Raw genomic sequence first — 112,247 nt, forward strand, 5'->3', positions numbered from 1 at the left:
TGTTGTTAGAATTCTATAATTACTTTTTGGCTATTTTGTTAATGTAATGGTCAGAAATGGTTTTCTCACTTTTAATACCGTTATTATTAATCGGTAATGTTTTGGTTTAGTCGTATAAGACTTCATTACATATTTAAAATGATTAAATTTTATGAGTTCAATTCCTGTTAGCGATAGTTATTGAAATATTGGAATGAATAATTATGCAATCAAAACTAATTATTTTTTTACCCATAAAGTGAGGGAATACATTTGACAATACCAAAAAATAATAATATTATTAATATAATGACCATAAAAAATCAGTATATGAAGCATGGAATAGTTAGTTGAATTTGATAACAATGTAATTCTTCCCTGCCTAAAATAATTATTACTAGCAATTTTTCAATAAAGATCAATATTCTAATATTATTCCTACTTAAATTTTACTTAGTAAGTTTTCCTTTTATCGTAACCAAGAAATTAACCACAAATATTAGTTTAAGTGATACATGTTTGATTCCCCTTAAGCAAAATTTCGTGTTTAAGTCTTGTGGATAAAAAAAATACTAAGTAGGAGAGTTAGTCCCACATATCTATAGAAGTTCCCGACTCGGACAAGATTGCATCCAGTGTGAAAATACGTATTAGAAACAAAAAAACAAGTAATTATTGAATTTGTTAGTTGCAATATGAAAATTAAATTTGACTAAATTATTTCATTTTTTGATATAACTAAGAATATGTTTATCTTATAAGTAAATAATTAATTTCTTTTAAAGTGTATCCCTCCCTATAAATATCTTTTTAAGGATCGAAATATGATATATTATAATTCAGTAAAGTCTTACATTAATAAGTTAATATCTTATTGGTCACTAAATTATTTCTATCAATTCATATTCACAATTATCACACTTTAATTATTCCAATTTGAATAAGAAAATGGAAAAAATAATTAATACACTTCATTTCCCATAAAAAAACTTAGAAACAATAAAATCACAATTTAAATGTGATAAAAAATTAGTCTAGTGATGTAAAGCTCAACCGAATCTTATAATAACCAAAAGCTCTAACTTTCAAATTCTATGCTGGAGGGTGAGCCATAATAATGAGTTTATTTGAAGTCTTACATTGGCTATTAGGAAATAAATGAATGAGCTTAAAAGTGGAAAGTGCTCCTATAACCATTGACATAAACTTTTGGTTTAAGACATTGTGTCTTACTTGTGCCTATTCACTCATCTCATGCTTCAGTAACAATGCAACTCTCTAATAGTTGAGACTCCCCAATGATAGTCTAGTCCAACAAATGGTATTAGAGTCGATGGTTCTACGGTAACATAATGGACTTAAGGGGGCAAATCAGTAAGTGTATAGTTCCCAAACTTTATAAAAAAATTATTGAATTTATTCAAATGTGAAGTCTCACCACATTAGATATGAGATCAGAAATGAAAAATTTATAAGTGTAAAATGAGGATGAAACCATTGTCTTAAATTTTGGTTTCAAAATGTCATGTCTAACTAATTTTTCACATGTCTTAGTACCAATGAAACTTCTCGATAATTAAACTCCTGATCTAAGTTATGGAATGGAGAATACCATTGATTATATCAAACTTCCGATTAACCTATATCAAACTTCGGATTAACCTATATCAATTGCATTAAATTCTGTCCCGATCAAGAACTCAGTACAGTCAATTACACTCACTCTCGTAAACACACACACACAAAGAAACACTCTTCTTTTTCTTCTTCAGTTTCTGTTTCAGATCTGAAACAACTAAACCAAGAACAAGAATCCTAAGCCTCACTCACAGTGTAAGCAACCAAACCAACCTTCTATTACCATTCTCTCTTTCTTTCCCTTTTTGGTTTTGGGATTGCCCACGTTCCGTACAATCTTGTTCTTCCTACTTATACCTTGTGAAATTGGATTATACTATTTTTCTCACTTCTTTCTTCATGCTATCATTAAAAGTCTTCTTTTTTAAAAGAGAAAAACCCATAATAGGATCAAATTTTGAAGCTTTACAATTGGGTATGTGCCATTTGCTCAAATTGATTTCAACTTGTTGTAATCCTCTGTGTATTGAGTTGAATCTGTGTACCTTGAATAATGCTTGTATGAATGAGTGAATGAAGTCTGATTTGATTGCAGTTTTGATTTGAATATACTATTTATGGAATTCAATTAAAAATTTACAAACTTTTTGGTGATCTTCTCAAAGTTCCCTTAATTGAACTCTTCATTGAATTCATTGGTATGACTAGTTTGGGGTACATGAATTCAATTAATTACACACAATGGGATTTTGAGTTTACATTTACTATGCTTTAATCAATTCCTCATTTCCATAGTCATAGTCTCTTTGATTTGACCACTTTTGTGTTCCCAAAATAAAATGTGCGAAATCCTCATCTTTTTTTCTGTGCATTTTTTAAACTATTAGTTTTGCTTCTTGGTGTGTATTTATATTAGATTGTCTTGTGAAATTCCTAAAATAAATATTAAGATTACATATCCAAAAGCAATTTCATTTTTTTGTTTTGTTTTTGAGATGCAGGCTAGATTGAGTTGAAAACTCAATGGCAGTGACAGAAGCTCAAAATCCTCTTCTCGGAGAAAATACATGCGGTTCGTTGTTAAAGAAGCTCCGGGTAACTAACTTCATAGACATTTTCACATGTGTTACTGAACCTATGCATGGACTACAAGAACAGTTAAGGTTATCTTTGTTTTTTGTAGCAAATATGGGATGAAGTTGGTGAGAGCGACGAGCAGCGAGACCAGATGCTTCTTCAGTTAGAGCAAGAGTGTTTGGATGTTTACAAGAGAAAGGTTATGCAGGCTGCAAAGTCGCGGGCAGAACTACTTCAAGCCTTGTCTGATGCCAATGTTGAGCTTTCTAGTCTTCTATCGGCTCTTGGAGAGAAGAACTTTGCTGGAATTGTTAGTAACTTCTTAACTATATCCTTTGGCCTTTTCAGGCATTAAAGGATGATGCATTTAAGATGAATGAGACGAACTAATTTTGTATGCGTTGTTTAATTATTGTGTCAGCCTGAAAACACTTCTGGAACTATCAAGGAGCAGCTTGCAGCTATAGCACCAATACTTGAACAATTATGGCAACAAAAGGAAGAAAGAATCAAGGAGTTCTCAGATGTACAGTCACAGATCCAAAAAATATGTGGAGAGATAGCCGGGAATTTGAGCCTGAGTGATGCTTCACCTGAAGTCGACGAGTCTGACCTGTCCTTGAAGAGGTTAAATGAATTTCAATCCGAACTCCAAGAACTTCAAAATGAAAAGGTAATCCTGTTCTACTATCCAATAAGGTATCAGTTAGTCAGAAATTTGGAAACTCCATTTTATCTTAAATGCTTAACAGTACATTAACAGTTTTGTTCCATTGCTTTGTTCGGCAGAGTGAGAGGTTGCACAAGGTTCTTGAATTTGTGAGTACTGTGCATGATCTATGTGCTGTCCTTGGTTTGGACTTCTTCAGTACTGTAACTGAGGTTCATCCAAGCCTAAATGATTCTACTGGTGTTGAATCCAAAAGCATAAGCAATGAAACCCTTGCAAGGTTGGTTAAGACGGTCTTAACACTGAAAGAGGATAAAAAACAGAGGCTGCACAAGGTAATGCATTAATAACACTGCATGTTTTATTTCTTTAATTTTTATTTTATACAATGGATGTTCAAAGTATATGCTTTCAACAGTTAGTAACTCTTGCAAACCATAGTTTTCGTCTTGCAAAATGTTTGTGTATGTTTTCAAGGAATCGTCCGCAATTTTTGGCCTGTATGTTTTCAAGGCACCCCAAAAGTGATATAACATGCTCAATTCATTTGTGCTTGACTTTTACTCTGGTGTAATTTTTTCAAATTGATTTGAATATCCCTTTCAGCTCCAAGAATTAGCGTCTCAGTTAATTGATCTGTGGAATCTAATGGATACCCATATAGAGGAAAGGAAGCTGTTTGATCATGTTACATGTAATATGTCAGCTTCTGTAGATGATGTCACTGTTACCGGGGCCCTTGCTTTGGATCTCATTGAACAGGTACTAAAGACCTCTGAAGTTTACAGACTTGTGCTCCAAAATGGTTATATCTTATTATTTCTTGTTCTTTGTTATGAAGGCCGAAGTGGAAGTTGATCGGCTTGATCAGCTGAAAGCTAGCAGGATGAAGGAAATTGCTTTCAGAAAGCAAACAGAACTTGAAGAGATATTTGCCCGTGCTCATATAGAAATAGATACAGAAGCTTCCCGTGAGAAGATTATGGCACTGATTGATTCTGGAAACATTGAACCAGCTGAATTACTGTCTGACATGGACAACCAGATAGCAAATGCAAAAGAAGAAGCTTTAAGCCGAAAAGATATATTGGACAAGGTTGAAAAATGGATGTCGGCATGTGAAGAAGAGAGTTGGCTTGAAGACTATAATCGGGTACTTATAATTTCTCTTTTGTTACAGAGGTCTAGTACTATTTTGATCAGGATATATGCATTCATGTTAATAAAGTTGTAACCCTTTAACCAGAAATCCACTCACTTTGGTGTTAAAGTATAATGTATATTCCATGTTTCAGTTTAAGTAATTTGTTTTTAATAAGATTGTTGAAATGCGTCTTGCACCATTTCTATGTAGATTAGTCCATGAGTTTTTGCTTTAGCTTTGTTGCAAGTTATGGACATATATGGTTACATAATCTTCCTCCGTTGGATTACTATTTTACTTCGACACATATCTGTAAAACAGGATGAAAACAGATATAATGCAAGCCGGGGTGCACACTTAAACCTCAAGCGTGCAGAGAAAGCTCGGATATTAGTCAGCAAAATTCCAGGTATTTATTGAGTGAGACTAGAAATTTCATCAGAAACTGATATTATTAATTTCATACGGCATAAGCTGTCAGTTTAAGTAAAAAGAATGTGCTACATTATTGGAATTAATAGTTTTGTTTCTTTTGGTCGAAGTGCAGCTTTGGTTGATACGTTGGTTGCTAAGACTCGTGCATGGGAACAAGACCATGACATTTCATTCACATATGATGGTGTTCCCCTCCTTGCCATGTTGGATGAATATGCTATGCTACGACATGAACGGGAAGAAGAAAAACGAAGGATGAGGGTAAGTTTCACTTATGAGATGTTTTGGATGATTGATTTTCAGATCAATTTGAGCATTAATAAAGCCATATCAACTTGACTTACAGTGAGAATCTTTAATCAGTAAACTTTTCACTGTGCAGGACCAGAAGAAGTATAATGAGCTGCAAAACACAGAACAGGAGCCTGTCTTTGGTTCAAAGCCAAGTCCTGCTAGGCCAGTTAGTGCCAAGAAGGTGGCAAGCCCTCGCACTAATGGAGGGACGAATGGTACTCCTAGTCGACGGCTATCGATCAATGCTCGTCAAAATGGAAGCAAGTCCACATTGAAAGAAGGAAAAAAGGATAATGTTGTTAGAGCAGCTGCTCCTGTGAATTATGTGGCCATGTCTAAAGAAGATGCTGCTTCTCATGTTTCTGGTACTGAACCAATCCTGGCATCACCCTAATGACAAGTTAAACACCATAATTTCATCTTTGTAGCATTGTCACATTAATATTACTAGTTGCACCTTTAGGAGTATAAAAATGTGTGTGTGACAAGTAATTGAAGAGGAACTGTTATGAGCTGTGTATGTTATATGTTGCTCTTGGAAGTTTTATCAATACATGTTTGACTTAGCCATTAAAGCTCTTTCATACCAAATACCGAAAACTTCACAAAACTCCCTTAAATTTTTTTTGTTTCGCAAGTACACACCTTAAACTGTTTTTTCTGCCTAATTACTCCTTAAACTTTAAATATTAGTGAAATTGGTCTCAACATATATACAATTTTAAATTAATAACAATGACAAATATTATTTATATTTTGTGTGGAAATGAATTACGAACCCGAAATGAATTAGTTTGAATTAAAAGGTACAGAAAAATGAATTTGATGATGAAAGCTCACAAGATAAGATGGCATAATCTTTAGGTGTGTAATTAAGGATGATGCTCTAATTAGAAAGTCATCTCTTTGATTTGAAATGTGAATATCAACCAAATTTGTCCTACTTTTTTTATAAAGTATCTTTAGTATATTTGACAAAATCAAACTCTTATGGGCATAATTTAAATGACTTTTTAGATATATCTCTTCACCTTTCTTAATCATGTGAATTGAAATTGTACTAATAAGCAATCTTTAGAAAATTAAAGTCAACTTAAACTTTTTATATAATACTAATTATTTTGTAAAATTTTAGCGTGTGTACACCTCTTAAATTTTTATTAAAACACATCTAAAAATTGCCTTGTTTTACCATTCCTATGTTATAACACTAAAGCACATATACTTTTTATCTATAAATTATATATTTATTATACGATCCAAATTTGTGTTATGTTATGTTACCCTAATTAAGGATTTATATTTTCATTGTACACCATATACTTATTATCTTTAAAATTAAATCTACCATTATCTCTAATAATAAAATTTGTCTAAGAAAATATTGATCTATATCTATATAATAACTTGTTACTTCTATTCGTACGAGTGTTACCTAAAACGACATCGTTGTGGGTGTATGCAAATTGCAATAGATTCCGAATTGAATTGAGAGAGTGAAGGTTGAAATTGCGAAGGAGATGGCGAACGATAACGAACCCGCGAAGCTTCTGTTACCGTACCTTCAACGCGCCGATGAATTGCAAAAGCACGAACCTCTCGTCGCTTATTACTGTAAGTTATTTTTTTCGATTTTTGATCTCTTAAATTGAATTGAATTGAATTTGATTTGATTAAAAAATAATAATTAATAGGTCGATTATATGCGATGGAACGAGGATTGAAGATTCCACAGAGTGAACGCACCAAGACCACTAATGCTCTTCTTGTTTCTCTTATGAAACAACTTGAAAAGGTTGCTTTTTTATTTCTGATCTTAATTGTTTTTCCAATTTAATTTTGTTTTTGAAAATAATCTATTCTGCTTATAATGTTTAAATTATTTAATTAATGATCAGTGTCTGAATACTCATTTATACGAAAAGCTTGCAGTTTTCTTTTCCTTTGCATGTTTTATATTTAATAATAATGTCACTGCTTCACATATGTTAGATTGAAACTTGTTTTGCCAAAAACCTATGTTGGTACGAACTTATCATAATCTGATTAGTCATCAAAGTTATCAAGAATAGATTGCACAGCCACCCTCCGAGGTTTTACCGAAATTACACTCAGCAGCTTCCAGCTTAAAACATTACACTCACTTCTCCTTAGAGGAGGTCGCTGTAATGACACTCGCCTCACCTACAAGGTTGTCGAATATTTGAGATTTAATGTAAAAAGATAACTAAACCTTTCATATTTGAGATTTTGATTGGTTGTACCTGCATAATATGTCTACACAAGTTTCACTCCGTATTTGATTGATTATGTTTTATACAATTTTTATTTACATAATTGCATATAGTTTTTTTATATTGTTCACATTCGACCCTCATTATATTCTCATGTTCGTGCAGGATAAAAAGTCCACTCAGCTAGTGCCTGAAGATAATTTATATGTTGAGGGATTTGCTTTGAATGTGTTTGGAAAAGCAGACAAGCAAGATCGTGCTGGAAGAGCTGATTTGTATGTTAATTCACCTTTTCTCCTTACTGCGGAGTGTGGACATAACCATGTTTTTCCTAGGATGTGTTTGGATTACTTGTGAGAAATTTAGTAGGTTGATAGTCGACTATGATAAAATTAATTTTATGTTTGGAGAATCGACTATGATGAAATCACTTTTCTCTATTAAATGTTCTTTTCCTATAAAAAATGTTTTTTATACTTAAAACAAATTTGCCAAACATGTCAGATTAACCTCGAAACAGTTTTTTCTTCCATAAAAAAGCTGTTTTCTATGGAATTAATCTCTCCCTGACACCTGCTTTAGGCTTATCCGTTGCTTACTTCCTTATGTTTTGTCAAGTTCATCAATCTCAATTCGTTGGAGGATTGGGAGTAACGTTCGCATCATCTTGTTCCTTTCTTATGTACACAAGATATTTACTCTCTTTACAGACCAAGTATCTATAGTTTACCATATGTTTGCTAATGTTCCTTGCTGACGTCTTTTACTTCATTTTCTTGGATGTTAATATTTCATCTGCGATCAGTCTTATCATATGTTGTTTGACCTTTTTGCAGAAATACAGCAAAAACATTTTATGCTGCTAGCATCTTTTTTGAGATTCTTAATCAATTTGGAGCGCTTCAGCCTGATGTATGTACTCGGTTTATCATGCATTGAACCTTCCATTCCTTTTATGCATGTCTCATGGCATTTAGCGAAAATTTGTGATTGTTATTTAGCAAAAATTTGCATCAGAAATATAACTTCATGTGATTGTTGGTTTAATTCTTTTATGAGTTTCTCTTGCAGCTGGAACAGAAACAGAAATATGCAGTCTGGAAAGCAGCAGATATAAGAAAGGCTTTGAAAGAAGGAAGGAGGCCTATCGCCGGCCCACCTAATGGTGACGAGGATCTGTCAGTTCCTTCGAGTACTCCTAGTAATAGATATGTATGATTCAAAACTCAATCTTGAGAAGTCTGAGTTTGATAACTAAACAAAATATGTTAATAGATTACCAAATAAACAAATATAAACAATTGACTTTCAACTGTGTTTGTTCCTGCAGGATCTCGGGACTAATGAAACCACTGTTACCAGCTCTGGACCAGAATCTGATCTTTCAACTAATTATCATAACCCTGTCAACTACCAGAATCTGCCAAGCACTCATCCTGTACCTAAATTCCATGATACTGTTAATGACAATCATCCTACAAACATTCCACCATCTATGCAGTTTCATGAGGGAGTAAATAATAATAAGCATTCTTCCGATGTTTCTCCATCATCACACCCTTATGCATCTGCAGGTTATCCTTCCCAAGACTACCCGTCTTTCCAGGACTACCATCCTCCTCCACCTTCCCAAGACTACCATCCTCCTCCACCTTCCCAAGACTTCCAGCCTCGTCCACCTTCCCAAGATTACCAGCCCCCTCCACCTTCCCAAGATTACCAGCCCCCTCCACCTTCCCAAGATTATCATTCTCCTCCATCTTCCCAAGATTACCATCCTCCTCCGCCTATGAGATCAGAAACTTCTTATCCTGAGCCCTACACCCATCAGCAGTACTCACCAAAGAGTTCACAGCATTTAGGTCCTAACTACCCGTCTCATGAAACTTCCTCTTACCCCAATTTTCAGTCGTATCCAAGTTTTACCGAAAGCAGCCTACCATCCGTCCCATCAAATTATATGTATTATCAAAGTTCTGATCCTTCATTCTCTTCCCAGTCAGCTCCACTTACTACAAACCATCCATCAAGTGTCCAACACAGTTCCAGCAGCAGAAACGGAGTTGTCTTGGAACCTGCCCCAACTGCTCCGACATACCAGTATGACAGTAACTACCAGCCAACACCTGAAAAAATAGCCGAGGCACACAAGGCTGCAAGATTTGCTGTTGGGGCCCTGGCATTCGATGATGTGTCCATTGCAGTTGACTACCTAAAGAAATCACTTGAGTTGCTTACAAAACCATCAGCTGGTCAGTGAGATTTTGTGATGACCTAGTGTGGATTTCCATGGTGTTTCTACCTATTATTTACATGTCTCCTATTGTAAATATTGGTATATTCACCATTCATTATAAGGTGTGGAGATTATTAAAGTTCACTTTGTTTGTCAAGGGATGTGTAAGATATAAATAGGAATATGTCTGCTTGATTAATTCCTGGGTCTCTGAACTCGGATTGTGCTCTGCTGCATTCATCTATTTCCTTTGAGAATTTGAATCTCAGCAGCGAAATTCCTTTAGTCCATGTAAAGATTCTTGCTTAAGAAGTTTCATTTCAGAGATTAGTACAAATTGGTTTTGCCATATGCCAATACTTTTCCTTTTTGATACATGATAGAATTGAACTTTCCAAAAAAGAAAAGAATTGAAATGAAAATACTTACTAATATGGTAATACATTTGTACAAAACTTCTATTCGAATGAATCCAACCTATTAAAAATTTGATCTATGGACAACATTGTGGCGGCTGGTAAAAGGCGGTATTACCAGAAAAATTATTACGGCAGGGCATAGAGGGGAGGTGATAAGCAGTCAAAAAAATGTGTTTTGTACAATTTTATTACTAGACTCACTCTGATACAGCAAACAAAAGAATTGCTAGAACATGGTCATTAACATGCATGGGACGTGACCATGTGCATGTGGGGGTGAAGAGTGGAGTGACAATTGCAGTGAGAAAATAAAAATATGAATATTGTTTACTATAAAATATAGTTGGCAAATAAAGGAACACATCACACAAATCTGAATATCTGATAGTAGTTTTATAAAACATCATAAGCTGTCTTCTGTCTGAGAAAGGAATGTCCCAAAAAGGCAACATCAGTAGACACTGTAACCCATGGGTGAGCATACAAGATAGCAGCATTCTCAAGGGCAAAACCATTCAGCATTGGCAATGGTATTCCCTTCTTTAATTGTGAGTTCAGGAATGGTATGAGCACAGTTTTTAGTACACTTGACACCACTGACTGCAAATGTTACCAAGTTTAAAAGGTGAGATTAATAATATACATTTACTAAGATTTAATATCAAAATAGAAATTATAATGGTTTCTTTGTACATATAAAACAGAAACACACATGGTTTGCCTTGAATTGTTAATCCTAGAATAGTCCTCTAAAGGCTGGAATTATTTGGTGCTAAAGTTCAATTTCCTCCATTTTCATATAAAAGTGCATAGCTGCAAGCTGAAAAAATGATTACATTTATTCTGATATTACCTGAATCACTTGAATGTGCAACTTTCCTATTTTGCTCCATTTTAAGTATATAGAAAACTTATCCAATGCAAGCCTACCAGCAATATTGCTTTTTGCTATTTTCACATCAACTGAAGCACTTATGTCCTGTACCAATAAGCAAAGTTAATGGGACAAGTTGGATAAGATAGTGATCATGGCTACCTATTTAATTGATAAAAAGAAAGATATATCTGATAAATAGAACTTGTAGATAGCTGTTTTTGCTTTATCGATGAAAACGCTTATGAAAATAGCTTATGATCTTCCTATAAGCTCTTCTGTGAGCTAATGTCAATAAGTTTAATAGAGAAACTTATGAAATAAGAGCTAATTGAATAATTGTATGATTAAGTTGTTCTCAGAAAGCTTGAATTTCATATAGCTTAATCAGATTCTAGAAAAGAAGCATATTATGACTGATAAGAAATTCTATTGGGTGGGAACTTCCTATCTTAGACATCCAAATCAACCTTTGACATGTGTAAGGTTGTGTTAATAGAGACAAGTGTATTCTTAACATGGTTCAACACTTTTAAACATGACAAAGTTGATTTGTATCATAAGGTATGAAGTTCTTTGAGGAAATAGTTACTCATGTAAGATTCAGGAGTTTGTAACAATCCATAAAGTGTACTAGTTTTCACTTTCAAGCATACCACTGAGATGCAGACAACAGGAATGACTTCGCCAGCTTCGAGAACATTAACTATCACATCTACAATAATAGCAGCTTCAATATCTTGGTTGGTGACTTGAATAACCGGTGCAGACGATACGGAGACATTAATATTCATGTCAGCATTTGGATATTGCTTGTATAATTGAGGAACAATGAATCTCCATTCAGCAGTGTTCAAAAGGGCCTGATCAGGTACCTCATCAACAATCCATTGCATACTATCTGCCTGAATGCAAGAACAACATAAACTATCAAAATATATAGTGGTCTATAATAAAGCAAAAGCATCCAACAAAAATTAGCATCTGCGCTATTCTTTTCTGATAACGGACTCGATTCTACGGTTATTCTGATGCAGCATAGCAATCCAATGTCTGTTTGAGCTCAGCTAATGTAATATTTTTATTCTAAATTCACTGAGGTTTCAACAACACAAAAGAACACAACCAAAGGTGTCGTGGCCAACTTTCATTGAAGAACACACTCCACTAATATGTATATGTAAATAATGCAAGTGAGCATGCAAACTGAGTGGAAATGCGAAGAAATTGTTCTTCTGAAGTGTCTAGATGATGTCATAGCCTCAACAAACACAAGCTAATGTATCACAAGAAATCTTAGATCGGAAACTCGGAAGATATGCAATAAGTAACAAGGAGCTCACACACCATCAGTATAGCTAAGATGGAAAAAGGGAAGATGCCAAAATAATAGGAAAAGTGTGGTTATTAGACTAAGGCATGCAAAACAAGAAGTGAAATGAATATTTTGGAAACTTACAGTAAAGTAAACTGATGAAGCAGATTTCAAAACATTTTCATGTACTGAAATCTCTATCATCCTTGGTGAGCCAGGACGGGGAACAGAAATCTCCGGTCCTCTATGGTAAGTTTGAGGTACTAAAACTTTACTTGTCCCTGTGAATAAACCATTGATTTCAAGTTCAATAGAAGAATTAGTCAGCACAGGATTGCCGACGAATGAAACATTTAGTACAGCAGTTTTGTCTAACGAAACTGTCTTCGGAAGAGATTGCAGTATAGTGTCAAGCTGGGTTATCCCTTCTCTTATTTTCTGAGAAATGGCCTCTTCAACTGAAGATGCTATATTCCCTTCAAAAACTTCTACTAGTCTGCAATAAACATAAACATATTATTGGAAAAATAACTTCAATTAATACTTATAAACCATGGCTTAAGAACATTGCTTACACTTGGTAAAGCCAAGCTGCTCCACCACTCAACTTTATAGATAAATCTCCAACTTTACATCCATAATCTAAGAGAATCAACTCAAGAGTTCCTTCTTGATTCCTGAGATTTACGGTAAGCCCGACTTGCAGATCTTCAACCTTCCAAACATAGAACAACACAACTGAAGAGTACATGTATTCACTTTAGAGGAGCCAAACCCCAATGCAACTATGTAAATTCTAAGTCATACAAAAACATTGCAACTTTAGGAAAAAAGATAAAACTAAAAGGGATAGTCACTGAGTATAAACATGAGGAATATTCTAGTCTTATACCTTCACAGTGGCAGTACCACTATCTGAAATTCCAATTGGAACTAATGAAGTTCTTGCAGTATACCTCCAATTCATAGTTAAATCTGCAGTGGCACCTGAAACAATTAGAACAATGCCTGATTCACCTGTCTTAACAGATGAACTATTTATTTTGATATCTTTGATTGTGATCTCAGAAAGAATCACTTGAGCTTTTCCAACAAGTGGCACGTTGACTTTCTTCTCAATATCTGAAAGTTGAGAGGGAACAATAGAGGATATAGCTTGTTCTATCAGAAACTGTTTTGCAAAATCAAGACCCTTATCAGATATCACCACAGAGATGAAACCATCTTCTTCATGAACATGTTGGAGACCAACAACAACAACAACAACACTTGTTGGAATTAACACAAGAGATAAAAGAAGCAGAAAAATTGATGGTGCCATTGATTTTTCAGGTGTGGAATTATAAGTCAACATGTATATATATATGTATAGGCAGTAAGTATAGCCTATGCTATTGAATCTTGAAACAGAACATGCTCAAAAACTGATAACAACTTTGTTTTATTCTTTCTCTGATGTTAATATAGTGAAAGATAAAAATTTGAAGATACCCATGTGGTTAAATATTGCTTTGTGTTGAATATATTATTGGAGCTGAGTTTATGGAACAACAGGAACATTGGTGGTTGGTTTTGGAGTTTTATTCATTACATAGTACACATTACAGTATTTTATCAAGAAAAAAAAAAATAGAGCACGAGGCTCACGCGACTTGTAATTTTACGCCTCAAGATATTATGATTCATGCGTTGTGAGAATTGGACCATACTCGATCACACCGGTTTAACTGCTAACCGGACTTAAAAATAACCTTAATTTATTGTCTTAATTGAGTGATAGTTGAACCACTTTGAAGCAAGATTGGACACATTGTAAGTATGGAAAATGCTTTGATAATTATGCACATTAACATTTCAAACTTTAAAATCCGTGCACCGATGTAGAGTTTTTTATATTGTTAGCATATACATAATAATCCTTCTTAAATATATATGAGATGACATAATTAGAGTAAGTGGAATTAGCTATAAGTAGATATTCTCTTTATCCCATGGTAAAAGGCATAGAAGTAAAAGAAGATAATAATTAACCGATTGCATGATTTACTCATTTATTATAAATGTATATTACATAATTTTTCACCATTATTTGATCAAGTATTCTATTTTCTAGTGATTTAGTATATTTTTTCTCAAATACTCAATCATAATCATATTAATTTTTAAATATTTTTTATTATTTTAAATTTAATTTGGAATAACATTTTTATGTTTTTTACCACGATGATCCATCAATCATGTGAATTGAAAAATATATGTAAGTAAGTTGAACAAGTTTTATTGACGTTTCCTTTTGTTTTTTTGGCTATTATATAGTTAACACTAATATTAGTGTGTATAACTTTTAAATTTTTTAAACAAAAAAATTATTTTCAATGGGCTAAAAGCCTAAAAAAATAAAGAATATATTATGTTCATGTTAGCTACATACCTTTGTTAGATAATCTAAAAGTTGATTAACCCTAACAAACTGATTAATTATGTTATATATTAATATTATTGTAATATAACTAAAATATTATAAAACATTTCAATATAAAAATGTGATTTAATCGTAAAGTTTAAATATTATAAATCTACTTAAATATATGTGTGTAATCCTATTTAAAGATGGACATTTTAATCCATTTAAAGATCTCATAACAAATTAGACTTTTAGTTCTAGATTTACAAGCCTAATCAGATGCTTAGATAATTTAAGGCTGGACCTTAAAAGAAACTTTAAATTGATAAATAGACTAAACTCTAACTAGTAACTACTACATATAATATTATATTATATGGTGTATTTCTTTAAGGCAAACTGTAGGTAGATATTTTTCTGCTACTACTAGTGTACAGACACTTCGTATCTACCAGTCAATATTGTATTGTATTATATTATATATTCATTTTTTATACATTTCATTTTTTATAATTAGAATATATTCGGTGTACTTTATATTATAATTGTTGTATGTTAATGATAATGTATAATTTAAGATGAGAGATGTGATTAATTAATGTGTTGGTGGTGATTAATTAGGATTTATGATTCTCTTTATCCCATGGTAAAAGGCATAGAAGTAAAAGAAGATAATAATTAACCGATTGCATGATTTACTCATTTATTATAAATGTATATTACATAATTTTTCACCATTATTTGATCAAGTATTCTATTTTCTAGTGATTTAGTATATTTTTTCTCAAATACTCAATCATAATCATATTAATTTTTAAATATTTTTTATTATTTTAAATTTAATTTGGAATAACATTTTTATGTTTTTTACCACGATGATCCATCAATCATGTGAATTGAAAAATATATGTAAGTAAGTTGAACAAGTTTTATTGACGTTTCCTTTTGTTTTTTTGGCTATTATATAGTTAACACTAATATTAGTGTGTATAACTTTTAAATTTTTTAAACAAAAAAATTATTTTCAATGGGCTAAAAGCCTAAAAAAATAAAGAATATATTATGTTCATGTTAGCTACATACCTTTGTTAGATAATCTAAAAGTTGATTAACCCTAACAAACTGATTAATTATGTTATATATTAATATTATTGTAATATAACTAAAATATTATAAAACATTTCAATATAAAAATGTGATTTAATCGTAAAGTTTAAATATTATAAATCTACTTAAATATATGTGTGTAATCCTATTTAAAGATGGACATTTTAATCCATTTAAAGATCTCATAACAAATTAGACTTTTAGTTCTAGATTTACAAGCCTAATCAGATGCTTAGATAATTTAAGGCTGGACCTTAAAAGAAACTTTAAATTGATAAATAGACTAAACTCTAACTAGTAACTACTACATATAATATTATATTATATGGTGTATTTCTTTAAGGCAAACTGTAGGTAGATATTTTTCTGCTACTACTAGTGTACAGACACTTCGTATCTACCAGTCAATATTGTATTGTATTATATTATATATTCATTTTTTATACATTTCATTTTTTATAATTAGAATATATTCGGTGTACTTTATATTATAATTGTTGTATGTTAATGATAATGTATAATTTAAGATGAGAGATGTGATTAATTAATGTGTTGGTGGTGATTAATTAGGATTTATGATTTTTTGTAAAAATTAAATAATGTGAATGGCAAAATAGGAAGTGAAAATTACACCATAGTGAAAGTTACACTATATTTTGACTTTATATATAGTATAGAAGTATAGATTATAATAAATTTATACACAATTAATATATAATATATTATTATTCATTTATGTGATTAAACATAAATAGAGAATAATATAGTAAAATCCAAATTCTCTATACCAAAGTTTTTTATGTATCTATATCAACTCAACAATGTTTAGCCAAATACCTAAATATGCTAGCATGAAAATTAATAAAAAATTAAATGAGGTATGTTATTTATTATCAGATAAAATTATATTAGATTGGTATAGATACATAAAAAAATTTGGTTATAAAAGATTGGGGTTGTGTAGTAAAAACATAAATTTCTAACTAAATTAAAGCAAAGTGAAAGTAATGTTATATTAGAGAAAAACTTCAATCGAGTCATATGTAATGCATTACATTTGGAAGACAAATATATTTTATGATTTATTGATATATACATTTAAAATTAAATTTATAAGAATTAAAATATTAATTTATTATTAGTATTTTATTGGTTGTCTTTATATAGTTTCGTCTTCAGACAAGTTTTTCTCCTTATTTGTTTTTGAAAGATATGTTGAAACAGCCACACGTAACCACTGACGTGGCTATGAATGCCACATCATGAAATAATCGAATCTTCCAACAAACGACGTCGCATCCTTCACCACCTTCAAAAAGCCCTCTTTCCTCAATTTCTCAATTCCCTTTTCTATATATAAAAAGGTACAATTTTTATTCATCACTCTTTCTATATATAAAAAATCACCATTATCAATGCTTTCTACTTTCTTCTATTGAATTTTCTTCTTCTTTCAGAACAATGGCATCTTCTTCAGACTCATGGGTAAAGGAATATAACGAAGCATTGAAACTTTCTGATGATATCAATCTCATGATTTCTGTATCTCGATCAGAAATCAAGAACCGTCATGTTTCTGCTATAAGAAGAAAGATTACAATACTTGGAACAAGACTTGATACTTTGGATTCAATTTTGTCAAAACACTCTATGTTAGTTTTTATTCAATGTTCAAATTTTTCATTGTGGTTTTTGTGAAGTGTATCTAATTTCAATTATGCAGATCTGATAATGAGATGAATCGTCGTAAGGACTTGATTGCAAATTTGAGATCAAAAGTTGACCAAATGGGTTCTACATTGAATGTATCAAACTTTGCAAATAGGGATAATTTGATTGGACCAGAAATAAAACATGATGTAATGAGTAGAACCGTTGGACTTGATAACAATGGACTAGTTGGACTTCAGCGCCAAATTATGAAAGGTTGGTTATTCTTTCTTAATGACTGTTAAAGTCTAATACCATATTCCAATTATACAATCATCATCTTAATAATAATTGATATCATAATAAATTTTAAGAAGAATAAAAATAGTAAATAATTGTGATATAGATATAAAATTAGTTGTATAAGTAAACAAATATTTGGGTCCTCATTAATCATAACTCTGTAGGTCGACATGCCTCTAGTTAATGAACTAATTATTTTCGTATTGCGTGATTGTTTATGTCACTCATAAGAATCGAATCATTTAATGATACCTACGGATTTAGTGGATATTATATTACTAGACTAATACATTAATACATTGTTGGTTAATGGTGGTTTGGTTTAAATTGTTTGTAATAATTATATTATGCTTTGGATCTTTTCACTATTCAATCAGAACAAGATGAAGGACTTGAGAAGTTGGATGAGACTGTAACAAGTACCAAACATATTGCATTGGCAGTGAATGAAGAACTGGGTCTACACACTACACTCATTGTATGTTTCCTTATGCATACTTGTTCTTCTTTTTAATGCTTCAATTATTTACATTCATTCTAAATATGAATATACTTTATCTTCATCTTCCAGGATCACTTGGATCAACATGTTGATGTCACAGATTCTCGGCTGAGGGTAACACTCTTAAACCGACTTTGATTATGACCAAATCTCTTGTTTATTTATATCAAAGTTATTTTGATGTTGTCAAAGTTTACTAATAACTTATCTTTCATGTTTATGTTGTGAAAACAGAGGGTGCAGAAGAATTTGGCAGTATTAAATAAACGAACCAAGGGTGGTTGTTCCTGTTTGTGCATGCTTTTATCAGTGGTTGGTATAGTGGTTTTAGTTGTTGCTGTTTGGCTGCTGGTCAAATATTTGTAAAGAATAACATACCTCATCTCTTCAACCTTCAACCTTATCAGTTTGCCTATGTTTCTGTATGTATGTGATTGTGTACAAATAAAGCACCATAACCAGGTTTACTGATTTCTCTTGGTGCTTTGCCAATGACATGGAGTTTGTTGAGGTCTTGAAATACTTTGTATCGTAAATTGGCTGAATCAAGTGTTTATATATTGTGTGTACTACTCTTGTAAATATATGAAAGTGTTACTGTATGGAGTGTTAATCTGGTTGAGGTTTTAGATATTGCTAAATTTTAATTAGATTGTGCTCAAGAATCATATATTGCTAATTTTAATAGTTGTCATGCAATTGTGAAGGTTGGGAGGGAAATAAAACCTTATGCCATGTAATGTAATGATGTTAATTAAATGGGTGTCTCATTAGCAACTCTTCCTTATTCTGTATTCCAGATTAGGGAATTTCATGCTCTTTTGTTTTGATTTTGGGCCTCTGATAGTGTGCTGGCTTCTTTGAATATGCATGTCTCTATGGGCATGAAACAGTTGGAGAAAGTGCATCTTTTGCTCATGAGCTACTATTTTGGACTTGCCATTAACATTCAAAAGTAACTAACTTTTGAGACAAATGATCATTCATCCCAGTTTTGGAGGGTATCTCAACCCTATGATTCGGGTGCAAAAATCTAGTGCATATTGCTTCTGAATGATGATTCATTACAATATCCAACTTCTTGAAGAAAAGTAAAATCCGAGTTTGACAATAACATTTCATATCAAAGGGAAAAGACCATAAAGAGATTATCATTTCAATCAATCAACAAAGGTTCAAGATGATTACAAACCTGAATGACTAACACATAAGAAATAATAATTAGAAAAATGAAAAGGGTAAAAAAGAAGTAAGCAACTAAAAAAAGAGCTTTGGTGAGGATGCTCTAGATTCAACTGTTGAAGGTGAGGTTGAGGAGTTGATGGGAGGGGGCACCATTTTTGCCTTGTTTTCTTTGCCCTCTAGCACTTTATCAAGCAACTTTGCAGCCCTGGGATCTGTTAACAGCTTCTTCTGAAAAGATTGGGAGAAACCTGTTGCAATGATAGTCACATGAATTTCCCCGGTGTAGCGATCGTCAACCACAGCCCCGAATATAATATTCGCAGAAGGATCAGCCAAGCTTGTGACCACCTATGAAAATTACACATGTTAAGAACATGGCAGAAAGTGTAGAGGTGAAACCAGTCATAATAACTACAAGCATATTAAACAGGGTACTGTAGAGACATATTAGCCTTGTTTGTTTCAGATTATTTGTTGAAAACAAATGCTTTTGCTTTCCTTTTAAGCTATGAGAGTCAAGGAATGCATGTTCAGCAAAAAATTATAGGGTATCTCAACAATTATTTTCCTCCTTCAAAAACGCTGAAAAAATGAACCCGGAAAGGTGGGCATCAAGATCATTTCAAAACTAATATTTGATTATTGGCAAATCAGGACCAAAGTAAAGAATCTACGGTTACGACATATTCACGAGATCAAAGTGTGGAATGAGCAAATGCTGAAATACCTGAGAAACCTTATTCACTTCCTGTAGAGTAAGGTCCTTTCCTCCAGTAATATTATAAACTACTCCAGTAGCTGACTGAATAGATGATCCAATTAAAGGAGCCAAAGTGGCTTGTTCTGCTGCTGCTTCTGCTCGGTTTTTACCAGAGGAAACACCTACTCCAAGCATTGCAGTTCCAGAGCCTTTCATCACAGCTTTTACATCAGCAAAATCCACATTTACAAGTCCAGGTATCTGCAAGAACACACGGCAGTTCATATGATCTAGAAAATTTTGGGAATACCCTTGACATGAATACAAGTCCAATTATAAAGGAACGACCAATGGAAATCACGTGAGGAAAAAAGGAGACGGAGAATAATTCAAGAATTCTATGTTCCTTCTTTTTGTTTGCAAATTGCAAGGATCTGGCATGATCAACCAGCTGTTTGTGGAGAGATAGAAAATATGAATACATAGTTTGCAAATCAACTCACTGTTATAATGTCAGATATTCCCTGTACACCTTGACGCAGAACATCATCTGCAAGACGAAAAGCATCCTGAAGAGGTGTCTGCTCATCAGCTATGTCAAGCAGACGGTCATTTGGAATCACTATAAGTGTATCAACATTTTTCTGCAGCCTTTCAATGGCTTCATATGCCTGAAGAAAAATCAAAGAAAAACAACAAATTGCAGACAATGTTAATAGGAGAGTCTTATCTGCTAGATAAAATAAACTTCTGAATAACAACCTATTTACATCGGATTACACATACAGATAACAAACTATATAATCCGGACATAATTAACCGCAAATCTGTACTGATGGGGCCAAAAGAATAGAAGATATAAAAAAATTCAACATGTAAAAGAGAGCACTTTTAATTAAAATTAGACATATCTTAGTGATCATATCATCAAACAAGGAAAGAGATGACACCTGCCTGCAAGGATCTTTTGCGTCCTTCAAAACTAAAGGGGTACGTAACGACACCTACAGTCAAGTAACCCGCCTCTTTCGATATTTGAGCCACAACTGGGGCAGCACCAGACCCAGTTCCCCCACCCATTCCAGCTGTTATAAAAACTAAATCCGATCCTTTAAGAGCATTGGCAATAGCTTCTTTTGATTCCTCTGCAGCTTGTTCCCCCAAAAGTGGATTCCCACCAGTACCTGCATCTCTATCAAGTAATTTGAATCAAAGCCACCCTTCAATTTCACAATAAAAATAGTACAGTGCAAATTGAAAGCCAAACTACGCAAACAAATCACATTATAGTCATAATAATCGAAGCAGGCGAGGCGAGTGCCTGACCTAATCCACGAGTCAAAAGCTCTCCGATCTTAATAGGATTCTGAGTAGCAGAATGTAACAACGCTTGAGCATCGGTGTTTATTGCATAGAAATCTACACCCTGATTGAAAATGCACCAGAACTTAACATTAGCATTCCACTGGCTACAACATTGTGACGCTAACATGAACAAATAAGAGAATCCAAAAAGTGCAACCACAACAAAGACAATATCTCCACAATCAAGAAGAAAAAAATAACAAAGTCAACACAACTACACTCAAAAAAAAATTATAACAAAAATCAATTTTGGGCACTCAACATGAAACCCAATTGAACACTAGGCACAAGGATAAAGTAAAAAACAAAACTTGATAGAGAAAAAGTGGGTACCTGAACACCACTACCGATCATGCGGTTAACGGCATTGTTGCCACCGCCACCTATTCCGACAACCTTGATCTTGGCGTTGTCTACATTAGCAAAGGAGCATCTGACGGAGCCGAAACAACGGCGCGTGAGATGTTTGGGGGAAGTAGTTATGGGGTTGAAAGAAACAGAGGTTGTGAGAGGAAAGAGTGGGGCTTTGCGGTAGATAGAAGAAGAAGAAGAAGAAGATAACAAAACCTCATTTGCGTTTCTGAGAGGAACCATTCTCATTCCCATTTAGCTTTTTCCTTTTGGCTTTTTGTTAGGGTTTTGTAGCAAAATGCAAATTGAAACTTTTCATAGCCTATCCTCCAATTTTGTTTTACTTTGAGTACAATGGATTAGCACTGGATGGATGAAATAAGGGTTGATATTCATGGATTTCGTTTATTTGTATTTATACATACTCGCGCCGGATACAATCCTGTCCGAGCCGAGAACATCCACATGTATGTGCGGCTAACTCTCCCAACGGACATTTTTTCTATCGACAAGACTCGAACCCGAGACATACTTAAGGGGAATCAAGCATGTACCACTTGAACCAACACTCATCCGTACATACTCATTTATTTGTATTACTTTAATAATATTTATTTTTATTTATTTGTATTATTTTTTGAATAATCATAAAAAAAAACTAATAATAATTAAAAATAAATGTTAATATGATGAAATGATATTATATAAAAATGATATTTTCTTTCTTCTTTTACTCTAGTTAGTAGTATCTTGATGGATGACTTCTTTTATTTATTTAGTTTTTTTTTATCAAATAAGTACCTAGATAATTAGTTAATCAAGTAAAATAAAAAATTAATTTATAATTAAATCTTATATTACACAAATGATAATGAAATAATTTTAAAAGATTTTCTGGTCATGTTTTTTGAAAGGAACTCAAAGTAAGTAATTTAAGTATTGAATGATTGTGTTGTGAAGTGAAGTTAAAGGTAGAACTTAATGAACTTGAGGGAAGGAAGGATTACTAGGTTTTTTAATGTGTGGTAAATGAGTAACTTTAACTTGCCTTTGGGTATGTTTGATGATATGAAATAATGTATTAAACATTTTGGCTTACCATATATTTCTGTTGGTTCCAATCCTTAAATAATGTAATGAAGAGATCAATCTCTAAATAATGTAAAAAAAACAATACAATAGGCTTAAGAGTTAAGAGCAATCTCTTTTATTGAGGACCATAATCATCCATCTCTATGTACAACACACTCCAACTTAAGATCATTCTATAATACAGCATATGGCTTCATTTATGCAGAAACACTGGCGAAAACTAAAAAACCAACAGAGTTCTGACTGCTACTCATCAAGCCAACCAACTGAATGCCGCAGCGAATATTCAAGGTTGGGACCAGATGCAAAGCTCAGCTGCCTAGCAACATATCCAGGTTCGGGCACACTGCCTTGACAGGTGCAACTTCTAATAACTGTAGGAGTTTCCGAACCCATCATCCGGACATGGTTCAACTTATAAGATCGCTTGGTTGCTGAACTAGGTTCCGTTTCATCTGACTCTATCTGTTGCTTTTCTTCCTCACCCTTGCCGCCGTGTTCCCCTTTACTTGTACCACTAGAACCAGAAAGGGCACTCACAACACTTGACCCTTCTTTGATCCTAGTATTATCACTAACCTCAACATTTGGACAGGTGATAACAGGTTCGGGCTCAGAACCTTCAGCTGAGGAACTCCTATTATTTGGATTGGGTTGAATACGGTTAGGTACTTCTCCAGTCATTCCATTTACAGCTTGCCTTTTGGCTGGTAAGCTATAATCTTCCTCAATATGCTTCCTCTTCCGTGACGTCTTGCCAGACTTACTCTTCATACATTTTGGTTCCTTTTTACTCTCTTGGTCAACATTACCATGACGTGCGCTGCTTTTCTTACCTTCATCCATTGATGCTTGATCTTCTTTATCATCAGTTGACTGCAGAAGATCATAACTCAGCATGTGGTTCTCAGTATCCATCTCTAATACTTCATGCGAGTAGGAGACGTGACCGTGCTCCTGGGCTATGACCTTGTGTTTAGTAGTCCAGTCACGACGGCTCCAAAAAGAGAGTACATGGGGCTTTGCATTCCACTGCCCGACTTGTTTGTCATTTACATCAACTGATCCGGTTACATAAAAAGACTGCACATAAAATGGACAGCAAACATAGAAAAAAAGACAGCTGTTAGACCACCGAAGAGCCTACATCCACAAAAGTATAACTTCAATTCATAAATAAGGCTGAAATATATATGTGGGTGGGGGACCCACCTACTCATCTAAGACTTGATACATTTCATTAAAAAAATTACAATCATTGAATTTTATTTACCCAAGTATTAGATTATAAGTTCCAATAAGGTAGATAAAGCCCATAGAATTCCGTATAGCAAAATATTTGGCTACTGCTTCATTGAATTACTTCATTTTAACTTAATGAGCGATATGCTTTTAAAAGATAAATATCTGTCAAGTATTATATTAGATACTTATATATATATATATGTATTATATATATATATTACATGATTCAAAGATTATAATGGTAATTTTTGCATTTTTAAAAATGTAATTCACTGGTCTAAGTGTGGAACCCCACACACACACAAAAATTAGTGCTTGCTTGTGACAGAGAGAGAGAGAGAGAGAAACTGACCAAGCCTGACTGAAAATTCTTGTCCTCCCAGACGAGATCATACGATGACAGTTTTTTATCAAGCCTGTAATAAACAAGGAAACTAATGTGAAAACGCGGGAAAGGAATGTTTCCTACAACCATGGAGGTGACAGCTCTCAAGTAGTCTTGGTAGGGATTGTTTGACTATCTCATACATGGAAAAAAGATCAAGAAAAGAGACAATACCTCTCTGCTTCTTGTGGTACTATAAGAAGTAGGAGCTTTGGTTCAAACTCGAGCGCCTTATCTAAAAAGTTGTTAGCCAAAGCTGTTTTAGTTCCAAAGCAGAGGCTGAGGCACATGATCTGTTCCAGAAGCAAAATAAAAAAATAAAAAGTTATTAGTGAATTGACCTTGTGAATATGCATATCTCAACCATGCAATATAAGAATTCTTACCAATTGTGATCCCGTAGGTAGTTCATTTGGACGGACAGTCATCCAATCTCTCCTTTCAAAACTAAAATTATTCTGTTAACCCAAAAAAAATCCGGTAAAGAAAATTAACAAATATATGTAACAGAAACACATCCATACTTTCAAACATTTGAACACAAATAAATCTGACAATTTAAAAAACCAATAATCACATGATGCAACAGTAGAAAGCAAAAAAATTGAACTACAACACTATGTGTGATAAGAACTAGTACAAGTAATCGAGTATATTCACCTTTGTTGGAAGTATATCATAGCTTTTGTATGAGCATTTCTTCCCACTCTCTTCAAGCTTTTTCTTCATAAGGATGCTAAAATCATTAACTCCACAACAAAAATCCACAATCTGGAGATACACAGGAAACCAACATGGAATTTAAGATCATCGTTGCTAAGCTAGTTAAACCATTAACAAAATTCAGGTCGGACAGAGAATTGACAAAAGCCAGCAGCATCTAATTCTCCAATCATTTGGCAGAAAATAAGTAAAACAAAATTTTAAAGCAAAAAACTAAAACACCTTGATGTTAGATATGTCCTGAAGTTATAATCAATATTATGCAACTATTTCAAGTAAATCAAAAAACTTTTAAGGTGAGAAAAAACTACAAAGTAAAGATTTCGTAGAGTGCCAACTCTGTTCGAAATGCACAATAATAGGGGAGTGCTTACGGTATCACCGTTCTGAGCATACCAATGTAGTCTATCAACAATCTGCAAACATAAAAAATCATTCTTTAAGCAATGCTTGAAGGTTGTCATTATAAATGTACGTAGGTAATATGAAACAAAATGTAATTGGTATGATATATGAATACTTGTATGTGAGAGTCGAGGAAGAACTTATTTCGAACACAACAAAAAATATGGCCACATCTAAGTAGATTCCTTGGTACACTTGCGGTACTGGTACCTTTAGTAAGCTTTTTTTTGCCACATGTCCCATTTTATTGAAATGTAAATACAAGGAAATAAAATAAAAACTTGTTACATGACTTTTAAGTGAGAACATGGCAAGATAATAGCCACTAATTAATAAAGGGTGGAGGCTGTCATAGCTACCCATAAGTAAACAAATTTATATGCAATTTTTAAACTTGAATACAATCTATATATCATCCACCACCACATATGTTCTTGATAATTAATAAGTAATGATAAAATAATCCACCACCATGGCAGATCAACAAGAAAACTATATGAAACTTTCTTTCTCTCTCACTAAAGATGAGGTATCAATTAAGAAGACACCAAGTAGGCAATTCACACTCAGGGCAATAAAAGGACAAATGCTAATGCCCTTTTCCCAAGCTTTATCCCTCTAGGCAGGGTCAATTACATAGACGAAACAATGACAAGCTCTACCAAAAAACCAAAGTTCATAATCTCAACTTTGTTGATACACAGGTACACAATACACGTTGTATTCCAACTTATATCAATATGTTGACGATGATTATCATGCAAGCTAACCTGCTTGTATTTTATCGATGGAATTAATAATAATTAAAAAAATCAGAAATAGCTATATACCTTCCAGTTAAATGTCTGCTTCACAACATCAGGGTTGCAAACAGGTTGTACATCCTGAATTTTGCATCCTCCCTCTAGCTTCCTTAGAGCTTTTTGAATAGGCTACATACAGAAGAAAGAACAAGAATTACAATAAACCCCCTAATGTGGCAACCTGTTAGTAAATACAGATAGTCATATACATTATGTGAGCCTCCCAGCTTCCCATTTACAATGGCCTTCTCCGCTTTTCTCAACGAGTAGGGAGTATAATCAGAAGCAAATTGTTTCTTAACACTGTCCAATGTAACTTCTGATTTAACTTCTTCCACCAAAGCCAACAATCTACATGAGAAGTAACTTGTTAAGTTCTTAACAATAACGTTATAAAACATAATGGCACAATGTCATACTGTTAAACACTGACGACGACCCACCCTCCCAAAAAAAGAAAGAAAAAACAAGTAATGAACAGCAAATGCAAGAAACTAAGCAATTTAGAAGTCAGATTTAAAAGATTTACCTCCTCTCTGAATCAGCATCTAATAGAGGCCCCTGAATGTCAGGCTTAATGCCCATAAAATCCTTATTTATGAGAGCACATAAGGGCTGGTCTTCCTCATTGTTAGGCATTTTATATTTCTCTGAGATTGATCTCTTATTCTCAAATGAGCACCTTTTTGATGTTTCTTTTGATTTTGGTTTTCTTGAAATATCTGAACTAGAAATAATATTTTCAGACTTCTTGCTTCCAACTTTCGCTGGAGACAGTTTTCCAGTCACTTTAGAGGTGCTTTTGTCAGATGAATTATCTAAGTCAACATTGTTCTTCTTCGATATTACTCTATCTATGGCTGGGTGCTTCATCTTTTCCTTAGCAGTATTAATTTCTCGAGCAATAACTTTCAAATTGGGGAATTTAATATGATCTCTAATAGGAGTCCCAAGTTCATCATCAATCTCATGATCCCTGTCCAAGTAATGGTAAGAAATAAAATTATGTACAGTTAGAAAAAGGACAAATTGAAGAATAAAAGTATTCTTATAACACTTACAAGCAATATATAAGAATGCGATTGTCTGATAAAAGACCTTCCCAAGCCCTTGGTATAATATCTTCATCATTTTCGTTGTCAAAAGAAATTTCTCTGATAAAAGCAATTTGAAAATCAAACATCTAGATGATACCAATTAGAATCATGATTCATAAAATAAAGACAAGAAACAAAAGGAGGAAAATAACCTTGGCAAACATTTGCGATGATATGAGTTTGGACAACGCCTACAAACAGCAAATTGCAACTCAGGATCCTTCTTATTTTCCCCTTCTTTACAGACACAGCAATAATGAACAGGACATGTAAAATGATTCCCATCAGCAATATTTCTCTCAAGTCCCTCCACATCATGCTTAACTACTTGAGGAAGTAACTTCGCAACACAATGCGGATGATAAAAATGGTAACAAGTTGCAGAATCACATTGAATAACCTGAAAGAAGAATTCCCAACATTAACTTTAGTTCCATATAACACAAGGAAGGTACAGAAAAACCCTCTTGTTTCCAAAAATAATTAATATGTTGACATATTTATGAACGAGTAAAGGTAAACTCTTTTTGTTTGCCATAGCTGTACCTCAGCACCCTTAGCTACACCAGAATATCCCAACTTGCCACATGCAAAGCATTGGTGCTGTTTGTGTTCACAATTACTGCAGTAAAAGGTCTTCTTCTGCAAATTTTTGTCACAAACAAATAAATTTCTACATGATTAAATAAATTTGAAAAGGACAAGTGAAGTAAACATAATAAAAGGAAAATAACATCATCATACATCAACTTCCTTCTTGGTAAGCCCAAGAGAAGCACACATAGATTCTCTACCATGCTCCACAGTAGCATGAAATGACCTCTTGCATGCTCCATCACAACTGCATTTATCATTAAATAAGAGTTATGAAGAAAACTCCAACACTATTATTCTACAATATGAAATATTCATCAAATTTACTCCAAGAAATTGTTAGAATATATTTAGGACATCTGAAAAGTATCTTAAGAATCATCTAGCTGAGAAAGCAATCTTAGGAGTTTTTTCCTGATTTCGTTGAATTTCCTAATTCACTTTGTGTGGGTGTGTACTACTGGTAGTGTTAAACTAGTACTCAACCTAATTATTGGTTTGGACAGAACCATTTCGTTTTAGTGTTTTGTAACACATTATTAAACATAATATCAATATAATATCTTATTATTTAAAGTCTTAATTCTCTCTTTTCCTCCTTCTCTAATCCTAAACTTTATGTGCAATAACACAGATAGACAAGACAGATAGCATGCTAACAAGTTAACCCATACGTATACATACCACACAAGGTTACCACCATTATCACACAATGCACAAACATCATCCTCTGGCTCTGACTCTTCATTAGCTTCATCCATCATATCACGAGCCTTCTGAAATAAATAAGTAAAATCTTAAAAAGTTACTATAAGAAGGAGAATACACACACACACACGCATATATATATATATATCAGAAAGCTATCTTCAAAGAAGAAAAATTAAAATGAAACAAACCTCATCAGAAAGTTTCTGACTCCCTGGATTCTCCTCTAAAATTGTGAGCAAGAGCTGTTAAAATCATGTAATTGTCGTTAAAATGAAGCACACACATTGGAAACAACAAAAAAGCCTTAAACAGCTGGATCAATTGAAAGAAAAGTACTATTCAATTTTTGTTAGTATAAGCAAACACTTCAGCAAAAGAACAAATAAAACGCATCAAAACCCTTATAACAAAAAAGAGAGTAACCCCAAAATAACTACAGGTAAAGTAAATTTAAGGTTGCAAAGGGTTGTGAAAGGTTGAATGTAGTGCCTTGTTTTTTTTTTTGTTGAAAAAAATCTAAAAGTATAATGTCATACCATATATTCAGTCACTAATTTCCGAAAAGGAGTTGCGAAAGGAGAAAATTCTAGGTTCCTAGTTTAACTCCACAATGTATTGAAAAAGGAAATACAGACCTTGGACTTAGCTAAGATATCATCTCTTTTGGCAACTTCACTAATCAAATGCATATGGTTCAATAAATCACTGAGTGAAGGCTTTAGCTTATAAGAGCTACAAGTAACATCAAACCAAAACAATGTCATTGAATGTAATTGCAAAAAAAAATAAGTAGCCGAAAAATGAAGTGGAAAAGTTTAGAGAATACCTCAACTCCTTAACTTTAGACAAGTTATCCCAAACAGATCTAGATGAAGATAGTTTAGGATATTTCTTAGCATAATGCAGGAAATGAATAGTAATCAAAATGGTCCTTATAGTAGCCTCAAAACTCTTCCTTGGGCTCTTAAGTTTGATCCAGTTTCCATCTTTTGTTTGCAATGATAATATGGGTTTCAAAGATGAAAGATTAAAGCTCCAAGCTTTAACTGGAAACATCTTCTTTAGCCTATTGGGGTGAACATAACCATGTATGAACACCTTCTTCTGTTCAACAGAATCATCTTCATCAGATTCACTCCATTTAATTGGAAGCACAATGAATGATAGAGGCGTGTCATTATCATCATCAAGGTGATAATTTGATAAACACAAAGATTGAGGTTCATCATTATCATCTGAATTCGCCATACCCTTTTTCATTATCAAGCCTGAAGAAGAGAAAAATGGGAAGCAGTTAGGGTTTCAAATGTGAAAAAGGAACAAAATTTGATTGATTAGAACACGCAATGCAATTGGGTAATTGAGAAAAACGAACCTTGAGAAGAATCGAATGCACGAAACGCTTACTTGGTTTGGAGATTGAAGCTGCGAAGAGAGAGAGAGAGAAACAAACTAAGAAGAGAAGATACTAAAAACTAATATTTTATTAGCTTCTTTTATATATTTAAATATCGTTATAAAAAATAATATCATATCTTCTAATAAATATATTATGATAAAGATCTTTTTAAATAACATCTTTTTTATTTACCAAAGAAAATATCTTTTTAACTATAATAAGATGGTGAGGCGTGTCACAAGTAAGAAAGATGGGTATCCTTTTAATCATTTTAAATTAAGTTATCTTAATAACTATAATTAATATTTAGCAAAAAAAAGTAAAATATTAACACATATAATCTTTAAAATATATAAGATATTTATAAATTGTTTTTTCTAGTGTCGTCAATCAAATTGTATTGGAAAATATGGTGGGACTAAGTCATCATTAAGTTTTTTCAATATGCAAAACTAGAACCATGTTATAAAAAGTTTTATTTTTATAAGTCCAAGTTGATAACTTTTGTAATGATTTGATTTATATTTAATATAATATAATATTTATTAAAACTTTTAGGGTGTATATATTTTCTCATTTAATATTATGATTTGATTTGATTCATGAATCTATTAACATGTATTTGCGTAAAATATGTTACTAAAAATAAATATATGTTTGTAACTTGTAAAGTATTTTTTTGTTTTCCACGGGTATCCTTGTGTTGGAGGTAATCTTGTCAAAGTCGGGAATATCCACATGTACGTGGGGCTAATTCTTTTAGTGGATATTTTTTATTCACAAAATTCGAACCTGAATCCTTGTTTAAGGAGAATCAAGCATGTATCACTTGAACCAACTTCCGATAACTTCAAAAGTGATTTGATTCATAAATGGAATTCTTTTAATATCTTTAAATGTGAAGATACGATATCCTTGGAAAAGTGACAAAATATTAAGCTACACGTTGACTACATTCTTTGGCCTTAAAAAACCATATATATCTTTTTTCTGGTTTCGGGTAAACATATTAACTACTATTTCAAATCTATAGAGACTCTATAGAGAAACACTTTGGTAAATTTAAATCTAATATTAACATATTCAAAGATTTGTAGCTAAAAGATATAATATGATATGGACATGTTAGGGTATGTGCAAAAAAATAATCATGGAAGATTTAAAGGGATCTCTTTAGTACATTTTTATTAAATTTTAAATTCAATTATTCCTCCATGTTAATTACCTTAGATGAAAACATTTAATTGCAATTTTCATTACACTTTCTTCATAAATTTGAAGAAATTTTTCTAATTAAGAAAATCCAAATGATAATATTTTTACATATCAGATATTCATTAATGGTTATTCAAATAAATACTATTTCTCTTCTTATTCAATCATGAGAAAGTTTTAGTGTATAAGTATATTTAATTTTTATATTTTTATTAAATATATAATATTTTATCTCTCTTATATATATATTTATCAATTTTCACATATTATATCACTTATAATAATTATTAATAACAGATATTAATATTATATTTATTATCTAAAGACACATAAAAATAACAAACAGTGTGTTTTGACACAAAAATGAGGTAGTATTTAAATAATATCATTCCTAAGGCAAGGACAAGAATTAAAGATGTTCATTAATTACATAATAATTACCATTCAACATTATTTATTTAATTTTTATTTTATTCAATACTAAAAATTATACTTTTTAGTTATCTTTACTACTTGATTTGTTTTAATGTTTAAAGTTATATACAAAATTTAAGAAATTGTTAAATAATATGAAATTTTGATATAATTTTATTAATATAATCATCTAATATTTATTTGAAATTAAATTAAAACGAATGCAGAGATGAATAGTGAAAAGAAAAGTGATAAATAATAATAGTTCAGTTGAAATCAATAGATATGAAATGAATAAATGGAGGGATACTAGCATTTTGACATTTAATGTCCTATTTGCTAACTCATATTTATTTAATAAATTTAATATTTATCAAAATTTATCTTAAAAACATAAAATAATCACTTCATCATGGTATAATTTGTGATTCCTTATTTTGTCCTCATTATCTTCTTATTTATACAAAAAATTATATAACATTATCTTCTTATTTTGTTCTTATCATCTTCTTATTTTAAAAGCGTATTTAAAAAATTGAACATTACATCAAAAAAATATTTGATACCAATCAAATAAATTCAACTGTAAATTACAAATATTTGATACCAAAAAAAGTGAAAATATAATCGGTAGAATAGTTAAAAAATATGTCATTACAATTAATGTTTAGTAAAACTAACTGGCGTTGGTTCAAGTAACATGTGTTTGAATCCTCTTAAGTAAGGTCGTGAGTTCGAGTCTTATGAATGAAAAAAATATCCGCTAGGAGAATTAGCCACGTATACACGTGGATGTTAACCAAAAAATTAATGTTTAGTTGATTTACTTTTTCTAATGATGATAAACGTTAAAATTAATGAGAAAGATAAAAATCTCTATCACAAGATTTCTTTTGTTATATTGTGAAAGATTATTTCCTCTACCATTTCACTTCACTGATTTATTCTAAATATATTTTTTAGAAATCCTTGTTTATACCTTCTTTAACAATAGTGATAATTACCACTCTTCTTCAACTCACGCTTCTCCCCTTTTCTTCAAAACTTTATCCACAAATTTATTGGCACACAAGTAAATTTTAAGATTCAAGCATATAAATGATATGTCAGAATACTTCATATATATTATATCATATAGAAATTTATCATTTAAGTTTAAGGGAAAATTTTACTATATAATTATAATATCTATAATATTATATGTGATAAAATTTTGTGTTTAAATATCAATAAGAGAATATATTAAATACAAGGATGTTATTTGGGATGAGTGGAAACATTAGAAAATATAGCTAAAATATGATAATAATATATCATATTAAACTGTGTTTGCTTTTTCATTGTTGCTACACAAACAACATTATTTATATACTTTACATAGAATTAGTTTCTACCTTATATGAGCAATAATGTCTCCTTTCCATAGAGGAGATTTAGATATCATTTCTTTTCCCATTATCTTCTTTAAAATTGACCCTTCACTTACCTATTCAATTTCTATATGTTGTATTCCTCTCATGATTCATGTTTTTTCATTGTTTTCCACATTATAGTAATAATAATTTATCTCATTGTAATTTACATGTGTATGTTTAGTTTTATTTGTTCATATTATTATCATATATGTGGAAGGTGATTCTCTGTCCTACATCCTATCCCGATCCAATCAACTTTGAATAAGTAATATAAAAATGTATCATTTTGTTTTAAAAAATTTGATTTACTTATGTGTAAATTTGTAATGGGTGGATGCACGGAATTGAGACAGATGATCCTTGTTCCACATATATGGAATATTGTGGTGCAATACCTTGTGATTGATTGAAAAATATATTTAAATTAAAATTTAATTTTTAAGTAATTTCCTAAACCAATCACAAAAAATCATGGTACATAGAGTGACACTAATTGTGGAACAATAGATGTGCACATGTGATATTGTGTATTTGTGTTGTTTTGAGGATTCTGGTTGTTTCTACAACAACAATGAAGAAGCGAGGGATGTGTTATGCAGAATGTTTATGTGTTTTTAATAATTAAAAATATATAAAGTATGACTTGTGGAATATTTGTATTAGGTTAAGGAGATAATTACTCTTATAGTATCATAAGATACATTATTCTATAAAATATATTAGGGAGAGAGTTAGACATCCTTATATAAAATAGATTGTGTATTTGTGCCTTATGCGGTTTAGACCTGCGTATAAAACCATTTAAAGTATTAATAGATGTTGGTTTAAGTAGTATATGTTTGATTCCCCATCAATATGACGCGGTTATAGATGCAAAAAAACCAAAAACTTGTTACAAAATTATTTTTAACGACCTAAACCTATATACTTTTAATTCACTTTTTATATTTATGTATAGGAGTGAGCAAGATCCAACCCTACTTACTTACCCGATGTGTTCCAATTATAATTGGATTTAAAGGTCGGGTTCGGGTTAAAAAATTAGACCCGAACAATACTTAGAACCAGGTAGAGACAAAACATATTTAAGTTAAAATAGTAATTGTTAAATATTTTTCTCACGAATCATATGTCCTAACATATAGAGTGATATAAAAGAGAAAGACATCAAATGTGGACCCGTGTTATATTCATCATAACACCTATGTTTCCTTATCAAAATTTATTTCATACATGTCATGATGATGTTGAGAATAATATACTATACTGTGCCTTCACGGGATATGATATCTTTGACGTTTTGTACCCGACCTTCACATTGATTCCATGTTTCATTCTTTGGTAAAGAAAAACTAAAGGCAAGATGTATTGTACCAAACAAAACACTAAAACCAATAGATTCTTCAATTTAATCCAAAATAGTGCATTTGTCATGGCCAATGAGCAACTAAGTAAAAAGAAGTCAATTCAAGTTTGTCATATATGTTTGGGCACAAAGACTATTTCAAACCTTGTCTCGATCCGATCAACTTTAAGTAAATAATATAAAAATATAATTTTTTTAAAATTTTCTATTTATATATGTGTCAATTTTTTATTAGTAAAGATGAGGAAGTAGTACTGACTTTAGGACAGATGATTCCTATTACTGGGTATCAATGATCTCACTCAATAATTCAAATCATCTATACCAAAAGTTTTATATTTCTCTTTACTAATTCAATAAGATTTTGCCTAGTAATAAATAACACACCCCATTTAATTTTTCATTAATTGTTATACTAACATATTTAAGTATTTTAGGTATTGAAATTTTTTGGTATAGAGAATTTTAATTCCTCACTCAAATTATCAAACCTCTCATCAATTGCTCAATCTTAGTATCTCTATCTTTGCAATTAATTCTTCCTTTACTCAACTTCAAATAAGTATTACAAAAATGGAGGAGGATTAGTTGTTTCTTCATTATTAAGAAATGGATGAGGATTGTTTCTTTATTAATAATGTTAAACTACAAAATTCATCCTCTAAGTTTTTTCAAATGGCCCTTTTAAATTATTTTATGTACTTAAGTTGGTCTTATAAGTTACTTTTATTAGTTTGTAACTTAAAATCCAATTTTTTATTATAAGTTTTGTAGATCATTTTATATTGTTTTGAATAATACAAAAACTATAAATACTAGTTGCGAAAAAGTTACCCACTATCAACCACTTCTGTTTACTACTTTAACATGAAAACCAATCTCGTGAACTTCTATAGTGTACATACATTCACATGAGACACTAATCTATTCTTTCAAATAATACTAGTCTATTCTCATTTCAAATCATGTTCGTCGTAAATGAAAACATGTCATGTCAATTAAATTAATTCATTAAATTTCCATTTTTGCTTGAATGTCGTTGATGCATTTTACTTAAATATCATTGATGCAGAACATGACTTAAGGACACGGTTTTGGATAACAGATAATCGTACATTCACATGACAGCCTTAATGGTTAAGCAAAACTATTGACACTAAAAAAGTACAAATAATTTTTCCAACAACAGTGTAAATATCTCTATAAATTGACTCATATAGTGAAGCATCATAATACACTAGCACTTAGTGAAATAGAATATGGCACATACTAGTAACAATATTTTGGTGCAATGGTTAGTAGCAGCAATGCTCATTGCCATGTTGGGTGGTACTCAAGGTGTTGTATTTTGTAACATAGACTCAAATAATATCAATGTATGCCGTGCAGCAGTGACCGGCCAACACCCGCCGCAGCCGACCGGAAAATGTTGCGCCTTAGTTCGCCAAGCAAATCTGCCATGCCTTTGCTCATACAAATCTCTCCTTCCTTCAATTGGAATAAACCCCACAAATGCTTTGGCCTTGCCTGCCAAATGTGGCCTAAGAACACCACCTGGATGCTAAGGTAATTCATCATCTTATAGCCTTAAATCTTAATACAACTTCACTTTATAATCTGTTGGGTTTATTCAAGTGTGAAGTCCCACATTGGATATGCGAGGAGGAGTGAAAGAGTTTATAAGAAGGAAATGTCCATGGAATTAATGATTTAAGGTTTTGGTTCAAGATGTGTTATCTTACTTGTGACTCTTCGTCCAACATAAACTACTTATGTTTATGTATGCATGATGACATTTTTTTCATGACTCAATCTTCTTTGTTTTTTGCAGTGAAAGTGAAGGAAGTTGAAGAGTCACATCTATTATTACATGCAACCTATTAGTAAATAAAGGAGTTTATTTTTATCAGTGTTTTTTCCTGTCTTATGTGATGCTGTACAAGTTTGTGATGAATAACAATACAATATATGAATAATAACATTTTTCTTCCATGTCAAGAATAATATCTAAGACATGTATAAATTTCTCTGATTGCAATCAGTAATAAAATGCTTGTGACTTGTGTCAAATGCTTCATGTTACACGTAGCTGATTCTAAGTTCGGATGCAAGGTGAATATTGTGTTAGGCATTCGACAATCTGCATAAGATTTTGTCGAATTTCTATGATATGAATATGAAATAAGTTACCTACTAAAAAATCCATAGCGGGAGGGTAAAATTGGAAACATAAAAAGGTAAAGGACAACATTAAAAAAATTTCAACAAGGACAAATTGAAACCTAAAATAAAATAAAGATTCTAAATACCATTTTAACATTGGTTTTCAGATGATGGATCTTTTAAGATGCTTATATAGAGATAAAAGTTGAAGATGAAAGAAGAAAAAGAGATTAAAAAAACAATTTGATTCGTTGAAAGTTATTAAGTTTGAGTTGTTCAAATGCTACCAATGATTTTTAAGTAAGTATCGCTACTATACACAAGTTGAAGCAAAAGGACAAAAGCATGAAATTTGTATGATAATAAGAAATTTATATTTTTGAGGTTTTTCTTAATTAAAAAGAATATTCACATATTAGTCGATATTTTTTATATTATCGTGAAGCTAATAGATCTATATCATTGATTTGTATTATTTTTGTTTGAGATCAATGATTATAATTAACATATAAATTATAGATATTGACAGTATAAAAAAATACTTAACGGCTGATATACACATATTAAATCCATATATAAATGGTAACGATAATGGCAGAGAATTGCACTTGTGAGTTAGTAGGTGCTGCTGCTAATGCTAGCTAGAGAACAAGTTGACTTAAACCATCTTGACTCACTTTTTCTAATTTCTACTTCCTTGGCTTTTTCCTCCAATCAATTGAACAATGTTAAGATTGAACCCAAAATTTGCATAAATTTCTAAATTACATGGTCATAAGAAACCACACACCACTTATAAGCAATCTTGAATTGTTGCTATGAAAATGACTTTATGGAAGACTTGTTCCATTCAATAGTAGACCAAGTAATCAAAGTAAGGGTAAGGGTATCCTATGTCGGGTACACATATGTTGTCTCACAATTTGTGTCATGGACTTGTGATTGGTCAAAAAAATATATTGAAGTTAAAATTTAATTATTAAGTATTTTTCTGACCAATCACAAACTTACGAAACTTATGACATATGGAGTGACATAAACTATGGGACAACATATGTGCTCCCATACTATACCACTGAACATTATTGATCCCTCTTTATGAATGAGCCAAACAGAAAATGAAATTGGGTATTATGGACAACTTCACTATATATAAATTCTAACAAGTCTCTTCAGAAAATTGAAGCTAAGAAAAAATATTGTAAGATGAAAATTATGAGGGACTTCAGGGCTTTCTCTAATATACTTGTTCTACTTATTCTTCATTCATTGGTAGCATTGATATCTTCTTCTGGACCTGGTACTGGATGGAAAACATTGCAAGGTGTGTTTCTAATTAATTTGCTTCCATGCTATACTCCATGTGCTTTTAATAAACTCTTGTTTCAATTTGATACATATAGTCATATATACTAATTGTATTTGCATTCTTCTAACCATCACACCAATGTATAAAGTCATTAATTTTCTATATTTGAAACAATATGTGATGGATAAATTGTGGCCATCATTCCATTTTGCATGACGTGTCATATGTGATAAAAATGTGTTATTCAAACTTAAGGGAAATTTTAATACATAGCTATAAGACACATTGTTATATGGACCGAGTGTTGGATGGTACAATGTTATTAAGAGAATAAAATCAATGTAGCAGATATAAAAATGTTGCATTGGATGAATGAACAATTAAATAAGATAGGATAAAGATTGAATGCTTGGAAGAAAGTTGAGGTATCTCCTATTTAATCAGAGTCTAAATCACTTTGGAAATCAGTCTAATATGAGTCTACCTAACAAGACTATTTAAGGAGCACAAAATAGGAACCTGAGCATGTAGCTCATCACTTAACCACATAATGCATTATAATTTCTTAAGCTCAGTTGATTTCAATGGATTTGTTGTGCAGGATCTCCACCAGTGGTGATAGCACGTGGTGGGTTTTCAGGGATATTTCCAGATTCAAGCATAGATGCTTACAATTTGGCACTAGCCACAAGTGTTCCAAATGTGATCCTATGGTGTGATGTGCAGTTGACAAAGGATGAACTTGGTATTTGTTTTCCAAATTTGAAGCTGGACAATGCCACTGATATCTCCTTTCTTTACCCTTCAAGTGCCAAGAATTATTCACTTAATGGAATTCCAACTAACGGATGGTTTTCCTTTGATTACAACCTGACTGAACTAGCAGACGTTTCGCGTGAGTTTACCCGATCTTTATTTCTATAACCTGCTTATGTAAAAGACGGCCCAGTGCACAAGGGTCAAGACTTATTTAAACAGATTGTTAACAGAATAAGAGATTCATAATCATGATATGCTTATAATCATTGTTGATTTCTTGTTGATGGACAGTTCTTCAGGGAGTTTACTCTAGAACTGGTGAGTTTGATGGCAATCATTTTCGCATTCTCGCTGTTGAAGATGTAGTTAAATTAGTAAAACCTCCCTCACCTGGCTTGTGGTTGAATGTTCAGGTAAATGGAGTAATATTTGTTCTTTGTATCTAATACATGGCTGCATTTGGTGTCCCATTCTTGGTGTACTATAACATAATTCTTGTTTCAAGCTCCTGAGATTTTTGGCATGTAGGACCTGATTATGAATCTTCTATATTGATGACTTAATACGCTTTTTTTTATAAATAAAATGCAGAATGAAGCATTCATCCAGCAACAGAACTTGAGTACCAAAAGATTTCTAAGTTCTCTTTCTACTCGAGGAGTATCAGTCAGTTATATTTCATCACCTGATGTGGGATTCTTAAGCAGCATAAAATCGGTCTTCAATCCTAGAACAACTGGATTAGTCTTCAGGTTTCTAAGGGAGAATGAGATTGAACCTACAACCAATCAGACTTATGGCTCACTCTTGAAAAATCTCGCGTATATCAGAACATTTGCTTCTGGAATTCTTGTTCCTAAGGGTTATATATGGCCTGTAGACTCAGACCTTTACCTACAATCATATACCTCTATTGTCTTTGATGCTCATAAAGAAGGGCTCCAAGTATTTGTATCAGACCTTGTTAATGATGTTCCATTTAGTTACAATTTCAGTTATGATCCTCTTGCTGAGTGTCTGGCTTTTATTGACAACGGTAAATTCTCCGTCGATGGTGTGCTGTCTGACTTTTTGATAACTCCATCCGCAGCCATAAGTAAGTTTCGATTTTTGTTCTACAAAAAAAACAACACTAGTTACATGCACACATAAATATAATTGATTTTTTTCACTTTCTAGTAACAATTAGCATCACTGAGATTCCGAGTTCTCTTCTATTGCAGATTGCTTTTCTGGTCTAGAGGGAAATGCCACAAAACAAGGTATACTGTTTTCCTGGCTCTTTATCGATATGCTTGATTTCTGAGATAGCATATATTTTATATCATTGTTGGCATGTTCCTACTTCTCTCACATTGTTCTTGCTTCAGTGGACACTTTGATTATCTCAAAATACGGAGCAAGTGGAGACTATCCGGCTTGTACCGACTTGTCTTACAGGAAAGCTATATTAGATGGAGCAGATGTAGTTGACTGTCCTATTCAGATGTCCAAGGATGGAATACCATTTTGCTTAAGCTCTATAGATCTTGTGGAGAGCACAACAGTGGCTGAATCAAAGTTCGCAAACCTTAGAACAACTATTCCGGAGATTAAATCTGGCAGTGGCATATATGCATTCAGCTTGAAATGGAATGACATAAAAAACTTGACGCGTAAGTTGAATGATGTTCTTCAGTGCTAGTTAAAATAACTTAAAAGTTTGTTCTGGCATGCATTTCAAATATGCTAATATTGATTTAGCTTGCCACTTTGGCATACAATTTTCAGGTTTAGTTTGGAAATTTTGAACAAAATAGAAATGAAACATATTCACAACAAATGTTAACATCTTTAAGCTTTGATATACTTTGTTTTTCATTGCAGCCTCAATATTGAGCCCCTATTCAAGATTCGGATTGAACCGAAATCCAAAGTTCAGAAACAAAGGGAAACTTTTAACCTTGTCTGATTTTTTGTCCTTGACAAAAGGTCAGACATCTGGTATTTTGATCAGCATAGAGGTATGTCCTTTTCTATATTCACTCCTGTGATCTTTATATTCTTATAGGATATTACGAAGCATCTTTAAGTTATTTTGACGTTGGCGCGACCTACAAGTATCTTTAATTCTTACATAAACACTACTATATTACATTAATGTAAAGAAATATAGTTAACTCACCAACAAGAAGATGAGTCATTTCCATCTTGTATATATCTTCTTTAGCGATGTTAATGAAATCTCAAATTTTTGTGTCCCTTATCAGAATGCAGCCTACCTTGAAGAGAAGCAAGGACTAAGCGTGACCAACGCAGTCCTTAATGCTTTGCAGAAAGTAGGTTCTGATAAGCCAGGGTCCCAAAAAGTTATGATTCAATCAAGTCATAGCTCTGTCCTGAAGATATTCGAGGAGGAATGCAAATATGAAAGGTTATACAAAGTTGACAATAGTATTGGTGATGCTCTTGATTCAGCTGTTGAGGATATAAAGTCATTTTCTGATTCTGTGGTTATCGGAAAGGCATCTGTTATTCCTCGAAGCGAAGCCTTTCTAGTTAACTACACAAACACTGTGAAAAAGCTACAATCATACAACCTCTCAGTTTATGTAGAAACTTTCAGCAATGAGTTTGTATCTCAGGCATGGGACTACTACTCAGATGCATTTGTCGAGATAAATTCATTTGTCGTCGGAGCCAAAGTTAACGGAATTATCACTGACTTCCCCAAGACCGCAGATAGATACAGAAGTAAGTCTAAACAGATTCATAAACATTCAATCCTGAACAACCTTTCTAGATAATTGACTTAGTTTGTGCTTGTTAGAACTTGACAATGATGTGATAGTGATGCATGCTGGACCATGCATCAATGTTGAACCTATGATTCATCTCAAGGCATTGCCATAGTGGTTATTGGTTAAGCAATTAATACATAAATTAGAAACAATGTTGCCATGAAAAACTTGTGCTTTGGTATTCTATTATAATCTCTATTTATCCCTCATTGTTTACCTTATTTTTGTTGCAGAAAACTTGTGCCTTAAGGAGGGAAAAAAACCACCTTATATGAGTCCTGTTGAACCTGGAAAACTAATACAACAAATTTCAAAGGCATATTTTCCACCACCAGCTCCACCACTTCCAGTATTGACTGATACAAATGTGACAGAACCACCTTTGTCTTCTGTTCCAGCCCCCACCACACCATGAAGAAACAGTGTGTTACTACATGCAATTACCTTATTTAGTACACTGTTGGAAATGGAATAAAGAGATGTTTCTGAAAGAAAAGTATTTTATCAAATTGAATATTCTCATATGATAATCCTAATGTAATGTTAACATTTGTAAACAATGTTTTTATTTTACAAAAGCATGCAACACCCATTTCTCACTTGTACTTCCATCTATTCATCTATATTGTTATTTTCTTGAAGAGTCAATAATGAAAACATGACGCCGGATTTTTTGTTTCCTTCCCCATAAGCATCTAGTTAACAATAACATTGTTATTAATGTCCACACACTTATACATATCCTAAAAGTAATGTCATTTGATTTATCTCATTTCTTTTCCCTCATAACTCTCAAACATACCCTAAAAGAAACGGGTCTTGGGCGGTCGCCATTCGAACCAACCCCAAGGCCGGTCATGTGACTAAGTCACGCAATATAGGTCAATTTCAATGTGTTCACAAGTGGCTTATTAGTATATTTATTGGAAGCTTGAAGCTAAAGTTGGTTCTCTTGTTTATTTGAATTGTCAAATTGTTTTTCAATTACATGCCATCATGGATTCTGAAAGTTTAGTTTCTTAATATATAGCCATTGTGTCAGTCTCAAATTCTTTAAAGAATAATGTTGTTATTAAATTCCACATACTTATACATAAGGATATACTGTAAGTGCGCAACACATGACCCATAATTAATGAGGACTCAAATATATTTTTAACTATACAACTAATTTTATCTTTAAATGATAAATATGTTATAGTTTTTATTATTCTTTGTTAATCTATAGCCTAGAAATATTTAATACTTTGTTAGTTGTAATGATAATCGTTAATTTATATTTTCATATAGTTGATATATAAAGAATACTCATTTTAATTTTGTCAACACAATTTCTTTGAAACCGTCAATTTCATTCCAACATATTCAAATATCATGTAGTTAAAATAGGAATCAATTGTTTCTCGTACAGGACCTCCAGAACGTTAAAACTGAAACTACTTATACATCAATCACTTCAAATTTATATCTTTTCATATCTAATTACTAATAAATAGGATTTTCCGTACATCTAAATTATAATTCTTCAATTTTTTTTTTGTATATGTCATAAAGAGAGAGACAACCGAACAGCTATGGTGAACTTCACATAATAAACTATAAATTTTATATTTGGAATTTGATATTTTCTATAAATTTTAAAAAGCAAATTAAATCTTTCAGTTTGACAAATGCAACTACTTTAGTTTCTAACATTATTTGAGTGTGTCATGTGTAAAAGTATTGATTTGGGTTACCTGATTGAGTTCAAGGAAATCCAATTTGTGCTTGTTAAAAAAAACTTAGGGGTCATTTGGGTGGGGAAATTGCCTACTTAAACTCAGCGTGAACTGATGTGTTAATCTAGTGGTGTAAAATCTTATTGGATTTTCAAGGTTGAAAGTTTGATTTCTGAGAGTGACATTTGTTGAGAGAGAAAGCTACAAACCCGAAAGGGATTAGTTACTTACCTAAAAAAGTGAACAAATACCCTTAATAATACCAAAAAAACCAATAGTGGTTCTAATATTAGTAGAAATGAAATATATAATTATTAACCATTGGATGAAAACATAAACAATGTGATATTGTTAAAAAAAGGCTAAACAGGAAAATTCAAAATGTACAACTGAATTCAAGGATTTACCTACAAGACGTTAGTCTAGTGGTGTAACATTTCACTATATTCCCAGAAAAATTAAAAGGCAAAAGTTTGATTTCTGTGAGTAACATTTGTTCATAAAAATAACTACGCTACAAAAAAAAGATAATTAATTACCTAAAAAATCTACTTAAAGGTTTTAACATACATAGCATAAAAAAGACCTTAGACTTAGTCTTGCTCAAGTTTAACACAAACCTTTTCTCACATTCAAAAAGTTGTTTTATTGAGTTTACTTTATGCTTTGTTTAATAAATAAAAAAAATCAATTTCTTTGTCCATCTCCATTTATATCTTTATCTGAAAAAATGGGACCCATTCCAACCAATTAACCAATGGCATTATAGAAAATGTCTTTGTTATTATGGGAGTAAACTAAAGTTCCATTTCATCACTATACTTTGAAATACCCATTACCTCCAAATCAGTTTTCATTATCATTATGTCATGAATCAAAATTTGATTGATTTTTTCAACTAAGCCACCTTATAAAAAATAAATATAACATTGATGAAGCTGGAACATTGATATAATTCAAATTAATATCCATAAAACACGGTTTCATGACACATGACAAAAATTTTGTATCACTCTGTTTTTATACTGCATCAAGGACTTCAAAAGTGAATAATCTTTTCAGATACACCAAAACCATAAAATTAATTATGGATATTGGGCTTATAAAGAAATTAGTAGTATTATAAATATTGATGAATAAAGTAAACTTAGAATTAGTTTTTTTTCTTTCCGTGAAAACTAAATTCATATGATTTTTTTCAAGTAATAAATCAGTACACATTCTAGTAAATTTTGTAGAGTAAGCATATTATTTTCATACTTTATTATCAAAGAAAACTTTATATGGAAAGAAAAGTAAATGACTTTCAACAAAGGATAATAATTGTAATTCAAAACAATAATTGTAAGAGAGAAAATATGTTATACTAACAATATAAGAGTTTTTGATATAGTCATTATATCACTAACCGTTCATATTTGATCATCATTGATTTCAAAAAGTTAGCAAATTAACTAACCACCTAATAGTCATTGAAGCTTTTGAAAGAGGTAAGCTCCACTTAGCATAGAAGGTAAGTGGAGCATATAAAAAAAAGTGATATATATTGGAGTATCAAAGTTAAAATAAGATAAGATATGTTAAAATTATAGTGTTGGATCAATTAAAATTAAAATAGCTAAACCTTAACATATATAATATATTCTAGAGAAGTAATTGCACCTTGCCTAGCCTTATACCAATTCAACTTTACATACCCTTCTAGATTCACATCCCCTTTAACCTTCAAGTAGGTGGTGGTGTAAATTAATTTTATATGAATGGCACTACTTGTGAAAATTACTAAACAAAAGTTAGAGTTGATGCATATTAATCTTGTAAATTAAAAACAATATGAAATAGTTGAAAAATGTCAAATGAATCATTAAATAAAAGAGAAAATAATTAACCTCTCACAATTTAATATTTCTTTCCAAATCCTTTTTTGGTTTCCCATAGCTATCCTCGCACTAGAAGCAATCTTGTCCGATTTGAAAACATCCACAAATATGTGAGACTAACTCTCCCAACAAATATTTTTTCATCCACAAAATTCGAAACTAAAACCTTAATTAAAGGGATTCAAAATTCTATAACATAAGATATTGATTTCACACATATGAAGATGATCTGGGTTGCACGTTGTTGTTGTGTGAGTGGGTGGAACCCACATTTGTTCTTTGTATTACGCGTTGGATGACATCACATATACAAACCAATAATGAGTCGCCACGTCAAACATTGACAGAGGGAGACAACCATGTTGTGGACCCTACTTTCTAAACATATTACATTCGTCAAACCCCAATCCTCCCCTTACACCACCTATTTATTATCACTTATTATTATTATTATTTATTCACATTTTTTTTTTAAATTATCATAATATTATTTATTATTTATATTTAATATATTGACTCTTAATATGAATAATGAAAATGAAAGATGAATAATATATTTTAAAATAAATAAATATTTAGATTGACAATAAAAAAATTTCTTTCACACTTACTAGTACATTATGGGTTTATAAAAGTCCAACCATGTTAATTTATTTAAATAATGAGTCGTGAATAATTGAATTTCTTAAAGATTATAGTAATGTGTATTTAAAATAACGGGAGTCTTTTGATATATTTTGAAAGTGATATGCTTGATAATTAGTAAAATAATATAATATAAAATTTGAAATAGATGAATATTGTATTTGACAAAAAAAAATATAGTTATGAGAATATAGTTGTAATGCTAACTAAAAATTATAAGATGGTAGTTAGAAGCTAATAATTGTGTAGTTAGTTCTTTGAATTAGACTTATTATTAAAAACAATCAGTTGGAAATTATTATGACTTAAAAACATACTCAATTTTAGGTTAGGATAAAAAATTATCCTATGATAAAAATTAAAACATGAATTATTCTTAGTTTATTTTTCGGAATCATAACGTACATATACAAAACTATCATTTTTTGATGAAATAATAATTATTGACTGAATAAAATGCATAATCTATTAAATAAGGTAAAGACTTATTTTTTATGTTCCTCACATATATTTTTCACACCGAAGATAATCCTATCCAAATCGATAATATCTTATAAATATTTTTTCCGTCGAAAGACTTGTTTGGTAGACATGCATAGCATGTGTATATAAAGAAAGAAAGTAAAGATGTGCTACATTGAATAGGTGTTATTAAAAGCTCATAATCATTAATATTTCTCTCTCTCTCTCTCTTTCTAAGTATCTTCTAGGAAGTGGTGTTTGGTTAGTTGGTTTTGTATTCAATCATCGTCTTCTGCCGGGAATCTACTAAGGTTGCCGGAATGTGGAACTCACGCGCTCTTTCTCTTCTTCTTTTTCACTCTTTCTTCCTTATAGCTTCCGTTTCAGCTCAGATATCAAACACCACCACCGCTTGGAATACACTCTCTGGTAAGTATATGCATATAAGCTTTGATTAGTGGAAGTGAAATGATTCAGTGAATGAAAGTGAGGTGTTGCTTAATTAATTCTAGTGAATGAAGTTTCTTATTGTTATGTCTTAATTTGATTTGTTTGTTATTGTTGGTTGGATGGAAATAGTGTTGAAACTTGAAAGAGAGTTTGATGTTGCTTGAGTTAAATAAGGAACGAAAGATACTACTATCTCAAAAATAATGAAATAATGGTTTGTTTGAACTTGACATAATAATGGAATAGTGAAATGGACTATTTGGCTTCTTGCTAATTCAATGTATTCTTGATTTAATCTAATGCCAAATGTCAACTCTATAAAATTCTTCTACAAGGCTATATGACCCTGTAAAAGTTAGGAACTAATCCATTTCGGGGTGCGTGATTGTCCTCCATATAAATGTCGCTATTATGAATCGAATATTTGACGTTTTAATATATTTGGGTATCTACTGGGGCCTTACAACTATTAGACCAAGTTGGTTGGTTGATCTAATTGGAAGTGTTTAGTAAAATTAGCTGATGAACTAATTCATGTGAGTGGGGCTCAACTTACTCCATCCTAGTCATCAATTTTATGAACATCTAATGGTTTATATTTACCCACTAATTCAAACCATTGAATTTCCCTAGAATTGATGGCTTACTCTTGGAGTAAGTGGATCCCTCCCGAATTCATGTAAGCTTGTAAAATGAATTAAAAGGACAATTTGGCAGCATAAATATAGCTCAAGTTTTACAGTAGAGTTGTTTGTATATCTAGACTTGTAGGACTTGTATTTCAACAAATGAAACTATCTATTTAACTTTCATCTTGTGGTTATAGTTAGTGAAATTGATTCTCATACATGTTTTGCAGGAAGTCCACCATTGGTGATAGCACGCGGTGGTTTTTCAGGGATATTTCCGGACTCGAGTGCGTATGCCTACAATCTGGCAATCATTACAAGTGTACCAGATGTTGTTCTATGGTGTGATGTGCAGTTAACAAAAGATGGAGCTGGGATTTGCTTTCCAGATATCAAGCTTGACAATGCTACTGACATTTCATTCATTTTCCAAAACCAAAGTACAAATTACCTAGTTAATGGTGTACCCACTGGTGGCTATTTTTCTGTGGATTACACCCTCAAGGACCTATCCAATGTTTTCCGTAAGTTTAAAAACATGTAGTTTTGTTGCTTTATATTTTCAGTATTCCACAGACTTTCTGATTCCTTTTCTAGGGACTGCTATATTTTTTTTTGCTGATTTAAGCTTTGAAGTTATTTCTTTATATAAAAAGATGTTATAATGTTCTATCATGTCATGTTCATTGACAAAATATTTTTCTTAATTGTTCTGCTTATTGTTTTTCTTACCGACTTTTGAAATCGGACTAATCTTTATTGGATTTGCTCTCCTTAAGGTCTCATCCACATATGCCCAAACCATCTAAGGCTCGACTATACCATCTTCTCTATAATAAATTAATAAGAGATACCCCATCTTTCTCCATAATGCATTTGTAATACCCCAGTTCTGACATGTGACCCCTCAGGCCCATGAATATACTGAGCATGTCATCGGTAACCCCAGTCCTGACATGCGACCTACCTGACCCATGAATACAATGAGCATGCCACCCACCAGCTTAAATACTCCCTGCAGTATTTTATTCTTCACAATGGGGAGTCTCCCGCAACTTGAACCCATGACCTCAGGGACAAATAGTCACTACTCCCATGTGTCGCTACCATTAAGTTACATGGGCAAATAGTCACTATTCTCATGCATATTCTTGATTGCTCAAATGTAGGAAATTCAAACCCCTTTCTTCTTTAAAGCTTATACAAACCTCTCTAGGCAACGTAATGTATGCCTTCTCCAAATAAATGAAAAACACGTGTACGCTCTTTTGGTTCCTTTGATATCTCTCCATTAATCGTTGTAACAAGTATATAGCCTGCATGTGAGTGTATACAGTGCATTGCCTCTGAGCCATAACCTAACATTAACATTAGTATATTGTTGATCCATATAGTCTGTCTTATACATCTTTCACCTTGTATGCGATCTTAGGATCGGCTATGTATAATATCAATCATACATAGACATGTTTTACTTCTTTATATAGTTGCTAAGAATTTCTTGTTACTGGACAGTGACTCAGGGAGTATATTCTCGAAACAGTTTATTTGATGGCAACCAACTTCCAATTCTTACGGTTGATGATTTAGTTACAGCAGTAACCCCACCAGGGCTGTGGTTGAACATTCAGGTAAATGGAAGACATAATCTATTCTCCTCATTCAGTCATCATGTTTGTTTTTAAAACTAACAGTTGCTTTTTTCTGATATTTTGCAGCATGATGCATTCTACTCACAACACAACTTGAGTACAAGAAATTTTGTACTATCTGTTTCTAGACGAGTTATTGTCAATTATATCTCATCACCAGAGGTTGGTTTTCTGAGAAGCATAACAGCACGCTTCAGCCCGAAAATAACAAAGTTGGTCTTCAGGTTTCTTGGACAGGACGACACAGAACCATCAACCAACCAGACTTATGGTTCACTCTTACAAAATCTTACATTTATCAAGAGTTTTGCTTCCGGAATTCTTGTTCCCAAGGGATACATATGGCCTGTAGATGCTAGTCTTTATCTACAACCACATACATCTTTAGTCACCGATGCGCATAAATTGGGGCTGGAAGTATATGCATCAGATTTTATTAATGATATTCCATTCAGCTATAATTACAGTTATGATCCTGTTGCTGAGTCTCTCCAATTCATAGACAATGGTAACTTCTCTGTTGATGGTTTGCTATCTGACTTCCCAATAACTCCATCTGAGGCTATTGGTATGTTTTCTATATACTTTTTCTCCATTTCTTCAGATTTGCCTGCTACATATAAAATGCACATGATTTGATACAAAAAATACTTTTCGCTGAGGGTATGTTCGGCTAGAGGAGTTTGGAGGGGTAGATAAAATATCATTCTTTGTCAACATTCTCCTTATTTGAGAACTTCCTTAAAAGAAGAGGAGTAAAATCAGAGACTATCATGCAATTGCAACCTTCCAATCGCCACTTATTCATTCTTATGCACATTCTAAAATTTTCTAAACTTACAAATGAAATTATCCCTCTCATCCATTCCCCTCCAAACTCCTCCATCCAAAATAACCCTTACAAATTTCTGTAATGAGATTTTGTATTTATACAAGAGAACAGAAATGATGCACCCTTTAAATGAAATTTTCCTACTGTCTTCCTGACATGTTGGTCATAGCATTTTAGTGAACCACCTAAAAATTTGTCTCTCTTGTCTTTGCACACATTTCAAACTTCAAATATGAGCAAAGTCCCAGTATCTGGTCTTGTGATTTTAATATCTTTTAAGCAAGGATTTATAGTCTGTATTTAGGAGTTAACTTGCACTCTTGGTAAACACATATTTGATACTTGCACTTCACAAATTCACATGAGCATGTCACTAAGATAATTATAAACAGTCCTGGGTCAAAGAAAGGACACTAGTGGAACTTATATTGACTTTGGTCATATAGGATTTCTTGTCCTAGTGCAGCATATAAACAAGGTTACTAAAATTTATTAGCCAATCATGGAATCACCTACCAGCTCTTATGTTCATGCTTCCACCTTTTAAATTAGATCCGGGTTAGACTAGGTTCCCTTGTTAGGCAGGTTAGGTATCCAGCTATATATATATATATATATATATATATATATATATATAGCAACCAACTCAGATGATTTCATCATGGTTTTTAATCTCTTCACTGTCACTGCATTAAAGCAAGTAAAGATCTTTGTCCTTTAAGCATTGCTTACTCATTAGCCTTCCAAAACTTAACTATGTATCTCATATTAGTTGGTTCTGGATTCTACTAATCTTAATGCTTGTGTATACTATTACTTTTTAAATAGATATTGTTATGTCTTCTTATGATGCAGATTGCTTTGCTCACCTAGGTTCAAATGCCAAGCAAATAGGTATACCACATCTTTGTTATGATTTTTGAGTTTGTTCTCATTTTGTTGTTTATTAATCTCTTATTTTCTTTGTTGTGTGATTTGTATGGCACATCATGGTTGACATGTTTGTCTTACTTCGCTAATGTTTCAGACAACACTTTGATTATCTCAAAATATGGAGCAAGTGGAGATTTTCCTGCTTGTACAGACATTGCATATAAACAAGCTGTATCAGATGGTGTGGATATTCTTGACTGTCCTGTTCAAATTTCAAAGGATGGAACACCATTTTGCTCAAGCTCCATCAATCTTATAGATAGTACAGTAGTTGCTCAAACAAACTTCAGCACACTTGCCACAACTATCCCTGAAATCAAACCTACTGGCAGTGGCATATTTTCCTTCAGCTTGAACTGGGATGATATTAAATCCTTGACCCGTAAGTCAAAGATGATTTTGTAGTTTTCTTCAACATTTCCTTATTTCATGGTGGTAATCCAAACTTGTCAAAGCATCATTGACTGATACCTCAAATAAGCCAAAATCCGTGTAGAATGAGAGAAATGGATATACACATGAAAATGATGTGTATTTTAGAAATAATGGAGGAAATTACCTTACAACTTCACTTTAGTATAATCAACGTTTCACTCATAAATTATCATGGCATAAAAATATTCATCCCATATACATTGCTACAGGCTCTTTTTATTAATGTGCTATTTGATGAAATAAAATACACTAGAAGTGTTATAAAAAACTACTTACAGCTTCTTTTCTGTTCTCTGTTTTCTGCAGCCTCAATATTGAACCCTTTTACTAAATACAGCTTGTTCAGGAATCCAAAATATAAGAATGTTGGGTCACTTTTAACATTGTCTGAATTCTTGTCATTTACAAAAAACCAGACTTCTCTACCAGGTGTTGTTATCATTGTTGAGGTATGTCCGTCCATGACTTTATTCTTGTATAGGATACATTCTATCAGCTGTTGTTTGAACATATAAACTTGGTTAGAATAAGTACAAACTTGCTTAAGAATGGTTCGCATCACTTGCCTTATTTAATAGTTCATTTGACTGATCTCACCTTGTTGCTTCAAAAAACCAGAATGATTCAGGAACCAGGAAATATTAATAGTATTATATGTTTCTCTAACCAACTTACCACATCTGCCTCATATATATTTGGATGCTATGCGTTCATTATATAGTTTTGTTCAGCTACATCAAAGATTATCTTGGAATATATATAGATATATTAGGGGTTTGGCCTGTTAATTCTTTCAAACCAAGAAAACAAATGACTTATTGCCCAAAACCAAAAGTCATACTCCTGCAATTGTTTATTGTTTTCTTCCATTTTCTATTGATTAACATTATATTTGTATTCTTCTCTTTATCAGAATGCAGCATATCTTGCAGAGAAGCAAGGATTTGGTGTGACCGATTTAGTCATTGACGCGTTGAGCAAAGCAGGTTATGATAAACCAGGGGCCCAAAAAGTTTTTATTCAATCCACTGATAGCTCTGTTCTAATCAAGTTTAAGGAAAATACCAATTACCAGCGTGTATACAAGATTGATGAGGCTGTTGGTGATGCTGCTACTTCAGCTGTTGATGATATAAAACGCTTTGCTAGTTCTGTGGTTATCAACAAGAAATCTGTATTTCCCCTTACAGATAGCTTCCTTGTCACATCTACAAATACTGTGTCAAAACTAAAATCTTCCAATCTATCGGTTTTCGTTGAAACTTTCAGCAATGAGTTTGTATCTCAGGCGTGGGATTTCTACTCAGATGCAACCACGGAGATCAACTCTTATATTCAGGGATCAGATATTGATGGTGTCATCACCGACTTTCCAAAAACTGCTAATAGATACAGAAGTAAGTGCCAGCAAGTTATAATATACCATGAAGTCTTTTGCCTATGAATACTGATGTACTAATTTTGTCATTGTACTGCAGAAAACAAATGCTTAAACTTAGGTAAGAACACACCTATTTACATGCAGCCTGTTCAACCAGGGGGTCTTTTTGGAGTCATCGACAAAGGTTACTTGCCTCCGGCCGCGGCTCCGCTCCCATCTTTGTCAGATTCTGAGGTGACAGAGGCACCTTTGCCGCCTGTTACCAAGGTGGTGCAGGCTTCTAGCCCTGCCCCTGAAACCAACCCAGGAACAAAACCAAAGGGAAATGCACAACCCAAGGTCATTGCCTGCTTCTTCTTGCCCAGTCTTGCTGTGCTTGTAACTTCTCTTCTTCTGATTTGAGTGCTAGCCAAAGGTGCTTTTGCTAGTTTCACCTCTCTATTTTCCACTTCTCTTCTTGGATTAAGTGGCCTGAAGTTTTTCAGCTTCAGACTACTTGTATAATCCAGATTTTTTTCACATAACAACAGGAAATTCTTTCCCTTATTTGTTACCCCTGTGTATGTTCATTCTTCCTTCCTTAATTCTGTGAACACAAAATCCAGAGTATTACATATTTATATGAATTCTTCCTTCCTTAATTCTATGAATTCTTATGCTTGGTTACTTATGAGTTTGTCAACTAAGAATCACAATAATGAATATTTTTAGTTTCTAGCAACAGCCATCTAACAACTGATAATAATTGCTTATATTAGTGATTTGGTATAGATAGTGAGAAATGAAGTTAAAACTGAACAATAATGTGTTTCACTAAGAAAAGTGAATTCCTTGAACACAAATTAGTATAATGTAGGAATTTGTTGGTTCATATTTTTTATATGCAGAAAATGTGATAACTAAAGGGGGCATTATTTGGAGTTTAAATTGATATCAATATACTCAAATGATAAATAAAATAACTATATAATACAGACCCAATATTCTTCATCACAAGCATTAATAAACTACCTTCCTAAGCTTCAGTTGTTTCAATTACTTTTTCAACTTCTGCAATGGTGCTTCTAGCTTCATCAATTTCAGGACTTTCCTTCTCATCAGACTCCTCCAGCTCAGCCTGAAAGCATTAGAAACACTCTAGATATTATTGAAGCATGATCTACTGATTCAATTTCAAGATCATTAATAGGTACCAATGTAACATAATGACACTAATAGGATCAGGATCAGTGACTAACCATATTCCTATCAAAATCTCTTGTTTATGATATACAAGATCAATAAGGAATCATAATCCTAGACTCAGCTAGCACATTTTCCTGTTCAATCAGGTTAACAAAGTTTACAATCATTTCTGTTTGGTGAAAAGGAATCTGCAATAGTAGAATACACTATCATATCTTACCATAATGATCAATAAGTAATGCAAGACATATCTAAAGAATTAAGATGCCAACTCCATAGTAGCTCTTTGTACCCTTCAAACAAATAAGGACTTCAATCTATACCTTTGGGGAGAAATGCTAGTATCGAAAGTTGCATTTTTGAACCAAAATAATTGAAAAGTAAAACATAAGTTCACTACAATGCTTCATTAATTGTGAATGAAAAAATAGGAAAATAAGAAGAGAAAGAAATGGTTTACAGTTTAAATAGCTGCTTCTGAATGCAGCACCGAAGCAGATCCACGACGAAGAAGATGATCAAGTTTCAACTAAACCTTTACTCTCACCCAAAAACGCACCGTTTTGTTCTTTTTTGATAAGGGACCAGGGCATCTAACTTTGTCACACAAAAAATTAGGCACTAGCCCTTCTAAAGTGTTGTAAAAAATGGTTCCTCCCGGCCGGTTCAACCTGTGAACTGATCTCAATACCGACACGGTATAATAATTATATCGGTCATACAATTATACTGACCAAACCGATCATACCAGCCAGTTTTTTAATTGAACCGTATCAGTTATACCGACCGATTTTTATCTAAAATTAATTTTTTAGTGAAAATAAAAAAATTATTGATTTTTCAACATTAATATTAATATTATATATGTATATCTAATTTCTCCGGTATACATTTAATTAGTAAACAACCAATTGAACTGTTATATTACTATATCAGTATTCTAAACTAACCGATTTAATGACCAGTCCATTATTAATACCACTCCTTCTAATGCATATTACACTAGTTAAAAATATTAATGAAATGATATTATTTAACTTTTTGTTTTAGACTTTAGTGTAAAATTATATTAATATTAAAGATATTGTGACTTTTTTGTTAACGTTACAATGTTGCTTAGAGGCTAAACATAGTAATTTTAACACAAGATTATTTTGATGAAAGTTGTACATTGATGAATACTTATGTTGGTTCATGAAACTTTATACTTCAAAGATTATTTGCTCATATTATTCTCTTAACACAAGGCAACAACATTATCATGGTATTTCTGCACTTAATAGCAAAAATCACTTCATTCAATCTCTAAAAACTTTTGTCACTAGTCATAATTAAAATTCCATAAACAAAGTGTTGCACACAGTCACAATGAATTTATAAGACTGCAAAGAATATAGATTGCTGCAGATCCGAGTCGGATCAAACTTATCAATTTGTAATGAATCAATCCGGCTAATAATGTTCTTGATAGATTGCTCCAAATTCTGCTCTCCATGCCTGATCATCGTCTGCATTGTTGTGTACAGCCGCATCGGACCCCTCTCTATATAGTGGTTTGAGTGCAGATTCTGGTAACTTGCTCTCTGCGAGATACTGCTTCGTTGTAATCATCTCCATCTTGTGCTTTCTTTTGACCTTTTCCATTTTCTTTCTAAGCTGTTCATTATCTTGTTGCAATCTTGTGAAATTCTCCTATATAAAATAAGAAATGTTAGGAACATTTCATATCGCAATTAGTTGTCTGAAAAGGAAATCATCATCAAATAATTGTTCTCCATAAGTCCTATATTATGTGCTTATATTCTTTGTAAACATGTAAAAATATGTGAGGTCAGAGAAATTGGCGGAATAAATTCCAGTTCAACCTTTAAGGATATAATCTCCATACAAAGAACCATACTATGCTGCACTTTCCTTCTAACAAATTGTAGTAAAAAAAAAGCATAATTATATTTATTTGTTACTGCTAATATTTTCGAGTTTATTCAGTGACATTTTATGCAAGTCCCCTTCTATTCCCTATATATTATCCTAAAAGTTGCTTTCCACATAAGATAAATGCATTGATTGACTAGAATTTGCATTGAAATTTTACCTCTGCCACAGTTGCTGCATGCTCAGCTTCTTTGAGTCTTACAAGTAATTCCCCAGCTGCATGAACAGCTTCTGCAGTGTCTCTAAGTTGAATCTTGAGACTTGTATTCTCCTTTTTCAAGAATTTTGCTTCCCTTTCTCTCTCCACCCTCAATGCAGAAAGCTCAGCGGCAAGAGATTTGGCAAAACGGGCATGACCCTTTTTTCCAGCCTTTGCTGCTGCCTTCTTCACCTCTGCTATGCCTTCCATTATAGCATTGTGCTTCGCAGCCAGATCGTTATATTTTTCTTGAAGGTCAACATAGTGTTCTACCATTCTAGCATGTCCAATGACCGATCTTTTTAGTGCATCATCCAACTCCTCAGTGCACTTCTTCTCTAACCTCAGTTCCAGCTCCACCCGCTCTGCTCGCTGGCGAATGGAGTCAAGATCAACTCTTAGTTCATCAGTAAGACAAATCCACTCACTTTCCATTTCGGTCCACCGCTGTCTTTCTTTCTCTAGCTCTTCCCCACCATTATCACGAAAAAACACACCACTTTTTCGCACTTGAATGGATCTTGATATTAATGAAGATCTCAATTTGTCTGTGGACTTTTTAACGGGTGCATCATCATATAGTTGCACCTTGCATCTTAGATTTTGAATTTCCTTAAGCAGTTCTTCTTTCTCGGTAGCATCAAAAGAGCTGACTCTCTGAGTTAATTCTTCCTGGACTTCTTTAATTTCACATTTTTCCTCTATAATTGCTGCTAAATGATTGTCTGAGGAAGTGCCCATCAGAAGCTGCAAAATAATAAAAATAACAACAATGAGTGACCTTCAAATGGATAGAACTTCAACTCACAAATTAAAAAACCAACAAAAGACCTTGTTTTCATCCTTCTGTGAGTTGTTACACTCTTCTTCATGTTTGGTTTGCTTGTTGCTTTCGTATACAATGACCGAGTCTACTTTTTCTCCTTTCAATTTCTCCACCTGGACAAATCCACATTGTTAGTAATGTAAAATCCAAACCAGAGAAATAATACATGAGGGTCAAGAATCTAGATACCAATCGATTTAGTTCCTCAATTCTAGCTGCTTGCTCCTTGCAAACATTTTCAAGCTCCTTCTCTCTCAAAATGGATTTTGCCATTACAGTCTCTAAATCCTTGAGAGGAAAATGAATAGATAAATTAGTACAAGTTATAAAAAGAAAGTTGTTCGAGCAAAAAATTGAAAATTAAGTCAAGGCATACTTTTGGAACTTTATCTGTGTCAATACTTGGCTTCAAGCTGTCTTGGACCTCACTGGAATCCTGATCTGATATTTTTTTACGGCAAGATTCACAAAGCAAATTAGCAGTTCTTCCATCATTTGAAGATTTCTCACCCATGTCTGTTTCTGGACAACATGTCAAGATTGAACGCCCAAAAGAGAAGGAAACTGAAGATTTGGTCAGTGCTGAGTTCTGCTGGTGATAATCAATTATCTGTAATCCCCTTTGAAGACTTGCTGCCAAGGACTCTGTTGGGCCTGGTGAAACCTTGCTTGACCGCAATGAAGATCGCAAATGATCACCTTGTATAAATTGTTGTCCTAACACAACTTCATTGGAACTTGAATTCTCCACAGCTACATTGTTCCAACTTCCAAGACAACTAGATGAAAGTGACATTTGGCTTTTCCTCTTGGTATTCCTGATCTTTGGAGACTCAGACAACGGTGGTTCCTCAAGTATTGGAGATTGGTAGCATGAACTAACCGAAATACTGTCTCTGAATGTGGATTTAATTGCCCTTGAGGCGCTAGATATGGATTCAAGGTCATCTACCGATGCATACAAGGTGTTACCTGATACCACACTGTCCTCATGACAAAGCCTACTCGACATTTCTCCAGAACATACTTCCTCTTTCTCAACTTCATCACCACAGATTTTATCTGTGTCACAACTTCCATCAACAGAATAATACTGGACACAATCTTCACTGACAGATATCTCTTTGGGATTCTCTTCACAAGAATTATACATCTCAACAATCTGCTGGTGTAATTGCCTTATATCCTCTTCATCCACATGGACCTCTTCATCAGTAGTGTCGTCAATGTGAGGTAGGAGTAGAGATCGGTTTAAGCTGACCCTCAACTGATTAAGGCTTTCCCGTACATTATGACCTTGAAAGAATCCATTCATACTACCAAATGAACTATGACCATCTGCCTTTGCTCTAATAAGTTCTTCCTGCTCCAAAGAAAACAACAAATTGTAATTCTCAGATATATCATATATGCAGTAGTTTAATCCTTAAAATAACTACTTAGTGACAAGTCCTGGGGAGTGGAGATAAATTTTACCTTCAACTGCCGGATTTTATCGCTCAAATCATTAACATCATCCTCCTTTATTTCATTGATAACTGGCTCATTTCTAATGGATCTTACTCGCTGTCCAAATCTGAGTGTGTGCAGTGTTTCACCGTTATCCCTACATTTAAACAGGTACGATTTTTAACTCGAGAAAAAAATAATTATAATGCTATTGTTATATGGCCTCTAAAATTAATAGACAATGCTCCATAGTCCAGGTAAATACTTGTTATCAGGAAAGATGGAACAGATTAATGAGAGTTTGGCATTTCCACCAAGTGATTCTTGTAGTAAACGTGTTAAACAGGAATCCCTGTTTGGAATTTGTTCACCTTTTCCTGAGTGAGTTTTTTTAGTCAGAGCATCAACTAAGTGCCTGCGACGGGAAAATAAGATCAGGATATTACTTTCAACGTACATAAGTGAAAAACCACATGAGTCACCGACTTGAGCTGTAGAGAAAATATTTTTCGTAAGTAATGTTGTCATAGCATGCCATATCTTACCCAAGCTTAGATAAGGACTTCTTTACATTTCTGTTCTCCCTTAGATGTTGTCTCCCAGCATCATCAACTTTGTTCCTGTACAGTCCAGCAAGATCAATAAGGCTAATTCTGCTAGTTTTTGAACTACTGAAACCACTTGATGAGGTTCCCTGCAGCAGCAGTTGATGAAAACCATTAGTAAATAACAAATTAACCAATAGAGAAAATGCCAATATAAACTTGTCTTCAAACTTAAAAGAAAGGAAACTTTTCCAGGACAATAATGTTATTAAGGTTAAGTAGAATTGTAATAGCAATACCTTACACCAAGACTCGATCACAAAGGTGAAAATGATATGTGATCTAGAGCTCTTAGAATTTAAGCTCGTTGCTCCAACTTTTCTGCTCGAAAGGCCCTGCAGCATAGAAAGGGCAAATCGTTCACAAAGGTGAAAATAATAATGTATACAACGTTATGCAGACATCTATGTTTCAACTTTCAACACTATTTGCTTTGATGCTTCCCTAGAGTCCCAACCTTAATTAGAATTTGTGTTACATCGTCATAGCTAGTGACATATTCCTCAGTGAGATTCTCTATATTGAAAGCATGTTTGGAGCCATCCTTCATCTGCAATAATTTGGACCAAGCCATTAAATTAAAAGCATGCAAGCAATGGAACACAGAAGTAGCGGTAAATAATTTATTATGAAATCTGTAGCACAAAGGATGTCATGTCCTTACCTCAAGGTTACGCTGTGTTGGATCAAGTAAATCCCCGATTTGTTCATTGTATATCTGTTTAAACCAACAAAGAAAATACGGAAAATGCCATTATCATATGAGTAAGAAACAAGCCCATTGCCACTTTGGGAAGTTTTATAGAGAATTACCTCAAGAAAACAACATCGGCATTGATAGTTAAACTGTTTCCCCTCAGACATGTGCTGCTCCTAATATAGTAATTCAAACTCAAAACAGTCAAAACTTAAAATTCATAACAAAAGGTACCTAGAACCAGCAGTTCAATTATGAAGCAGAACATACTCTTTCAAGCTCAGAAAATAACATTTGGAAGATCCGAGGAACAATTCCTTTTTGACTTTGCGGCGAGGGCTCCTCAAACATTGCACTTGGGGGACCCCACATTGTATAAGTTTTTCCACTTCCAGACTATCAAAGAAGTAAAAGAACATGTAAAAGTTAAAAACTATACTCTATCAAGAGCATTATACAACTTTTTCACTAAAATGTTGGTAAATAAAGGAAACATCAACAATTACCTACCTCTCCATATGACAGAACTGAAGTATTATAACCAGCTATAGCATTTTTAACCAAGGGGACACCCACTGTTTGGAAAATGTCTTCCTGAACAAACAAAATCTTATATAAATCACACTTATCTTCTCTTATGAATATGAAGCAAAGAAACCGAACTACTATACTAGTAATTTCATTCTAAAAAAGCAAGTCATCTAAGTACATAATACCCTAATCCAAGCACATCAAATTATTGAAAGGTTAAATTAAACTACAGATCATAGATAAACAGTAAAGTGGGGTTCTTTACCTGATTGGAATTCGAATCGAAAACCGAGTTAAATATAAATTGCCTATCCCCAACACACAAGGTATCAGAAGAAACCTTCTTAACGGTTCCATCCCCCTCTCTTCCATCAGTGTTGCTAGGCCTGATTCGTACTACAACCTGGTTCAACCAAAACTACATAATTATTAGAGATTTTTTTTCATTTAAAAAAACATAAATTTTGTACAAACCCATCTCAGGATTAAAATAGTAACTTCGAAAGTAACTTCAAAATTTGAACTTGCCTTCACCGATGGATCCGATTCAAGAGTGGGTTTCGAATCGGTGAGTTTTACATTGTTTGAAAATGGGGTTTTGGAGTGTAATTGATGCTTCAATGAATGGTGATGGTTGATCGGGATGTTTGGATCTTTAGGAGGAGTGTTTTCAAGTTCTGAAATTGGGATTTTAGGGTTTGAGGATGATGATGATTTACGGTTGAAATTAGAAGAGAGTGATTTAGGAAGAAGGTTTGAGATGGAAGAAGATGAAATGGTTCTGAAGAAACCAGCTTCGTTAGTTTGCCTCATTGTTTCGCTGAGAATGTAAAAGGATCCTACAAATGGAGTTATGCACTACACAGAGAATGTGTGTTTTGATTCAAATTCAAATTGAAATGGTAATGAGGGAAAGATCAAGAATAACGTTTTTGACTTAAGGATATGACCGTTGCAAAAGTATACACAAGTGGGACCATGTTTTTGTCATTTTTTTAAGGTTATCATTGTAATTTAATGTTACTATCAAAATTTGAATTTAAAATGTAAATTGTTTTATTATAGTGTAAACACATCATTCATGGTTGATTTATGTTGTTACTTTGGTTTAAAGTCAATAGTGGTTAACACATGAATTACATGAATGATTGTTGATAGTGAAAATATTATTTACACCATTAGTGTATACATATTAAAATTTTAAAATATATGCAATAACAATATAAAAGTATATAGCAAAATATAAAATCTTGTTATATCTTCAATAGTTAAATGGTTTAATTCTAGAATGATATTTGTTGAGAGAGATAATCACTCATAAATTAATTTATTACCGACAGGGACAAGGGATACTCTTAGTACTAGTAAAAAAAAGAAAGTAAAATCTCATTAAAACGATCATGCTTCCATTTGTAATTGATGGAGCACCCACTTTTAAGAAACTCTCAATTATTTATGAGACATAGACTGGACCATAAATTGTGGGGTGAGAATCATGTTCCTTTAACAGGGGAAAGCCCAACAAGACCAAGTTTTTCAATTATACCTACCTTAATTAATTTATTATATAAGTTTAATTTCTTATCTCCTTATTTAAAAAACTTTTCTTATTGTAATGTTATTTAACTTGTAATTGTTAGAACACCATATTAGTTTGGTTAAGCTAATAAGAAACAATCCCCTACTAAAAGGGGCTATAAACAATGTGGTGGGGATTGAAGATAACATGAATTATCAAATAACTAAAGTTTGAAAGATATATTATGTAAGATAATTCGATGTACATTTAGTTGTCATGTTGAAACTATCATAATCTCTTTCCCATTCTACCATGTCACCTCTTTGCCACTTGCCACCAACACAACCCCACTATTATAGCACACTATTAACTTAGGACAAAAAACTGATCTTCTAAACTATGTTCCAAATCATATTCCGAAACAATAATATTAATATCATGTTTTTATTTATTTGAAATATAGTTTGAGATACATTTTAGGACAACAAATCATTATCCATCAACTTAAACATGCAACTTTCTTAGACCAATAGCTTCTCATGGTTCTCAAAGCAGTATTAATTTTGAGGGAAAAAACGTTGTGTCGTTTTATTTATAGAAAGCATGTTTCATATAATTTCTAAGACTTTGTGTAGAGTAATGTTATACTTTTTTACTAAATTTTTCTACAAATTTTTCTATCATAAAAAAGTAACATATGTTATTTATGAACTAATCATTGATAAACAAAATATTATTTTGTCACATATATCACTTTGTAATATGTATCACTTTGTCGGATATGAAAATTTGTAGAAATAAATATAAAATATGTGTGGGTATGCAGTGGCGGATCTTGAACTTTAGTTTAGGAGGGGCAATAATATTCAATTGTAATTTATAATTAAAATTAGTTGAATAACGAAAATATAAAGAAAATAGACAATTCTTTCAATGTTTCAAAATGTAAAAAAAAATAATAATTAAAAATATTAAATAAAAATATACATTCATTTAAAGTGTTGCTCTTAGTTAAAGACTTCAATTCATCGAAGATTGAATTAAGAGTAAAAAATTTCAGATATTTACATTTCAATATAAATCATCATGTTATGTACAAGAAATTCATCTTCTATTTTACTACATAAGTTTATTTGATTGTGTTCGTTACTAAAAATGATCTTCCTATAGTAGTTGAACCAAAAATTACTAAGGACATCAATAATAAAAGGTTGAAATTGAAATCTCAAATAAATATTTTTTTACTCGCATTAAAGTCTGTAGGTATAATTTTTGCATAAAAATACATATGTTATAAATATTAAATGATTTATAAAAATACATAGAATTTTAGGACTTTTGCTGTAAAAGTTTGACAAAGATAATTTGTGATCTTATAATATTTTCTTAAGTGCAAAATCATTATGAATTAAAATGAAGTAAATATTATAAACAATATTTATATTTATACATGTAAAAAACTTTATCTATATTTATAATTTTTAGAAGGAATGTATAATTTGTATAAGCTAAAAATATATATTAAAATAAGTAAATAATTTTTTTTAAAAATTTAAAAAAAAAATTCAGGGGGGGCAGTTGCCCCCACCTGCCCTAGAGAAGCTCCGCCACTGTGGGTATGTTTGCTATGGGTGAGACATGTGTATTAGTAAGTGAAAGAAAGGAATTTAATAACAATATAATAAAATAAAAAATTAACGCACTTATAATAGAAAGCATAAAGCAACAAAAGATCACAGTGCCAAATTTCCAACCCATCCAATGACAAAATTGGAATAGTATTTAACAAAACTGTTGAAATTAAAGCTACTTGATCTTTACCCACTATTGCAATATGAGAAATTGAGTTAGTCTTCCTCATTCTCAATTTTTTATTCAAGATCTTAAAATGATATAAGTTTGAGTATTGTTAAATATAGTGTGTTTACTCATAAGACGTTGGTCTAATAGTGTAAGATTCTATTAGATCCTTAAAATTGAAGGTTTAATTCATACGAGCGATATTTATTGGGATGAACAATCATGAACCCTGAAAGAGATTCATTATCTAAAAAGATAAAAGAATATCACTGGTAGTACCCAAAAAGAATACATGTTCTTTATTTTGTTCATTTTTATCAGACTTCATTATTTTCCGAATGAATAATATAGCTATAGTATATTAATTTCTTACCAAATATAAGTTATTAAAGTATGTTTGCCTCTATCAACAATATTTTCCACATACAATATAAGCAACAATAATCTAAAAAAATTGATATCATATTTGATAAATTCAATTACAAATATATTAATCCAACTTATCTTGTTTTAGATTATATGCAATCTATCTGCAAATACAGCATCTAATATGTGCCCACAAATTAATCCTTAATTTCAATCCTCAAATATTCAAAAGAAGAGCTTATAATATATTGGTACTTATATTTATCTATAGTTGAGCTTTAATAATTTCCATTTAAATCTGATCTCTAAAAGCTTAAAATATATTGGTTCTAATTATATACGCAGTTTTAAAGTTCTATATCAAATAAATGAATTAGTAACCGAGATATATCTATTTACCCAGACAATTTGATTTGAAAGAGAATTATATAGTTTCATTAATATATGTCAATTTTATATAATTCCATATAAATTTAATGATATTTTCATATTACCTTATAAAACTATTCTAAGGGTCCATCAATAGAATATATATATATGATACATCTATACATATTCTTGAACTCTACTTAAATGTGCTACATTAATTACACCCCAAATAATTTCCAAATTATTTTCTCAAAAGAAACAGTGTTTGACAAATTTACATATATGTTTATATTTAATGAGTTAGTTGAGGCAAGGCTTACAAATATACCAATTTTATTGAGAGAAAAAAATGTATATAGTATATGAGTTTTATACATTTTTACTATATCATTTAGACTTATATTTAATTATCATTAACTTTTCAGAAAAAGTAATTCAAATAAATAATAGATGATATAATATTTATGTATAAATCAATTATCCGGATAGTTTTTGTCCTTAGCATATATACTATTTATTATCTTAGAACCAACTAACATAAGCACTTTCTGTTGTCTTATAGTTAGTTGTGGGAGATAAATCTGAAATTGAAAAAAAGACATAATTTTTAATCATTAATTGAAAGTCCCAAGTTGTTTACTGGCATGTAATGGAAAAAAGTGCAGCAGAAAAGGGAGAAAGAAAAATAGTGAGTAATGATGCAATAGATGATGAAAACGGAGGCACCTAAATGCACTCTCATTGGTCTCCCTCTCATTAATCACTAGAGACGATTGATCCATGTTCCCCTCTTATACCCTATCTCACTCCAATTTAGATCCTCTAGAGTAATGTAAATTAGGGGTGAGTATAGGCTGAGTTGTAATGAGTTAAAATTTGTTTTTACTTTGCGCTACATGTTGGTTAAGTTATTTTTTTAAACCCGGACCCGACCTTAGATCTGAAGCTAACCCAACTTTAAATATCAAACGGACCAGCATTTAAACCTGACCCTAGACCCGATTAAATATAATGCTTACTAATTTTATATAAAGACTTCTCAATATTATTTATTGTTATGAATATATAATTTAACATATAAAATGATATATGTATATATGTTATTAATCATGTATATATGATAAAAAATTAAAGAATCAACATCAAAAGAGTATCATTAATCTATATACACTTAAGTAGAAACACATACGTGATGAGTAAGTGATCATGTGACGAGACAGACCGAGTCATGCTCGATCTCTACCTAGGTCTAGACCTAATCAAACTTGATCTATTTAAACTCAATCATGATTGGACTGTACAAAAGTGAATGAGTATGACGGGGTCCTCCATCTACAACACTATTAGTTGGATAACAAAATTGAATATAATTCTCCCTTAAAAATCGAGAGAGAGAAATACCTTGATATACTATATATGACAAAACTTTATCATATACATATATTTTTATATTTAAATGAGTCCTTCTTAATAATCAAATATTGATATTTTTGGGACCGAAGTAACTCTACCTTTAAGAATTTATTTTTCATATATGATAATAATTCAACTCCAATGGTATGCTTAGAAAGTAGATATATTTGTATTAAGCATAGATGATCGAAAAAGACGTACATTAGGATAAACATATATGCTAAGAGGGTAAGAAAGGTAATGTGTTATGATTGGACATGCAATTCTATAATAGTATTTTATGCCTTGATCACTTTTTTTCAACGGTGTTTTATTCTCTGTTTCAAACTAATCATCTATTAACAATAAAATAAAAAATTTACAAGCAAAAAGTAATAAAATGAAGCAGTCTAATTGACTTAAGATATAAAGTAAGACATCATTTAAGAGAGGTAATCTTCTTCCTAATGTTTCTAATGTTTTAAAACATATTTTTATGATTTACTCATTCCACTATGTAGGTAAGGTGTATCAAATCGACTTCACCATGTAACACATTAACAAGTATATTGTAATAAATAACTCAGTTTCATTTTAGTAATCGAATCATCGACCGTCATTATTTTGAAGATCTAATTTGACCTTATACCATTGGAAAATATAAATTATGATATATATATATATATAGCCTGAGTGAGGGTAAGAGGCTCCTCCAAGTACACTATATATCTATATATCTATCCTTTCTTCTTTCTCTCACAAAACTGCTACTGCTATATATTGATTGTGGATTACAGCCATAACATAATATTCCACTTTCACTTTACAACCTTGGCCGACAGGTAATACCACAACCTTAAATATCTTTTTCTTCTTTTTTTGTTTTTTTTTTGTTTCTAGTGCTCTTGTTTTGAGTAATTTGTAGTATAATTGAAGATAAATTTGGTAGCTTTATTGGAATCTGATCAAATATGAAACCACCCTTTTATTGTTCTTGCTAGTTCTTTAAGTTCTGAGTATTTGATTAATATATCACTGGAACATTTCCTTTTCAACTTTTTCTGCATCTTGGGAATTCATTTTACTTTTAACTTTAGTTGCAAAAGCTAAGCTTTGACTTTGAACTTTGAATTGGGATTGTTGCTTCTAAATTGTTGAAGGAACTCAAGTTGAGGAAGCTTCATACTCTCTTTCATATCAAATCTTGTTGCTTTTATTTTAATGCAATTCACATACTATATATATATGTGTATATATATGTTGAACCTGCTTAGGCTTAAGTTGCAGAGCAGTTTATTCAAGCTTTGTTTACTGAGCTTTGAGTTCTACTTCTCTAGGGTTCTTCAATAGGTATTCAGAGTTTTTCTTTGAGCCTTTTTCTCTAAGAAAAGTTCAGGTTTAAATATGTTTTTGGCACATGAAAGTTTAGCAAGTTTTGATTTTAGTTCCTATAATTGATTTATTTTGGTTTTGATCTTTATATGTTCAAAATTTGTGGTTTTAAATCTATTACCTGTTTATGGTTATTGGGTTCTAGTTTTAAGAATCAGTTATAGAAATAGTTTGAAAGCTTTACTTTAACTTAGATTAACTTAATTTTCTTGTAGTTCTCGTGATTTGCGAGGTTCTCGATCACTGTACTATCATGGATTCCCCACAATCTGTTGTGTCACCATTGAAGACCTCAGTTTCCTTGTCCAAGGAGATTGAAGTCAATGGAAAGGAAGTTGTGGTTTGTAATCACAATGATGAATCGATTGGTGTTGTCGATGTTTACATACATCAGGCTAGGGACATTCAAAACATCTGCATATACCACAAGCAAGATGTTTATGCTAAGATTTCTTTGACTAGTAATCCTGAGAATACTGTCTCCACCAAGATTATCAATGGAGGAGGAAGGAACCCTGTGTTCAATGAGAATCTTAGCTTAAACGTTACGACTATCGATTCTGCTCTCAAATGTGAGATTTGGATGCTGAGCAGGGTGAAGAATTATCTTGAAGACCAATTGCTTGGTTTTGCTTTGGTTCCTTTGTCCGAAGTGATTGTCAAGAAGGATGCAAAACTAGAGAAAGAGTTCTCAGTTTCTTCAACTGATCTATTCGATTCCCCTGCAGGGTTTATTCAATTGTCTCTTGCTTACACCGGTGCTTCACCTGATGTTATGGCGATTTCCGCAACGCCTACTGATTTTGCTATTGAGAGGGACTTGGAATCGGAAACATGTGAGTCAATGGTTAGAGACTTAGATAAAATCGAGTTCCCTGATCCGAAAATCGTAAATGAAGATTACTTGATGGTTTCGGAATATTATGGAATTCCATGTGATGAGAGTCAATGTACTAACAATAGTTTTGTCAACATGGACTCGGAGAATCATAGTTCGGAAGAAGCAGGTGTTAATCTTGTGGAAAGCTTCTCAACATGCAGTTTTGAGTCTATCCAACCTACTAAGGCCGATAATGATTCTCCACCAACAAGTGTGTCAACAAATAACGGAGTTGCCTCTCCTTCCGTGGCTGCAAGCTCGGACTCATTCGACGCTGCTGCTGCTTCCGCTACGAAGTTCCGAGTTCAGGAACAAGTTTCAGGCACAAAAGAGAAAACTGTGGATGTCAAAGACGGTGATAGTAATTCCTCAAATAGCGCGGTGAGTGAGTCATTTCCAAAGCCTTTTGTGACAGTAAACATTGAGGGCGAGTCAAAGGTGGTGCAGCAGGACATAGTAGACATGTACATGAAAAGCATGCAACAATCATTAGCAAACATGAAGCTTCCCTTCGACTTCGAAAGTGGACCAAATAGTTCTGGAAGCTCAACCTCTGAACAAAAACTACCAGCATCAAAGAAAGGTAACCCCTCACGTGTATTTTATGGAAGCAGAGCTTTCTTTTGACCTTTTACTTGGCCAATTCTATCAACACCTAAGAAATCACGCGTTACACTCAACCATTCAGACGTTTGGCCGATCTATTTACACCGTTAGATAGTCCATCCGTCTGTCTGGTGTGAGAGCAATGATTTTAGAATGATTGTTGTTTATCGGCCGAGAAGTTGTAAGTTCAAATCCTAAAAAGAGCTGTATAAAGACTTTGCTTGTTTTAATTATGGTGGTGTGATTCAAATTACTACTTCACTTTATTGAAAAAGGTTTTGCTTGTTTTAGTTTATATATAGTTTTTTCTGAAATTATTTTCATATTGCTATTTATTCATTTGCCAACATGATATTTAATAAATCTGGTTAAACGTGTTAAAAGGTACTATTTTGCATGAGATTATAGGTCTAGATCTCATTGCCACAATTGTACCCACAAAATTATAAAAATAAGATGCATTAAAATGATATGCTAATAATACTATCATTAATATATTAATATAAATATAAAACAAATAACCTAGTGGTCTGATTTTAACAAAATACTTGAACAATTATGGCATTTGGAGGGGGACCATGTCAAGATGACATGTTGAGGGGTACATATATGTTGTTTCACAATATATACCACTTCATGTATCATGAATTTGTGATTGATCAGAAAAATATTGAATGATTAAATTTTAATTTAAATATATTTTTTCAACTAATCATAAGTTCATGACACATGAAGTGACACAAACTATGAGATTGATTTGAGAGGCTACGAATACAAAAAGATGTAACTTGTACATTACAATTCATTTATGGCATCAATTATGATATTTTTGATTCAGTTGCAATTGGAAAGGTCCCACCACAAAACCACACCCTAAACCTGTGGGCTGTGATGTGAGCATGGGTATGATCACAATTTTCAAACACACACCCACCTTCAATCCATTTAGTCGATCCTACTAATGAAATTAAGATTTGATTGTTATTATTAAACTCGAAATGTGACTCATATCGACCAATTAGCAAACCATATGTTATACACAAGGGTTATTGTGGCAATTCCATTGACAAGTTTTTCAATAATTATATAAGTTTAAATAATCAAACAAATTCCATTATAGTTACTTGTTTTTTCTATGAATGGGGTTGGGTCCTTTCTATCAATTTTTGTTGTCTTTTTTTCTCTCTCAGTAGATTGGGATAGCATTCTTATCAATTTAGACAAACTTTCCCATCACCTTATCAAAGACTGCGTGTACCTTTTTAGCTCCTAAAAATATTAGTTAAACAAATATATATTCTTATCAATTTTCCTTTTCAAATATATATTCTTTTTTCATCTAAAACTTTCTATAGGTATCCCTTATGTTAAAAAAAATGATTCGTAACAACTCAAATTTTGTGTGTAAATCACATGATAAATATAGTAGTTAAATTTTTGTGTAAATAAAATTATCCCTACCTCTCATGTGTACTTTTTATCTCTTATCTATAAATATACCCATCCAAAAAAATACAACATAACTATAAAAAAAAACTACAATAAATATTTTATAAACATTTTATACTTTCTCTCTATTCCATGAAGGACTTAAGAGTGAGCATGACCACACACAAATTCAGTTTAAGATATATGGAATCTTATGAAAGAAACAGCCACATAACTAAATAGCTATCAATTTGATGTTGACAAGCATAAGCTACAAAAATGTTTCTGTTTTGAACCAATCACCTCTGGTCCATACACATTCAATAACATCATTAGCCAAAACCAAACATGTGATCAAAGAATCATGATGAGAGAGAAATATGTAAGCAACCAAGACCGTAAGAGCTTTATATATTGTCAGTTCATTATCCATTATTAAATTTCAATCACTATTGATTTGTCGAACAAAAAAGTAATACAAATGAATAGTGGATGATGTATTGATTGTGTGTAAACATTTATACTGACAATACATGGATATTACGGGAGCTTAATAATAAAACTGTCTAGCAACTTAATAATTTGATGGGGGGTCCTAGATGGATACCCCTATCATCTCATGTTTCAAACTTGATAAATCAAACTGAACCTCTCTTACAATTTGATCAACATGTCCCATTTAAAAAAATGGTGTCAAGAACACAGAAAATAAAAATATTCCAAATTTATTACACTATACTATAAAACATACTAATGATGGTGAACCTCTATGAGGAGGTATTATATCTTCCTCAGTATATCTCCAATCTGATTTTACACCTCAATCAAATTCCAAGAAAGGAAGCTACTTCTCGAAAAATCGAAAAGAGGACAAAACTAAAATCTCAAACCTTACATAAAACACCTTGTAACTGATTTCTCTTATGTATAGTTCAAATAAAAGAACACCATTAGCTATATATGATGAAATGAAATTCCCTTATGAGTTGATATCTCTTAAGTGATAGAGATGTATGAATTCATAATACCTCTTTTTTTTTAACCAGTTTTTCTCGATCTACTGTTACCATAACATCCGATTAACTTATCGACTAGGCAGCGATTCCTGAAGCAATGAGACAACAAAAGAAAATGAGTAATAACACAACCAAGTTAATTCAGAACATCTCAAAATATGTACATGACATGCTCAAATGTCAACCATTTCAGAATAATATGATGCATGAAAGGATAATGTGAGAAAACAAATGAATAGCATGGTCGAATTCGGGTCCAACTTCTCATAAATTGAAGAATTTCATACAGGAAAAGGTATATAAACAAAACAGGTTTGCTACTCTCAACAGAAATATTGATACACATTTAGCTTGAAGGAGAGTAATTTGCGTCTACATCTTCAGAATATTTCAAGTTAATATAACATTGAATAATGATATCTTAAAGTGAAAGTACACGAGAAACCTAGATATAAGTGCAATAAGGTAATATTCTTTTAGACTGCAGTGAAGAGTAAGAGCTTATAAGAAAACTATCAAGAATCCCGGAAAGAAAAGAGAAGACATGCGCATAATATAAGTCGGGAACAGAGCATTTGGTATAATTCAAAGAAGATGCGTAGACGCTTCCATGGTATCTAGCTTTCACCAAGCTCTTACCCAGTTACAAACATGCACAATATAAAATAAACAGATTTCTTTCTCAACTTCCTACAGAATAATTCATACTCCGAAATATAAAAAGTTAGAAACACACAATTGGAAACAAACAAGAACAAAAATCTATTGTTTTAAGAGACATGAGCGTCGCAAAAGATGTTACCTCTATTAGGTTGTCTACTTGTTACATTGTAGTTTCCAATAAAACCCTCAGAAGTTTTTGCTGGATCCTCTGAAGCTATACCACCGAGTCCATATCCGAACGAGCTAGAACCATCTACCTCAGAAACAGCAGATCGCCAAGTCGAGTCACTGTAAACCGAACCACTGTGGTACAAGTTCCCATAGGATCCTTCATAACCACCAGCTGGTGCAGCAAAGGAAGTAGATTGAGTCACATTTGTGTTTCTGTTCCTTCCATACACTCCCCCTCCTAATCCTATGTCACTATCTCCTCCACCTTCATAAACATTACCCCAATTAGTAAAGCCCGAAGCAGTAGCACCGCCTCCACCTTGGGTTGGAACTGATGGACTCCAATTTGTGCCATTATTTCCAATGGAAATACCGAAAGTCCCACTTCCAGATCCCAAGTAAGCACCGGGGTTGACTTGGCTATTGGTAGTGTTATTCAGGCTTCCATTTCCCCATACATTGCGAGAAGTTGAGTTCACGAGAGAATCGCTTCTCGCATTACCACCACTATAGCCAATAGGAGTGGTGTATCGGCTCGAGTTGTTGCCACTGTAGAAAGGACTGAACATCCTACCATATCCTAAACCACTCCCATAGTTGGATATCCCTCCATACATTGGGCTCAATCCTGAATCCAAATTCACTCCCATTCCATAACCAGCGGAACCAAATTGGTTAAAACCACTTCTACCACTAGAAAGTGGACTAAACCTACCATCCATCCTGACTCCATAGCCTCCTAGTGGATTTATATTTAAACCTTGAGCATAACTATTTAGGTAGCTGCTTGCCCTATTCAAACCGAAGTTATATCCTATCAATGGGTTTCGGCTCGGTCCAGGGGAAAGCTCTTTAGGAACTGCCCTCTTGACCTCGACCATCTTTCCATTCAGTTCATGAAATTTTTTATATAGAACTTTATCTACAGCTTCTTCTAAATCATAAGTGATGAAGCCAAAACCTCTTGGCCTCTGAGTATTGTGATCATACATTACCACAACATCGGTAATTGTACCAAACTGATCGAAATACTGCTTAAAGTCACTTTCTGTGATTGTTGATGGTAAACCTCCCACAAAAATCTTTTTCGTGTGCCCGGGACCAGGAGATCCTAGAACACCACCAGGCTGTCTATTTATAGCATGCTGATCATCCCTAGGAACAGCCTTCTTTGCTTCAACCTGGAAATTAAAACAATGACACAGCTCAAAATCCGTAAGTTTTTTACAATTTCCTATCTTATAAGCAAAAAAAGAACAAGTTTGATACAATGCACATTATAAAAATTCAAGCACCAAAATTGCTAAGCTTCAGATCAATGAGGAGTCAAAAGAGAACACGATTTTCATCACCAACAAATATAAAACTAGGGACACAATGATCTCGAAATGAAACACAAGCTTAGATAGGTGCCATTACTGCAAGACCATGGACATGTAGTGATTGACACATTGCCTAATAAATGAAACAACTCACTGTGCGGCCATCAATTATGTGCTTATCCATAACGACTCTTTCTGCAACAGCAGGATCAGCAAAGACAACAAAACCGAAACCACGAGCGCGACCTGTTGCACGATCTCTCATGATCACAGCCTCTATCACCTCTCCATATTTCCCAAAATATTCTCTCAGACTTTCATCATCGGTATCCCATGAAATCCCTCCAATGAAGAGCTTGCCAAGATCCGATTCCATCTGTTCAATTAACCACCAATCACTCATTTCAATGTCCAGAACTTCAGATTAAGTAAATTCAAAAAAGCACTCATTTTGAATCAAAATTCTCATGCCAAACCAGATACAAAAACATAAAATTTTCAATACAAAGAATCTAAATTACACAGTGATGACCAAAATTCAAATCACAGGACCAATCTAAATGCATAATTCATTGAATGATGGATAATTGAGCTGAATTCCGATAAAAAATAAATCTTTAATGCAGAAACATAAATCTGTGAAGAAGAGACACCTTATCTTAAAATTTAGACAGAACCCAGTTGATGTTTAGATCAGATACGAAGTGGGGTTTTGTCAAATTCGATCTAAAAGCATCTGATCCTTAGAACATTAATGAAAACCAGAACATAATAAAAAAAATAACTTTTGTTTTATTTTTTGTGAGAGGAGAGAAGAAATTGAAAGAAGGTGAAGAGATCAAAGGAAGGAAGTAAGGAATGAGAGATGGAGAATTAGCATTGAAGGATGAATGGAAAAGTGATAGAAACAAAATTAATAAAAAAATTGGATGTTATGTAAAAAATGAGAATGAAAACAGAGGATGTGTGATCTCATCCTCTTCTTTGTTTTTGTTGTTTTGTTTTTTAATCTAAACTATCTCCTCTTTCTTTTCCTCTATCCTTCTTAATTAGATGCGAAATCGAATTCGATATAAGGAGATAAGTTATAATATAGTAATACATTAATAATATTTTAATGAATATAATATTTATGAAAGGATAAATATGATATTTTTAATGAAACAGATAAATAATTTATCCCAATATGAGAATTGAATTATTCTCATGAAATATATGAGAATTACAAGGAAAGAGGAAAATGGGCATAGAGACAATATAAATATAATAGATAGAAGACATGGAGATCAATCCTTTCCTCTATAGATTAGAGAGGTTCAGTTTTAATCAATTTTTATGTAAAAAGAAGTCAGGATATAAATTATACGTGATATAGTTCAGTTTAGTTATTTGTGTTAAGAGATATGATCGAATCAAATACAATAAATATATATATATATATATATATATATAATTTTAATTAAATTTGGTTTAATTTTAAATAAAAATAACAATTATAACGTTATTTCAAAGTATTAAATTAACATAAAAAACTATGTATATTCCAAAATAACAAAGTTTAATAATATTTCAAAATGTAAAATTCATATAAAAAACAATAAGTCTACTCCAAGTACCAAGTCTAACACTCATAAATATTTAATTGAATATTATTAATAATCATCACTACTAAAAATAAAAACGATAAAAAAATAGGAAAAACAAAACAACAGGAAAACAGCCTTAATAACACATCAACATAATTTTAATAACAAAAAAATGTACATTCTAGATTACCAATTGCAAGACTAATTACATTTAGAATTGAAATAATCTTCACTTTTGTGCATATGTAATTAGTATTAGTTTGGTCAAGATTAGTTTGATCTCTGAAGTTGATACCCAAAACCAAAACGGAAAGTTTTATAAAAACCAGGTTAACATCATCCAAACAAATTAGGGTTTTTACATTTTTTATTTTTTGGATTGATTTTCACTTTTTTTTAGACAAGTCTAAATATGAACAATACTAGCAAGAATATTATTAGTGAATACATGTTGTGATAATTGGTCAAGTAAATAAACTTTTAGCAGTTTAGAGCTAAATTAATTCTAGACAAAATAATTTTAAATTTTAAAATATTCCACTTTTTTTTGTTATAGTCCATTACTATGTAAGATATGAATTTTTTAACAATATTAAAGGTTTGTCTTTTAAGCGGTTTTCATCTATTATTTTATATATAGTTATTTATACTTTTTAAAAGTTAATAAATTCTTCTAGAAATACTTTTCACCTATAAACTTTAACTTTTGTTTATCTTACAAACAAGTCTTATCGAAACCATATTGTAGCCATTGGTTCATCCATTTAAATAGTTTATATCATGCAATTATATGAGAGAGTGAATATATAATATATTCTTCTACTAATTCTTCATATAAATTTTCATCCTTTATGTATAAAAAAGTAACATAGGTTATAAAGTGATTATTTGATTATTAATAATTAAGTAACATAGGTTATAAAGTGATTATTTGATTATTAACGATTATTTTATCAATGAGATATAGGTAGGAAGATTTAGTAGATATATAGCAGATTATGACGTTTTTTTAATACTAATAAATAACGTGTAAATGGAAATGTAAAATATATCATATTTAATTTATTAATAAATCATTTACATATTTATTATAAGTGAATTATAAGTTGTGTATAATATTAGTACATTTTCAGTGTAAATATTTATAAAAGTAAATGTGTCATTTACTCTTCATTTATATTTATTTTTTTGAAAAGTCAATGTTAATAAATAAAATTCGTACACTGTGAGTACATATAATTTTTCTTATAAATTATATTTAAAGTGTATGAAACATGGTACTATAATACCATGGAAGTAAGTATTTTTTTAAAATTATGGATTCATTTTATGTAAATGTAATAGTGCTTTTCAAATTATCTCCATTTGATGTCACGTGCATAGATAAGAATTGTAAAATTTTGAAATGATTAAAGGTGAAATAAAGTTGTATATGAGGATTTTTTTCCTGCTTAAAATAAATTCCCTAAAAAATATTTATCAAAAGTCCTTCCATATATATATTAAAATACAATCAATATTTCAACCAGGATTTCCTATCGAGCAAACTTCAACCCTTAAATAAAGAAAATTGAAGGAGCTTTCTATTTAATATTTATCATACTGTTTTTAAGGGTATAATTACCATAACGTTTTAAGATTATTTAAAGGTTAATTTCACCATATAACAAGAATGACGTGTGTTTTAGTATACATGTTAAGAGCTTTAAAAAACTATGCATATGTTAATGATTAAAAATAATCACATTCTATTAAAAAATTATACATCGCTTGTTTTTAACTACTTAAAAAATATTAAATATTTTTTTTGCTTTTCTAGATAATATATACTTATATTTTATATTTGATTGTTTTATTTTTAATTGCTTAAATTTTCTCTTTCACATTGGAACTTACCCATCTAACATGGTCTATTATACTTACCTCTATGATTTTTCCTATTAGGTAGTTCCAATAGAAATACTCCAAAACTATTCACATCATCCTTTTTTGTTAAACTCTTCTATATATGGAGTTGTGTACAATGACATCCCCTCCATCAACTTTCTTATCAATGAAGGCCAAACCCCTTGCAATGTCACATGATTGATGTAATGATTATTTTATATTACGATGAATATTCTGGTCATTGTAGTATGAATTATTTTATGACTAAAAATATATATTCGAATTCGATGTGGCTTGTTGCAGTCACATACAATCAAAATATGATTCGATGCATTTGTATTGCAGCCTCGTAACTATGATTCAGAGTCACTCTGCAATTGATTCAGAAAATATATTGTGCAAATGATCAAGGCAGAGATATGGATAACCAAAATGCATGTTTGAGAGCACAAAGAAGGTTATGTGATGTCTTACCCAACTAACTTATCTTATCTAATTAGTAAAAATATAATATGTCTATTGTTTTATTTTGTTTCATAAATATTTTTTGTAGAAAATAATTAATTATGACACATGTCATAATTTTATTGACGGGAAAAGATAACTTATATCTTTATACTACGAGATATATTATTCACTATTTAAAAACCAACCTGACAAAAGTTTAAAACAAAATGAAATTGTCTAAATTAATCATTAATTGCTTTAAGGGGAAAAAGTGGTTGGTACATCCATAACTGTTAGACTCCTATCCACTATTTGAAGGATAATTATATTGAAATACATAAAAAAAAAATCAAAAAATAATAATATTTATATGCTTTAATTTACATTGATATTATATTTTTATCCTAAAAAATACATTAAAAACAGAATTGTCAGTAATTGAGAGGAATCCGACTCCATCATACCACTATAATAATTTCCCAACAAATTTGAGTGGGATTGCACCACTCTACAGCTCCCTTTTTAGTCCATGCTCACTTCTCTTCATCATTAAGCTTGGCTTTGCTCAAAGAGAAGTGTTATTTATGGTATACTTAGGGTAAGATTATTAATCTATCTACACATTTCTTATACAACAATTATAGTTTTGTAAAATAGAAAATTGAATGTATGATTGACCACTAGGGAATTTGAATAAGCAACTTGAAGTGGAAGTAGCCCAACCTATACATTAAAATAAATCTGTAACGATTTATGAGATTAATAATCAAACAATGATATTATTATTATGTACCAACCAGTAGTTGGTTCCTTTTGATAAATGTATGTGTCACCTTAACCAAGAATAATGATGTAAGTCTTGCTTATGAAAATAAAAACTTTGTTGGAAAATAGTAATATCGATGTAATACAAATATGAATAGAAGTACATAAAATGGGTTTATTGTTATTATTATTAATTTAATGCTAACCATTTGTTCAATTTTACTATTATGAAGTTATGGTGCAATAGAATGTTCAATATCAGAAATACCCTTTTGATGTCAAACAAATTTTTTGAGTTGTACTATTTGCTCTTTCATAATAATAATAATACAATTACAGTACTAAAGGAATGTCCAATAATGTCATACCCGAAATCATACTCTTATTCTATCAATTTCTCATGTTTCAGGGCTATGGCATCTCCTAAATACCCATAGGGGAGTCTTTCCTCATAAGTTACTTTGTCGGTCGAATCTTAAACCTTGTTGGTCCATGACAAACCGGTGCAAATCATGTACAAAATTTTGGTCTGGTGGTTCTAATATACTAGCATTTGATCGGCTCATCAACCTGTTGGGTCATTTATGGTCGGTCCAATATCCTTCAAGCATGTTTGTAGGAAAAAGTGTGACATGAAATGGTGCATGATAATATTAAAACATTGATAAAAGTGAGAACTTTCATATATACAAAAATGACACAATCTCTAAACAAGTCTTCCATATGTTGCACTATCTTTTGCCCAAATTCAACCCTTATCAAATCAAAAACAATGACAAGGTCTAACCCCAAATTTTGACATATAAACCAAAAAGGGGATAAATCAAATGATAAAAAAAAAACAAACTAAAACACAAGATAGAACAATCTTAATATGAACAAGTACAATCATCATTTTCATCATCATCTTCAACAAGCTCATCAAAGAAAGAATCTTCAAGAAGTTCAGCAGCTGAAGGTCTTGCCCTTGGTTGAGCAAGGCACTTCTCAATGAAGACCTTCACCTCTGCATCTTGGACCTTGTTTAAGGCCTCAGGTCTCACACCAGAAGTCACTTTTTTGTATATCTTTGCAACACTGTCACACTCACTATAAGGAATCTCCAATGTCACCATCTCTAACACGCACAGCCCAAATGAGTATATGTCCACCAATTCTGTGTAGTCTTCATCATATAATTCTGGAGCCATGAATTCTGGTGTGCCTAGAATTGAATGTGCAATATGGTTAGTTCCCACAATTGCTGCCAAACCCAAGTCACCAATCTTAACCTGACAAAGCATGTGACAAATAGTTACTTAATAACAATTCCTTGGTTATATAACATCATATTTTAGATTAAGCTCAGTTATAATAGGACATCGGGATCTATTTGCGAGTTGAGTTTTGGAAAGGAAGAAAGAGAATGGAAAGACTTCACAGCTACGGAATGCAATTATGAGACGAATATGAAGTCTTCTCTTTACCTCCAAAATCCAAGTCGCAAACATCCAAGACAAAATTATTGCAAAGTTTGAGCTAATTGAAACATGAGAAATGGTGCGATTTTCTCAGAGAAGGCCTAGTTATATTCATCTGTTTGAGAGAAAAAACTAATCCCTTTCGGGCTATATGTATATCCCTCCCAACAAGTGTCCTTCCTAAGAAGACTTGGTCATTCTGGGGATCTAACAGGACCTTAGACCATAAAACCAACACATTGTTGGTAAACTCAACTTGTCAAGTAAGCAAACATGTGATTGAGAGAAAGGTGAAGATTTGAATAAAATGGCTAATTACCTGGCCAGTATTCCCATTGACAAACACATTACTGCAATTGAGATCTCTGTGAATGATACATGGATCATGCATATGCAAATAATTCAACCCTTTCAAAATCTGGTTAGACCACTTCTTAAGAGCCTTCAAAGAAACATGCTTATGCTTCTTCCTATACTCTCTCAAATTGCCACTAGTACACACCTCAGTGATGAAATTGAGTGTGTTTTTCTGACCATCCTTCCACACATTGTAAAGGGCAATGATGTGTTTATTGGTCATGCTTCTAAGCAACCTCACTTCAGAATAAAGCCTATCCATCATTGCAGGGTCATCACAGAAATTCCTTAGGTTAACTTGGTTCCAAGCCACTTCAATTCCTTCTTCTTGATCAAATGCACGGTACACTTTCTTTACAGCACCACATCCAAGTAACTCACTATATTTTCCATAGCGGCCAGTTGGATCAACTTCAACAAATGGCTCAGAATCATTGTCACAAGGGTCAGTAGTAACACTAGGCATCTATCACCAAAAAATAAACATAAACATGTGACATATGTTAATGAATGTTAAATCGGTATACCGGCAATGTAAAGATTGATGTCAGCATTGATTAGTCAATGATAATTGAAAATGAATAGTGGATGATGCAATGACATTGTAAAAATTCTTACACTGTTGGTATATACATCTTTAGAAGACATCAAAATCATATCAAGTTAACAAATGTACTAAATTTTGAAGTTTTTAAATCAAAATTTAAATAAAATAAGTGGCATCAAGTGGTACAATAGTTTTTGTAACTCTGTGTCATAACTAACTTGTGTTTGTACTTGTGCCAGAACCTGTGTCCGTGATTCTGTTGTGTCAGTGCTGTTTATGTGTTTCAGATTTCATCAGCTATTTATAAAATATAAACATCTATTTATATATTTTTGATCATTTTTTTATTTAAAAAATTCTTGTCCATGATCATAAAAAATTAATCAGAATAAATTCAAGAAGAAAGAAAAAACAAATAAACAAGAGCAGCATAATGTGTACATCTAAAACGTACATCAACACCATATAAATCTAATATACAATTTTGATGTCACATTTCATAGTGCAGTCTGATGCGATCTAATCAATTCTATCCCAATATCCAACATTTATAATTTGATATCACACGACAATTACGACTATTGTATCAGGTGCTATGATCTATGATTAATAGACTAATACATATTAATAAAAATAAATAGATTAAAATGAAGAATACCATCGAAGAGAATGGAAAAAAGAGAGGGTGGAGCTCTTGCGCAGAAATCAGCAGCAACTAAATGAAATAGAAAAGATAATAGACTGTGTTGGACCCTTTCTCAGTATTTATATAGTCACAATAACAATAATAACATGGAATGCCTCTACTTTCGATGAAAATTTGTTTTGGACTCCTTTTTTAATATTAAAAAATAGGCCCGTATGCTTTATAGATAAGAATCTGTTGTCCCAAACTCATATTATGTTACGTTAGTTAAAAAAAATTAAATATTTATGTTAGTTATAGGCCCGTATGATTGGTCAGAAAGGGGACATGGTTGGGGACAGCAGATCCCCATCCCTATCCCTGCTTTATATCTTTTTGTTATACATTCAATGTTTATTGTATTTTCAATTTTGTAGATTTAGGTCCAAGAATAAGATAATGAAAAGATTTGATACATACCTAGAAAAGTGGAGGAGGATGAGATCTCTAACTAGATAACTTTAGACGATATCTTATGTCTTTCGGTCAATATTTTTGCATAGAAACTAATTAAATAAGACACATACTTATAATTTTAGTAATGATAGAAGATAACTTATCTATTTGTACTTGAAAATGTTTTATTCTCTAACTTTTTCCTATTAAGTTATTTCATCAAAGTAAATAAATAGATATTAGTATGTTACATGTCAATCTGTATTTTTTATTTTATCAATATCATGTAATAAGATAAATAGATGTGAAAAAATAAAATTGGAACTTTTGTATTGAAAATTACATAAAACATGAATTTATTACAAAATTATAAGATTGTTGTTGATTTTTCAAAATCAAGAGATAAGAATATCTTAAAATTAATAATTATCATATTACAAAATCAAATCTTTTCTATATAACAAAATATTTAATAATATTTATAACATAACAATAATAATACGATTTGATCATAATGTAATTTATATCCATTTGGATTCTCTTCATCATATACAAAAGTACAAAACTTTAAAATTATTTTTGCTTGCATTTTTTGTTCAACCCGTGATCCTATTCTCTGATGATAAGGGTGCATTTTTATTACAAAAATATTCTAAATAACTAAAAGATATACTTAAAGATAGTACATTTAGTATAATATTTTTTTGTACTACTAAAGACATCATTTCAACTTTTGGGTAAGTAATTAATTTTTTCGGGGTATGTAGTTATCCTTTCCCGAAATTAAACTCTTAACATTTTGATTATCCTAAAGATATAGAGAGACCTTATATTATTAGATTAACACTTTGTTGGTAATATATAGATGAAAATGTTCGTGTATTAATAAAATTTTATTAAGCCGTTGTAGAATAAATTAACGTGATACAATTAAATGTTCATGTGATTCCAAGCTTAATTGGCTTTTGCTTTAAATGGAATTAAGGATACTCAAGGAACATGTGACAATAATAACAAGTTGGTTTTTACAACTACTAGTTAAGTATCCTAGTCCATTATGACACTAGAAAACATGTGAAATCATTGTTGGTTCAATATATATTTTTCATTGTTTCATTTGTACTTTACAACATCACCTAAATGATCCAAGACACAAGTGGTGTGAAAAGTTTTACCTATTTTTGATGCAATTGGGCAAAAAATATCTCAACAAAATTTTGAGGTCACATGTTGTCATAGTACATTAATATTTTTCAGTTACATGCATATCCCATTATATGGTTTCTCAATATATGAATAAAGGTGATTCTATTTCCATTTAAAAGTGCCATCTTAGATAGGGACATACTATTTTTAGTTTGAGACATATTGAGTCACATGAAATATAATATAACACACCAAACCTTGTATGAGTTGTATCACATGGTCATTCAATTATTAAACTTATAAATCAAGGTCATGAACGATTTATGTGACAGGAAAGAAGAAGAAAGTCCACCATCAATTCATCATTACTTTGAGTTCATGACTTCATTTTAAAAATAACTATAACATATATCCGACACTTTGTTCTGTCCCAAAAACTGTGACTACTTACAATTTGTCAGAAAAATATATTTCTTTAATCATTGACAAGTAAATGATATATGAAATGATACACTTTTTGATATAAAAGATGTGATTTCTACCTACTATTGTGTTGTGAATGACTTTTTTGGAATAAAATTATGACATTAGATTAGTATCCCTTGGAGTTTGGAAAATGAAGTTGGTGGGGTAGGTGGTGTTTGAAATGTGGCTGCCAAGGATGCTGCTTTATGGAGAATGGACTTATTTTGTTCCTTATTTGATGATTTGTAAAGGAAGCAATTTGAATTCATATGGCAAGTTGTTTATGGTGTATTATTGGAAATAAAATGGTGATTTAAGAAGGGTAAGAAGGGGTTTGAATAAGTGTTCTTAGAACCGGACGGTTTGACCGCTGACCAGACTTAAAAACGGCTCTGCTTTGCCGTCTTAATCGAATGAGAGTTTGACCGCTTTGAACCGGAAAAAATCCGGTCCGACCATGTTAAAACCGGTTAAACCGGATTAACCCGGGAAGTAAACCGGACGCCTCACTTAAAAATAAAAAAAGAAGTATTATTTCAATATAATTATACATAATTATATAAAGTTTTACATTTATATATAACTATATATTTATAAATAAAAATTATTAATTATGTATGAAATCACCCGGTCAGACCGGACAGTTTAACCGTTTAAACCGGTTAAACCTAATATGGGACATCTGCCAGTTTGACGTATGGCTCGAGTTTCACAACACTAGTTTGAATGCCCGCCAAATTTGTGCAGCACATTGGAGGAAGAATTCAAGTTATGTAATAATAGAAAATGATGAAGGACGATGAGACCTTGATAAACTACACCACAACTGTGATGAATAACTCTGAATAAGTCCTCAAATGATTCGACTAAAAACTTATTTTCTCTTCCTTATAAATTATGAAACATCATCTCAACTTATTCTTCATATTTCTCTCTCAACCTATTCACTATCTCAACTCTCATTTCAACTCAATCCCAATATAATATGAACCTTAACTCTGAAAAGAATGTTTAATCACATTTTTTATTTTCATGTATAAAGAACCTTTTACTTTCATACCTTTCACTTCTCGATTTAGTAACACATTAAGATTACATGAGAATCATAATTTGTTGACTATATTAGATAACCTATAAAGTTATTACTATTATGCAATAAATTCACAAAGCCAAGTTACCTATCTTCATCGACATTTGCACTTTATTCACAGTTATCTAATTTCTAACTTTATTGGTATAATACAAAAATAATTTAGAGACTTTCACCAACATCACCCATTCAATACAAGTAATGTTAATCAAATTCTTTCAATTAACTTGTGAACTATAGTATAAAAGTGATTCATAGATTTTCACTACCATTACTTCCACACCATATGAAATAATGACACTTTTGAATATTTTGAAAAAATGGGTTTAAAAAACTCCTATTCTAATAAATATGTATCACATATACATGTAGATATTCCCGGATCGAATAGGATTACCTCCCGTGCGAGGATACACGTGGGAAACCAAAAACCAAAAATAATAATAAATATGTACCAAAAATTGGCCAACATGACAATCGGGCTTGAACTTATTTTTGTTAAACTTTATCCAACTTAGGATCAAAATCCATAATCCTAATAGGCCCATGAACATGTAACCCATGTAATGTAGTGTTTTGTTTTCTCCATCATTAAAAGAAGGAAAAAAAACTTCAATGTTGTTATATATAATCTGATTATATGATAACAGTAACAGTGATATGAAACATGAGTAACGCATTGAAAACCATATCAGATTCTCTGAAACTCGTTGATACCAAAAAAGAGAATCTGAAAAAAGCCTATGATGATCTTCAATCTCATTCTTCTCTTTTCTCTTTCCCTCACACTTGGTCTCAAATCGATTCCCATTTCAATTCTCTTCACAATTCCCTCACTCAACGTTTCTTACTCCTCCAACAAAATCACCCATCTTCTTCTAACTCCGTTTCACCCAATCAAAACCCCAAAGTTTCAAACTTTTCATCATTCCTTAATGACCCAACAACCCAAAACGGAACAACAACAACGAATTCAACCCATATGGAACAGATGGGTGCCCTATGCAAGGTGAACGATGGAAAAGGGTTGAGGAATTACCTTGTGGTGAATTACAAGGACATTGCTTCTATTAACCCTCAACTTGTGGCTGCATTGAAGTGTTCTCATGATCCTGCGAGTTTGGTTCTTGATTCATTGGATGGGGTTATTGGTGCAAATGGGTTGAAGGATAGTGGTGAAGTGAAGAGAATGAAGAAGGTTTGTGGTGTGTTGTTTCAAGTGTTGAGGGTTGTGTGTCGTAATGTGAGTGATGAGGTGAGGAAGAGAGCAAATAGGTTGTTTCTAGAGTGGAAAAGAAGCTTGGTGAAGGATAATGCAGATGCATTTGGGGCTATGGCTTTCTTGCATTTTGTGGCTACATATGGTTTGCTTTCTGAATTGAGCACGGATGAGCTCACTACCTTTTCGGCTGTGGCTGCCACGAATGACGAGCTTTCTGAGCTTTACCATAACATTGGTTTGACAGATAAAGTTCCTGGTATGCCTCTTTGCATTTTAGAAGTGCATTTGTTTTTCAACAAAATTCCTTATGACATGAACATGTTTGTATGAGATTGTTTCTATAATCAGAATCCCGTAATCTACTTTGATTAGTTTTAGATCATAATTGGTGTTATAGAAGAGAGAGATAGAGAGAGAGCACAATGGAGCAATTATTATTATTATTTTGATTCTAAACAAACACAGATAACTTTGATTTTACACCAAAATCTATAAAAAAGAAACCACTTATTTTTAATCTTAAACAATAGACCCTGCATTTAAGGTCATACTTATGAACATAGGTCTCCATAGCATTGAATTTGGGTTTGTTTTGGATTCTAAGAGATGGTATTGTGTAATTATGTCCATGCTTTATTTTAGACTAGTGCTGTAGCATTTTAATAGTAGAAGTGACACTATTGTTTATGTTACTATGTTTTTTGAGTTAGCTTCTTGAGTGTTTTTTATTAAAAAAGGGTGTAAGGTTGCAATTTGTTTTGGATCTGCCTCAGGGAATTGCCTCCTTTTCTCCTAACTAACTTTACAGGTTTTGGTTAGATATCATAAAGAAGCAAAGACTATGCTGTAGTGCTATATTTTTAACCTTTAAGTGCTTTGTTGTACATGGTTGGAAAGGAATGATACATTGATTAATATGGGTTTTTTAGTAGGGTTACTCTTTTGGCGCACTGCCCATTGGTTTTCCGGAGGTGTTTCTTTATTAGACATGTAAAGATATCGGCATGCATTGTTACATGGTTCTGTAACTTAGTTTATGTCTTTTATTTTTGTCATGTTTATGAGGATAGCTTATATTCTTGTTATAAAAAAAGAAAAGAAATGGTGACACTGCTGTGTTACTAGATTGCTAGCGCACCCTTTTTGGCGGTTTAATTTGTAAGACAATGTCTTGTTTGCAGGTCTTGTGCAGAAACTTATAGATAAGGGCAAGCATATTCTGGCTGTCAAGTATGTTTTTCAGTTTAATCTTGTTGATAAGATCAGGCCAGTTCCGATTTTGCATGCTTATGTGAACGAGACTCAGAAACGTTCTACAAGACTTTCCCAGGAAGGAAAGTCACTGGTAAGTATTTCCCCCATTCATTGATTGTGCTGCATGGTGTCACTGGTTATATTTATTGAAATATTTTTGCAGGCTGAGATCACAACTAGAGAGATCCATGGGTTGAAATCAGTAATTAAGGTTATTGAGAATCATAATCTTGAATCTGAATTTCCACGTGCAAGCCTTGAACAGCGTATAGAGGAACTGAAGAAGCAGAAGGCAAATCCTCCTCAGCATGAGCAGCAACAAAATCGGGTCAAGCGTCCTCGAATATCTGCTCCAGTTGGTCCTGCAGCTGTTGTGAATAGTGTCGGTAGTGCCAGTTCAACCATACACCAGTATGGACAACCTATTTTTCACTCAACAGGTTTGTTGCCGGAACATCCAAATCCATATTTGGGCTTGCCAGCCAGGCCATACGGCATGGTGCCCCCAACCCCAGCCATCTCCCCTTATCCAGGTCCTTCAACTGGGCCTTATGGTCCTGCTGTTGTCCCGATGGGTCCCACTGGCAACCCTGGTCGAGGTTATCCTCATCTAACCCCATCAGTGCCAAACGTGCCACCTTCTGGTTTTGGTTTGCAACACTATTACCGGGGTTCTTATCCTCGATAGATGAAGAAATTGTCATTATTGAACTACTGGATTGGTATTATAGTTTCCCCATGACTTTGCACTGCTGGCTTTTGGTTATTATAAGCGTAGTTTGCTTTGTTGGTAACTTGGTTATTGGAAAGGGCCTAGATTCGGTAATTAAGAAGTCTGAGTGAATGTTTAATTTCACAATTTAAATTACATGAATCATTTTGAATCTACAAGATTCCTTTCAGGTTATTTATTGTTTTCTTCTTCTTCTTCATTGTGGTCATATTTTCCATGCATTATTGTTTGACGGTGGTTTATTGTTAACGGTGGTTTTGGTAATGAATATTGTTTAAATAATGTTAATCAAACTAACTATTGTCTATTTTCTAAGCCTATTATTTTTGCAGTATTAGCTAAAAACCTAAACCGAGTTTTGATGAAGGGAGAAGTGAAAAAATTCCACTTCTTCAACCAAGGTTTGAGTTCTAAACATTGTTATAACTGACTCTTGGAAGAACCAAACATGGTGGAAAAAAATTCAAAACTGTGTTTAGAGCCTCAAAACTCGGTTGTGAAGGCTCTCTCAACCGAATGCTAAACAGACAAATATACCATACTCAGAAAGCCATCTGCATTTTAACTTTAGTTGTCTTTCGCTGCAAGCAGAAACTTGCCTCTGTTTTTGTTCAACGATTTTAGTTCATAAACTTCGGGTAATTCATTCCCGAAGATTAAGGTAAAGTAGAATTCTGTTGATTGTTCTCATCTATGCTCCATCCATATGGGGATGGCAAAGACAACATGTATCTTTTTGTTACTTTCACAAATGAATTGTCTTTCTTCTCAAGTCTTTTCCTTTGCATCTCCTCAACTTCAGTCATATTTCTTGGGTTACTCTTACAAATAGGAAGGTCTTGCAGCACTGTTTCTCATCTCCGGTTTCTTGTTTTCCCTTATGTTGTGCCGTTGTGGCACATCCGAGATTGCCCTGTATGACATACAGAGCTACAGAATTGTAGCTTAATGGTAGCAACTCAGTGGTATAGTGACTATTTATCCCTGAGGTCACGGGTTCGAGTCACAAAAGGCTCCCCTTGGAAGGGAATAAAATACTGCAGGGAGTATTTAAGCTTGTGGGTAGCACGCTCAGTATATTCATGGGCCTGAGAGGTCGCATGTCAGATCCGGGGTGTTACAATCCATCAGCTTTATTTTCTTCTTTTGCACATAGCCTCTGTGCAGAAAAGAACCAAAATAAAAAACCAGTCTTTAAATTTGACATTAAATACAATTGCATTTTTATTCTATATTTTGTACCAAGTAATAGCCTTTTGATTTGGTGGTGAATGATACTCATTATTGATTATGTCAAATGATCTATTTAACACTAACAGATACTTCTGCACTCAATGCTTCTGCTATGACTAGCAGAACTAATTCAAATTAAGTAACTTAGATGAATTGATGTTATCAAATGCTACTTCATATTTATACATTAATCTTTAATCCTATTAGCTTTGTTATAATATACATTGGTTCTTGAGTTTTAGGTGAAAGATAAATGTATAAGAGAAATCTGAAACTATTCTACCTATGAAGTGATTTGTTACCTATGAAAAGATGTGTATGGTAATACTATATCTTTGTTGTTGTATGATTGTTCCTCACACTCACTCTCACCTTTGTTAACTGTGTTTGTATTGATAGATACTTAGAAATGTAACATGTAAGAGATCCATGATAAGTAGGTCATGCATGACTTCCCAGCTTTATCTCAAAAAAGCAGTAAATAAATCATGAGAATAAAGTATCTCCTTATATCATGAGATAATTTATCTCTTCCGGTTACTAAGAGTGTGACATGTATACTATATTGTTTAGAAATATTTTTATAGAAAATGATTAAATATAACATGTCATGATTTTAGTGGATAGAAGAGATAAGTTATCTCCTTATACTGGAAGATACTTTAATCCCATAAATCACTAGGAACAATAAATAGAAGATTAAAATCTAAAAACAAATGGTCCTACATGAATAGTTTACTTATCTTTAAGCCTATAGTTTTCATTTGGCAGAGAATGGTAGTATGCTATGGATTATCTGCCATAGTTTTTAATTCTGTGGTACTCACACATATTAATAACTGAACACAAAACCAATGGAGTCTCTACTATAGTTTTAATTATGTGGTCCTTCCACATGTTAATAATTGAACACAAACCCAAGCCTATATACTTTACTTTCACCATGTGCTAAATGCCTAATTTTTTTTGGTACTATCAAGGGTACCTCATCACCTTTTTAGGTAAGAAATTAATCCCTTCGGGGTTCGTGGTTGTACTTCCTAACAAGTATCACTATCGGGAATCAAACTCTCGACCTTGGGGATCCAGTGGGGCTTTACATCTAAACCCTTAATTTTATGGTATATATTATGTATTAGCTTATGCTCCATGATATAAATAATAAGTTAATCATATTGTATATCATAATAATTATATAATAAAAGATATATCCCTTATTTATAAACTAAAATTAGCTTATAAAATTTTAGTACTCATCTATGTTCTTGGTTTGTATAAGGAATTAAAAGTTAAACAAATGGCCCTTTCCCCATAGATTCACATGATGTGTTAATACTTTTAGCTTATAAAGTGATGAGTACTTAGCAGAAAAGTAGTAAGTAGAATTAATTACCCATATAAATTATAATTATTCATATAATTATGTAATTAATTATTTATATACTATTTGGAGTTATATCCATGATATAACATATTTTGTTTAACTTAATTACATTCATCATCATTTTTGCTTAAAAAATACATTTATTGAATAATCAATGTAATATATATATAAATTAGAGGTGGTTTATATAAATAGTAAAATATATAAATACATTATATAATTTCACTAAAAAATTATTATGGTAGGACCTATATTTATTTATAGCACTATTGCAGTGGGCCAAAACTGATCCACTACTTTTTTGCTTTAACTAATTGATATGATTAGTAAACAATATATTTAATGGCATGAGACCAACCTATTAACTTACTTCTTCCTTCATATCTATGTAAATTGGCAACATTCTCATTATTTATTGTTACTGAAAGTTTAATTAATACTCAATTATAATATAGAGTCAAAAATTGCCAAATTTAGATGCAATTAAAGTTGGAGACATTATGGTTTTGTGAACTAGATTTGGTTTAAATCCATCTCCACTCGCCACTTCAATTACCAAAAAATTTCACAGTATTTAGATTGAGTTTGGTTGGATTTTTTTTTTGTCAAAATAAACATTTTTATTTTAAGAATAATTTATACGACCACTAAAATTCAGTGAAACTACATAAATTACGTTTTTTTTATATTAAGGTTAACTAACTCTAATTTATATACATATTCTCTTATATCTCTCTTGTAAACAAATTTTAAATAATTTCACAAATACTAAGAAAATTGGTCAAAAAACAATTAATTGATTTAATTTGATAAAAATATATACAAATAATTACAATAATATTCAACATTTAATATATGGAAATTGTTGTAATTAAAAGTAATATTTGAGGTAATTAGATTTGCTTCTATTTAAGACCAAAAAATATTGATGTTTTTTTTTGCTTACAATTGAGATTTGAATGAGTACATATTGAGTACTATTGTAGATGAGCTTAATATAATTACATTAACCCCTTAAATATTGGAGTGTAATATTTTAAATAGGAGTAATAATAATATGTATAATTAAGTTACATCTTGTTTAAAAATAAATATCTCATAGTTGGTTTGGTTTGGATTTCTAAAGCAAGTCATAGTAGGGAGGTGTGGAAAAGCTATAAGCACTTTATCAAATATATAAACAAACACAAAATTATGTATGGTATTAGAGAATTATTTTATTCATCCTAAACAGAGAAATTATTTCTTAAATATTATATATTCGATTTTTATTTTATTTTTAAAGCTCAAAAAGATTATCCACAAGAATTTCAGACAGTATCATCAAAGCTATATAATGAACCCGAAAGAGATTAACTCGAGAAAATATTATTGGCAGTACAAAAAAACTAAACGTCATATCAAATTGGTTGAGATTGAGTCTCCTATATACCCATGAGATCAAATTATTTGAACCTAACCCTTTGTGGAACCAATTATGGTTTGGCTTTGGTTTTCAAGTTGTAGAAAAGGATATGTAGTTTTGCACCAATCACTCATATTCATTCATTTCATTGTGTATGGTAAAGAGTTACATAGAGTTGGTACTTGGGGAACCACTTTTCACTATCAAATCTTACCTAGCTAAATCTACACACCAAAAAAGTAATAATAATAATAATTCCTTTTATAAATAGTGAATTAATCATTTTGATACAAAAAATCTTTGTCCACAAAACCATCCACCTCACAACTTTTAAAAGTCTACTAGTTAAATCCACATTAACATAATTTGAATATTTAATATGATGAGGGACTTACTCAACCATTGAAATAAAGACATTGTAATTGATAAATCTAAATTAAGATTTGGTTTAAATTTATATACTGTAATATCTACTAACTTATATTTAAGAGGAGTCTATATTCATTTAATCTCACCCCCTATCCTCTTAATTTTTAAAAGTTTTATTTGTGCTGTCATGTTTAATTTATCCAAATTTATTTGGACGTAATCGAATTTCATCATGATATTATAATACTATAAATAATATTAAAAATATTTAATATAAATATTATTCAATCCTAATATATTTTATAATATATATTAGGATTAAGTAAAAAATATAAACATATTATTATGGTCTTAAATGTTTATTAATTTAAGCAAAGTCTTCTAACAAAAAAAAGTTATTACCAAAAAAGCTAATAATTTGTTCTAAAATATGATTTAAATTATTTATAAAATGAAATGAGTGTAATATCTATGTAGCGAAAAGTCGATAGTAATTAAAAATGAATATAACGAGATATTGATATGATGGTATAAGGTCTCGTTGAACTCTGAATGTCGATTGTTCAATTCCTATGAACAATACTTGTTGAGAGGGTATTCACGAACCCCTAAATAGATTAGTTCCTTACCAAAAGAGTAAGAGATATATACCTAAAAAATAATTGAAAATGAATAACAAATAATACAATAACAATGTAAAAGTTCTTATATTATCATTATCGGTGTATACATTTTTTTCTCAAATAAAATAATTTCAATTATTAATCACTATTTTCACCATGGAGTAAAAAAAATGGGGTCTTTAAAATGACAAAGCAATATGACACAGAGAGATCCAAAGTTACAAGTCAACTAAGTCTCACTCTCTCTTTCTCTCAAAAAATGGCGATAGTTAAATGACCCTTATGCCCTTCATCCATTCTCTACTTCTTCTGCTTTGACTCTCTCAGCAACACCACAATGGACGCTTCTACCACCAATGAAAGCAACTCAGTTTCGGACCCAAATGACCCGAATAAAAAATTCGGGTCGGGTCAGAATAATTCAGCTAGGTATAAGCTTATGTCGCCGGCGAAACTTCCGATCTCGAGGTCTCCCTGCATCACCATACCTCCGGGACTTAGTCCATCGTCATTTTTGGAGTCCCCGGTTCTTCTTTCCAACATGAAGGTTCATTCTCTCTCTTTGGGTTTTTGTTTAATTTAAGTGTTTGGATAGGGTGGGTGTGGTTTGGATTTGGATTTTGATTTTGATTTTTCAATATGGGTTTTTTGTTTGATGAGAAAAGATGGGAACTTTCGAAGGGAAAAGCTAAATGGGTCAGTTAATTCAATAGGGAGATTTGGTTTTCTTTTTTGTAGGTCATTCTAGTCAAAGGGTGTGTTTTTACTTAACCCAAGTAAGAGTGGCATGTCAAAAATTTGATCTTTTCGTATTTGGGGTGGCCTCAAATGTTCTAGAATATTTTTGATGACTTAGAAAGACGTGATTTGAATAATGTTGAGCTGAAAATGCTTCATAGAATAAGAAATTGGAAAAGATTTCAGATTCTTATATGCTTTTGTATAACGTAGTGGCAAAAAACAATTTTTTTTTTTAAAGCTGGCATTTTTCTTGTTTGATATTTCACATTGTGGGTTTTGTTTATGGATGCTTGTGTTTTGGTCCGTTAGGTTCTGATGCTTATTTTGCTCTTATAGAATTGTCAATTTTGCATTAGCTGCTTTATGCTTCAATTCTGTATTCTGTTGGAATATGACTTTAACTGAGGATCGTTAGACATTCTGCTTTTTAATATTTTAATGTCAGTGTTGTTTTTTCACATAATGAATCTTTCTCTTTGTTGGTGCTTGCCCTTTTTGTTTGTTTTTTGTTTCAATATTGTAGCAGATTGCACAGAAAATCTTTTCTTTACAATTTGTATACTTGGCACAAAGAATAATTGCATTCACTAGGATTAATGGATCTGATTTAGTTATGTGTGCTACGAGAATAGCATAACGAATGTTAGAAAGATTGTGGGACATGATTTCAGTGAGAGGACTTGATCTTGTAGATGTTAATTGTCTGGATGGTCCTAATCTGGTGTAAAATGTGGTACAAGGTTCACTTGGGAATCACTTTCATAAGTTATGGACTTATGGTTAATTATTTATATTCTTAGGCATATTATAAGTAATATGCTATCTTTTGTCATGAGGACTCCAAATAAATAACGCACAATATTATAAGATAGGGAAAATAGAGAACCGTGCTTATGCTCAATTATAGTGTGCCATTTGTGTGGTTTACTCATATGGCATAGAGGATTTTAACTTGTATTATACTTCTTTCCTTGCCTCGCAGGTGGAGCCTTCACCTACTACAGGGTCCTTTTCTAAGCTTCATCAAACAGTACATGGTTCCATGCCTTCTGCTATGGCTGCTACATTTCCTGTAACCACTACATGCCTCAATTCCAATACTGTTGAGGAAAGAAAATCAAACATCTTTGAGTTTAAACCAAACATGGTAATGAAACATTAATTGATGTTTGTAATAATAACATGATGGTGTAACGTGTGGACTTGGTTATGATGTTTCTTTATCCTTTAGTTGTCATGTTTAATGTTTGGTTTAATATTGTTTTTGAGGATTTCTAGTAGCTTAGTACTTATCCAATGCTATTCACTTATGTTAAGGTTCCTGTGGACTTCAACAACCACGTAAGTGAACAATATACTCAAGCGAAAGGTCCAGGAAAAGCTCAATCATTTGCCTCCTCGCCATTAGTTGAAGGTGACATAGCTGTTCCTTCTAATGAATTAAGCCTTTCATCACCTGTTCAAATGGTTAGTTCTGGGGCTAGTACTCCTGTTGAAGTCGATTCGGAGGAATTGAACCACAAAGGCAACACAGCAACTGCGCTTCAAGCATCACAAGTTGAGGAGGTTAAAGGCAGTGGACCTTCAGTTGCACCTGAGAGAGCATCTGATGATGGATACAACTGGCGAAAATATGGACAGAAACTTGTTAAAGGAAGTGAGTTTCCACGCAGTTATTACAAATGTACACATCCTAACTGTGAAGTGAAGAAACTTTTTGAACGCTCTCATGATGGTCAAATCACTGAGATTGTTTACAAAGGAACACATGATCATCCGAAGCCTCAACCCAGCCGACGATACTCTTCTAGCACTATTGTGTCTATGCAAGAAGAGAGATCTGGTAAGCCTTCTTTGGCTGGCCGAGATGGTAATACCAGCGAAATTATTACCATTGCTTCCATTTATTATTACTTACTGCAAAGAAAATATGTTGTCTTTCTTTTTCGTCTAATTCTTGAATTTTGGACAAAGCATCCAATATCTATGGTTTGGTGTCTTTTGCAGCTGATCCCAACAGCACTCCAGACCTATCGGCTGTGGCAACAAATGATTGTCAAGAGGGTGCTGCGCTTGTGTCGAACAGGACTAATGAGGAAATTGATGACGATGATCCCTTCTCGAAGCGTAGGTATGACAATATAGGCCAAAGCTGTAGGTTTTCTCCATTCTCCAGCATACATCTTACTTGTTGACCATGCGTTTTTTTGTTGAGCAGAAAAATGGAACTTGGAATTGCTGACGTAACTCCTATAGTTAAGCCTATCCGGGAACCACGGGTTGTTGTACAAACTCTGAGCGAGGTTGATATATTGGATGATGGGTATCGCTAGATTAGTTCCTTACCAAAAGAGTAAGAGATATATACCTAAAAAATAATTGAAAATGAATAACAAATAATACAATAACAATGTAAAAGTTCTTATATTATCATTATCGGTGTATACATTTTTTTCTCAAATAAAATAATTTCAATTATTAATCACTATTTTCACCATGGAGTAAAAAAAATGGGGTCTTTAAAATGACAAAGCAATATGACACAGAGAGATCCAAAGTTACAAGTCAACTAAGTCTCACTCTCTCTTTCTCTCAAAAAATGGCGATAGTTAAATGACCCTTATGCCCTTCATCCATTCTCTACTTCTTCTGCTTTGACTCTCTCAGCAACACCACAATGGACGCTTCTACCACCAATGAAAGCAACTCAGTTTCGGACCCAAATGACCCGAATAAAAAATTCGGGTCGGGTCAGAATAATTCAGCTAGGTATAAGCTTATGTCGCCGGCGAAACTTCCGATCTCGAGGTCTCCCTGCATCACCATACCTCCGGGACTTAGTCCATCGTCATTTTTGGAGTCCCCGGTTCTTCTTTCCAACATGAAGGTTCATTCTCTCTCTTTGGGTTTTTGTTTAATTTAAGTGTTTGGATAGGGTGGGTGTGGTTTGGATTTGGATTTTGATTTTGATTTTTCAATATGGGTTTTTTGTTTGATGAGAAAAGATGGGAACTTTCGAAGGGAAAAGCTAAATGGGTCAGTTAATTCAATAGGGAGATTTGGTTTTCTTTTTTGTAGGTCATTCTAGTCAAAGGGTGTGTTTTTACTTAACCCAAGTAAGAGTGGCATGTCAAAAATTTGATCTTTTCGTATTTGGGGTGGCCTCAAATGTTCTAGAATATTTTTGATGACTTAGAAAGACGTGATTTGAATAATGTTGAGCTGAAAATGCTTCATAGAATAAGAAATTGGAAAAGATTTCAGATTCTTATATGCTTTTGTATAACGTAGTGGCAAAAAACAATTTTTTTTTTTAAAGCTGGCATTTTTCTTGTTTGATATTTCACATTGTGGGTTTTGTTTATGGATGCTTGTGTTTTGGTCCGTTAGGTTCTGATGCTTATTTTGCTCTTATAGAATTGTCAATTTTGCATTAGCTGCTTTATGCTTCAATTCTGTATTCTGTTGGAATATGACTTTAACTGAGGATCGTTAGACATTCTGCTTTTTAATATTTTAATGTCAGTGTTGTTTTTTCACATAATGAATCTTTCTCTTTGTTGGTGCTTGCCCTTTTTGTTTGTTTTTTGTTTCAATATTGTAGCAGATTGCACAGAAAATCTTTTCTTTACAATTTGTATACTTGGCACAAAGAATAATTGCATTCACTAGGATTAATGGATCTGATTTAGTTATGTGTGCTACGAGAATAGCATAACGAATGTTAGAAAGATTGTGGGACATGATTTCAGTGAGAGGACTTGATCTTGTAGATGTTAATTGTCTGGATGGTCCTAATCTGGTGTAAAATGTGGTACAAGGTTCACTTGGGAATCACTTTCATAAGTTATGGACTTATGGTTAATTATTTATATTCTTAGGCATATTATAAGTAATATGCTATCTTTTGTCATGAGGACTCCAAATAAATAACGCACAATATTATAAGATAGGGAAAATAGAGAACCGTGCTTATGCTCAATTATAGTGTGCCATTTGTGTGGTTTACTCATATGGCATAGAGGATTTTAACTTGTATTATACTTCTTTCCTTGCCTCGCAGGTGGAGCCTTCACCTACTACAGGGTCCTTTTCTAAGCTTCATCAAACAGTACATGGTTCCATGCCTTCTGCTATGGCTGCTACATTTCCTGTAACCACTACATGCCTCAATTCCAATACTGTTGAGGAAAGAAAATCAAACATCTTTGAGTTTAAACCAAACATGGTAATGAAACATTAATTGATGTTTGTAATAATAACATGATGGTGTAACGTGTGGACTTGGTTATGATGTTTCTTTATCCTTTAGTTGTCATGTTTAATGTTTGGTTTAATATTGTTTTTGAGGATTTCTAGTAGCTTAGTACTTATCCAATGCTATTCACTTATGTTAAGGTTCCTGTGGACTTCAACAACCACGTAAGTGAACAATATACTCAAGCGAAAGGTCCAGGAAAAGCTCAATCATTTGCCTCCTCGCCATTAGTTGAAGGTGACATAGCTGTTCCTTCTAATGAATTAAGCCTTTCATCACCTGTTCAAATGGTTAGTTCTGGGGCTAGTACTCCTGTTGAAGTCGATTCGGAGGAATTGAACCACAAAGGCAACACAGCAACTGCGCTTCAAGCATCACAAGTTGAGGAGGTTAAAGGCAGTGGACCTTCAGTTGCACCTGAGAGAGCATCTGATGATGGATACAACTGGCGAAAATATGGACAGAAACTTGTTAAAGGAAGTGAGTTTCCACGCAGTTATTACAAATGTACACATCCTAACTGTGAAGTGAAGAAACTTTTTGAACGCTCTCATGATGGTCAAATCACTGAGATTGTTTACAAAGGAACACATGATCATCCGAAGCCTCAACCCAGCCGACGATACTCTTCTAGCACTATTGTGTCTATGCAAGAAGAGAGATCTGGTAAGCCTTCTTTGGCTGGCCGAGATGGTAATACCAGCGAAATTATTACCATTGCTTCCATTTATTATTACTTACTGCAAAGAAAATATGTTGTCTTTCTTTTTCGTCTAATTCTTGAATTTTGGACAAAGCATCCAATATCTATGGTTTGGTGTCTTTTGCAGCTGATCCCAACAGCACTCCAGACCTATCGGCTGTGGCAACAAATGATTGTCAAGAGGGTGCTGCGCTTGTGTCGAACAGGACTAATGAGGAAATTGATGACGATGATCCCTTCTCGAAGCGTAGGTATGACAATATAGGCCAAAGCTGTAGGTTTTCTCCATTCTCCAGCATACATCTTACTTGTTGACCATGCGTTTTTTTGTTGAGCAGAAAAATGGAACTTGGAATTGCTGACGTAACTCCTATAGTTAAGCCTATCCGGGAACCACGGGTTGTTGTACAAACTCTGAGCGAGGTTGATATATTGGATGATGGGTATCGCTGGCGCAAGTATGGGCAAAAGGTGGTGAGAGGCAATCCTAACCCTAGGTATGTCCTCACATTGATGAAACTAGGAAATATGAGTTATAAGTAATAAATTCCAAAGGATCTTTTTCATGTATATTGTTGAACTCATGCTCATGTAATTACTTTCTCGGCAACAATTGAATTGAAGAATCAGTTATATGATAGTTTATTGGACCTTATATAATCACTTTCTCAATTGAATTCAAGTGGCAGTAGAATGTTAGGGGTAAGCATTGAGGAAAATACGTTGCTCCCAAAGGAAAGGGGTGGGACGAGGGGAGGGCAAGAGGATATACACACATGATTGATAACTTATCATCGGTGTATAATAGTTTTCTTTCATTTTTCTCTCTAAGGAATGTAAGACTGCCATACTGTTTGCCGTGATTAATGACTGGTGTAGCTGAATCTAAATTAAGCCCGTTAATATATTTTTGAAGTCATTGGACACTTACGAGCAACGGAGCAAGTAATTTTGAACTGAGCTATATTTTTCCGAATCAGTTTTGTTGTTATGGTTGTCCTAGGAATTGTCTGTAGTTTCAAACCTTTCCGTTTCATTGGGACACGCAGCCTCAATTTTATTTGTCGTGTTTCTTCTATAATTGCATTTTAGTGTTCATATCACTCGCTAATCATGCAGGAGTTACTACAAGTGCACAAATGCTGGTTGCCCCGTCAGAAAACACGTGGAGAGAGCATCTCATGATCCGAAAGCCGTGATAACAACATACGAGGGTAAACACAATCATGACGTACCAGCTGCAAGAAGTAGTAGCCATGACATGGCAGGACCGGCACCAGCAGGAACACGAATCAAGTTGGAAGAGAGTGATACTATTAGCCTTGACCTCGGGATGGGAATAAGCTCAGCTGCTGAAAATAGATCAAATGGGCAAAGGAAAATGCTGCTCTCTGAATATGGCCAAAACCAAACTCAACAAACCAGCAATTCCAACTTCAAGTTTGTTCATACTAGTGCAGGTCCGGTATACTTCGGCGTACTAGATAACGGCGCGAATCCGTATGGTTCTAGAGGAAATAGGAACGATGATGCATCTTTAAACCATGCCTCATCATATCCATGCTCACAGAACATTGGAAGAGTACTAACTGGTCCATGACATTGTTTACATAACATTAAGTTAAAATAAAACTGAGTAGCATTCTGCTTTATTCCTTTTGGCAGGTATTGCTTCAAAGGTAAAAACATCTCATTTTCTTACAGAAAATGCAGATACTTCTTTTATGTTTAAGAGCTACATTTGAGTAGCAGGTTCTGGTTGAGTTTGTATAATTATGTGCAAATTATTCTGTACAAATATGAAGCTCATTTTATATCAATGTTGCTTCTACAAAAACCTTGTAAAAGTGCTTGAATTTTTAACTATTTATAAATATCTTTTAGCCTTTTACTGATCTTTTTTAGTGTAGTAACCAAAGAAAAGGCTTTAGTCTGAAATTTTTTGGTATTACTAAGAGTATCTCTTTACTTCTTTGCTAAGAGTATCTCTTTACCATCCCAACAAATGTCGATCCCAAACCATCAAAATTCAGTGAGATTTTACACTACTAGATCAATGTCGTGTTGGTTTTGTCTCTAATGCTTATGATTAACTTTTATTTACTCCTTGCAAAATTAAATGAACAAAAGGTAATTGTACCGAATAAATATTCGAATACGCCAATTTTATCACATTATTTCTTACATTTTTATATATTTATTGGACAAATTTATTACTATAACTTTTAATAAATTTTATAACTTTTATTTTTAAAATTTTAGACTATACAAATTTTACTTACGGAAGTGTTAATTTAAATATTAAATTTATTGAAGAAAAAATGTGGATTATCGTCAAAACGCGGGTGATTAATAAATGTTATTTTACTTTCATATCCATGTACATGGTCATGTATATTATTAAAGTATACAAATTAATAGATGTAGAATAATAATGTAGATGTAATAATATGTATGTAGAAGCTGGTAAACTATATTCTCTTGGCTTTTACCTTTCAACTATCCTTACAACAACACGTTATTGGTCTTTAATTGCACTACAAGTAAAGAACAACTTTATAAAATTATTCCATTTTGTCTTAAGCTTAACCCAAATATAAATGTAAATGACTTCAAAACTTATGATTTGTAACCCCTACTATGTAAAGTTTTCTATACTGTGAGCACATCATTCACCATTGATTTGTATTACTTTTGTTAGAGAGTCAACGGTAGTTAATAAATGAATGGTAGATGATTTGCTGATAGTGTAAAAAATACTTACACTATTAGTGTATACATATTAAATGGTCTTATTTGCTTTATTCAGTGTGTAAAAAAAAGGTAATGCTAGTGTTTTGATTCTTTAGCTCACAAAAGATCACAACCATGTTTCTGTATAATGTGTGCAGTGACTTTTTTCCTTTTTTCTTTATAAAATGTTAATGTAAGTTCATAATATTGCTATTGTAAAGTTTGATTCTCAAGGCATGTGATATTGTAACTAAATTTAAATGTGAAGTAATAATACATTGTATATGCGGAGAGGAGTGAAAGAATTTATAAGTAAGAAAGACCCATGAAACTAATACCTTAATATTTTGGTTCAAGACGTGATGTCTTACTTGTGGCTCTCCATTCTTCCTATACGCCACTAACAATGGAACCAACCTGTGGTTGGAGGCTCCCGGTCGCAGTATGGTACAACAGATAGAATAATAAATGACTAAAGACAATAGCACTAGAGTCTCACTTTTCTCAACTATTATACATGAACAAAAATCATTTATCTATATTTGTTCTCACTCAAATTTTTTGTATGATCCTTAGAATAAAACTATTTCACAAGAAAACATTCCTTCTGTGTTCAAATATTTCAATCTACACTCACTTAGATATTGAAGAGAGTGAGAGAAATGCTTGCATGGTGGATCTCATTGAAGGATAATGCTAAATGTGGAAACAAGCTCAGTGATGTTATCATGAAGCCAGAAAAATGTGTCAAAGGAAGTAGCCATGTTTCTGAAATGGAGAAAATGAACAGCAATAATAGTCCTATAATGGAAACTCATACTAAGCAAATAGTTTCAAGGCCATGCAACACATTGGCACAACTTCATGGTAAAATGGTTGTTTTTTTTCATCCTCTTGAGCCTTAAGAATTCACTAAGTCTTTCAAATTAAAGTGAGAAATATTAAGAGATCTTATGGTAGTTAAATTTATCATAAGTCCATGTAAAATGTAACATGCTACATGGTAAGAAGGAACTAGTTTGAGAACTACTGATATATCTTATATGTATGATTCAAACTTGTTTTATTCTTTTCTTTAACTATTTTTGTCATTGTAAAACTTTGATAGAGCTCAGTTTAGAAGACCCTTCAAGAAAAATTGTTGAGATGATCTTTCATAAAGCTTGGATGAACACCTCAAAGCCACCAAAGAAGGTTAGAACAGTCCTCAGGGTGAATTACTCAGCAGAAGTACTTGAAAGGTTTGAAAACTACAGAGAAAAAGTGAAGACGAACGCGTGCCAGCAATATCCAAGGCATCCAAGGAGCACGGTAGATGGAAACGAGTTGTTGCGGTTCTACGGCACGACGATAAGATGTTTCCGAGGGAAGAATTCTGCAAAGAAAGTGTATGATTTCTGTAAAGATCCATCTTGTTGTCTTTGCCAAATAATTCAATTCAATTTCAATGTGGAATATGGTGAGGTAGAAGTTAATACTAGTGGCAAGGAGTTAAGTGGAACTCCAAGAATAAAGAATTTGAAAAGAGCTGCAATAGTTTGCAGGGTAATTGCTGGAACTACAGAAAATGAAGTTGATAGTGAATATGAATGGTCTTACTCAAATGGTTTAGGAGAAATGCAATTTAGCTTAGCAAAATTTGTAGTACAAAATCCTAATTCTATACTTCCATGTTTTGTGATAATTTTCAGCTGAGATTTTGTAGGTATAATTTGTCACTATTCTTTTTATCTTTACTAAGAAGTATTTAGTGTGTTTGACAACACCCTTTAGAGGCTTATAATCTAGTCAAAGAGTTTGTTTGACCAAAAATAAGCTAGTAGCCATGTTTGGTTAAGTAGGATTTTTGTTTTTAAAAAGTTGTAGCTTATAAGCTCTGATATGAATTGTCAATAAAAATAGCTTATGACTTATAAACTTTGAGATTTCAAGTCATTTACACTTTGCTAGTTGACCAACTAATTTCACCAAATACTTTCAATTCAATCAACTAGCTTATCAGCCATGAGCTTTCAACTTCTAGCTTTTGAACTTTCAGCATTCAGCTAGATTTGTAGCTTGTTGTGTCAAACTGAGCATTAATCTAAGACACAAAGCATAGCAAAATTGAAAATCTATAGCCCTGCTTGTTGTAAGCTTCATACATTAATTCTGATCATGGAATGAGGAAGATAAGTATGATACATAAACTAACTAAAAGCCTTAAAAATGGTCTTATTGGATTTTCACCTCCAAGCACAAGAGGCAACAATAACTTGATTCATCCAACCAAGATATAAAGCACCATCACTCTCTTCTAGAGTGTAGTGTCTGCCATATCTTTCTTGAAGATTCTTGATTGAGGAATTAATATAGGAGCTCAATGGATATGGTGTGAATCCAGCCATTGTGAAACGCGATCTCCACTTATTCATAAGCTCGTGACGTTCTACTCTTTCTGCACCTTCACACGCTATTAAGTTGACAACTTCTCGAGCCAAACAATGTTGTTCCACATTAATCCTCTCTTTGTGCTCCCTTGGAAGAGCAATGTCGATTGATTCAAAAATAGCCAAGTAGTAGTTCAATGTCTCAACGAACCGAGGGAAGAACGGGACGTTGTTGGTATTTGATTCTTGCTCAACTAGAGTCACTACCTTAGGAGACAAGCACTTCGCCAATCTCAACAATCGGTCACGATAGTCCTTACCATCCACACTTCCATCTGGCACATGGTGCAGCATCATGGCAAAATTTACAGCAATAGCTTCACCAGATCGAAGTTGAAGGTCTTCAAGTTGAAGCTCGGAAGGAGAAGCATCTATAGCATGGAACTCAAAAGGTACCTCATATGACAAGGCAAGTCCTGATAACCTTTCTCCGATAATATCAAGTCCCCCTCCTCTTGCATAAGCTGAAGTAGAGTCATCAAGACACGTTATTCTAATCTTCGGAGGTCCTCCAGGTCTACCAGAAAGTGCTCGGATTAGACTTACCCACTGAATTCCCTGATTAATCTGAAAATCAATTATGTGGACTTCAGTTTCATCCTTCATGGCTTCAGCAATTGCTCCATTTGCTGACATATAACCGAACTTGAGGTAAGGACAGATTTCATAAAGTGCATGCATGTATGAAAGGAGTTCATTACTTGTCGGCTCTTTACATTTCAAGGATTTATAGATTGTGCTTCCTGAAGAGGCTAGCCTTGCAACAAGAGCCTCCAACACGTAAGCTCCCAATCGTTGGATCGGGTTGCCAGAGACGGACACCATTTTACGCAACTCTGACATCAACCATTCAGTTGTCTCCTTCTCATTCCCTTCTACTGCTTTTGCACAAGCACAAAGCATCTCTTTCAAATCCCCTCTATATACAATCTCCATCATTTTCTTCCACTTCTCAGCCTCTAACAAATTAGGATCTGACTCTTGTGGAATCATAATATCATATATGTCTAGAATATCTGCATCAGCTCCCAGCATAGCGCTTTCGAGTTCTATCATCTTTAGCCTCAGGTCATCATCGTTTTCGTGTGTCAAGCAAGATTCATTCTCTAGCGAATTATTAATGATTTCAAGATAATGTTGTGACCTTAACACATATGATTTTGACACTGGGCTATTGTTAGTCGAGAAACTTCCAGTAGATGTAGAGTTTTGGCTAAGGAAACTGTTTTTTGTGGACGATTCAAGGGTGCAATATTGTTTTATAGTGTGAACCGGAGGATAGGTACCTTGGCTGCTATTTAAAGAGGAAGAGTAGTTTTCTAGGGTCTCATTTGGTAGGAAGCAATATGACTCGTGATTTTGTACAGGCTCAATGCAGAAGCCGCTGGAGCTATAGGACATTTTATGCTTATGAGACATCTGCATATTTGGAAAGTAGCAAATCCTTAGAATATACTCGAACAACAACAAAATGGATTTTCGGATGCAACAACACTTCCGAAGTTTTTGATTGCTTTCTTTGTGGAAGAACGAATGTCAGCAACCTCTACTCTTTAAGCTCCGTGATCATTGTCAACATTTTGATCCAATTTCTACATAAAGGGTAACATTAAATTAGAGCAACAATGATAGATTGCAAAATAAGCGTAGATAAATCAATAGAAACAAATAAATGCAGTCTTCCTGATGTAGTAAGAAGCAAGTAGTGTTGAGGCTGTTGGCTAAAAGTGGTGTTTCTGTGAGGTCACGAGTTACGGTTACCGAACATATTATCAAACAGAGGGTCAAAATCATCAAGAAATAAGATGGATTATTTATTAGAGTCATGCAAGCATCCATAATTCCATATTTTCCAGATTTAAGAAAGCACATGTACAGAATATTGTAGTTCTCAATCTCTTTACTCAACTGATTTATTAGTTTATTCGAATCCTTTAATCACAAATCAGTCTCAGCTATAATTTTTCACATTCCACCACATGTTACTGTCTATGCTATCAAATTTGATGCATCAAACTTAGAACAACTAAAGCAAGATCTTTCCTTTTTTCTCTTTATGGCTTCTTAATGACAAAAGTAAAAAGATTGAGTTGTTCTTCAGGAAATACCCACAAAACAGAAAAGATCAACTCCACCAAAAACCTAAACTTGCTATCATGGGGGAAAAAGAAACTAGCTGTATTTGCTTGAACTCAAAATTCTTGAAGCACATGCTGTAGACTTTAATTCATATTACATTAAAAGAAAACACTGAGACATGGAAATTCTAATCAATCACCCTTGGCCTTATGACTCAATAAAAGCTAAAGCTAGTTTCTATGTACCCCCAAAAAAGCTGAAAACATGAAAATAAAGAAGCAAAAAAAGTAATTAATCTATAAACCAAAAGGGGGTGAAAATCATTTCCCACAAAATATGATTAGCATGCTGTTAATGAAAATTTCATGGTTCTTTTGTCCTGCTATAATCACAATAAAAAAGTGATTTTTTTGTCCTGCTATAATCACAATAAAAAAGTGATTTTTTTGTCCTGCTATAATCACAATAAAAAAGTGATTTTTTTGTCCTGCTATAATCACAATAAAAAAGTGATTTTTTTGTCCTGCTATGATAACTTAAATACGATGCAAGATCATCATCAACTTAACAATCACAAACACTTGATGGTAAAATCATGACATCTACATGCAAACCATGAAAACAATATGAATTCAATAGTTTAAGAGACTCTCACCTTAAATGAAGGATAACATGGTTTCAACTTTGAAGTAAGAAGAAGAACTAGTGCAAGTGTTATTAAAAGTTTATGCTTGTTTGGTTTTATTTATACAAGGTTGGATGTTTGAGACCAAATACAAGTGAAAAGGTTGTTGAGTTGTACTTGCTCCATTCTTCTTTTAAAGTGTTGATGTGGTGATACAAAGTCATTAGATCATCATGGTTGAAGATTTGATTCTTAGAATCAATATTTATTGGAAAAGATAATCACAAACTTCGAAAAAGATTAATTTCTTTATGAGGATATATATTTGTTAATACCAAAAAAAACGTTCATAAATTTGTCATTTCTTTGTTTGTTATTGAACTTGATTAATTAAAGTTGAATTCAACACATATTTTCATTTCTAAATTATTTTGATGAATATTAATAATATATTAGTTAAGGCAAAGTATGTGATAACTTACTCTATGTACCATAATCAATCATAAAACTTTATATTGATAGTTAATCAAACTTAAACTTTATATTGATGGTTAATCAAACTTAAACTTTATAAACCTCCTCATAATCATTATATAATTAAGTCTGGTCTTTGGTATTGTTTGGAAAAGGAAAATTATATATATATAACATATCTATCTTATACAATAAAAATAAGAATTCTATTTGTTCCATTATGCCCCACACGGTTTGCCAAAAATTGTTTTTTTTAAGACGCGGTTTGTAATTTGAAAATATGAATACATGTTTTCTAACTTTGGTTAAACTCATTTCTTTATATGAGCATTATTTATCACATGTCTCTTTTTTAAAGTAAAAATAAAAACACGTGCATTTATTGACAATTAATCAACTATACAGTGTCTAAACTGGACATAACCACGTGTACTAGCCAATGTGTCATTTTTTGTCTCAATTCAACGACTTTATCACCAATCGACACACCTACCTTCATTTCTTTATGCATATTATTATAATTAATCAATTTCTAATGCTGCATTTTTTTAGGATGCTTGAAATTACAAATGCTTACTTTCTATAAAATTATTGGAATAATACTTTTTGAAAAATAAAAAATCAGTTCCACAATATTATTTCTCAAAATAAGGCACAACTTTTGAATGTTTTTCTAGTTTTTTTAATAATATTATTAAATAATTGGTTTTGGAGGATTTTATGAAAAAATAGAAAATACAAGTATGCATCAATGAGTAATGATGACTATGAAAACAGGAGTAGAGTTAGATTTAACCCTTACTTAGTTCTACATGTTGGTTGGATCACATTTTTTAATCTGAACTTGACCCTAAATCTGAAGCTAACTTGATCTTAGATGTCAACTAGGTTAACCTTCGATTTCGAACTCGACTATAAACCATATTAAATATAATGCACACCACTTTTAGATAAAATCTTCTTAATATTACGAATATGTAATTTTACATATGAAATGATATGTGTATGTATTGTTAATCAATGATACTTTCGGCTAAAGATGTGTCATTATTCTCCGTCGAGAATTCAATAATTATGCATATAAACATGATGAATGTGTGACTATGAGACGAGTCAGGTTAAGACATGTTTATCCCTTATTTGACCATAAATATTGATCGGATTTAATTTCTGAAACTGAACTCAGCTATAGACCCAATATAACTTAACCATATTCAGTTGTGATCATGATCAAGTTAAATGAGCCAGCGGATAAGATTGATCCTACCCACCCCTAATTTTGACATGAAAATCACATTTACTACCTTGATATAATTTTATTTTTCCATTTTACCATTGACACTTTTAAATTTTTATAAAAAACCATATAAATATAAGTAATGACCACCAACATATTAACCAATTCTCTTACCTTAAGCTAAATATTACAATAAAACAAAAAATAAAAATATAAAGAACACCAATATAAAAATACAACATAAAATATACTCAAAGCAAAAATATATTATAATTCTCAAACATAAAATATATAAAATTTGAATCGTTAATATCATAAAATAAGAATATGAGTTGACAAATACAAACTGATTCTTACTACTAATTATTATAATTGCAATTCAAGTTACATAATATATGTATACCATTGAATCGTAAATCTTATAATCAACTAAAAACTTATATTAGTGTATTACTTTTCAATTATAATTAATATGTAATGTACATATCAATATATAATTAATAGATGAAATTAAAAAAAAAATGTTTAAAATCTGTGTACTGATAGTAAAAAAAATTTATACTATTAGTGGATCATTATTAAATCAATAATGAGTAATTTATTAACCGTGTAAAAAATGTATTTACATTGTCAGTCTATACATATTAAATCTTTATAAATAAAAAAAGTAATGCAATAAGCATTTATAAATATTAAAAAGGAATGTTTGGCAATTATTTGGTGAGGTGTGAGTAAAGATAGAGATGAAGATAAAGATAAAGGTTAAAGATGCAGTTTTGGTTTTATAGGGTTTTAGAGTATATTCTTCTTCTTCTTCTTCTTCATGGCAGTTACTACTACTCTCTTTTCTCTATATCCTCTTTTCAATTCTGAACGTAAAAGAAGAGAATCAACACATAAGAATGTTGTTCTTGTTGTTGCAGCTTCACATTCCAATCCCAGAATTCTCAAAACTAACAGAAAGTCTAAGTATGGCGATTTTCTCTCTCCCTATGATGACGATGATGATGATTTTGATGATGATGATGATGATTTTGATGATGTCAGTTTCATTCTCTTTCTTCATTTTCATTCTCATTTTATATATATCTCTATTTTATTTTCATTATTACTCAACTACAATAATTCTTGCTTACACTTAGCTCAATTCCATTATTGAAATTAATGATTAACTATTACATGTTATTTTTAATAATTAATGGTTGAGTTTTGAAATAATGGTTCAGGAATGTGAGAAATTACTTGTTCACCCCCAATTATTCAGAGTATATCATATGGAGGGTAGTCCAAGCACTTTAGGTGAAACTATTAACATAAGATTTAGATGTAGACGGGTTGTTCAGAGACATGATTCGTGATAGGATATGATGATGTCGTTTTATTTATGTAGTCAACCTCGCCGAGCTAGTGAGGAAAGCCGTGGTTGTTGTAGTATCGATTTATGTTTGTAGTTTAGTTTATGCAAGTTTTTGTCATGGACCAACTTAGCAATGAAATCAAATGAAACCAGTTGAGAAGCTCTGTTACTTTAGTTAATGATCAGCAACTTACTTACACTACAGGTCTTGTCTTACCTTTGAAGAAAGAAAGAAAGAGTTCGATGATTCCACCCTATTCACAATGTATTTCTAGTTTAAAATTTTGTTATGCTTATTAATCCTGATAGATAAGCATGCCGAGATTGTCCACGACTTAGCATTGCACTTTGGACACCATAATGTGACTTGCAAATGTTGTGTTGTTTCCTACATTGTTTTCCACGGTTGTGGCATACATGTAACTCAGCTGTTTAATCATCTGTTGAAATTTGGTATGCATAGGACGAATTTGCTGAGCCTGCTCGATTTGATGTCAATGACAAGAGATCCAAGCTACATGCAATTAAAGGTATGCTCAAAATAGTTTTTTTCTGATTAGTTTTAAGAGGAAAGTTTAATATTGCATGATATTATTAATGCAGGAAAAGATAGAGAACAAAAGAAAGAGTGGGGTGTAAAATCTTTTCATAATGGACAAAGCACAAAAATGCCCAGAAGTGAGAGAGTGGCTTCCTTACAAGCGAATAGCAGCGGAAAGGTACCAAATGATGATACAATAAGCTCTTAAGTACTACAAAAGTGTTAAATCATGCCACTTAATGTAGTTTTGGTGCTCTGGAAACTTAATATCCTTTCTTAATTGCAGTTTGTTGGAAATTTGAAGGATAAAAAATATCCACGGTTGTCAGAAGAGATTATTTTGGATGTGAGATGGTTACCACTTCTCGATTACTTAAGCACCTTTGGAATTAAGGAATCACACTTTCTCCAAATGTATGAGAGGCACATGTCATCATTTCAAATGACTGTATGTGTTGCACAGGAAAGATTAGAATACTTAATGAGTGTTGGTGTCAAACATAGAGATATAAGAAAAATCCTTCTGAGACAGCCACAAATTCTGGAGTATACGCTGGAAAACAATTTGAAGTCCCATGTTGCTTTCTTGACGGGCTTGGGTATACCTAATTCCAGAATAGGGCAAATCATTGCTGCTGTACCGTCCTTATTTTCGTACAGTGTTGAAAATTCGTTAAAACCAACAGTAAGATATTTAGTTGAGGAAGTTGGCATCAATGAAAAAGATTTGGGTAAAGTAATCCAGCTGAGCCCTCAAATTCTTGTCCAGCGTATCGACATTTCATGGAATACTCGATACATGTTTCTTTCCAAAGAGTTGGGAGCTCCTAAAGATAGCATAGTAAAAATGGTGAAAAAACATCCTCAGCTTCTCCATTACAGCATAGATGATGGATTATTGCCAAGGATAAATTTTCTAAGGAGCATAGGAATGAAAAATGCAGACATTTTGAAAGTCTTGACTAGCCTTACACAGGTCATTTAGCATTTATTTTTTTCATTATTGATATATGAAAATATCTGCTCTAATTTTCTTCATTTCAATCTATGACCATAGTCATGCTGATTAGTTTTCTAGCCTCACACTGTTTTCTTGGATCTCTTGTTGCCTACTTTGCCTGCAGGTGCTATCTTTGTCCCTGGAGGAGAATCTAAAGCCCAAGTATTTGTACTTGGTAAATGAACTTCACAATGAGGTGCATTCATTGACCAAATACCCAACTTACCTTAGCTTGTCTTTGGACCAGAGAATTCGCCCTCGTCATAGGTTCTTGGTTTCCCTAAAGAAAGCTCCAAAAGGACCATTTCCACTTGGATCTCTAGTTCCAACTGATGAATCCTTTTGTCAGAATTGGGCTAAAACCAGTTTGGATACATATTTGGCATTTCGTCAGAGATTATTGCTTAAAAAGTTTGCTGAGAAATATGAAAGAAAAATGTGACAGATTGGAATCAACATTATGTTAGTCTACAAGCATGCGTTTGAAAGAACATTCTCCTTTAATTTCTGCTGTAATGGTCCCAGCGGAATTTTGTGAAAGCTTATTAGTACTGTTATATGGTGTCAGTCTCTCAGAACAGATCATCATGGTGAAGTCTGCACTGTAAGGTGGGCTTGTTTAATAGTAAATGATTAATACTGCCATAATATCGTATTAACCCATTAACTTATTATTGCAGGTTGTGGACAAATATTGTGAACTTATACTGGTATAGATTGAAGAAGGAAGCTGTATCATCTTCAGCATCCAGCTTGCCTATTTTGTCATTGTTACATTCTTTTACTTTTCACCCTCAATGATTTATTATTCTATTATATATTCTTTTACTTTTCTCTTGTAATCTCATGAATAGGGCTTTAATGGTTACATACTTACATTTATCACCATCACTATACATATATACATTATTTGTTACCCACTCTGTATCCATTTGTATCACATGGACTGGTTGAAATAACCATTTTCTTTTCTTATATTAGTGATGAGTGACTGTTCAATATTTTGTACTATCATGCCAGGGCAGGATAATTGTAAGTCATTTTTCTATTCAAATTTTTTTTGTACTCATTACTCAACATGATAATATGCCAGTAGTGGAAGAGGATGGACAAGAGTTTATTTTTTGTTGAAATAAGCTAAGCAGAGCTTTTTTCTCTGGTTATAAAGTTTTATAAATTTTGTTTTTCATAAGTTGTGCTTATAAAGTCAAATTACCTTCTCTGTAAACTCTTCTACATGCCTTATGTACAACTTCTCCTTCCAAGTTATGTGAGGAGGTTTATTTGTGTCTAAATTTCAAGGTACATTGTGCATGTAAATGAGGGTTTTAGGCCCCTTTTAAACAAGCATGCTACTTTCTAACATGTTACATACAGAATGTATAAAAATGAGTTATTTTTCACAAACTTAGTGTACAGAAGGTTTCACCTCAATAAATATACGCAATCATATCCTCGCATGCAAAAAATATGTTTCCAAAATTTAAACTCACGATCTTAAGGTTATAATACAATTATACAAGCAACCTTCCTCTTGTGTGGGAGAACATTAATTGTCCCCCAAATTGATTGAAAAAAAATGTATTTAAGGTAAAAATTTAACAACTAAGTATTTGTTTGACTACTTATAAGGAATGATACATGAAATGAAATACTTTTTAGAATAGAAGATAAGCTCGACTCTTGTGCTAACAGTAATGTCTTTATCAATCAGTTAATTGTTATGGGTCTTATCCTAAGGTCGAAATAAGGGTATGGGTTGCTGAATTTTTTTCTCCATACCACATGTTATATATGCATACAATTTATCTGCCAGCAATCTATTGCAAGAAACTGACCCAACAATTAAGTCAAAATGAAAGAATATATAATACAAATACTATTTTGTCCTAGACATCAAAGAGTAAAATAAACAAAGGAAAGTAATTTAGCCTTAAGGGTCACACTAAGG

General features: G+C 32.4%; 16 protein-coding genes, 1 long non-coding RNA gene and 1 pseudogene across 27 annotated transcripts; 11 read left to right on the forward strand and 7 right to left on the reverse strand.

Annotated features, from left to right (window-relative positions):
- Window positions 1,665-5,761, forward strand: LOC109342091 (65-kDa microtubule-associated protein 1). The gene is made up of 10 exons (XM_019580097.1): window positions 1,665-1,812; window positions 2,559-2,652; window positions 2,741-2,944; window positions 3,056-3,307; window positions 3,424-3,639; window positions 3,911-4,066; window positions 4,146-4,457; window positions 4,770-4,857; window positions 4,996-5,144; window positions 5,266-5,761. Exons 2-10 carry the CDS (start codon window positions 2,581-2,583, stop codon window positions 5,569-5,571), a joined length of 1,755 nt encoding a protein of 584 aa, XP_019435642.1. The 5' UTR covers window positions 1,665-1,812; window positions 2,559-2,580; the 3' UTR covers window positions 5,572-5,761.
- Window positions 6,611-10,002, forward strand: LOC109342092 (protein HOMOLOG OF MAMMALIAN LYST-INTERACTING PROTEIN 5-like). Its single transcript, XM_019580098.1, has 6 exons — window positions 6,611-6,791; window positions 6,872-6,972; window positions 7,577-7,686; window positions 8,248-8,323; window positions 8,483-8,623; window positions 8,742-10,002. Exons 1-6 carry the CDS (start codon window positions 6,698-6,700, stop codon window positions 9,669-9,671), a joined length of 1,452 nt encoding a protein of 483 aa, XP_019435643.1. The 5' UTR covers window positions 6,611-6,697; the 3' UTR covers window positions 9,672-10,002.
- On the reverse strand, window positions 10,376-13,809 carry LOC109342093 (putative BPI/LBP family protein At1g04970). The gene is made up of 6 exons (XM_019580099.1): window positions 13,148-13,809; window positions 12,831-12,970; window positions 12,400-12,751; window positions 11,597-11,845; window positions 10,920-11,045; window positions 10,376-10,666 (listed from the first exon to the last, which is right to left on the reverse strand). The coding sequence occupies exons 1-6, from the start codon at window positions 13,607-13,609 to the stop codon at window positions 10,460-10,462; spliced, it is 1,536 nt and encodes a 511-aa protein (XP_019435644.1). The 5' UTR covers window positions 13,610-13,809; the 3' UTR covers window positions 10,376-10,459.
- Window positions 17,150-18,792, forward strand: LOC109342094 (syntaxin-51-like). 2 transcript variants are annotated; one of them, XM_019580102.1, is made up of 5 exons: window positions 17,150-17,418; window positions 17,490-17,692; window positions 18,097-18,197; window positions 18,291-18,397; window positions 18,431-18,527. In XM_019580102.1, exons 1-4 carry the CDS (start codon window positions 17,228-17,230, stop codon window positions 18,357-18,359), a joined length of 564 nt encoding a protein of 187 aa, XP_019435647.1. In that variant the 5' UTR covers window positions 17,150-17,227; the 3' UTR covers window positions 18,360-18,397; window positions 18,431-18,527. The 2 variants fall into 2 exon arrangements, with proteins under 2 accessions (XP_019435647.1, XP_019435646.1); XM_019580101.1 differs by having other exon boundaries at window positions 17,153-17,418; window positions 18,291-18,335; window positions 18,456-18,792.
- LOC109342096 (cell division protein FtsZ homolog 1, chloroplastic-like) lies at window positions 19,291-22,202 on the reverse strand. The gene is made up of 6 exons (XM_019580107.1): window positions 21,805-22,202; window positions 21,433-21,532; window positions 21,061-21,290; window positions 20,610-20,777; window positions 20,134-20,367; window positions 19,291-19,754 (listed from the first exon to the last, which is right to left on the reverse strand). Exons 1-6 carry the CDS (start codon window positions 22,075-22,077, stop codon window positions 19,479-19,481), a joined length of 1,281 nt encoding a protein of 426 aa, XP_019435652.1. The 5' UTR covers window positions 22,078-22,202; the 3' UTR covers window positions 19,291-19,478.
- On the reverse strand, window positions 23,002-30,334 carry LOC109342095 (protein ENHANCED DOWNY MILDEW 2-like). Of its 4 annotated transcripts, none has more exons than XM_019580106.1 (19): window positions 30,253-30,334; window positions 29,704-30,145; window positions 29,513-29,609; window positions 29,066-29,119; window positions 28,851-28,942; window positions 28,317-28,413; window positions 28,119-28,214; window positions 27,725-27,972; window positions 27,537-27,629; window positions 27,005-27,451; window positions 26,699-26,826; window positions 26,529-26,576; window positions 25,883-25,893; window positions 25,642-25,683; window positions 25,205-25,315; window positions 24,931-25,002; window positions 24,719-24,837; window positions 24,512-24,575; window positions 23,002-23,997 (listed from the first exon to the last, which is right to left on the reverse strand). In XM_019580106.1, exons 2-19 carry the CDS (start codon window positions 30,135-30,137, stop codon window positions 23,161-23,163), a joined length of 3,090 nt encoding a protein of 1,029 aa, XP_019435651.1. In that variant the 5' UTR covers window positions 30,138-30,145; window positions 30,253-30,334; the 3' UTR covers window positions 23,002-23,160. The 4 variants fall into 4 exon arrangements, with proteins under 4 accessions (XP_019435651.1, XP_019435650.1, XP_019435648.1 ...); XM_019580105.1 differs by having other exon boundaries at window positions 26,529-26,604; window positions 26,685-26,826; XM_019580103.1 differs by lacking the exon at window positions 25,883-25,893 and having other exon boundaries at window positions 26,503-26,604; window positions 26,685-26,826.
- LOC109329315 lies at window positions 35,925-36,705 on the forward strand. Its single transcript, XR_002105533.1, has 2 exons — window positions 35,925-36,252; window positions 36,518-36,705. It is a non-coding gene; the product is annotated as an uncharacterized LOC109329315 (long non-coding RNA).
- LOC109328540 (glycerophosphodiester phosphodiesterase GDPDL3-like) lies at window positions 37,999-42,112 on the forward strand. The gene is made up of 9 exons (XM_019562049.1): window positions 37,999-38,173; window positions 38,760-39,053; window positions 39,209-39,330; window positions 39,509-40,013; window positions 40,141-40,179; window positions 40,288-40,572; window positions 40,784-40,920; window positions 41,167-41,650; window positions 41,931-42,112. Exons 1-9 carry the CDS (start codon window positions 38,056-38,058, stop codon window positions 42,110-42,112), a joined length of 2,166 nt encoding a protein of 721 aa, XP_019417594.1. The 5' UTR covers window positions 37,999-38,055.
- LOC109342097 (glycerophosphodiester phosphodiesterase GDPDL3-like) lies at window positions 46,585-53,310 on the forward strand. The gene is made up of 9 exons (XM_019580108.1): window positions 46,585-46,831; window positions 47,712-48,005; window positions 48,997-49,112; window positions 49,200-49,701; window positions 50,821-50,859; window positions 50,993-51,280; window positions 51,640-51,782; window positions 52,247-52,730; window positions 52,812-53,310. The coding sequence occupies exons 1-9, from the start codon at window positions 46,723-46,725 to the stop codon at window positions 53,114-53,116; spliced, it is 2,280 nt and encodes a 759-aa protein (XP_019435653.1). The 5' UTR covers window positions 46,585-46,722; the 3' UTR covers window positions 53,117-53,310.
- LOC109342099 (kinesin-like protein KIN-12F) lies at window positions 55,172-61,036 on the reverse strand. Of its 3 annotated transcripts, none has more exons than XM_019580110.1 (16): window positions 60,670-61,036; window positions 60,407-60,544; window positions 60,121-60,204; window positions 59,881-60,006; window positions 59,727-59,786; window positions 59,578-59,631; window positions 59,371-59,463; window positions 59,153-59,248; window positions 58,854-59,002; window positions 58,574-58,723; window positions 58,336-58,465; window positions 57,236-58,222; window positions 57,049-57,147; window positions 56,865-56,972; window positions 55,995-56,780; window positions 55,172-55,591 (listed from the first exon to the last, which is right to left on the reverse strand). In XM_019580110.1, exons 1-16 carry the CDS (start codon window positions 60,952-60,954, stop codon window positions 55,352-55,354), a joined length of 3,585 nt encoding a protein of 1,194 aa, XP_019435655.1. In that variant the 5' UTR covers window positions 60,955-61,036; the 3' UTR covers window positions 55,172-55,351. The 3 variants fall into 3 exon arrangements, with proteins under 3 accessions (XP_019435655.1, XP_019435654.1, XP_019435656.1); XM_019580109.1 differs by having other exon boundaries at window positions 59,727-59,787; window positions 59,876-60,006; XM_019580111.1 differs by lacking the exons at window positions 59,578-59,631; window positions 59,727-59,786; window positions 59,881-60,006; window positions 60,121-60,204; window positions 60,407-60,544.
- On the forward strand, window positions 66,784-68,762 carry LOC109342100 (annotated as a pseudogene).
- Window positions 70,474-74,060, reverse strand: LOC109342101 (heterogeneous nuclear ribonucleoprotein 1-like). Its single transcript, XM_019580113.1, has 4 exons — window positions 73,719-74,060; window positions 73,220-73,441; window positions 71,712-72,924; window positions 70,474-70,998 (listed from the first exon to the last, which is right to left on the reverse strand). Exons 2-4 carry the CDS (start codon window positions 73,439-73,441, stop codon window positions 70,985-70,987), a joined length of 1,449 nt encoding a protein of 482 aa, XP_019435658.1. The 5' UTR covers window positions 73,719-74,060; the 3' UTR covers window positions 70,474-70,984.
- On the reverse strand, window positions 78,406-80,846 carry LOC109342102 (probable serine/threonine-protein kinase WNK11). Its single transcript, XM_019580114.1, has 3 exons — window positions 80,773-80,846; window positions 79,530-80,033; window positions 78,406-79,021 (listed from the first exon to the last, which is right to left on the reverse strand). Exons 1-3 carry the CDS (start codon window positions 80,773-80,775, stop codon window positions 78,620-78,622), a joined length of 909 nt encoding a protein of 302 aa, XP_019435659.1. The 5' UTR covers window positions 80,776-80,846; the 3' UTR covers window positions 78,406-78,619.
- LOC109342103 (truncated FRIGIDA-like protein 1) lies at window positions 84,547-87,195 on the forward strand. Its single transcript, XM_019580115.1, has 3 exons — window positions 84,547-85,374; window positions 86,300-86,463; window positions 86,536-87,195. Exons 1-3 carry the CDS (start codon window positions 84,564-84,566, stop codon window positions 87,058-87,060), a joined length of 1,500 nt encoding a protein of 499 aa, XP_019435660.1. The 5' UTR covers window positions 84,547-84,563; the 3' UTR covers window positions 87,061-87,195.
- On the forward strand, window positions 92,339-99,663 carry LOC109342104 (probable WRKY transcription factor 20). 2 transcript variants are annotated; one of them, XM_019580117.1, is made up of 7 exons: window positions 92,339-92,666; window positions 93,843-94,007; window positions 94,178-94,703; window positions 94,868-94,991; window positions 95,079-95,163; window positions 98,245-98,318; window positions 98,941-99,663. In XM_019580117.1, exons 1-7 carry the CDS (start codon window positions 92,457-92,459, stop codon window positions 99,419-99,421), a joined length of 1,665 nt encoding a protein of 554 aa, XP_019435662.1. In that variant the 5' UTR covers window positions 92,339-92,456; the 3' UTR covers window positions 99,422-99,663. The 2 variants fall into 2 exon arrangements, with proteins under 2 accessions (XP_019435662.1, XP_019435661.1); XM_019580116.1 differs by lacking the exons at window positions 92,339-92,666; window positions 93,843-94,007; window positions 94,178-94,703; window positions 94,868-94,991; window positions 95,079-95,163 and adding exons at window positions 95,421-95,747; window positions 96,924-97,088; window positions 97,259-97,784; window positions 97,949-98,072 and having other exon boundaries at window positions 98,160-98,318.
- Window positions 101,040-102,286, forward strand: LOC109342106. The gene is made up of 2 exons (XM_019580120.1): window positions 101,040-101,421; window positions 101,663-102,286. Exons 1-2 carry the CDS (start codon window positions 101,217-101,219, stop codon window positions 102,247-102,249), a joined length of 792 nt encoding a protein of 263 aa, XP_019435665.1. The 5' UTR covers window positions 101,040-101,216; the 3' UTR covers window positions 102,250-102,286.
- LOC109342105 (scarecrow-like protein 21) lies at window positions 102,443-105,849 on the reverse strand. Of its 2 annotated transcripts, XM_019580119.1 has the most exons (3): window positions 105,718-105,849; window positions 104,247-104,575; window positions 102,443-104,183 (listed from the first exon to the last, which is right to left on the reverse strand). In XM_019580119.1, the coding sequence occupies exons 2-3, from the start codon at window positions 104,406-104,408 to the stop codon at window positions 102,780-102,782; spliced, it is 1,566 nt and encodes a 521-aa protein (XP_019435664.1). In that variant the 5' UTR covers window positions 104,409-104,575; window positions 105,718-105,849; the 3' UTR covers window positions 102,443-102,779. The 2 variants fall into 2 exon arrangements, with proteins under 2 accessions (XP_019435664.1, XP_019435663.1); XM_019580118.1 differs by having other exon boundaries at window positions 102,443-104,575.
- On the forward strand, window positions 108,196-111,297 carry LOC109342109 (transcription termination factor MTERF9, chloroplastic). 3 transcript variants are annotated; one of them, XM_019580121.1, is made up of 6 exons: window positions 108,196-108,440; window positions 109,219-109,285; window positions 109,359-109,474; window positions 109,583-110,272; window positions 110,421-110,905; window positions 110,977-111,297. In XM_019580121.1, exons 1-5 carry the CDS (start codon window positions 108,222-108,224, stop codon window positions 110,736-110,738), a joined length of 1,410 nt encoding a protein of 469 aa, XP_019435666.1. In that variant the 5' UTR covers window positions 108,196-108,221; the 3' UTR covers window positions 110,739-110,905; window positions 110,977-111,297. The 3 variants fall into 3 exon arrangements, with proteins under 3 accessions (XP_019435666.1, XP_019435667.1, XP_019435668.1); XM_019580122.1 differs by having other exon boundaries at window positions 110,421-110,900; XM_019580123.1 differs by having other exon boundaries at window positions 110,421-110,886.

This window comes from Lupinus angustifolius, chromosome LG02 (genome assembly GCF_001865875.1).
Source record: "Lupinus angustifolius cultivar Tanjil chromosome LG02, LupAngTanjil_v1.0, whole genome shotgun sequence".
NCBI classification, from domain to species: Eukaryota; Viridiplantae; Streptophyta; class Magnoliopsida; order Fabales; family Fabaceae; genus Lupinus; species Lupinus angustifolius.

Excerpts from the sequence above, each read along its gene's own strand:
- LOC109342103 (XM_019580115.1), top strand. The coding sequence starts at position 84,564 with ATGAGTAACGCATTGAAAACCATATCAGATTCTCTGAAACTCGTTGAT. Across the intron at positions 85,375-86,299 it reads TTTGACAGATAAAGTTCCTG|GTCTTGTGCAGAAACTTATA; the intron begins GTATGCCTCTTT and ends TCTTGTTTGCAG. Across the intron at positions 86,464-86,535 it reads CCCAGGAAGGAAAGTCACTG|GCTGAGATCACAACTAGAGA; the intron begins GTAAGTATTTCC and ends ATATTTTTGCAG.
- LOC109342092 (XM_019580098.1), top strand. The coding sequence starts at position 6,698 with ATGGCGAACGATAACGAACCCGCGAAGCTTCTGTTACCGTACCTTCAA. Across the intron at positions 6,792-6,871 it reads ACCTCTCGTCGCTTATTACT|GTCGATTATATGCGATGGAA; the intron begins GTAAGTTATTTT and ends AATAATTAATAG. Across the intron at positions 8,624-8,741 it reads GTACTCCTAGTAATAGATAT|GATCTCGGGACTAATGAAAC; the intron begins GTATGATTCAAA and ends TTGTTCCTGCAG.
- LOC109342102 (XM_019580114.1), bottom strand. Across the intron at positions 79,022-79,529 it reads TCAATGGGAATACTGGCCAG|GTTAAGATTGGTGACTTGGG; the intron begins GTAATTAGCCAT and ends ATGCTTTGTCAG.
- LOC109342101 (XM_019580113.1), bottom strand. The coding sequence starts at position 73,441 with ATGGAATCGGATCTTGGCAAGCTCTTCATTGGAGGGATTTCATGGGAT. Across the intron at positions 72,925-73,219 it reads ACATAATTGATGGCCGCACA|GTTGAAGCAAAGAAGGCTGT; the intron begins GTGAGTTGTTTC and ends TTTAATTTCCAG.
- LOC109342105 (XM_019580118.1), bottom strand. The coding sequence starts at position 104,408 with ATGCAGATGTCTCATAAGCATAAAATGTCCTATAGCTCCAGCGGCTTC.
- LOC109342093 (XM_019580099.1), bottom strand. The coding sequence starts at position 13,609 with ATGTTGACTTATAATTCCACACCTGAAAAATCAATGGCACCATCAATT. Across the intron at positions 12,752-12,830 it reads GCAGCTTGGCTTTACCAAGT|ACTAGTAGAAGTTTTTGAAG; the intron begins GTAAGCAATGTT and ends TGTTTATTGCAG. Across the intron at positions 10,667-10,919 it reads TGCACATTCAAGTGATTCAG|TCAGTGGTGTCAAGTGTACT; the intron begins GTAATATCAGAA and ends TAACATTTGCAG.
- LOC109342095 (XM_019580103.1), bottom strand. The coding sequence starts at position 30,137 with ATGAAAAAGGGTATGGCGAATTCAGATGATAATGATGAACCTCAATCT. Across the intron at positions 28,414-28,850 it reads AATGGTGGTAACCTTGTGTG|TTGTGATGGAGCATGCAAGA; the intron begins GTATGTATACGT and ends TGATAAATGCAG. Across the intron at positions 26,605-26,684 it reads AGCTGGGAGGCTCACATAAT|CCTATTCAAAAAGCTCTAAG; the intron begins GTATATGACTAT and ends TTCTGTATGTAG.
- LOC109342099 (XM_019580109.1), bottom strand. The coding sequence starts at position 60,954 with ATGAGGCAAACTAACGAAGCTGGTTTCTTCAGAACCATTTCATCTTCT. Across the intron at positions 58,724-58,853 it reads AAGTCCTTATCTAAGCTTGG|GCACTTAGTTGATGCTCTGA; the intron begins GTAAGATATGGC and ends TTCCCGTCGCAG. Across the intron at positions 55,592-55,994 it reads ATGCAGCAACTGTGGCAGAG|GAGAATTTCACAAGATTGCA; the intron begins GTAAAATTTCAA and ends TATTTTATATAG.
- LOC109342094 (XM_019580101.1), top strand. The coding sequence starts at position 17,228 with ATGGCATCTTCTTCAGACTCATGGGTAAAGGAATATAACGAAGCATTG. Across the intron at positions 18,198-18,290 it reads GTCTACACACTACACTCATT|GATCACTTGGATCAACATGT; the intron begins GTATGTTTCCTT and ends TTCATCTTCCAG. Across the intron at positions 18,336-18,455 it reads TCACAGATTCTCGGCTGAGG|AGGGTGCAGAAGAATTTGGC; the intron begins GTAACACTCTTA and ends TTGTGAAAACAG.
- LOC109342104 (XM_019580117.1), top strand. The coding sequence starts at position 92,457 with ATGGACGCTTCTACCACCAATGAAAGCAACTCAGTTTCGGACCCAAAT. Across the intron at positions 92,667-93,842 it reads TTCTTCTTTCCAACATGAAG|GTGGAGCCTTCACCTACTAC; the intron begins GTTCATTCTCTC and ends CTTGCCTCGCAG. Across the intron at positions 94,008-94,177 it reads TTGAGTTTAAACCAAACATG|GTTCCTGTGGACTTCAACAA; the intron begins GTAATGAAACAT and ends ACTTATGTTAAG.
- LOC109342096 (XM_019580107.1), bottom strand. The coding sequence starts at position 22,077 with ATGGGAATGAGAATGGTTCCTCTCAGAAACGCAAATGAGGTTTTGTTA. Across the intron at positions 21,533-21,804 it reads TGATCGGTAGTGGTGTTCAG|GGTGTAGATTTCTATGCAAT; the intron begins GTACCCACTTTT and ends ATTTTCAATCAG. Across the intron at positions 20,778-21,060 it reads GACGCAAAAGATCCTTGCAG|GCATATGAAGCCATTGAAAG; the intron begins GCAGGTGTCATC and ends ATTTTTCTTCAG.
- LOC109342109 (XM_019580121.1), top strand. The coding sequence starts at position 108,222 with ATGGCAGTTACTACTACTCTCTTTTCTCTATATCCTCTTTTCAATTCT. Across the intron at positions 109,286-109,358 it reads CAAGCTACATGCAATTAAAG|GAAAAGATAGAGAACAAAAG; the intron begins GTATGCTCAAAA and ends TTATTAATGCAG. Across the intron at positions 109,475-109,582 it reads AAGCGAATAGCAGCGGAAAG|TTTGTTGGAAATTTGAAGGA; the intron begins GTACCAAATGAT and ends TCTTAATTGCAG.
- LOC109342097 (XM_019580108.1), top strand. The coding sequence starts at position 46,723 with ATGTGGAACTCACGCGCTCTTTCTCTTCTTCTTTTTCACTCTTTCTTC. Across the intron at positions 51,281-51,639 it reads TGATATTAAATCCTTGACCC|CCTCAATATTGAACCCTTTT; the intron begins GTAAGTCAAAGA and ends TGTTTTCTGCAG. Across the intron at positions 52,731-52,811 it reads AACTGCTAATAGATACAGAA|AAAACAAATGCTTAAACTTA; the intron begins GTAAGTGCCAGC and ends ATTGTACTGCAG.
- LOC109342091 (XM_019580097.1), top strand. The coding sequence starts at position 2,581 with ATGGCAGTGACAGAAGCTCAAAATCCTCTTCTCGGAGAAAATACATGC. Across the intron at positions 3,640-3,910 it reads AAAAACAGAGGCTGCACAAG|CTCCAAGAATTAGCGTCTCA; the intron begins GTAATGCATTAA and ends TATCCCTTTCAG. Across the intron at positions 5,145-5,265 it reads AAGAAAAACGAAGGATGAGG|GACCAGAAGAAGTATAATGA; the intron begins GTAAGTTTCACT and ends TTCACTGTGCAG.
- LOC109328540 (XM_019562049.1), top strand. The coding sequence starts at position 38,056 with ATGAAAATTATGAGGGACTTCAGGGCTTTCTCTAATATACTTGTTCTA. Across the intron at positions 40,180-40,287 it reads GGGAAATGCCACAAAACAAG|TGGACACTTTGATTATCTCA; the intron begins GTATACTGTTTT and ends TTCTTGCTTCAG. Across the intron at positions 40,921-41,166 it reads GTATTTTGATCAGCATAGAG|AATGCAGCCTACCTTGAAGA; the intron begins GTATGTCCTTTT and ends GTCCCTTATCAG.
- LOC109342106 (XM_019580120.1), top strand. The coding sequence starts at position 101,217 with ATGCTTGCATGGTGGATCTCATTGAAGGATAATGCTAAATGTGGAAAC. Across the intron at positions 101,422-101,662 it reads CACATTGGCACAACTTCATG|AGCTCAGTTTAGAAGACCCT; the intron begins GTAAAATGGTTG and ends AAACTTTGATAG.